At 40.8% G+C, this 140,477-nt stretch overlaps 11 protein-coding genes across 13 annotated transcripts; 7 read left to right on the top strand and 4 right to left on the bottom strand.

The window, feature by feature from the left end:
• Positions 1-3,426: 3,426 nt before the first annotated feature.
• On the bottom strand, positions 3,427-5,849 carry LOC106922141 (homeobox protein OTX2-like). Of its 2 annotated transcripts, none has more exons than XM_088002112.1 (3): positions 4,802-5,849; positions 4,526-4,677; positions 3,427-4,255 (listed from the first exon to the last, which is right to left on the bottom strand). In XM_088002112.1, the coding sequence occupies exons 1-3, from the start codon at positions 4,920-4,922 to the stop codon at positions 3,587-3,589; spliced, it is 942 nt and encodes a 313-aa protein (XP_087858238.1). In that variant the 5' UTR covers positions 4,923-5,849; the 3' UTR covers positions 3,427-3,586. The 2 variants fall into 2 exon arrangements, with proteins under 2 accessions (XP_087858238.1, XP_087858239.1); XM_088002113.1 differs by having other exon boundaries at positions 4,526-4,705; positions 4,839-5,849.
• Positions 5,850-23,802: 17,953 nt separating this feature from the next.
• On the top strand, positions 23,803-31,727 carry naa30 (N-alpha-acetyltransferase 30, NatC catalytic subunit). 2 transcript variants are annotated; one of them, XM_088001841.1, is made up of 5 exons: positions 23,803-25,113; positions 26,551-26,674; positions 26,802-26,857; positions 27,893-28,057; positions 29,043-31,727. In XM_088001841.1, exons 1-4 carry the CDS (start codon positions 24,286-24,288, stop codon positions 28,028-28,030), a joined length of 1,146 nt encoding a protein of 381 aa, XP_087857967.1. In that variant the 5' UTR covers positions 23,803-24,285; the 3' UTR covers positions 28,031-28,057; positions 29,043-31,727. The 2 variants fall into 2 exon arrangements, with proteins under 2 accessions (XP_087857967.1, XP_014849809.1); XM_014994323.2 differs by having other exon boundaries at positions 23,804-25,113; positions 27,893-31,727.
• Positions 31,728-32,507: 780 nt separating this feature from the next.
• armh4 (armadillo like helical domain containing 4) lies at positions 32,508-41,875 on the bottom strand. Its single transcript, XM_014994320.2, has 7 exons — positions 40,651-41,875; positions 39,162-39,548; positions 38,108-38,227; positions 37,868-38,029; positions 37,732-37,763; positions 36,115-36,264; positions 32,508-36,036 (listed from the first exon to the last, which is right to left on the bottom strand). Exons 1-7 carry the CDS (start codon positions 41,450-41,452, stop codon positions 35,962-35,964), a joined length of 1,728 nt encoding a protein of 575 aa, XP_014849806.2. The 5' UTR covers positions 41,453-41,875; the 3' UTR covers positions 32,508-35,961.
• A 2,323-nt stretch (positions 41,876-44,198) lies between these two features.
• actr10 (actin related protein 10) lies at positions 44,199-50,409 on the top strand. Its single transcript, XM_014994322.2, has 13 exons — positions 44,199-44,418; positions 45,344-45,416; positions 45,503-45,585; positions 45,703-45,811; positions 46,021-46,128; positions 46,882-46,949; positions 47,071-47,150; positions 47,614-47,649; positions 47,963-48,042; positions 48,187-48,260; positions 48,844-48,925; positions 49,006-49,207; positions 49,425-50,409. Exons 1-13 carry the CDS (start codon positions 44,342-44,344, stop codon positions 49,604-49,606), a joined length of 1,254 nt encoding a protein of 417 aa, XP_014849808.2. The 5' UTR covers positions 44,199-44,341; the 3' UTR covers positions 49,607-50,409.
• A 5,305-nt stretch (positions 50,410-55,714) lies between these two features.
• Positions 55,715-57,148, top strand: LOC106922138 (vascular endothelial growth factor A-like). Its single transcript, XM_088002169.1, has 2 exons — positions 55,715-56,912; positions 56,989-57,148. Exons 1-2 carry the CDS (start codon positions 56,718-56,720, stop codon positions 57,052-57,054), a joined length of 261 nt encoding a protein of 86 aa, XP_087858295.1. The 5' UTR covers positions 55,715-56,717; the 3' UTR covers positions 57,055-57,148.
• Positions 57,149-60,155: 3,007 nt separating this feature from the next.
• cipcb (CLOCK-interacting pacemaker b) lies at positions 60,156-69,376 on the top strand. Its single transcript, XM_014994324.2, has 4 exons — positions 60,156-61,349; positions 63,013-63,185; positions 63,272-63,456; positions 64,670-69,376. The coding sequence occupies exons 2-4, from the start codon at positions 63,077-63,079 to the stop codon at positions 65,501-65,503; spliced, it is 1,128 nt and encodes a 375-aa protein (XP_014849810.1). The 5' UTR covers positions 60,156-61,349; positions 63,013-63,076; the 3' UTR covers positions 65,504-69,376.
• A 207-nt stretch (positions 69,377-69,583) lies between these two features.
• On the top strand, positions 69,584-86,400 carry znf410 (zinc finger protein 410). The gene is made up of 11 exons (XM_014994314.2): positions 69,584-70,019; positions 70,119-70,176; positions 70,315-70,447; positions 73,380-73,565; positions 74,079-74,300; positions 77,958-78,123; positions 80,564-80,745; positions 82,869-82,958; positions 83,060-83,179; positions 84,939-85,058; positions 85,898-86,400. The coding sequence occupies exons 2-11, from the start codon at positions 70,144-70,146 to the stop codon at positions 85,996-85,998; spliced, it is 1,353 nt and encodes a 450-aa protein (XP_014849800.2). The 5' UTR covers positions 69,584-70,019; positions 70,119-70,143; the 3' UTR covers positions 85,999-86,400.
• Positions 86,084-97,451, bottom strand: entpd5b (ectonucleoside triphosphate diphosphohydrolase 5b). Its single transcript, XM_014994315.2, has 14 exons — positions 96,525-97,451; positions 93,394-93,614; positions 93,028-93,107; positions 92,161-92,304; positions 91,741-91,816; positions 91,300-91,335; positions 90,048-90,136; positions 89,884-89,966; positions 89,584-89,645; positions 89,220-89,321; positions 88,132-88,275; positions 87,782-87,838; positions 87,481-87,596; positions 86,084-86,731 (listed from the first exon to the last, which is right to left on the bottom strand). The coding sequence occupies exons 2-14, from the start codon at positions 93,605-93,607 to the stop codon at positions 86,648-86,650; spliced, it is 1,287 nt and encodes a 428-aa protein (XP_014849801.1). The 5' UTR covers positions 93,608-93,614; positions 96,525-97,451; the 3' UTR covers positions 86,084-86,647.
• A 111-nt stretch (positions 97,452-97,562) lies between these two features.
• Positions 97,563-112,541, bottom strand: LOC106922127 (methylmalonate-semialdehyde/malonate-semialdehyde dehydrogenase [acylating], mitochondrial-like). The gene is made up of 12 exons (XM_014994312.2): positions 112,341-112,541; positions 112,046-112,090; positions 109,091-109,165; positions 107,620-107,781; positions 107,464-107,542; positions 104,846-105,148; positions 102,631-102,752; positions 102,326-102,515; positions 101,976-102,157; positions 100,545-100,724; positions 99,747-99,845; positions 97,563-98,469 (listed from the first exon to the last, which is right to left on the bottom strand). Exons 1-12 carry the CDS (start codon positions 112,377-112,379, stop codon positions 98,365-98,367), a joined length of 1,581 nt encoding a protein of 526 aa, XP_014849798.2. The 5' UTR covers positions 112,380-112,541; the 3' UTR covers positions 97,563-98,364.
• On the top strand, positions 107,288-114,969 carry LOC106922132 (sterile alpha motif domain-containing protein 15). Its single transcript, XM_014994318.2, has 4 exons — positions 107,288-107,303; positions 112,887-112,963; positions 113,100-113,198; positions 114,650-114,969. The coding sequence occupies exons 1-4, from the start codon at positions 107,288-107,290 to the stop codon at positions 114,929-114,931; spliced, it is 474 nt and encodes a 157-aa protein (XP_014849804.2). The 3' UTR covers positions 114,932-114,969.
• A 1,331-nt stretch (positions 114,970-116,300) lies between these two features.
• On the top strand, positions 116,301-140,072 carry lrfn5b (leucine rich repeat and fibronectin type III domain containing 5b). Its single transcript, XM_014994310.2, has 6 exons — positions 116,301-118,287; positions 128,940-129,855; positions 130,968-131,142; positions 136,585-136,918; positions 137,645-137,945; positions 138,413-140,072. Exons 2-6 carry the CDS (start codon positions 128,965-128,967, stop codon positions 139,112-139,114), a joined length of 2,403 nt encoding a protein of 800 aa, XP_014849796.2. The 5' UTR covers positions 116,301-118,287; positions 128,940-128,964; the 3' UTR covers positions 139,115-140,072.
• The last annotated feature ends 405 nt before the right edge of the window (positions 140,073-140,477 follow it).

Genomic DNA, 140,477 nt, shown 5'->3' with positions numbered 1-140,477 from the left:
CCTGATTATTTACACTGCTGTGTAAAATTAGAAACCTTCCTCTGTTGTTGCAGCCACAAAAATATCCTGAACAGAAGGTGAAAACAACAGGGTGTGTTTTTTATTTTCTGCAACAGTTCCTAAGGTAAAGCGGACTAAAGCCAAGGAGATGTTCTGTTCTGTGTCTGGAATCACGAGGAACGTATCTATTAATCACGAACAAAATAAAAAGGCAAGAAGTTAGAGAAAGTTTTGTTCAAACCTTTGAACTTTTCTACATTTTGCCGTATCAGAACCGCAGACATTACTGCATTTTATTGGAACTGTGCCTCATAATCTTAGAAAATGTATCGTGTAACCGTAGAGGGAAACAAAAGGGACATAGTTTTTTTTTTAAAAACAAATTACAAAAAAAATATGTAAGGCACACACTTTTCCTCACACCTTATTTATTAAAGTATCTTAAAAGAAAATCAAGAGCAACCGATCACCTTCAGGGAGCGTCTGACTTGTAAATCGATTCCATGATGTGTAACTTGATAGTATAAATTGATCTGTTCATTGAAGGCCTCAGGTGTTTGCTGGAGCAGAGGCGCGGGAGAACGTTCTGGAGAAGTAAGAAGAAGAAAAAAAGTCTCAAGCTTTAAACGTCTCATAGAGTCCTGTTCAAATGTAAAATGAAGAGTGTGTCACAAACATGGTCATCCACCCAAACTAAGTCTTCAAACTGGGATTTATCTCTAAGTGCGCCTTTAACTACTTGTTGATTTTTTAAAAAAAAATTTTTTTTAGTAATTACCCAAACATTGGCTCTACTCTCGGTCTTAAGCCTCTGCACGGCATCACCATTTAATGTTTGCGCGACGGAATTTGACGTAATCTCACCCAGCAGCAGTAATCCGTCATCCTTCCGTTTCACCGTGGTCAGTGAGGATGAGGCGGAGCTCGCCGCCTGTCTGACGAGCGCACAGAAACGCCATTGTTTCACTTATTTAAATGAGATTCCACGACTGCTGCTCCTGCCGCAGATGAATTATGTATGCGTTGCTGTGCTTATATGCGATCGGCATCGGCTCCCTGGGAATGTAGGACACATGCTTACGCATAACAATGCTCCTCGGTTGTATTCTCACCGACGGGCCGTTGAGCAGAATTTTTTTTTTTTTAAAGAAAGTCCATTCTGTTCATCCCGATGCGATGCAGCAAGTATCTGCATCAGGTCCGTGTCTGGCATGGCATTCATAGAGGGAGGAGAGGAGGAGAGGAGACCCCGTAGCACTTTCTCTTGCTCTTTTTATTCCTAAAGAACCAACAGAACACCTGCCAGTCAGCGCTGCGGATGATTGGGGTGGCGGGGGGGTTGAAATGGCGCAGTTCGGGATCGGTTTTGTCTGTCTGGAGAGAATTTGAGATATTCGCCCTGCGAATTTGAGATATATCTGAGGTGATTAACAGCAGCAACTGGTATGAAAACTTTGTGATCAAACAGCCTCAGCCCGATCTCGCCTCCCCTCTTCCCCCAGCTGGGAGGAAATCCCGGAAATCCCCGGTCTAGCTGAAGTGATGCCGCTTGGGGAAAGCCTCGCCTCGGGGCCACAAAAAAAAAGCGGTCTAATCGGCCGAAAAGAGGGTCTCTCTCTTTCTCTCTCCATCTCTGACTACCTTTTTTTTCATTATTATTGTTTAACATCCTTAAATGCGATGAGAGGATTAATAAAGCGCGTCTGCCTGCCTGGCCCATATGTCCTCTTCAGGGCCGCTTGTGCTTTAATTAAAGGAAACCTGGGAGGGCCTCCCGCTCCAAATGCGGCAGGAAATCTGACTTACTGCTCTTTATTGATATTTATTAGAAAACCTGTTGAAGGCTTAAGTATAATCACCAAGTGATCTGCGGATATTTTGGTAGTGGAGTCATTTCTTACAATATGATCTTGATATTTTCGCATTTATTTTTCTACTATTATTATTATTATTATTATTATTATTATTTCTGTTACGTTATTATTATTTATGCTATTACTTTTGCTACATTAATTGTTTTGTCTGTTGCTTATTGTTATTATTAATTTGTCATTGAAGATGATAAATGAATGTGTTGTGCTGTTGTTATTGTAGCTTCAGTTCATTTCAAAGGCTGTTAGGGTGCCGCGGTATAATTGGGTCAATTGTTGCTAATTGGCGGTCGGATCGGGACAAAGCCCTTCAACGGCAGCAAAAAAAAAAAAGAAAAGTCACGGCTCAGATCCGAGAGGACTCGGTCACGTTTCCCGTTCAGTCCTAATTAAACCAAACTCTAAATGATAAAGATTTAATGTGCGCCAAGAGGATTTGCGTGAAAAATGTAAATACATTTTGAGCCATAATTTTCTGACATTTTGAGCTGCAGTAAACGAACAGAAACATCAAATCTGAGTCAAAAGGCCTTTATTGTTTCATAGTGGGTTTTGTCGCTCTTTACAGTTTTGAATGGACCTTCAAATGCAAGACGCACACTGTAATTATTCCTGATTTATCATGAAAACTAATAAAATCCTTCTTTTAGTTAACACTGGTAACATGGAAATAAAAATGTGAAATTCACAGCTTGCTTTTCCTGCGTATTTTACGCAAGGCAGAATTGCATACAGGTTATACAAAAAAACAACAACAACAACAAAAATCACAAGTCGGGTAAAAATAAATTTTACAAGGGGAGAAATGAACATTTTAAAACACATAAAAGACATTTCGGCTCACGCGCGAACGGACTGATTGTCAAATATTCGTATATTTTTCTTCTTCTTCCATAAATTAAGTAGTGCATCCAAGTTCGCGTCAGAGCTGCTTTAACGCTCTCTCTCACACACACACGCACGCACACACACGCACGCTCCTTACAACACAGACACTCATGCACATCGCTTTGATCAAAGGGGCGCCCATTCAGCGTGCCAACAAGAAGAAAAAGAAAAAGGAGAGTCTTTAAGGAGCTTAGCAGGAAAAAGACCTGACCAATCCTTCAAACTCCTCCAAGTTAGTCTCTCTTGATCCTTTTCTCTCTTCTTCTTTTCTGGTCAGCAGATTTGTTCCGTGCCCCTGATCAAAGTTGAGTCTCGATGGTCAATAAGTTAGTCCAACAAGTGTGAGACAGTCCTGCGCTGCTCGACCCGAGGTAGAAGTTAGGGCCTGATTTCTTGTGGAGGGAAGAAAAAAAAGAAAGAAACTTTATTTTTGCATGAATGCAGAGCCGGGTCAAGGCAAGATCGAGACACCGCTGCTTAGGACCCCACAGCATTCCACCACACAGAGCATAGATCCAAAGATGGCTGTTAATCAAAAATGAACCAACTTTTAAATTTGGCCAGTGATTTCTCCACAGTTTTACTTCTCGGTATCCCTTTATTTAAATACTTATTGTGAAGTATTATATCATAATTGTGTGATATGATCATTCTAACTGCTATGTTAGCAAACTGTGTAACTGGGAATAAAAAAAAAAGCCCAATAAGTTAATATAGGTGGTGGTGTGGTTGCTGGTGGTGCCAATTTCCGCTCAGGACTGCATTCAGTCTTAGACCGGCTCTGCATGGGTTCATAAAAGTTCCCAATTTCTTCCATTTTTCTTCTCTCACAACACTTGAAACTTCCAAGCTGCTTGGTCTTTATAATCCAGACAGTCCGAATTGAAATTTAGCTTCCACGATGAGGCAGTTTGGTCCTTATAGTCCAGACAGTCCGCCGCACCGGTGAAGCCGAGCCCCGTCGCTCCGTACGCCGACGAGGAGAGCGAGGACGCCGGACTCAGGTGGCTGGACACCCCGCTGCCGCCCATGGGGCTCATGGTGGAGCCCGCGGCGGACAGCTGGTGGTGCATGGGCGACAGATAGGAGCCGCAGTCCATCCCGGTGAAGTAGGACGAGGAACCCGTGTAGCCCTGGTTGTAGCCCGTCGCCTGGGTGTAGGTCATCGGGTAAGATCGCTGCATGCAGGAGGAAGAAGAGGAGGAGGGTGTGGTGGAGAGCGGGTCGGAGAGCGGGGAGATGGAGGCCGGGCTCCAGATGGAGACAGGCGCCGCGCTGCTGCTGCTGTTGCTGGTGCTGCTGTTGGTGCTGCTCACAGCCGGCATGGAGGTGCTGGAGGGCGGCGTGAACTGGCTGCTGGCTCCGCTCTCAGAGCTGGCCTCTCTGACCGGGGAGCCTTTCTTTTTCACCGGCCTGCTGACAGACTTGTTCTGCACGCCCGTCTGAGTCTGCTGGGCCTGCTGGCGATGCTTGGCTCGTCTGTTTTTAAACCAGACCTAAAAAAAAAAAAAAAAAACAGATTTAAATTAGAATAGGTCATAAACTACGAAATTAGTACAACAGAAGAAAATATAGTTAACGTAATTTAACCTGCAAAAAGTGGCATTTTAAAATCTTTGGATGATCGCTCATTACGATAAAAGACTAAAACACGTCTTGTTGGTGTTCAAGAAAATCAGACAATTCCAGGCAGATTCAACGAATTTAATTGTGTTTCAAATATTATGTGCATTTTTATTACAGAATCGTGTAATTTTAGGACTCACTTGCACTCTGGATTCAGGGAGGTTGATCTTTAAAGCCACCTCTTCCCTCATGAAGATGTCAGGGTAGCGGGTCTTGGCGAACAGGTTCTCCAGCACGTCGAGCTGGGCCCGGGTGAAGGTGGTCCGCTCCCTCCTCTGCTTGCGAGGGGTCGCTAATAACGACACAACAAAAGGATGTCGCTGTTGCAATTTAAAACCACCATATCTGGAGTAACACCATCGAAAATCCTTCAGATTGGAGTAGCAAATTACGGAAATTGAAATAAAAATGGTTACTTTTAAAGAAATCACTCTGTTTACCTTGGTATCCCACTGAAGGATGCAGTAAGTCCACTCCTGAGGTAGATAAGCTCAGTCCGTTCACCGTGTACGGCGGTTGTTTCAAATAGGACATCATGTTTGCCTCCGGCAACCCCGATCACAAAAAGTAGTAAAGAAAATGGCGCAAATAATAATATTAATAATAGCGTTCCCCCCACTGGCGTCTCCGAATTATGAAATGATCCAGATGAATCTGAAGGAAAACATAAAAAATATTAACAGTAGTGGATGTCCGCCGGGTTTTACGCGCAGCCTTTACGCGCGCACACACACTCAAAAAGTGGGCGTCCTCAAACTCGCGGGACTCTTAAGGCAGAATGGAGACCCCCAGCTGTCCCCACTGGACTGAAGATGCTCTGTCTGGCTGACAGGCGTTTACGCCATCAACCCCGCCGCCCCTCCCTCCAACAGCTTCAATAACCCCGCCTAAAAAAAATCGCTTCCACCCGCGCCTCCTTTACTTGCGCCACCAAAAAAAAACAAAAAAAAAAACATTGTCGTTAAAATGCGCACTCTCGTTGGGCCCCAACTGAGCACTCAATTAGCATATACACCCACAGGTTGGGGACGAAGCAGCTGATTTGCAGAAACAAAGCGCAGTGTTGACCGATAAGTAACGCTGATAACAAAAGACTCTGAGGGAACAAACAATGAGGCTGCAAACTGCGCGCGCATTTAATCACACCTCTGCATCGATTTGTGTGATTTTGTTTGTTTCCTTAAAGAAAAGTGCTTAAAGATTTCAACTGGAAACTTTAGGAAAAAGTATGAAACATAAAGATCTACTCATTCTGGTGCATCCGCATCCTCCTCCTCCTCCTCTTCCTCCTCTTTCTATTGAATTGCTCCCGGTAATTAGATTTAAGAGGTGACACATTGGAGAAGTGTAGAGAGGAGCGGTTAATCCAAACAAACGAGGAGATTGATCACTATTTATCTTCGAGTATGCCAGGAACAATAGCACCAATTGAAGATCGAGATAGAACAAATAAAATATAACTCAAAGCAATAAAACAAATGAAAAAGACCAAATTTTTGTCTGATTAAGAGGAAAGTTTTTTTTTCCTTTCTTGGATTCAAAACTGAATCTCTGAATCACTCCAAACCGGATTTTGAAGGACTTTAAAACCTTTAATAGGGCAGCATGTTCTAATTGTAACATTTCACTGTTGAGTACAGTGTTAAAACAAACTGTTAGAGCAATTAATATAAATCTGTGTAACCGTCTGCTTGCATTTTTGCTAACGAACGTGGAGATAAAGTAGGTCCATTGTAACAAATTAACTTTGTAACTATAAGCAAAATGTTCTCATATTGCCATAAAGATGCAAACAAACTAGCATTCAACCAATGGCACTATTGAAGCAATCTGCAAACATTTTATTTTTGGACTATTTTAATTATTTCTTTCTAAGTAGAACGTTTAACAGAAAAAAAACTCCACCTAATCATAAAGATAGTTTTGCTAATTAATAACCCATGTTAAAAATAACCAAAAAATAATACTTGGCTTGTGATAATTTGTGATAAAAAATAAATTATATAGAGTGAAAACAATGTAAATAAAATAAACACAAAAAACATTAAATGTTAACGACTAACAGCTTTAAGAAGCTCAGCTAGCAAGTTTGAACGAACATTAGCATTGTTGCTATTAGCTAAAGCTGTATCATAGTTTTACTAAACTAAGTCTTACAGTTGTCTCTTACAGGCCAAATAGCTAATGCTTAGTACTGTATGGCTAGTGTGTTATGCTTAATTAGAATGCACATAATGTAGCTTTTTTTAAATAGTGCATCAATGAAATATCAAGCCCTGACTTGTTTATCAGTTGAAATATCTTCTTGTTTTTTTAGCATCTGTTGTCAGGGACCTGCCTGGCATTAAAATATGTACTTCTCTATTAATACTATTATTAGCATTAGCCGGACTCATCGTTTCGTCCGAAGCCAATAACGGCCGCTCCTGTTTATCCCAAACTCAATCTGTCACTTTTCTCCAGTTCCTCCACAATAATAAACACCCCTCCCGCCCCGCTGTAGGCTAATAATTATTATTGGCTCAAATCTTTTCTCTCTCTCTCTCTTTTTTTTATTTAGCCCCCCTCTCCATCCCTATTCTCCTTCTTTCTGAGAGAAATTAAGGCGATAATCCGGACGGCACGCGCTGGCCTGATTACGGGACGCCATGCAGCCGCGGCTCCGCGTTCGGGCCTCCGCAATTTTCTGCGTCATGAAAATAAAACAAAGAGTGGCATTGTGTTTATAGGAGCAGCTGACTGGCAGACGACCCGCACACACCCCGAAACCCCTCTCTAAAAAACAAACAAAACAAAGAAACAGAAACAGGAGGAGTGGTCTATTATTATTATTATTATTATTATTTATTTATTTTTATATTTTATTTATTTATTTATTTATTTTTACTGGAATCAAAAATATATTTTAAAAAGAAAAAAGTGCTATAATTATTGAGAATAATTAAAAATAAAATATGTCCTCTTTTCAATTTTCTAAAATAAATAAGGACATTAAAAAAATGTAAAAAAAAAAATAATAATTGGGGATTTTTTTGGAAAATGTTCTAAAATTTCTAAATTTTAAGAAATTTCTCAAATTATTGAACATTTTAGGTACAGTAAAATTATACCTAAAATGTATAATTTTTGTATAAAGTAAAATTATACATTTATTTAGAAATGTCTAATTATATATATATATATATATATATATATATATATATATATATATATATATATATATATATATATATATATATATATATAACTTTTATATATTATATATAACAATTACTAGCCTTCACTACATAAATACAGCATTAAGGAATTAGCTAAGAACTGAATAGACAGCAATTTATAAACTGACTGCATGGTCTGCTTTCCTCTCATCATGACTAAATCCTTGTGAAGCTGTGAATCCTGCGCTGTCCTGAAATTCATTGCCTGAATGCTCCTTTGGTTGGAAAAGGGGAGAAAAGTTCCCCCCACCTCCCCTCAAACACGCCTCCTCAATTATCTCCCTGTAAGCTGCCCGGTCTGACTGTAAATTAAAGGAAAATCCTAAAAAGGAAAAAAAAAAAAAAAAATCAACAACAAAAAAAGGAAAAAGGATCCTACTTACTTCAGTCTTCTGTTTATATAAAACGATCCTTTGGTTGGGCTTATAGACCCATCAAGCGGCTTTGATTTGTTTCCTTCCGGATAACCTCGTTGGATGCGGATTAAACTGAGAGATGCTCAGTATTTATTGGGGGAGAGAGAGAGAAAGTGTGTGAGTGTGTTTGAGAGGGAGGAGAGGAATTTTAGCAACCAATGGAAATGAGAGTGAAATTTGATTTGCAGAGGTGAAAGGATAGAAACATGTGGCTGCAATACAACTAAAGCAACGAGAAATTGGATAACAGCGAATGTTAGGAAGAAAATCTATAAATCTTTTATCTCCTTTGACCAAAATTCATCCATTTGCAAACTACAACAACTTGAAAAGCACTTACTCCAGTCATTATATTTTATGTGATAGAAGTTGTTTCTTTTTTTGGGTGGCGCAGTTGGTAGAGCTGTTGCCTTGCAGCAAGAATGTTCTGGGTTCGATTCCTGGCCCCAGTCTTTCTGCATGGAGTTTGCATGTTCTCCCTGTGCATGTGTGTCCCACAGTCCAAAAACAAGACTGTCAGGTTAATTGGCCTCTCCAAAATTGCCCGTAGGTGTGAGTGTGTGTGTGCATGTTTGTCCTGTGTCTCTGTGTTGCCCTGCGACAGACTGGCGACCTGTCCAGGATGTACCCTGCCTCTCGCCTGGAATGTTAGCTGGAGATAGGCATCAACACCCCTCCCGACCCCACTAAGGGACAAAGAAAATGGATGAAGTTGTTTCTTTGTGTGAAATGAGAACAGGGCACACAAAAAGAACACCTGTAGTTTGAGATAAAAAAGAAGCTTAAAGTAAAAGTTTTCATCAGTTAAAATTAAAACATAATTTATAGCAAGACAAAGTTGACAGGGACAACATACATGGACTCACACAGAAATACAAATTTTAAAAAGTGTTGGCCTTATTACAAGAGCCAAGAGGGACACCTTTCTACATGGAGGTAACAAGAAGAAAGGCCACTGAGTTTAGCACATTTTAAAGGTCTTTATCCATTTTAACTTTGCCTTTTTGGCTATAGAAAATGACTATTATAATTTTGATCTGTTAGTTCATTAAGCTATTAGAGAAGTAAGTTGCTACAGTGACATTTCATCTACAGTTACTGCCAACTAATCCAGAAAACAAAACAAAAACTTTCACCTCCTTCTTGACTCTTTTGTCTACAATTTATCTTACAGATCCAAACTGAAGTTTGAGGTCAAATCGAAGTCCAAAGGTACTGAAAGATGAAGGCAACATGTTTAGAGTTTGTGTTACCAAAAGGGAGCACAAAGTGGCTGATCCAAAAGAGCAGAGGCCAGAACCAATGGAATGTTTTAAACTGGTTTTATTCCTACAGATATTAGGTTTAAAAAAAATCAATAAAGTAAACTTATAAAAGAAAAAAACAAAGGTTAGACTAAAAACATTGTCAAAAATCAAATTAATCTCTACAATAAAAAGCAAAATATCCAAAGAAGCTAGAGGTGGAAATTTGACTTCTTTCGATTTTGTTAGAAAAATCTACATCAGCTGGTTGAAAACATAATGTCTGATACTGGAAAATAAAGTTCATGTAACATTAGCCCCTTCACATGGTCTCACTGTGTTTTGCATCTCAGGATTATAAAAACGCATGCACCAGATTATCAGAAGCTAATTCCACTCCTCTGTTTCCACAGATCTTCACCACTCTGGTTTAATCCAGGTTCAATCTCATTTAGATTCTTTGTCTTTTGTGTGATTCTAGTCGGCCAAAGCTTCAGCCTCGGCGGCGGTTTCAACCGATGCTCTCCAACAAGCAGCAGGTTAGGGAACTAATTAGGCGTCTGAATGCCAGATGAACAGACTGCGAGGCTGTTGGCCTTTTAGTTTAGATGAAAATCAATGAGACCTTTGTGAGCAGACTGTACTCCATGCAAGCTAGTCCTCCAAACTTCAGATTTATATGCTCATATATTTATAAAAAACATGAATAAGATGTGTTAAAGAAAATAATCAAGATATAAGAAAATAGGTATAAAAAATGTTAATGTCACAGATTACATGTTTTTTCAATATGCAGTATAATGGTAAAAATATACATTTATTTAATTAAAGCATAGGATACTACTGAAATTGTAACAAACTTTTAAAATGTGGCATGTAACCCTTAATGTCTGCGTTAATGCCATTGAGCACATGTAGGTTAGCTACAACTAGGTAACCTAGCTGAAGGTAAATACCAAGTTAAACTCTTGTAAAGACACACTACCTCAACCACAAGTCTTTTGACACTCTATAACTTCTGTCAAGGTTACATATTCACTCATTACACAAGCCTTAGTAAATTATTAGACTCAACGTACCCAGTTGGACATCGCATCCAATTAATCATAGTAGCATTTTTTATCGCATTAGTAGCATACGAAGGTTGCTAGCAAATTTTACTTTAGCATTAGCATTCAGCACTTAGCTCAAATATTTGCTTCAGTAAAGAAAGTTTCTCAACCACAAATCTTATAGCTCTTAATGTCTCACTAAGTTGACGTATTAATTCATAATAAATGCTATGTAAACATATTAGCTTGTAGCAAGACATGGTGAAACTTTTAGCCCTCTAGGGTTTGATTTCCAAGATGTCTTCCTCCTTTTCTCACTGCCAAATAAAAACAATTGCTTTACCATTACCTCCTCTAAACTCTACGAATGAAAATAGCTAATATTGACTTAACCAACATCTTCAGTTAAATTTCAGTCCAAATATTTAGAGGGCAAATAATAAAGTGCCTAATATTAGAATCTGTTTGGTTAAACACATCACAATTTTGATGGCTAATATTAATACCATTAATAATTGACTTTTATAGAGTCTTTTTTTTTAGCATAGTGATGCTAATATTCCTCCTGATTGCAGTTTTACGGTAGCCTCCGAGTGGAGTTTTCCCATTTTCCCTGAACGATCAGAAAACAAACAGCCTAACCAGGCTTAAAAAATCTGCTCCCCTTGTTGTCCCCCCAGCTATGTTCTTGGCTCACACTGAGCGCTTTCATCTTCACTCTCTGATATATAATTCATCGGAAAATATCTAATAGCCCAGGGGAGCGTTTCAGCTAAACGGGGCCGTGCTTGTTAAAAGGTGAAGACGCTTGTTAATGTCTGTGGCAATGTGCCCTCCCCCTGTCTCCCAGCGAATCGACGGCGTCACGCTTCTCCTGCTGTCAGGGAGACGAACCGAAGGCTAAGGATCGTGGGACTGACTCTGCCACTACAGAGCGGGCCCGGCTGCCGAGGAAGGCGCTCTCCACTTAGTCTGTTCATCCAAGACTTTAATTGGTAAACTTGATCATTTCGTCAAATTGAGCAAAAATAAACAGATCAAGACAAACGGCTCCTGTAAAGTGTTGCTTTATGAGTCCAGTTTTTGCTTCATTCACTTCAGCTCAGCTGTCTGTGTCAAGGTCAAATCAATGGCTTGGCCTGCCTTGCCGGGTCCATCTGTTCCACGCTGACACTCTCAGAACTGTATCGGACAAAAGGTTTCTCTTTAGCCACCTAACATTGATAGATTTATTGACAGGAAGCATGTTGGAAGAAGCTGTAGCTACTTTTTTGTGGACGGTCACAAGGATCCAATTGGAGGATGCTGACCCATTGTGTATCTGGATTAGCTGCTGTCACTCTGGAGAGCAGGTGCTTCAGAATATTCTAATCTTTGAGAAGTCTAATAGATTTAGTTCAGACCTAAATTGGTGGTAAGGTAGTTCAGCTGACATGCTGTGAATTTTTAAGAATGGTGCTCTACCGGTAGGATTTCTTCTTCACCTCATTCACTAGTCAACCAAGATGATTTCATCCAGCCACATTGTGATTTGTAGCCCAACAGAGGTGGCGTTTTGGATTAACATTGAGCTATTGTTGTTATGCTCTGATCCTGATGCTTTGAAACAAAGGTAGATTGAAAACAGTAATAGTCAGCTTGATCAAGAGTGTGGTATTGTGACGGTGTATGGGTACAGTGTCACACATCAGTTGTGATTTTGGTTCCAACTTGGACTAAAATCACACTGCAGAGATGCTAATTTATCTTGAATTTGATTATAAATAGAGCCTTGAAATGCCAGTTTGATTACTCAATGACTTCTACGGTAGGAGCAAAGGGGTCCGCCATTTTAAAACTTATTGCAAGACTCATCAGACGCTCCTTTAGTCCAATTATGTACAGTACTAGTTAAGTTTTTTAAATGAAACATCAGCCTTTATCTTGTTATTTATGAAGAAAAGCACTTCATTAAATGGCTTGGAGGAGGATTACCTCCAGAAACAGTAACTCTTTATTTTCTACTCCATACGCTCTCTACTGCTGTCTTATATCTTATTCATGCCCTTCATTGAGATACATCCACCACTTGTGGTTTGCCCATGGGAGGGTTTAGTGTCTTGTGGCTGCTGGTACCTCGTTAACCTCCCACAGCCTGTGGCTAGTGTTAGCCAAGCCGAAAAGCCTCATACCTGGGTACTGGTCAGCAGGGACGCACCCCGGGAGCCCGGGACCCCCCACTGGCCAGGGGGAGGGAAGCAGGCGGGACAGAGGAGGGCCAAACAAAAACACAACCTGGCATCCCCACAGCAAACAGCCCACCTACTGTCAGCCGGCATCTGGGGCACAGCACACAGCTCCTCTATTCAAATTCTGCCGATGGCAAGCACACAAGTTTATCTGTAAAACCCCAAATTGTTTTTTACAAATCATCAGCACATGAAAAAGTGTATTGTTTAAGTTCAACAACAACAAAAACAAGCTCTACAGATGTAGCTTTTTGGGGCCCACCTACACGCTTTGAATGCGTATCTTTCCTAGAGAGCAGATTGCATGTGGAGAGTAAAGTTCGGAAACTCCACAATGGAAAGAGATTGTGGAGAAAGAGAGAGAGAGACAGAAATAAGGGGGAGGAGTGTAAAGTTAATCCCGTCTGAATTGCTAGGCCCGGCTGCAGCACTGCCACTGAAAACAGTTTTTCTTTTCTTTCTTTTCTCTGCAAATTTGCTCTCCCCTCTCCCTCTCTCTTTGCTTCCTCCCGTGCCTCTCGCTATTTCTCTGCCTTCTTATCCTTTTTAATTAGAGGGGCTATTCTGCTGCACAGAGGACCTTAATCCCCAACTGACCAACATTATAAAAAGCCAGCCTTTGAACAGCCGACCCACACCCCTCCAGCCCCGCTTGCCCACCACCACCGCCAACACCAGGGCCGCCAATCATTGCAATATCTCAGCTCACATTGGAGAAACTTTCCAACATCTTGGACAAAGCATGTGAAGAACTACTTAAGAATAACTTGCTCGTTCCTATTTCCACCACGATTATTAGAGATCTGGTTTGAAATAGCGACAAAGCATTGACTGAGTGGTAGGTTATTGACTCAGTCAGCAATGCAGAGATTGCTAAAGGCTACCAAGATTGTTCTTAAGTGAATGGAAACAAACCAACTAAAAAAGCATCATTAACATTAGCAGAGTAAAAGAGTGCTTGATGTCAATGGGTACCCGCTGTGGCAGGACAACGAGCCAGCGATGTCATCAAGGGTAAGGTTATTTAGGGCTACAAATGTGAGAGGTAAGATTATAAAATCAATATTGGCTCTAACTAGAAGGAAATCATTGGGGGAAATGTTTCTGTACTAGTCATAAGTCAGGTAAAAAGATATTGAACCAGTCAAAGAAGTTGACCTTAGGGTCATTCCCACTTTACTAGTGTTCTACATAATGGAAAACAACAATATACAAATGAATGGTTTACAGGAAAGCACATTCATATGTTGTAATGTCCTGGTTGGAGTCCAGACCTAAATCCAGTAGGGGATCTGTGAGCAGATTTGAAATGTTGTGTTCACAAATGCCTACCATCCGATCTCGATGAGTTTGTGCTATTTTGCAGGAAAGAATGGGGAAGCTTGCTATTCTCCACATGCAAATAAAGACAACTATCTATCATTTCCCATCTACTTCACAATTATAAGAAGTGTCAATTATAATTGAAGTGTCACATAGCAAATCAATAAACCACAATGATGTTAACGAAAGGATCTCAGAGCTACTCCCTGAGGCACACCATAACTCTGTCAAGCCATTTTAGACATGTGGTTAACGGTAGAGGGTTTATTTGAGAAGCATGAGCTTCTTGTGGTTGAATTGCATGGAGTCTATTGGAAGAGTCCTGTTGTTTTGTAAGATAGCAATACACAGCTGTTGTACATAAATGACCAAGTAACTGAGTGTGGCATTGTGACGGTGTATGGGTACACCATGGGTACACCAAGGAGACCATAACTCAACTTCTACTAAATTAACCAGTCAGGAATGATGAGTCACTTTGTCAATACTGGCATCACCGATGTTCAAATTATTACAATCACAATAAATCTGTTTCTAATAGCGACAACATCTAAAGCAGCAGGGACTGTTTTACCTGAGTCTTCACTTCAAGCATTTTTCAGGCTTGCCTCCTGACCACAATGACAGTCCGCAACGGTCGCATCCCTGCCCCGTGCCCCAAATGAATTTCCATTTGCTGCTGCTGCAGCTTTCTATTTTTACAACACCGGTTCAACAGTTCCCCTCTTACAGACAGAGGGAGATGCAGGCCAGCCAAGCCCAGTGCCTGGGTAATCACAGGCCCGGTATTTCCACAGCAAGCAATTAGCATCCTGCTTTTATGTGTGAAATGACTGAGGCGGGAAGAGGACCGAGTCGGAGAGAGAGACACTGTAGAAACACAGAGAGAATAAAAGAGCAATTAAGATGTTGGGTGAGCAGAGGACAGCGGCAGACTGTCTGCTGCCGTGTGATTTGAGGCTTGCAGGCCCGGTAATTAGCCCTTCATTGTGAGATAATGGACTTGGCCGATCTTCCCGGTTCCTTGAGCTGCCTAGCTCGAGTCGACTCGCGAAAGGTCAAAGGCCACAATGTGCAGTTTGCTCCTGCATTGTTGCGTGCCCGACCGAGCCGCACGCCATTTGATGTTAAAGTTCACGCTGGAGAAGCTCGGTGTGGTTTGCGTAAGCATGCCTGTGTTCAGGTAAGCAAGTTATCTCCTGAAGGAGGCAGCGAAAGCAGCTTTGAGGCGTCGGATCCATCACTCCCTTGGCCTATCGCTCCGTTCTCCCAGGAATCTTTAAGGGAGCGGTAATCTGTGAACCCTGAATCATCAGCTTTGGGCAAATCTATGTAATACGGCTAATTCGATGAAGCAGTATTTTCCTGGTGAGAGGCAAAATCCTGTTGACTATTCAGGGACTGAATCATCCAACAGTAATGCCATTAGACCAGAGCCGCGGATTCCTCAGAAAATGCTGTTTAATTGCCAGTAACCAGCCATTGTTCAGTGACGGGTAAACACTGGCCGGGGGCGTGGGGGCGGCGGTGGTCGGGTGTTGAGTGTTGAAGCGTGTGAAAAAAAAAAGAAAAAAGATGGCCGCTGAGAGACGGATTTACTCTGGCTGGAAGAGGCCCGCGCTGCAAAGTGGCAGCAGCACCGGCTTAACCAAAGTCTTCAAGAGTATAAATACAGAGTAACCCTTTGCTTTTAATACAGGATTTGCTCAACAATGCGATTTAGGGGGCTGTCTATTCAAGACAGACATTTATTTTTTGCAGTGGCAAGGTATTTAAAGATCAGGCCTTGTTGCTCACGTTTATTAGCGCGGGACTACGCAGCTCAGGGATTGTTTGATGTAATCGCTGTGCAGTTTATCCGCGCTTGTTGTCCCTGTGCATGTAACCCGACACAAAGTCTCATTCTTGAGATCCTTACAGCACAATGCCACTACCTACACTCGGCCGTTTATCCTCACTCATAAGGATTTCGGCTTTTGAGCAACACAGACTTGATAATATCTGTCAAAATCAACATGAGCCCATTTAAAGACACTGAAGGCTGTTTTTTTTTTTTTGTTTTTTTTTCTGGTGGGGTTGTGTTTTTTTTCCGAGGGGTGGTGGTGGAGGGGGTTATATTTTTTTCAGCTAATCCAATTCTCACCACCCGGGGACGTTTTATGAGAATGCGAAGAATCTGCGCTGCTTTCAGGCCCGTCCTGGAGGAGGCAGATTGGAAGCGAGAGGTGTAGCGGCCGAGGCTGGGCTCCATTGTGAGCCGGAGCCTGGGAGACGAGCAGCAGTGCCAGAACAGACACTGATTGGGTTTGACACTGCGTCCAGGAGGAGAGAAGAGGCTTATCTTTTGCTCTTTTTTTTTTAATTCCCCAAAACTAAAAGAACTTCTTTTTTTTTTTTTTTGGAAGAAGTGCTCCTCCTCTGAATCCCCCTGCCTCTGTTGTGTTTCTCGCCCTCCTTCTTTCACTCCCCTCTTTACATTCCTACAACTACCTCGTTTTCAATTCCCAGATTAAGTCCGGGCACTTCTGTTTCTTTTGTCTTCCTTCTTCATTGTCCCTCTCACACGGATTTGGACAATAAATTTGATCCCTGAATGTCGACATCACAAAACTTTTTTTTTTTTTTTTTTAGTTTTGCCTCTCATTCCTAGCAGAACGTTGTAACTTCATCTGTCTTTCTTGGGAGATATGCTAAATCTAATCCTGCATCGTTGGATAAAGTGCCATTTCAAACATCCCTGTTCTCAATGTTTTGTACATGCCACTTTTTTTCCCCCCTCAAATATTAATTTGCTTTGATGGAATTTTTCCACCAAATTTCTAAATCCACCGAGTTCTGCTTCAGTCTAGGGATCGCTTTGAATCATTATTCTGTCGAAAGAACCACTGGAGAGCAATTTTCAGTTCTAAGACCTCCTGGTTCATCGTGCTATGCTCTTCAGTCACGAGAAGCAGGCCCACAGCATCACACAACCCAGACCAAACTTAGAAGGGCATCCAGCGAGATTTTCCACATCATCGTCCCTAAAAAAGCTAAATCCCAGTCCCACCTGACCACACAAACAGTAGAGAAAAGCTCCACATGTTTACATTTGTGATGGTAGGACAGAAAAAAAGTTTTTTTTCTTTGATTTACTCTCAAAAGACCAGTCATGTAGACAGCATCCGATGGTTGTAATGGAGACTTGATGAGTCCACAGTTCCACTTCTTGCTGCTTCTTTGCTCCTTATTTGTCTATCCATCTTACTGCAGGGTGTCAATTGCTTTGACTATAGATGTGGGCAAGAGTAGATGAGTGAAAAATGTAGAAAAGCATTTTTTATTTTCCTTCTGCTTCAGGATTATATCCTAAGGTTTGGTCTATCTTGTTAAACACCCAGGAAACAAATCAAATTTAAAGCATTAAATAGTCCTTAGCTTTCAAAGCACAAGTTAATGTCCACCGTCTAGTCTTCTCTTTACTAATTGTTTTACTAATTCTGGTAACAGTTGCATAAAAACCCGTACTGCCATCAAATTCCTGTTGTGTTACGTTTTACAGGTTACTTTTAGACTGCAGCATGCTTAGAGGAGCTCATGGTTAATTATTGCTAAAAGTCACCAGGAATGAGAGTTGATGTAAAACTCAGCTTTAGATAAGTAAGGCATATTTTAAGACAAGACAAACGCGGAAATGTAAAGACAATCAAATGTCGCTGTGTCATCTGAGGAGGTTCTGTTTGTTTACATGTTTGTCCCTTTTAGCTTTTCTGTGCAAGTGAAAAGTTCAGTGTTCGCCTACACAGAACTTTTCCGTGGAAAAGAGGCCGGACTGGATATTTGTTTCATACGGATCACCAAAGGAGAACACGAAAAATCTCAATCCTCCTAATAGAGCCACTAATGATGGCCTCCATTAGCTTAATGTAAGCTTTATCGCCTGGCCCTTAGATGACTGTAGCGTTTCATTAGACATGTCTGCCTCATATCTCACTTTACACCCAGAGGAAACTGTGAAGGGATTAATTTTTTGATAGACCCCCTGCCTCTTCCTGCCTACCACCCCTCCTCCTCCTCTTCCCTCCATCCTCTCCTCTCTTTGCCGCCACATCGAGTTTGGGAAGGAGGAGAGGGGGGACCCAGGAGGAATAAGTGTCTTTGTCGTCCTGCCGTTTTTTCAGAGTTGAGGAACAAGAGGAGTTTAATCCTCATTGTCCAGGAGACTGCAGAGGGTGAAGGGGGGGTCCTCCGGCTGTAAAATGATCCAACTGGCCTAAGCTAATCCCTTTCTACCCCCCCACCGCTCCCCTGCCCGACCCCCTCCTGGCCTTAATTCACGCCCCACAGTAGCACACTAGAAACACACTGATCTGTGCGTATAAAGCCAGTTTAGATCACTTTGCCTTAGAGGTGTGCGATACGGCATTTTTTTTGGTATCAGTTTGATACCAAGTAAATACAGCATGAATATCACCGATATGATATTGTATCGCCGATACAATACTGCTACATTTTATTCAACTTTGATCTTCCGACTTCTGTCGTTTAGTTGTTTATGTGGTTTTTCCTTTAAAATTTTTGTTAAAACTGAACACAAACGGCATTGGTGTCTGCAAAATACTTCCATAAAATTTTAACGTGATGAACAGAAACAGTAGAAAAGAAAAATATATCTTTTCCTGCATAAACAAAGTGCCAACAAATTATCCTTTGAGAACAAATCGAAACAAAACCTCGAGTTAAGACACTTCAATATTCAATATTCTTCAAAATGAAAGTAAACTTTAAAGGGGGAATCTGAAAGTAAAGTATCAATCTTATCGATACTGATGTCAGCTTGGTTTCGATGCTGTCGATATTTTTTCCACCTCTACTTTGTCTCTCTTCTGCACGTGTGTATAAGCCAGCCGCGTCGTTCTCAGTTATGCACGTTTAAGCGGGGATTTACCTTTAATCACCTGCACGAACCCCACCGCTGGAGCTGTCTGATCGACTCAGCTCCTACACACACGTTACAACGCGGCGCGCGCAGATAAGTGTGAATTACAGTGTTGTTTCACATGTCAAAAAGCTTCATTTGGACGGCTTTGACGTCCGCACACATGTGACAGGAAGCAAACAGCCTTGTGTCACCGCGTGCTCGATAAGGAGTCGTGTAAAACGTGGGCTGAAGGCGCGTAAAACCAAACAAGCAGCCTGGGTTTTTTTTTTTTTTCATTATTATTATTATTCCTCCCATTAACTGGGGGATTATTCGGAGATCAGACGGGACAGGGCCGGACATCTAGTTGACGTTAAGTCTTTAACAAGAATCTGCCACAATCTTCTCCTTTCACTGTTCATACCTTGTACACCCCCCCCCCGTCACTCCCTCCCTCCTCCTCTCTTTCCTTCATCTTTCCAGCTCTCTCCCGTTCTGTCTTCATTTCTCCTCCGTTTCCCCTCCTCTCTTCTTCTGTCTCCGCGCTCCTCCCTGAGTGACAGTTCAATGCACAGCTCTCCCAGGCTTATCTAGCCCCAGCAGATGGTTGACTTGGATCACTGTTCGTACGCCACGATCTGGGCTGGCGATAAAAACTGCTACGGAGGGAAATATACACTATCTGTCCCTCGCTGGCGCGTTCGTTCCTTTGACTTCTTCTCTCTTCGCCTCGTCCTGATTGTCTCTCCTGATTCAGCACTCTTCCCGCTCCGGCCTGTAGACCTTTCCTCGCCTCAGTATCACTCCTCACCTCGACACATCCCTCCATCTCTGTGCATTGAATCTGGTGCTGGGTGATTGTCTCTGGTTCCCCGCTGGGCTGGCGCCTGTCTAAAGGGCCCTAGGATTGTCAACCACCGAGGGGGCTCCAGCCATGCCAGAGGGCCCTCCTCTCCTTCTCCTCTCCTCCGCTCTGATATCTCATCTCATCTGGTCCCTCGTCATCTCTGCGGGACAGATTATAAAGGTCAAGCCGTACCTCTTCTCTGCCTCTAAGCGCACGCCCCGTCTAAGCGTTGCGGACACATTTGAGAGGAAGAACAAACAATCCTCAAAGTGAAGCAGCATTTCATTTCTGTGATCACCGCACTCGTGCAACTGATGTACACTTCACAGGCAGCCTTCGCTCGTTTTATGTTCACTTCACTAGCTTGGATTGCTCACATGTAGGCTTCTTTTTCTTTCTTTCTTTCTTCCTCTTTCTGCAGGAGCCAGGGAACAAAGGAGAGAAGAAGCATTTTAGCTGCCACTCGAAGACGAAGAAGGGAGCTGGGAGTGATTTGAACAAGGGGACACCTTTTGCGTGGCAACGGGGTAGTGGAACAAAAGGTTCCACGGATCCACTCTGTGATGTGGGAGGGAAGGGCGTGAAAGCTAGCTTGAGTCGGGACGACTGCGATTGCGGCTTGTTCTGAGAAGTAAGAAGAAAGACTGTAAGAAGAAAGACTGCCATGCCATGTCGGCATGGACGCTCCTCTGCCTTTGACTTGTGTAAAAGTGTTCATACGCCTTCAACTTTTTATACTTTGAAATGTTGCAACCACAAATGTCACACTAACAGTCCTGATGAAACGAACGATTATTGAAATAATCGTCAACTAATTTAGCAATCGATTAATCGCTAACTGGAGTACGCGGGCCCAAACAAAGGCCAACTGCCCAAAGAACAACATACTTAGCAGTAGCTAAGCCAAACCTAACAAGCCCAACAATGCATGGTCTAGTCAAAGTAATGACCTAAATCCAATTGAGACTTGAAAAGAGATGAGCATAGAGATTCCCCATCCGATCTGCAGCGTAGTAGAAGTTCAGTCTTTAGATGTCCTAAGAAGAACTACAAAAGATGGTTCAATAAAAGTACCGACTCAGGAGGGACTGATACAAATCCATGCCACAATGTCCTGAATTTTATCTACAGTAAGCTCATACTTTATGTTACTCCATTGCATAAAATTCCAATAAAATACATACAAGTCTGAGACAAAATGGGGGAAAGTTCAAGTATACTTTCATAGGCCATTGTGTTTCTCCGAGGCCCCAGATAATCTGCAGCCATCTTAATCTGAACTGTGGAACCTGGCAGCCACTCGGGAGCACCTGCATCCGTCCAGCCTGACCCGCTTTTGTTCCGGTGTGACCCCCCTCCCCAACTTTGTCCCTAATTAACCCAACAGAAACTAATTAAACACAGCTATGGCAGACCAGATGCCTCAGTGAGAGAAAGAAACAGGGGGAAAAAACAAAAAGCAGGAGGACACGGGGAGATGAAGAGACCGGACCGGCGTCGCAGGCGGAGGAAGGAGGTGGAAACCCAAAAACCTGAGAGGCAAAAACTAGATTGGAGTGTCAGTCCGTGTTCTGACTCTCTGCCTGTAGCGCCTCGCTGACCTCATACCCCTTCGCTGGCTTTTTGTTTTTCCAAGGTGTTTTGGATCCTCGCTCGCATGCAGACACGTCTGCCAAAAAGCTGTAATCACAAGCACACCAGTCACATGATGCAACCGACACCCCGGAGATATTTGGAAAACGGTAGAGGCGGTATGGAAACAGTGGCGAATAGAGACAGAAGCAGTGTATAATGAAAGCAGGAGGGAGGAGGAGGAGGAGGGGGGTAACGGGAGGAGCGGGTACAGTGGCGGGGGTAGGAAGAGGCAAAGGACGGGCATGTGAGAAAGAAGATAGGCCTAAATAAATATAGGCTCAAAGCAGCCAAATGACTCTGGCAAGACACTTTCTGCTCTTAGTCCCAAGCAAGCGCAGCTCTCTAAGTGATAGAGAAAGTAATTAAGAGAAGCCTGCTAAAGTAGATAGGCCTGCAAAGAAGATTTGAAGGGGAACTGATTGTGCATGTCTGATTCGAGCTCTTCAGTTAGTTTTCAGCCCCCAGGCTTAGCCCGTTTACAGAGTCGCCGCTCTTCCCGTTCTGTCGCTTCGCCTCTGTCTTTGTGGTAATGCTTTAGAAACACTATGTTGCTTTTATTTTTCTCAAAATATCCCATTGTAGATATGCAAGAACATGTCAGAAATGGTTGGGAAATATCTCAATCTAGACAGTTTTTTTGTTGGTGTTTTTGTCCGTTATTTGTAGACATGGGTGTGTGGCTTTGAGGATGAAAAGTTCTCACAATGTCTTTACTAAACTAAAGCAGGCCAAAGCAAACAACCCGAGGACAAGTAGCGCAACATTGCCACCCAGGAAAAACACAGATATACTGCAAAACAAGGAATAAAGCCAGATGAATTGGACTGTTAAAATGAGGGAGATCTTCCTTGATGAATCCAACAACACCCAACATTGCGCTTTTCAGTTTCTGTGCCTTGGAAAAGCCACAGTTTATACCTAAAGTGCAATGAGTGAAAGGATTAAGGATCAACATCTGATCATGCTTCAAGAAGCATTGCACTGTCAGAGGAGTACCGGACATCAAGTTCACAAATCTGAGATTTTTCAGAATTTTCTCATTTTTAAGAACTGAAAACATAGAAAATACATTCAAGTAAAACCTGTGAAAGCCGTGGCATGTATTTGTGTGCCAGAAGCTTTTTGCTGCAAACACAGCTGGATATTTTTAGATAATCTCAACCATCTTTGCCCATTTAGTCTTTTTACAGTCTTTTTAAAGTATTCTTGCTACATTCATCTTTCTTCAAACGTCACCCGACTTCTCTCCCCAGATGAAAATAAAAAGCATATCCACAGCATGATGCTCCCACTTCTGTGTTTCAGCTTCAGTGTATCAGGCTGCATTATGTTTTCAGCGGGCCAAAAAGTTACTCTCGTCCATATCTGCGCTGTGTCCTCTGCATGGAGCTACTACAAATGGTAGTTCTAACATCTTTCTTGCAGCATTGACTTTTATTTTCTCTAAAAAGGTCATATCTTATATTCAAAAATACTTTACTAAAGGCAAATTAAAGAATAATAATAATGGTAGACCTCTCAGCTTGTATTAGTTAGAAGCATTTCCAGAGTTACTATTACCGGTCTCTTGATTGCATCTCTAAATAATGTTCTCTTTGTCCTTATTTATGTGTAAACATTTCTTCAATAAATCCATTTTTGTTCCACATCATAATGATGCTCTAATCTGTGTTGGTCCTTCGCATAAAAACCAAACTGCGTTAGTATTTGTGGTAGAATACAGAAAAGATTAAGAGGCATGACTGGCCTATGTTTGCAATGCACGGTACAGGAATATTTTTCTGTGTATATTTTTTTGCTATTGGCTATGACAAGAACAAAAAGCAGGTTTATAGGCATTTCAGTTTTTCTCCTTGCCAAGGCTGTGGTCTCTGTCCTCCGCAAAACACTGGTGAAATCAGGTACTTATTGTATATATTCTTTTTTTTTTTACCTTAATCTGTAAGGTTGTGTATTTGAAGGCCTTAAAACTGATTCAGATACAGCACGCATTACGGTAAGTTAAACTTTAAACATGGATTTATTTGTGTCAAACAAATCTACTGGTGCCATCTGCTGGAGAAATTGGGGTATTGTAGTAATGAGACTTACAGTGTCAACGTTTTGCCCTCTTGTGGTAAAGAAATTGATGCCAAGAGTTACGCCGATTTTTAATCCTCTGTAAAAAAAAAAAATCATATTCTTCACGAGGGACAAAAGTGTTACAATTCAAAACATAAACCAGTAATTAAAAATTCCTATGTATGTGAAGGTTTAAATAAAACTGAAAGTAGATACACTAAATAGCGTTTCAGTGATTGTAAACTCAAAAGTGAAATCATTCACTAAATCTAAATACATGAAAGCAATTTTTTACTTATTTTACAATGTTCAGGTATACAGTTTTTTACGTTTAAAGTTAAAATAATTAAATTCCGACTAAAGTTAAAAATGAACAATATTGCACTTGGAGAAACTTCTGTTTTATTTAAAACAACCTTATGAAGACACTGATGTTTGAGTAAATTGTTTTTAAATGGCAAAATATCTTTGCACAAGAAAATGAGAAAATGTATTCAAAAATAAGCTTAAATTGCGCTTCTCTTCAACAGTGTTAATGATAGTCGACTATATCAATCATTGAAAAATTTAGTTTTGTAGAAATTCGACTGTAGTCCAAGAGGAGTTTGTATCTTTATCTACAGAAACACAGGGCGAAAAAAAGACATTTAGGTATTTCAAATGTGTCTCTTGTTACATGTTATATATCTTTTCTCCAGTCGTTGTTTTAATTAAGTCGTAAAGACTACAACACCCATAGGTTACGCAACTGCCGTAAAACATCTTCTTCTGTTGCAATGGCGTTTGCGGCAGCAGGGAAATCGAGGGGAGAGCAGTGACAAACGTCGCCAACGGTCACATTATCTCCTCAGAAGTGCTCGGATTTTTTACAATATTCGGCTCGCTGTTTCAGATATTGGTTGTGTAATTCTTCTCTTTGTGGATGAGATTGTGTTGGACGTTTCCGAAGCGCGTCTCTCCACTTTAATGCGGTGGGATGGCCACAGTGCCGCCTGGGCCTAGTAACGCACTGCCTTCATCCCCGGTTGAAGTTGCTCCTTTCTCCGGGGCAGGGAGAGCGGAGCCGGCGGTGGAAGCCGGAGAGGCGACCTACCGCGTGGAGGACAGCGTGTCCGCCGGTACGGGCAAGAAGTCTCAGCCGGCGAACGAGGTCAAAGGGTCGGCCAAGAAGAAGCATAAAAACATGCTAGCCCGGGCTAGCCCGGCGGCGCTCCACTTGAAAATGCAAGCCGGAGAGCAGCAGCAGCTAAACGGCTTGGTCAGCCCCTCGGAGGACCCTGACGACCACCAGCGCGCAGAGGGCCGACCCGACAATCTCAAACCGTCCGAGGACAACTGTGACAGCAGCTGTGGCAGCAAGGCTGCGGCCGCCATGAACAGTACGGAGCACTGTCAGCACGAAGGCCACAACCCCTTCTCCAAAAACGGCAACCACTCTCCTGTGACTAACAGCAGCGTGAACGGGATGCCGGCTTTCACGAGAACCGAGGCGGCCCACGAAGGCGAGGACCAGTTTGACCATACGCAGCCCACAAGAGAACCGGGTGACAGCGACGGGCCCGGCGGGGAGGAGAGTCCGGCCGAGCCGCAGCTGCAGCCGCCGGCCGTGGAGCTGGCCCGGCTGGACCTGGGCGGCTCTCCCGGTAGAGCTGAGGGAGACAGCCACGGCATCCGCTATGTCCGCTACGAGTCCGAGCTCCAGATGCCGTGGATCATGAGACTAATCACCAAGGACTTGTCTGAGCCTTATTCAATTTACACGTACAGGTACTTCATCCATAACTGGCCGCAGCTTTGCTTTCTGGTGAGTACGACCCTGAAAACCTTCCACAGAGATTTTGTCCTCGACTCACAAATGTCTTAACATCCTGTGTTACTGAGCATTTATCACCTGTCAGTTTATTTCATGCGAAGCATTTATACAGCAACTTATCTGTTATCAAAAGAGATTATCAAGGTATGATAACTCTGAATAAAAATACCACAGTTTTACGGTATACAAAATATAATAGAATTCACGTAAAACAGCACAGCGTTAGTTTCCACGCATTGATCGCTAGAATTGTAGAAGTTGCAGCAAATAATCCTTAATCAGCCGATAGTGCAAAATCCAATTTTTATTTTGTAATGTTTTTAAAGATAAATACATCAACCACCAACATTTGATTAATTTTGTGTTTAGTTTAGTAAAGCTTAGTTTGGTGAAGAGTACATGGTTTGACGCATAAATGAGGAATGTAGTTGTAGATTGTTTGTCCTCTGTTAGGATTACACAATATATATTCAACATTATTAAAATAGGGGTGATAAGTGTTTTAAAAACTATTGCGGAGGTGAGTATTTGTTGGCTATTACATTCTAATTCTGAGTATTTTGAAAGTTTGCATGCCAATATGTTTTGTCTCAAAACTGGAGCCAAAAACACACCCAAAAAATCAGATTATTGGTAAGGTTGATAAGAACTCTTTTCCTCGTTTGCTATTGGTCTTAAAAAAAATTTCCCACAGTCAGAAAAATGCAGTTCAAGAAAAATAAAAACCGGTAACGACAGAGATGCACCAAGTAGAGATTGGTGCATCTCTACCAAATGGTATATAGATCTAGCAGTGATTTTGAAATGCTTGATGTTGGTTTATAGCCTCCTGCTTTGCTGTTCTGTTCTTTGGAGCGTTAACACACGGACAGCCAGCTGATATTAGTCGGACTTTCTGATCGGATGCAGCTGCTCCAGTAATTTTCTGCGGGACAGTTTGAGTCTGCTGGTGGCCGTTGGGGTCGGACCAGGCCGTTCAGCCGCTGCTGAACAGATGCGCTGGAAGCCGCTTGCTAGCTGTAGTTCTAAAACTACACTTTGTTCAGACTGATGGGTGGCGCTCTTTTAGTTCCTCCACCATGATAGTAGAGTAATATCTCCTCACAAGTTTCTCGTTCTTTTACATGAATGAAAACTTCTAATTTCAATCAGCTAACTCACAATAAGGAAGCAAACAAAAGGACATCTTTATTAGTAGCTGAAAGTCACGTATTTGGTTCCTCAGACGTACCATCAGATTCTTAAGTTCTGAACTTTCCCTTCCCCGAAAGGGTCAGAACCGCCACACGAGCTGCTAGAGGAAGCATGATGATGAAATGACAGTCAGAAGGCGACTCGGGGAGCCCGTGGATCTGACCGGATGGCTGATCCGCTGACCCCGGCTGACACTCGGAGGAGCAAAGTGCTGACTCTGTGCCTCTGTTACAGGCCATGGTGGAGCAGGAGTGCGTCGGGGCCATCGTTTGTAAGCTGGACATGCATAAGAAGATGTTTCGTCGCGGCTACATCGCCATGCTGGCCGTGGACTCAAAACACAGAAGGAAAAGTATTGGTGAGTGGCTTGAAACACTAAAAAAAAAAAAAAAATTTAGTAAACTTCATCCAGACTTTAATTACTGTTATGTTTTTTTTTTTTTTTACTTAACTCATCTTCTTTGTTGGGTCTCTCTCGTTTAAAGGTACTAATTTGGTGAAAAAGGCCATCTATGCCATGGTGGAGGGGGACTGCGATGAGGTAACACCAGCCAATCTCTCTTTTAGTTTGAGTCCAAATTTTAAAATATATCTGTCGGGGGGGAAAAAAATAGTTTTTATTTAATCCTCAAACACATTTATTGTATTTGTGCAGAGCTGAGATAAAGCAACACATGGAAAATATGATTTTTGTAATATTTGGTAAGAATTTATTAGTGTTTAAAAATATAAGTTCCTACTGAAAGTCTGTTTCTGCAATTCTGTTAAATACATTTGTTGTGAAAGCACAAAAATTCAAACCACTTGCATAAACTTCACAAATATTTTTTGAAGTAAGAAATGTAATACATTCTTGAAAAAACAGTTTTCATTTAATATCGACAGTACTCTACTAGACTGTTTTAACTCCTGCATTAGGTTAAACGTGCTCATTCTGAAGATCTTTATTAATGCTTTGAGACGTCTTCTGTTCTCCCTTTATCTAGCTTCATTCAATCAACTTTGCACTCCCACACCATGATTCTGCCACCACTGTGCTTCACTGTTGGGACAGCGTGCAGAGCGCATTCGTTTACTCTCGTCTGTGCTACTAGCTTGCTGCGTTTCCATTACAGATGTGCGCAAATCTTTGTCAATATTCTGCTGATGTTGGAAAAAAACAACACAATTTTGCAATTGCGATGCTTCTATTAAGTGAAAAATTCAATTAAAATCACTCATGAATAAGCCTGTTCACATGATAAGGTATTAGGAATAATGGCAGTCAGTAGTCATTTGTGTGATGCGAAAAAAAAAGTGTTTTCAGTGCAGTCTTGCGAAATCCATCAATTTTGACCGACGAACCCAGGGCAGAAATTTTCTATCAAAAGACACAAGTCTTTTCAAAATTGCTGTGTTTCCATTAAGCAAAGTTATGTTCATAATTTCAATTTGCGAGGATTGAAATGACAAAAATGTGGTTCCAAAATGCTAAAAAGTCGACGTGGCTAGGCGGCGCACGACGTGCTGTAAATTCAGTTCCACTTTTACCTTCAAGAGCCCCCGCTTACTAAGCGATCCTCTGTGTTACCCGCAGGTCGTCCTGGAGACGGAGATCACCAATAAGTCGGCCCTGAAGCTGTACGAGAACTTGGGTTTTGTCAGAGACAAGCGGCTGTTCAGATACTACCTGAACGGGGTGGACGCGCTGCGGCTCAAACTCTGGCTCCGCTAGAGGGGGTGTGGGGCGGCGGGTCTCCAGGTGCTGCTCACCTCTAACACTAGGAGCTCAACAGCCTGAGCTCCGCCCTTGGTCATTACACACACACACACACACATATATACACACACAAACACCCCCCCATTTTGAAACGCGAGGAGTTAGCATCAACACAGGCACACCTTCCTTTCCTCCTCGACATCCGAACAACTATCGCTTAGGCGGAGAGAGACTGAAACGCCAACAGACGTGTTTTATTTTTTACAAAGAGGGGCGGCCTCTTCTCCTCCTTTGCCCCCCCACCCCCACCCCTCGTCTCCCGCACTGTGACATGACAGGATCTCCACGAGGACAAGCGGCACCACACCAAATCATCCTGCAGAACACTGGACCAAACGGACCTGCAGGAAATGACACGCAGGGAAGCAGGAAGCTGCGACCGGGAGGAAAATATTTGTGAAGTTTTTTTGTTTTTTTTCGCTTTGTTTTGTTTTTTAAGCTTTTGTTTGGTTGGGGAGGGTTAAAGATCCAGTCTGACTCATGTGTTTGTACTGCCACATGATCTTCTTTTTTGGGTGTGTGCGTGTGTGTGTGTGATTTTTGGTTGTATGTGCTGCTGTTGGTTTCACTGAGATTTAAGCGAACATGTTTTGGGTGACTGCTTGGATGCGTACTGTATGGTTCAGTTTGTTTCTCGTTCTGTCCACTGGGCGCGGCGCCCCACTTCTGCTGTCTCTCTCCCATCACCTGGACCAGAGCCTGTAAACACTTGTGTGTGTTTTAATGTGAGAGAAAAACAAAGCTCCTTTTTTTTTTTTTTTTTTTTTTTTTATTTATTATTTTTTTTTGGTCCAGACCAGTTGTTCAATTCAAATCAATCCACAATCACCTCAAAGTTTTTGCCCAACTGCTTTATTTTTTATTATTTTTGATGTCTTTCACAATATCCAACCCTTTCAGAGTGATCTTAGGGAGTTTAATTTCTGTTTTTTTTTTTTTTTTTTCTTTTCTTTCTCTGTCTCTTCAGTACACTGCCAGCCTCTGCAAAATGCCCCCAAAAGAGACTCTTTGCCAAGGATGGTGTGGTCATACATGTCCAAGCTGTCTCTGTTTACTAATTGACATGAGCAGTCCCATTCTCAAGTGCCACTCTATCCATTAGGACCGACTGGAGTTAGATCTGCACTTCTGTTCCCTATGCTGGATTCCTGTTTGAGTATGCTGTGTGTATTTAAACTGTTGATAAAAAGAAGAAAAATAGGCAAGTATTCTCAGCAGATAACATCTTTATTCCTTTTGTTTGAGCTCAGTTTATTTAGGATTCGTCCACAGTATGCGTCAGAAAAGCAGCTGGGTCCACAATACTCGATGCACGACTCGCCCCCAGAACCTTCAGAGAGCTCACACTGACTGGCAAAGAAATACTGTTTCAACTGCTTTGGGGTCATTATTTCCTTTACAACAAACAAAAAAGTAAAAAGAACAAGGTCAGATGCACTTCTTTTTAAATTGCTGCAGTGTGTACGAGTAAAGAAGAGTGTGTGTTCTGCGACTTTAACAGCAGCGTGGGTCGGCGCTGTTCAGATTTTCTGCATGGTTAAGTCGGCTTTCAGTGCGTGCTTCGCCTCGACTTCCGCGGTTTAGTCGACAGTATTCAAAGCACCGCAGGAAGCTGGCATGCGGCACTAGTGGAAATGTTTTACCTGTTATTAACTAGTAGGCATGGGCTGGTTTCACGTTTTTCAAGCGATACGGCACGGTATTAAACCACAGGATTTTTCTTACTTTCTAAATTTCCCTAATTTAAATACCACGGCAAGAGTCAATAAGCGCTGTTGAAAGCCGACAACATTTTACATGAGAGACAAATTTGTCTTCTGGGAAATATTTTCTACCACAAAGAAAGTCTTGGTTGGGAAGGTAGAAATGCGCCACCCATATCGAATTAATTGTGTTAAAACCACAGCTTGCTAGCTCCTAGCTATCCAGTATGGCTAGTCATATAAAACCTAGCAGAATTAGCTGTTTATTAGCATTGTCAGGCAGTTTTTATTACATTAAAGTAATTATAAAGTTGTACAACAGCGCGTCTTGTTTATGTACTCGACAGATTTTTTATTTTATTTGTTTTTTCAAAAGTAAGCACACCCCTTGACGAACTCGGTCTCCATTATAGCTACGTGCATTTAAACTATTGTAAACTCTTAAATTATCGTGTTGGCTCTCTTGAGTTAAACATTTTTTCTTTTATGGATGGAACACTTTAAATAGAGAGAGTTGCTAGTTGTCCATAGTAGCCAAGTAATTTGCAAACCTCGCTGTTTTTTTGGAATTAAACCCGTCAGCTCGGAAGCTCCAACTTCCGACGATATTTGAAGGCACCACCTAATGCCGTCTTGTTGCACTTGTGTTACTCTCCATATAACAGAACAGCAAAAATAAAAATACCCTGTGCACCAGGAGCACTTGGAAACTACAACTAAATATAGTAGATGTTTATTTTAAAATGCTCTGCTAATTCAGTTTATTCAATCGGAAGATGATTAAAAACGTCACTGAGTAATAACTTTTTCAACTTTTAGCAGGTGTATCGACAAAGGTAATAAGAACATGTACATTTTTGTTCTAAATTAGCTCAGTGAAGTGTTTATTCAGACCGGCCCATGCCTATTAACAGAACACATGTGATCATTTGAAGCTGTCATGACAGTCTATGGCTGAACGCCTCTTTCAGATTTACACTACATGCATTTGTTGGCATTTCAGGTTTATTGTAGATGAGCCTAAGAACAGAGCTGCCACCCTGTCTGTGTGAGTTTGTGTCCGTGTGTATTTGAAGCCACTGATCGGATTACCTATTTTCCTTTATTCAGATTTGTATAATGGTGTTTTTTTTATCATGTGTGGGGTTGGGGCTGAGTTATTTGACTAGATTTCTTTCTTTTTTTCTTTTTTTTTTATTTCTGTGCTACTTTAACCCACTCGGAGGTTCAGTGAGAATGATGAGCAAACAAAAAATAATAATAATAACCTAGACCCCCAGAAGCAAAGTGTTCCTGCTTGTCTGACATCCTTCAGTTTTATTGGTGACCCTCTCTCTAGAGCTCCAGGTTCATTCTGAAGGTTGACCTTTCCTCAGCCTTTCCCACCGGTTGGTGTTGCTTTTTGGACGAAAACGATCCACAACTCTCTCTCAGTTCTGCAAATATCGGTCACTTCCTGGAATTTCAAGGGCATTACAGCCTCCATTTAGGCCATGATCACAGACTGAAGGGCTTTGTCATCATCAATTCATAGCCACTGACTGGTGTTGCATTCGTTTCATAAAGCGTCAGCCAGACGAAGTAAGGTCGCCGGCTGCCACCCAACGGTTCTGACTATAAATTCCCAGCTAAAAAAAAAACAAAACAAAAAAACACTCCCCTCAGATTATTATTGGCACAATCACGCAGAGGTTCCTGCAAGTCTTTCAGAGACGGACGCACCACCTCCAACGAGAGACCCATGCGGCAGGAAGAAAGGGGGAGAGCAAATAGTTTATTTTTGCATGTCTGTTCCACACATACACACAAACACACACACACACACACACACATGCTCCTCATCTCCCCTCTCTGTCATTTTTGATCTGGAAATGTCCAATAGTGTTTATTTAATGTGGAAAAAGAACACAGAAATAAATTATTTGATTTCTTTTTTTAATGCTGTAAAACTGAATTGTCTTGTCTGCTGTCTGATATAACACACACACACACACTTATTCACACACTCAGGGTCATTTCGGTGTTTAAATGAGTGTCAGAATTTGTCTTTTCTAAATCGCATTTGAACAACGTTAACTATTTGCACAAGTTTTAATTTATGGCAGAGTTATGCATGCAAGCGCAAGTCTATACATACTACCCTGTTTATATTTGGATTAGTATACTTAAGTTCCCACCAACAATCGTTTTTGCTTATTTCTGGTTATTTCATATCTTATGAGAAGTAGCATAGCATTTACATATTCAGTAGCATCGAGTTGAGAACTGCAGGGGAATCACTCGATAAGCTTCCAGAACCGGTCTGAATTTACGAGTGGAACGTACAACTGTGCTGAAGTTGGTAAAGAAGTCGATTGTTTCAAAGGAATCAAGTTGCTTTGTTTCTTTTTAAAAACCTTCGGTCATGCGTGGAGGTGGTAGCGTCATGCTGAGGGTGTGTTTTCCTGTTACTAATACTGAAATTTGTACATAATTGGCTCTTTAAATAAAAAAAAAATAAAAAAAACAACAATTTCAAACACACCCCAAACTCTAATATGATGTGAAATCATAAACACACTGGGGGGAAAAAATTGGTGGAAATGCATCAATAAAGGCCCATCTCCGTGGTAGCGTATTACTGGACCAGATTTTTATTTTTTTAAGTACATTTTATTTACACAGCACAATAAAATTCTATTTGCTTTGAACATTACATCTAAAACATTTTTTAAAAAGGCGGCAACAAATTAAATAATCAAATATTTTTTTTATTAAAAACAGGTTTGTTGTGGCCAATAAACAAAAACAGACATCTACAAGAAATGTGCATTTGATCACCACTCTTCATATTTACAGACCATAAGCATTTTACATCATGCTCACATCAAAATGGAAAAATATATAAACAAGCAGGAAGCAGGTCACACCGACGGAAGGTTCCACGTGTTTTTATTAGACCTTATTGGTTATTGCTTACAGTCATCCCATATCTTTAACCCCAGTTCACAATTCTGCTTTTTAAAAGCAGGTTAAGCAAATAAACTGAATCTCCAGAGATTTGGAAAGATCTAATCTTTTCTCTTTACTCTCCCTCGGTGCGTCAAAAAGGTCAAATATGAGAAAATAGTTCAGGAGATGAGACGATTTTACATTTGAGTTATTTTGTACATCAGAGTGTTTTATGCTACATGTTGTAACTAGGATGACGATGTTCGGTGTGTTGCTTTGTTCCAGCAACTTCTGTCAAAAGAATTTGATATAAATTGCCTTTAAAATAACATTCAAACTAGACATCTTTTCTTTAAAATAAATCACATAGCTACAGTACACAACAGACGTCATCACTGGAAATGACACATAGAAATTAAATTCCAGTTATTGACACTTTAAATCTCCTTATCATGAATTGAAAGCAGCAGAGAACCTCAAAGGCTTTTTTTTTTTAGGTCCAACATTTTGCTCCTATAAGCAATAATAATAATGTAACAATAAGCTAATTTCATCTCCTTATGTTATCACGAGGAGATGAAATGAGCTTTAAGTGTTGAAAGATTAAAAACAATGTCAAAACTGGCTCAATTTAAAGCTTTTTACAGCAACCTTACGTCAGGCAGTCACCACCGACCAAAAGTTTGATCCTCATAAAGCAGCAAATATTTATTTTCACAGAGCAGTACGGTTTCTTGCAAAAGTATTCACACCCCTTGAGCTTTTCCACAGATTGAATGTCACTGTGTTTTACTGGGGCGACAGAGCAACACACTATAGTAATTATAGTGGGCTGAACACATGTATGCACACTTTTCTTTCATTTTTTTATAAGTTTGTTAAAAAAAAATTCAACAATTCAAATCTGCATTAAAGTTTGTAGCTGAAACATGACAAAGTGTGAAAAAGTGCATGTAAGAATACTTTTGCAAGGCGCTGCATGTGTAAACGTTAGTGTGAATATTGATCAAATTGATCTTAAGGGCCTCCTGATGTTTTCAGTGCCAAAGCCCCGCAGGTCACACTACCAAGGCCTTCCTCGGTGAATCTGAGCGGCTCGTGTGAACTGTGTTTTGGCGTCGATGTCTCAAGGCTCCAGCGGCGCTCTTCGTGTCGGGCTTATCTCTGCAATCTGGACGGCCTCCGTTCCCGCTCAGCCAGGCAAAAAAAAGTCTCACCTCGAGTTCTTAAACGATTTATCGGGACAAACTGCTGAGCAGATGTTTTGGACACAAGACTGTTGCGTAAACCCTGTCAAAGAAAACGCTATCGCGAGTAAAAAGATTCTGGAGGTAAACATCACACTGTGCGCAGAAATGCTTAGATCGGGGTTTTCTCCAAGAAAACAATAGATAGGAACATGCAGAAGTTCTAAAAAACAAAACAAGTTGAACACTGAGGAAAAGTCGTAAATAATTCTGAACTAAACGCAAAAAAGGATGTTTCAAAAGTCTCCCTTTTTGCCATTTCTTTGTCATTTATTTATAGCTGACAGAAATATATTCTATGAATAGTTCTTACTGCTAATAAATGATGAGTATGAATAACTTTGGGCTGGACTGTAAAAGACTCTGTTGGGTATATTTTCCAAGCCTACAATCATGGTAAAAAGAAAGTTGGCTGTCTTTCACAAAAGGACTTTATCTACGAAAGCACATTAGAAATGATCAGGTCTTCATCAGATTCAAAGTGATCTACAGTGTTTGCAACTCCCACTGCAATTTACTTTTTTTTAAGGCAAAATAGATGCGTTTTGTAATAAGCACACCAAAAATGAGTAATCCTTATATAAATATCTAATCAAATAAAACACAGAATGCCACTTTTAACAATGGATCCACATTTTTAAATTATCCAACCCCTTCATGACCCAGCATCTTAACTGTTTTGCTTTTATGATCTGTTCCAAACATAATTTATTGCCAGACGCCAGGTTAGAGCTTTAGGGAGTGTTTGAACTTTAGTAACTGCAGCTGCCGAACATACTTGAATGAACGCTTTTATATCTTTAACCACCTATTTTAGCAGTTCAAACACCAAATTTACCTTAATATGCATTCATAACATGCATATTGGAGACTATCTTAGCACAGTAACGTCTGTGCTAAAAAGAATATTTCCTCTTTTTTGGTTACATCCAATCGGCGCCTAAGTAAAATGAAAGGCTCTCCTGGATTGGCTGTTTTCCAAACGCTAGCCAATAGCATGTCGACTAGCATTAGTCGAAAGTGTTTCAGATTCCCAAAGTGCATTTTCTTAAAATATTTTAGATTTGTCCAATGGAAGAAAGGTAAAATAGGTAAGTTTTCTGCAAATTCAGATCTGAACAGCCTAAAGTTACTTAGAGGATAACAAACTCCAGACGGTTTCTGGACCTGTTAGCTTAGCAGCGAATAGGTCAATGAAGCTGAAGTTGGTTTCCGATTCGGTAAATGGCTAAAGGGCAAGCCCACCTAATTATTCACTACCTTAAGTATCTTTAATCAACTCTAGTTTAAAAACTACAAGACCTAGAAGTGTCTAGGTGTTGTAGTTTTGGACATAGAGCAGTTCTAGTGTGATCGAGATCGACAAAAAGGACAAAAATTGTCCTTTATTGAAGTTTCACAAACCAGAAACAGAAATTCACAAATCCCAAACGTGGTTTTAAATATTCTGCTATTAGAGCAGAATAATCCATTCCAAGTCTGAAGTGTCTAGATGTTGTGGTTTTTGTTTTTAACTTGAGTTGATTAAAGATGCAGAAGGTAGTGAATAATTAGGTGGAATCACCCTTTAGCTATTTCCCGAATCGTTAACTAACTTCAGTTTCGTAATAGGTCATGTGAACGAGTGATGTGACTCTATTTTAGCCTAATCTTTGCTTAAAAAACCTGGGACAGAGTGGAAAATTGGTGTGTGTTTCTGTACACTTAAATACCAAGAACTGAAAGTTTGTGCACCTGCTTTCTACAATGACTGTATATAACTTGAGGAACTTTCACACACACACACCCTGTTTACATTGCAAACAGTGTGTGCTCTTCTTCTTCTTCTCCTTTTCTTCTTCTTCTTCTTCTTCTTCTCCTTCTTCTTCTTCTTCTGTGTATATCAGATGAGCCGTGCCCAAACAGACGAGACTGATGGGGTTAATACTGACAGAGACATTTTCCAGGCTGCTCCTACTGGAGAGCATCTGCTGATGATCGCTCACAAAAACAAGCCTGAATGCTCTCAGAATTCATCCTCGGAGCTGTCAGCCAGCAGCATGGCCTGATCCTGACAGCTGGTGCCAGGCTCCCGGGGTTGCTGGGCAGGAAGGCATAAACAAGTGTTAGAAAAGTAGGAACCCTTCAGTCAAAGACAAGAAACGACTGGAATACCAACCTCCGGCTGCCTGGCCTTCCTCCTCTGGTGTTTGAAGCTGTTCCTTCTCTTGCGGTGGAGCATTCGGATGCTGTAGAGGGCGCCGACGATCAACAGGGCCCCGGTGATGCCGATGCCAACGGGAGCCAACATCCCGGACACGTACCCGGCCTGGAGAAGAACAGAGACTTAAATACTTGCCCTGTTTTCTGAGTAAAATAACGTTTGGTCAGATTGAAAGGAGAGTTTGTGAACTTCAGTTTTCAAGTACAAGGGTGTCAAACTTTCATTTTGGGCCCAAATCAAAAATCTGAATGTACTTAAAGGGCTGGTTGTGCCACAATGTATTGATAAAACCCATTAAACTGGTGTTAACTTTTGGTCTCAGTAGGTGTGAAGAACAACCTTTCTTGTGAACAAGTACTTCACTCTGAGCTGTGGATTTCTGTGGCTGTTCCTGGATTTGTATGGATTTCATGGCTGATTCTCCGATTACCTATATTCTTGAACATCAGTTTAGGTTAGTCTTTCTCAAACTGGTGGTCCGCGGGCGCCCCTTCCTGGTCCGTGAGGTACTGCATGTAAACGACCGTTTATTTGCCGTGACGTCAGCTCAATGTGCAACGCTACAGTTAGCTTACCAAAGGATTGTGTTAAAAAAAATAACGATGGAAAACTGGCTTAAAACCGGGTTACTCAAAAGAAAAGCTGCAGATACCGATGGAAAGAAGACAACTGATCAATATTATATGATCAGAGGAAGCTAAATCATAGCTACTGAGTGTTGACGTGTCGTTCACTAGCGATTGGATTCCTTTGAACGGTTAGCGGTCGGAATTGCTCCAGTTAGTCAGAACTCTTTTTTATTACTTTGCTTGATAATGAATTTTGCTCTGCTTTCAAGTCAACAGCTATTGTTTTTATTTAATTTAAAATATTAAGTCAAATAACAAATAAATACAATTGATAGAAATGTGTTAATTATTTATTTTTGTATTTAATGGTGCAGAAAATTATTTTTTTGTTTCTGCTAAAGCAACTCAAGTCTATTTTTCTTTAATTGTGCTTCTAAGTTACAAATAGTCCTAAATGTTATTAATATACATAGCACTTGGTAGTAAAGAACAACTTCTTTTTCATTTCTATGTGTTTGATGTCATTAGAAAGCTTAGACTCCACACTTTCAGAATCTGTAAATAATTCAAAATGTCCAAGTAGACGTGTTCATGGCTTTGTCGTCGCCAGTAACATTTACCAAACAGTAACACTCTTCTAATTAGGATGAACAAAGAAAACAATAATGCGTGAGTTAACAGACTAATATTTTTATTTCTGGTTGAATTATATATTAAGATGTGTTATCGCAGGGGCAATTTCAAGTTGGTCCGTTACTGTTTGTTAAATGGGTTAATGGTCCTCGGCCTGAAAAAGTTTGAGAAACACTGATTTAGATTAACACTCAGCAGGTGGTTTTTTTCTGTTTGTTTTTTTATTATTATTGTGTTCTCATGCAATTTAATCTTTAATTTTTATACTTTGAACTATACTGAATTAAGTAATTAGTTAATTTTGAGAACATGCAATGCATGGAGACCTAAAAACCAGGTGACATATGAAGACAGCAGGGGGCAGTCTCACCTTTTCTCTGATCAGCTCTGCCCAGCTGCGCACTAGAATAAAAAAAGAAGAGATGCTTGCATGATAAACACATCCTGGGGCTATTTTTTTTTCTCTTTTTTTTTAGTTTTGAAAAGGTGTTATTGTGCGCTCGTACTCAGCCCTTGGTTGCGCTGGACCCAGACCGGCGGCGGAGGGATCAGGCTGTACGGTGGCTGCGTGGATGACGTTTCTGGCGCTTCTGTTAGGTCTTCTTCACTGTCTTCTTCCACCGATTCCTCAGAGTTCTCGTCGTCTTCATCTTCATCCTCATCCAGCTCTGAAGAAAAATAAGCAACAACCGTAACAATTTTGTCAATAAAATTTTTTTTTTAAAATAGAAGTAAAGATGACTTACCCTCAGACTCCATCTCCTCTATCCCCGTTCTGGATTTGTGCAGAAGTTGATGGCTCGCTATGGTTGTCATTGTGTTATGGAAGGATGTTCCTGCTTCAGAGTTTGTGGTCCTCACGGTTTCTGTATCAAAAAATAGGCCAAGTAGATTTTGCCTGATGTTTGCGTTTAATGTTAGCTGCTCTTTTTCTGAATATCCAGGGAGATTTTACAAGAATTACAATTTGCAGTTGATAAACAGCAGCAGTGCCGGATCTAGAAATGTTTACATGGTGGCTGGGGAGCGAAGGGAATCCTCCTCAGTGAACTATGTGAATAAAACCCTCATGTACCGTAAGCAGAGACAACAAAATTACTAAAACACAAGAAAAACAATTTATTGTACCACTGCCACTTGGAAGTTTTAGGCATAAATGCTCTTTTCCTTTAGTTATTTCATGATCGTTTGAATTATTTTTTCAAATTTTAGCCTAAAATACCAGAATTTGAACACGTCTTTCTACTTTTGTCAGTCTAATGACATCATTTCTAGATATTAATTTAGGTTTTGTGATTGAACAAGTACTCATTACTCTTTCTAACATTTACTTTTTGACTCAAGTAAATTCAAGTAATTTCTTGGACGGCTGTTTTTTTACATTTATTTAAGTAAAAATATGTCAAAGTACTGTTACTTTTCATTGGTATAATTTTACCCACATCTGTTTGTTTGACTTGACAGATTCATTCATTGAATTTGGAATCATAATTACACCTATAAATACATATTTAAATAATAAGAATAAATCTTTAATTTGAAGGCTACAGGAGGCTTCTGGACAAAAAAAGAGAAGAGTTTAGATTTTTAAGTGTAATTTTTAAGGTCATAAAAGTTGTTAGTTGGTGGTGGTGGAGGGCGCAAGGTGGCAAGGCTTTGCCCCCCATGGCCTCCCTGTAGATACGCCCCTGGTCGACAGATACTACAAGCATTACATCCTTTCAGCGAAATGACGTTCTGGTGTTTAATACATGAAGTTCTTGGTTTTGTTGACCTTCAGATTAATTTATCCTTCCTCACCTGTCCCTGGATGGTCTTCCTCCTGCTCAGTCTGGACCTGCCGCTGTGAGGCAGTGGTACCGGCGCCCACCGGCTCCAGCAGCTCCGAGCCAGACGCCTGCCAAGGTGAAGTCCATTCGGATAGAAGAGCCGGTGGCTCTCTGGAGGGGCCATCGCTGTCAGAGTTCACCAGCTGGTCCGGGTCCGCCTCTGACGTGGGCGGCAGACTGGTTGCCATGGCACCAGGAGACCCGACTAGTGCCTGGGAGACCACCGCCGCCTCCGCTGCTGCTCCGGCTGGTCCCTCCTCTGTGGTGTCTTCGAATGGCTCAAAGATCAGAGGCAGGGCCTCTGAAGACATGGTGGCCTCTGTGGCTTCATCCTGTGAGAGCGGGACCGCCGTGTCTGCTGGAGTTTGAGGCAACACAAGAGCAGAAATACAGGGCTTTGCAAAAATATTCATACCACTTGTACTTTTATTTATATATATATATATATATATATATATATATATATATATATATATATATATATATATATATATATATATATATATATATATATATATAATTTTTTTTTAGATAAGTGGGAAAACATCCAAACCAACCTGCTGTACGCATTGCCAAATCAATCAATTAAAAGTAGTAAATCACGTTTTTCACAAGTGGATGTTCAGGGGAATCACTAACAGTACCTGTCACACAACGTGAAGTAGACGAAAAAGCAACACACTATGGCCCAATCTAAAGAAATTAAAACCAAACTCACTAATGCCTATATATTTGTAAATATCTTATTACATCTGGTCTTCAACTTTCGATTTTAAAAAAAGAACATGTTTTTATCAAATTGAGATACTGTGACACAAGCTTCCAACAGTCCCTTTATTCTCAAAGAATCTTCAAAATAAGGGTGAATTAAAGCATACGAAGAAGAGTGGAATAAAATTCCTAACATAAAAAAAACTAATTTATTATCAATTCTTATCAATGGCACAACAAGAAGGGGGATTGCTTCTTGTTGATTTGGGTGTCATTTCCCCCCCTAATGAATCAAATCCACATGATAATAATAATAGCAATCTGCCTGGCTCTTGTAACAAACTCTCCCACTAACCCTCTCCTGGCTGTTGTGATGTTCTCTCTTTTCTCTTTTTTTTCTAACTTGAGTCAGGAATAGAAAGTAATTAGACCGCCATGAGTCCCAGCTGGGGTTCAAAGTGGAGCGTGGAAAAGCAGCCGCTTTCTTTGCCAACCATCAAAGCCAATCTCTGCCTCTACACACACTTTTCTTTTATATATTTATTTTCTGCCATGTTTTTTAATGAAACTTCTCAGAGAATAATGAAGCAAGTTGGAAAATGTCTCGTCTCTCAGTGGTGACTGGAAGATGAAAGCTTTGAAGGCAACTTTAAAAAGAAAAGAGAAAGTCTGACCCAAACTGAAATAAGTTTTTTTTTTGTTGTTTTTTTTTTTGTTTTTGTTTTTTTGCGTCACTTTTGAAGCGTTACCTCCAGCAGGTCTCGCCGCCTCGGTCCACAGACTCTCCAGGCCGTCGTCTCTGGGCATTATGTTGAGCGGTCCGATTTCAGGTAGAAGGAGATCTGAAGGCGAGGATTTCGTTGGTGCATCGTGACCCCTCGCTGAAGGATGTGTGGAAGTCCGAGGAGTGACCAGCAACAACGGAGGGACGGGACTAAAGGAGACCGGTTTGGGGGACCAGAAGGGAGCGCTTGGAGAAGACTGCAAGGTCGCTTCGAAGTATCCATCCTGTCCAGAATCAAAAGCGGACGACTTGGTCGCGTCTGTTCCGCCCTGTTTGCTCTTTTGGCTGTAGGAAGAGTCCGTCTGTGGCGCAATGGAGGCCCAGAAACTACCTGAAGTCCGTGTGTGGGTGTTCATGTCGGTGTCCACCTGTTGTCTCCCATCTGTTGGACCCACAGGCTTGTCCTCTTTTACAAAATCTACATCTTCCCCCTCAGGTTCGCTCTCGGTCTCCTTTCGACCAGCCTTGCTCAACCCAAATCTTCCACGAGCGCTGACCCCGTTTCTCGCCTGCGTCACTGGACCTATCCCCTCCGGCCCTCCATGTGGGCCAATCCCTCCTCCTGCGCCTACATCCAGCATGAAGCTGGTAACGCGCTCTTTCTCCGAGGGGGCAGACTCTGTGGTGTGCGCCACCCGGTCCGTTGCGCAGTGCTCTTCGCAGGAGCTGCCCTGCATCCGGCTGAAGCCGGGGACGTGCGTGGGGGCCCCGCAGACGTAGAGGCAGGCCTCTGCCAGGAGGAGCGCCCGGAGAATGGAGGACATCATCTTCTCTGTGTCTTCTCAGCGCCTGTTGACAGACAGCAGTGAATTAATAAATGCTAGCAGGCTTGAAGAGAGGTGGGAGGAACGGCTGTCTGCTGGTCGTTGGTGGTGTTACTAGGCAGACATGTGGCTCCAGCACAAACCAGGGATGACGAGGCATAACATGTTAGGGAGTTAGGACGCAGAATAAACTTCATTTGAAGGCTCTTTAATAGAAGAATAAAAACAAACAGGATTGAATTGCTTTACGACTCAGTTAGCCCCTGAATGAGTCTTCTTTTTTATGCAAATCCAACCAGTGGGGAAGTTAACCTGCATGTGTCGTCAAGGTGAATACATACCTGTCGCCTTTTCACCCGTTTTGAGGTGACACAACATACCATTTTACCTTATTTCTTTGCGTCTACATTCATCATAATAAAGTACTTTTGCTTCAAAATCGCTAAGCTCGAAAATATTGATTTGTTTATATATTTGATAAAGGGATTTGGTTCTCCGTTCTCTTAATTAGACTAAAGACTGCAACAGTAAATGTCAGTGTCATCACAACTCTTTTCAAAAAAGCACAAGAAGTACAGTCAAGATATATATATATATATATATATATATATATATATATATATATATATATATATATATATATATATATATATATATATATATATATATATATATATATATATATATATATATAGTAGTTCTCAGTAGTTGTGATTAGTTAGAAAATGCTGATCTTTTTTTGTGCGCGATGAGGTAGAAATCTTAATTTTAATTTTTCTTTTTTTCTTCTTTTTTTTGTGAGGCTGCAGATTCATGGCTTCGCCCAGGTTGTGTCGGTGGGTGTGAATGAGTGAGAAAACAGGGTGAAAATAGAAGAAAAAAATAAGGAGGAAGAGGAAGAAGAAGAGGGAAAGTGGCAAACAGATGGAGAAAACGAGAGGAAATCTGACACAGCAATCCTCAGCCCCGCTTCACTTCTGCTATAAATAGCACCAGGTTTCCTCTCCTTTAGGATCCACTTAAGATTCTTCGATGCAGATCGTTGCAATATATATGTAAAAGAAATACACCAAATGCAAACGCTAACCCTGCATGATTTGTGCAATAACAACAGAACAGGTTGACACCCATTTTTGCTGTCTATGGCAAGAGAAGAAAACATATACATATATATGTCACCCCCATTCGATGCAGCATAAGATCAATGCTTCAATCAAACCCACTTACTTTCCATGCCCTTGCAATCGATTCGATCAATATAATCTATCGGCCCTGTCAGTGTGCGCGTGCAGACCACCTCCCACCACCTGACAACATGACCACGCCAGCATCTGGACTGTAAACAAATTCCCCACTGCGGTACTGAGTCACATTTCTCCAGTGTGACAGCTCAGAATCAGCCCCCCCTCCCCTGAGACCGCAACACCCTCAACATCGCGACTTGCGTGTCGAGAGTCGCATGCAGGGCTAAAAATAAAAACAGAATACCTTTCAGAGCTCATGGTGGGTCTTCTTGCGCATGGATGCCGCCGAGGCTTCAGTGTGTAGGAGAATGCCAAATTGATGCTGCGTTACCAAACAGGGGCTGAATTCAGTGTGGTAGGGTAGAAACCAAGCTGGAGAGAGGCAGACTGTCTCTGTCCGTCTGCCTCTCGAGTGCTGCTGCCACTAAATGCTTTCAACCTGCGAGGGGGGGATCCGCGTCTTTGATTTTCTTTTCTTAATTCTTCGAGAGCACATCTCCCTTATTTTGTGGTCATTCTTCGATACGCCCGTCAGGCGGACTGTGGTGCTGAACGGACAGCTCCTCCACCTCAAATTCCAGGTGGTGGTGGCAGCATCACGCTGCGGGGGATTGACCTATCAACAGGGATGTTGAGCGTTGCGGAGAAGATGGGTGGAGCTAAATACAGGGGCAACCGTGGAACAAAGCTTAGCTTAGCAACATGTAAAACACTTTGGACAGCCGCTCCAAACATGAAATCAGAGCAGTGCATGGGACGATATATATGACATTGAATCGTAGTAAAACATAGATGTTTGTGGTTGACAAAATGTGTAAAAAAGCTAAAGCTATTCTATAGCTAACATTCTTTTTTAGTCATTTCGTTGGACCTGACTGAAGCTGACAAATAGATTATAATATATTATGATTTTATGCATATTATGGCACATGCAATCAATTTGCTCAAATATTTGAGTTATTATCTAAAGTTCAATATTAGGGGGTCAGATAAAATTAAGTTTTATTTATTCATTTTGTTAATAAATAAAACTTGCTTTGGCAGCTGTTAAATGATAATAGGTAGTTGTGTTTGTGTCTGTGTCTGAAAGAGGTCAGCTCTAACCAGGACACTAAACAGGTGACGTAGCAAAATAAGTCAACATGTTTGAAGGGGTGGAGCTGTTTCTACTGATCCCAGGATTACATCTTAATTACATCTCTAAATCAGTTTTCATGGAAATAATAGTTGTCAGGAAAAAGGAATCAATAGTACTTCCTTTTTTTTTTTGACAGATCGTAGAAGAGGAACGTTGCCAAGACAACTGATGCGTTTCAGTGCTTCATGAAAACTAGAGATTTATCGTGTAGGATTTGCTTTTTAAGTTTAAATCTGTAATAGATTCTCTCTTTTTTTAGATGTCACTTTATGACATCTAAAAAAAAAAACAATGCTATTGTAAAGTGACATTACCGGACATAAAATGTTCCCTGACTCGTGCCTGTTAGAGAGTTTCTGTCTCCCAGTTAGACTTTTTCCTGCAATCCCTCCGCTCTGTGAAGAGGCAGCCGAGGCTAAGAGGAAGACAACTAGTTTTTTATTATGCGATGTTAAGCCGTGACTGCTAGGCGTTAATAGCTAAAACCATTTCCTGAATTAAAATAGTAAAATGCCAATATTTGATGGGTTGGGAAGTGGAGGAGAGAAGACTGCTATTGTGATTGATTTGGGAGCAGCATACACAAAGTGAGTATGCGTTGTTAGCAAAACAGGCTACCGCCACCAGGTTAGCATGCTAATATGTAGCTTTTTTCGCTCGTATCGTTGATTCTCTCGTTTTTGCGATGTGTCAAAGATAAGCTGAATTTAAAAGTTTGTGGCTAATAATGGAACTGGGTCGTACGTATTCAAGTTACAGGGTAGAGAGTTCTTCTGATATGCTAAGCCTATTAGCTAATGCTAACGTAGCTGGGTGGAATTATAAGTAAGCAGAAAACAAAACCCTTCAAAATGCTATCAGTTTTGTTTAAATTATATGGAATGTTGATCGAAACGTTTTTAATTACGTATGTTTTACACATGTAAGCTCCGTAATGTACTGGCAGTTTTTCCAATTAACCTAAGCTAACACAGCGCCCCAAAAATGTTATTCACATATTTATTTAGCAGAGAAACTGACTTAAAATCACATGCAGATCAAGTGGGCTGCTCTCTTTTATTATACAATGATTTCCTTTGTGAGTCCAACAACATGGGGCACAGAGACCCAGTGTTAATTTGTTGATAGCAGATACTTTTTAGTGTTCTTGGTGTTTTTTTATTAGGTAATGTTCAACTCCCATTTCAATATGTATTTTTTTTTTCACTGGGTGCACACACAGTACTTTAAAAAATGTGGAAAAAGATTACTTCATTATTTTCAATCATGATAATAGTATAATAGGTTAAGGCAGTGAACAAATCTTTCTGAATTGTTGTAGTGTGAGATTATTCTACTGCAATAAAATGTATTTTAATTTTTTTTTTATTTACATCTTTGCAATGAGTGGCAGAAGATTTGTGCCACACACCCATATTGAAGTCAAAAGAAGGCTTAGTTGTAAATTTTACAAAATGTCTCATATATATAAACATACATACCAGCTCTGATGAAATAATTTGTTTTTTGCAGATGCGGCTTTGCAGGGGAAACGGGACCCAGGTTCATAATTCCGAGCGAGATCCGGAAACCGGGACAACAGCAGGTAACTCTCATGATTTCCTGTAACTAATCAGTGTGTGGGTGGGTTAGCAACGTGTGTGTCCTAATGCTCTGTGCTGTCTCATGCAGGCCACCAAAGTGGTCCAGTACAACATCAACACAGAAGAGCTTTATGCCATCCTCAAAGAGTTTATCCACATATTGTACTTCAGGTGACATGCTTTTCCTGCAACCAGTGTGCTTATTTCAAAACTGTTGTGTTGTTACAGTAAGCAACACCATAGATGATTCCCAGCAGCCTCATCAAATTAGAATCTGTCCCCCATCAGGCACCTGTTGGTGAACCCTCGCGACCGAAGAGTGGTGATCATCGAGTCCATCCTCTGCCCATCCCACTTCAGGGAGACGCTCACCAAGGTCTTCTTCAGACAGTTTGAGGTACCACAAAAGACAACGATTGTTGTTACAAATGCTTAGTGTAACAGTTAAGATTGTAAATGTGATTGTTCAGTCTCTCTGCTTCACAAAGCTCACTGATAATAATGAATGGAGTGAAAACATATCTGATGCTTCTGAGTTGCAGACATTTGGACTTGGGTTTAACTCTTTGGCCCGACAGTTAACTTTCTGTTTCATTTTTAATCCAGGTGCCCTCTGTGCTGTTCGCTCCCAGTCACCTGATGGCCGTCATGACTTTAGGCATCAACTCTGCTCTAGTGATGGACTGTGGGTACACAGAGACTCTCGTGCTGCCTGTATCCTTTTATTTATTTTTGGTGTTATTGAATAATCCAGAACAACAAACGGCAAGACTGTAAAGATTGTCTAAAGGGAAACAATGAGATTTTTGATATTTGTTAAGAGATTGTTAGTAATCTTGTTGCAATAAGGATTAGTCAGTCAATCACGTGTTAAATTAAAATGAGCTCAGAAATTTCCATTCTGAGGATTAATTGTTTTTTAAGGTTAATTTTGCTTACAGAGACATTTTATTCATTGTTTCTGGTTGTGTTTTATTTTGGATATTTAAAACACCTCCCAGTTACAGTGTTGAGTTTTTTTTTTTTCCATAAAGTTAAAATTTAGCTGTTTTTGAGAGAGCAAACTTGCATTGTTATGCCGTTATCAATATAATACTTGAAGTAAGTAGTTGTTACAGTAGTAACAAATCAACAATATTATCGTTTATCGCCATAAGTACAATAAACGATAACATTATCGATTATCGTCCAGAAAAATGTATCATGTCAGTAGATCATAAATCCAGTTTAGTTTTACACTTTGACAATTTAATTTTATGAAATGGCATTTACTTGTAACATTAAACAATACTCTACTTGCATTTTGCCTTTCAGCGGCATTTTCATTGTAAGCATGAAGGCTGGGATTAATTTCTTTTCTCTGTTTCTTTTGTGAATAAGGTTGTACTGCTCTCTGTTTCTCTAAAGCGATAACCAAGATTTACTAGTGGCGCTTCCCTGAGAACAACCTTAACTTTGCCACATTAGATTTACGAGTGTACTCCGATCCTCCCGGCCTGGGAGGCTCTGCCTCTCGGAGGGAAAGCCATTCATAAGTCAGTACCTCATTGTCTGTTAATATTTTATTTTGCACTTACTTAACTGTGGCGGTTTTGCCTGTCAGGGTTAATTTAAAATGGCACTGTTTGTTGTTTCCATTGTGTTTTCTTATTGCAGAGAATTGAACGGGTTTCTCGTGGAGCAGTGCACCGTGGACACAGACACCACCACCGGGCAGAGCGTACCGGCCATCATCGGTAACGACAGGCAGCTTAGACTAAAAATTACTGCGACCCAAAATGCATCATTCACTATTTATACAAAGGGCTTGTTTCCGCTCAGCGTTCCCGTTGAATCCCTTTCTCTGTTTTTAAATTATGCATTCACAAAGTTTGTGTTAGCGTTTCCGCTTCAGTTTTTCTTAGCAAAGGTAACCAAACTGTATTGTTCAAATCGATGATAATTAAAAAAGCAAAAAAAACCAAACAAATGTAGCATGCTGAACAGATCTCTAATAAATGTATTGGTCCTTTTTTAATTATAAAAATAAAGACTGACACATTCTCTGAAGTCCATCTGCTACTATTTAGGAAATAGCAGCAGTCCCAGCTGTTCTTGAATCCTAATTAAATATAACACCGAGCAGTTGTAATTAATCTCCGCACCAGTGTCAGTTTAGATTCACGTCATAGATTAAAATCGTTTCTGTCTTTTCCTCAGGAACCATCCCAGAAGAAACAGTGGAGGACATAAAGGGTGAGTTTAATTGGCACTTTCTACTTTTCCTTAATGAAGATCATTGACCAACTACAGGAGACAAAATATTTCTGCCAAAACATCAGAATAACTCAACATCGAGGCATTGCTACTGCTGTAATTCTATCACTGGGTGGTTAATATAGATCATATTGGTGTTAGCAGTATGTTTCTGCTTAATTCTCTTCATATATTCTGCTAATAGATGACCTAACCTGTCTGCAAGTTACACCTCAGTTCAGAAGTCTGAGTAGATTGTTGATGTTCACAGAAGTAGTGTGTTGATTTTCGTTTGCTGCTTTGTTTCTTGCAGCCAGAACATGTTTCGTCAGCGACTTGCAGAGAGGCCTCAAGATCCAGGAGGCCAAATTTAATCTGGACGGTACGGCCGAGGTAAGAGGAGTGTTTGCTGCGCTGCTTTCATTTTACTGTTTTGGTTCCTCAGAAAGTTTGGATCCAAAAAAACGACCAAAACTAAAAGGGCCCTAAATGTCGTGAGGTTGTACTGAAATCTGTGTAACTTGTGTGTCTTTCCAGCGTCCAGCTCCTCCTCCGGATGTCGACTATCCTCTGGATGGAGAGAAAATCCTGCATGTTCAAGGATCTATTAGGTAATCTGAAGATCTTTTCATCTGCTTTCGGTTTTTGCCGTTTTAGAACAAGTTAAGCAAGTTCTTGTGGCATTTCTCACTGAAGAACATGTAAATTACTGTCTGGACCGAGTCGTTTTAGAGATGCAAAACTTTCAGTGTCCAACGATTCGATCCTGATTTTTAGGATCACGATTCGATTCAGAAGCAATTTTTTAATTCAGAAATTAATATTTTATGTTTAGTCTAGAAATTATGGTTAAATTTTGTGACTGACAAGAGGAAAAGACTGCAAATAAATGTAACATTTATTTAAAACAATTATGAAAAGTTCCATTAGTTTATTTTTAAACAAAAATAGGTTTGTACATAAAATTCTGCAACTTAAATTGCCAGTAATAGGTTGGCTTGGCTGGCTGGCTTTTCCTTAAATTAGAAAAAGATATCAATGAATTATTAAAAAACAAAACAAAGCAAGCTAAAATCGGGTTTTGAGTGTTTTTAATTGATTCAGAATTCCCAGGACTAGAAATTATTTTTTATAGAATCCATTTTTTCCTGCACCTCTGTTTTGTTAAAGGAGTTATTTTGTCCGATCTTGCAGGGACTCAGTGATGGAGATCCTGTTTGAGCAGGACAACGAGGAGAAAAGTGTGGCGACTCTGATCCTCGACACTCTAGTGAAGGTACAAACAGATGTAGTTTTTATTTGTATTCATCTATAACCTGTGGAAATCTTTTTTGTTTTGTTTTGTTTTGTTCTCAGTGCCCCATTGACACGCGTAAAGTGCTTTCCGAGAACCTGGTGGTGATCGGAGGCACGGCCATGCTTCCCGGCTTCCTGCACCGCCTGCTGGCTGAGATACGCCTCCTGGTGGAGAAACCCAAGTACAGCAACGTTCTGGCTAGCAAGAACTTCCGCATCCACTCCCCACCGGCGAAACCCAACTGCACCGCCTGGCTCGGAGGTACAAAAAAGCATTTTAAGTGTTATTTCCTGCTGACTCTCTGAGTGAGCAGATTGGGAAAAAAATATGGCTGTGTGGGATAAAATATTTCTTCAAAATCAGCACTTAGAGGAGAAACGATTCAGTCAGCTATTTTTCGGAGCTTCAAATGAGTTCTTTTCAGCATCTGTTGTTCCCTCTCTAAACTTTTGTTTTGAATTTCTCCTGACCCCTCTAGGCGCCATCTTTGGGGCCCTTCAGGACATTCTGGGCAGCAGGTCGGTGTCCCGGGATCACTACAACCAGACCGGACGCATCCCGGACTGGTGCTGCTTGAGCTCCCCGCCTCCTGAGTCCTTCTACGAGGCAGGGAAGACCCCCCCTCCACTCATGAAGAGAGCGTACTCCATGGAGAAGTGAAACATAGCCATATAGTTTTTCACTGAACAGTTCGGTAATCTTTAATTTAACATCGCGACACTTTGTCAGACTGATGTGTTGACTTCTCACAGATTTTTGAATGTCGACTAGGTAAGACTTTAAACGCTAATTTGTGTTGTCCTGGTTTGCATGTGTGTTATCTATAAATTCCCACCATGATGAATGAAATCTCTTCATGTAAACAGTTATTGTAGCAACAATCCCTTATTGATTTGCAGTTGCACATACTATTAATAATTAGATGAACACAGGCCTGAGACATCAAATGCAGACATGTCATCAGTCACAACACTGTACGTGTATCTTCACACTTCAGTATTTTTATTGGCAGTGAATCAGAGGAAATTCTGCAGAGGTCAGCAGAAATGTTGAAGAATGACTTCTTATAAGTCATCTGTTTATCACTAAAAGTGTTGCTTATGTAGTAAGACTGTTATGTCTGTTGAAATGAATAAGTTACCCATTACAGTCAAATAATTTTCACTTATTTATTGTTTCTACCTAGCTGTTGGAGGTTTTGGATCGTTTTTACCCATATATTAAAGCAACTCTGGATGGATTATAAATTAGATAGAGTGTTGACTGAAGGTCAAAAGTTTGTTTTGAACCAACACTATAATTAAAGGTGTAATCCACAATTTATGCACATCTCTTGACAAGATGTGTAATTCACTTATGTACTTGGTAATATATTTGTGTGTCTGGTTTTTGGGCTATTCAAAACATTCCTTTGAAAATTTCTCTGTAAACCATCATAACTACAAATAAATGTCCAGAATTGAGTCTGCTTCTGATTGGTTGATCGGTCCCTCATGATGACTCCTTCCACTGAAGCGCTTCTGAAATAAATATCTCATTGTTTGCATTGTAAGTAGTCTACGTTTGTGTAAAAGTAAGATCTTGGTTCCCCACCATACACCACAAGTTTATACTGTCTGTAAATGTCACATATGTTTACCTTTCAAAGTAGACAGAATATGTATTGAACATACAGAGAAAAGAGATAGAAATCCAAGAAACCATATGAAATCATTGCTGATGCAGTGTGGCAATTAGATCAGCTGGTTTAATATTAAATGATGGATTATAAAAAAAAAAGTTCCTCATTACCAAAGCATTGCACAACCAGCTACAAACCTCAAAAAGTTTACTGATTGCATTAGTTCCAGATTTTTTTTCTAAACTTCTGAATAGCTGTGTTTTTATGAGAAATGTGCACAAAACTTTAGTCAATATTCTCCTAATGTAAAAAAAAAAAACAACACAATTCCGAAATTTAAATGTTTCCTTTAAATAAGTGCAATTAAAATCACACTGAATAGGTGTTCCAAAACCACTTCCTGTTGTCTTCTTCGTCATTTCCACCAGTAGTAACAGACGGTTGTTGATCACATGACTTGTGTAACAAAGTGTTTCCATCGCTTTTTTTTTTTTAATTCGTCATGTTCGGTATTTCCAATTTGCGCTATTACGTTGTCAGTGGAAACACATTGTAAGCTGCATATTGTTAGGGTGTGGCACTTTTACACAGTCAGTGGTGGGGAAAAAAACTGCGCTGCGCTGACTGTGGAGTTAATCTCTGCCTTCACGAACAGAGTTGCACTTGTTTGGGCCCTTTGGGTCACGTAAATCACTCGGCTCTGTTACGTCAGACTACTGTGGGCCTGGGAGCCAGTAGCATTACCCACAATGCATCTACGGCAGCTTAAAGTGTGTGGGAATTTGGTTGGTTTGGAATTTTAATCGCGGACATAAAAACAATTAACAGAGCATCACAGCGATGTAATTCTGATTAGGACCCTGTTTGGCTCTTATAGTCAGAAAGTGAGGTGTTTCTGTAATTTTTCTCCCAGACTTCTCAGTGCGGTCCTGTTCAATGCGCGCCCTTTTTCAGGTGATTTCATTTTTCAGCCATGACTTTGCTCTCATACAGCTGTTCTGTCCCACCTGCAGCTCCTTCTGAGGACAGCTGTCCTTCTACTGGAACTGGGACCCGATCCGTGGTGAGGTTCCCAGAGACAGGAAGCAGCAGCTGTCCGACTGACCTCTGCTTCTCCGGCGTAGATAGAGATCAGGAAGGAGATTCCCTGCTATGTGGGTGAAGAATAAGGAAGTATCTTTTCAGAAGACTATGAAGATTGTTTTAATGATTCATAGTAATCTGAAATGGTCTAGACTTTTATTATTAAATACGTTCTTTTTCCATCCCTCCCCTCCCCCAAGCAATAAGGGACTTTTTCTTAATTGCTATTCCCCTGGACTTTTTCTACATTTAACTTCTACAAATTTTTTCCATTTCACCTGACCAGAGTTGGGGGGAAAAAGTGAGTGGATTCGTGAACGTGGTGAGTCTGACCCGGAAAAGCTGCGAGAGCTAAAGCAACTTAAATGGACGCAGAAAAAGGCGGCAAACTAATCCAGCATGTTTATCACACAAACTTCAACCTCTGGAGCAGATTACCCCCGACGAAGAAACGTTTAGTTGTATGAAAACCACTATGTTTCACGTTTGTTCTAATAAGCAAATTATTTCTAATTTCTTAAAAGTTTGAGTGATATATAATTGTGGTAGAAGTAAAGAGAGACATGCACCTCTGGAAAAGGTTAATAATCTACTGCACTGAACCCCATTGAAAACCTCATGGTTACTCCACCAAATATTGATTTCTGAACTCCTCCTGAGTTAAAACATTAATATTGTTGTTTTTAAGTGAATATGAACTTGTCTTTTTGCATTATTTGACCTCTGAAAGCACTGGATCTTTTTCGCTATGTTGACCGTTTCTCATTTTCTGCAGATAAAAACAAAGTTTTTGCTTGGAATTTCAGAGACACGTTGTCAGTAGTTCATAGGATAAAAGCACAATGTTCACTTTACTCAAACATTTGCATATAAAGAGTAAAATCAGAGAAACGACGGCATCCCTGCCACACCTTCAGCCAGCGAGTCATTTCCAAATAACATAACCTGAGATGGGCTCAGCAAGATTTGAGAACCTGGTTACTCTTTTTTTTTTTTTTTTTGCTTGTTTCCCAAAGTCAGAACAGGCAAGAACATGTCCAGGTTTGTGGCAATAAATTTTTACAAGCGTAGACTTTGTGTAATGAGCGCTCAGCTGACTCAACAGCAGAGTTAACGGTGATTGTGATCAGATGGCGCGCTCTTTCCATCTTTGTTTTTGTCCTTACTGAGATGGACTGCAACAACAAGTCAGTCCAATTATCCAGCGAGCAGCACTTAAGCTCATCTGAGTTCGTCCTTAGAAACGTGAAAGCAGAAAGAGGGAACAATATGTACACTCACGCAAACCGTACAATAAATCTGGACAGTCACGCACGCCGATATCTCCAATGGAGCATCGCTGGATATAAACATGTCAAAAGAGGTAGATGAAGACTTGTGGGGGCTTTTAGGAACATTCTGATCATTCCTGTATTGATAACCTCAGGTCTTCTGTACAGCAGAAGAACAAAAATGCTTCAACTAACAACCAGATCCAGATGTGGAGCCTGATCGGCCGTGTGCAGGCAGATGTTCCTGAGATCCAGGATCCGGTTACAAGCTCGAAACGAAGAGCTCTAAACGGTTTAAACTCATATTGTGTAAGTCAAACAAGGCACGGCGTCTTCACTTGTCGTTAAAACATTGCCGCTGTTTTTGCTTTTTTTACATGACGATTATGTAAGAATGAAATAGAAGAAAGATGATTTATCGCTAACACTGAATCAGGTGATGACTTATTAGAAACACACACTCCATAATAACCATTTTCCAGCTTGGACTAGTCTCAACAGAGTCTTACCTGGAAAAGGAAATAGAACCACCGGCTGAACGCATCTCAGTTTAATCCACACTTGCACATTTTCCATCACCCAGGACGTGCGGTGCTTTTGAAAAGTAGTGATCCACGGTTAAACAAAGAATAATTTGGAAAAAAAAAAAGAAAAAGAGAGAGAGGCTTATAAAAAGGGGACAGGATTAAATAAGTTTATACTTCTACCAACCTAATTTTCAAACAAAATAAGAAAGAAATGATATATACTGTATGTATGTTTGAAATAAATAAATGAAGCCAAAATTAAAAACACCAATAAAAGAATGTTCTAGATTTCCATTCTGTCCCCCCTTTAAGGGTACTCCGATACCCTTAAATAAAATTCAGCTGAACCAGTTCACTTCTTTATATTCGTAGGGAATATTTGTAATTCAATAAATTGCAAGTCGTGTTTGTCCTATTGAAAGGTTTGAGGATAACCTTTGAGCATGTGTGAAACATACTTTTTTATTTTAAAAATATATATTTTTTAATTAGTCAGATGCAGTATTGTAATTTTAAATGTCATGTCTACATTAGCTTTAAGCAGAAAATCATCATAACTAACAGAAACGAAGACTTACAAACATCCATCAGCTAATAAATAATCTAAATAAGCTATATAATGTGTTTTTCTTAGTGTTCACGTTCCTGGATTATACTGACTTTTCAATAACATTGTAATGTTTTTAATTGGTCTGTAATGTCAGTATTAGAAATCTCCCAAAGCAAAACACCTGGCAAACTTTGGCAGAAGAAAATTAATCTGAATAAAAACATATTTTCAGCACAAGCAGACCATCACTGATGGTTGATTGGCTCAATTTTATCCAAACTTTTTAAAGCTATTTTTGAGTCCCACACTCCCAGAAACGTAGATTTCATCGGTCGTGCGATGGAAGCTGATGCAATCTCGTCTGAAGAGAAGTCATTTGCTGAAATTTCTGAGGAATTCTGACGGTGGTTTCTGCTTAATCACTTGCTGTCCATATAAATTCTCTTGCAACTGCGACGGCTCCATTTCCCAGCGGCTCCACGCCCCGTTTGTTTTGTCGCTTCTCATTTCTTTCTGACTGCCTGAAAGGCAGGACGGCGTAGACTTGTCCTCTTCAGTGGCACCATGTATCTCCTGCTGGTTCTTCTGCTGCTGGTTCCGATCCAAGTAAGAGGTTTTTTCTTTATTTTATTCGTAAAGTTCACTCTTTTCTACATGTTTTTGTTTTTTGTGCTGTCAACTGTTTTCCCCATAGTAAAGTAGACCTCTTCAGGGTCTCTGGGTTGCAGCAGAACGAGTTTCTGCAGGATTATTTATTCTGCATGATTTCTCACATTTTCTCAGATATTTACAGTTTTCATGAGATTACAATCACAAACTGTATTTTTGAGCAGATACAAAAGTCTGACCTGTGGAGTTGCATGTGGCCCTTGAGGCCCTTCATAGTGGCTCTCAAAAACCAAAAATAAGAACAAATTGACCAATGTTTTATTTAACAATAAGGTGATTAAAATAGCTAGTTTTACCAGTTTTTGTGTTTTCTCTGCATAGACGAATTATAGCAGAGGTTTAATAAACATTTTTCTTCTTCTCTGATTTGTTTAGTTCTGTAATGATGCTGTGTTTTACATTTATTTTGAGAGAATGGATTTGTTCTCTTCTTTTCTTCTACTCAAGAACCTTAAATAGAAATAAGATTTGACTTAATCAGAACACATACTGCTTCTTTATTTTCACAACAGGCAACTAGAAAACAATGAAGAGAATCCAGAGCATGACGCCTCAGAAGAGAAAGCCCACAGCATCACAGATTAGCTACCGTGCTTTACAGTATTTATCTTTTATTTCAGTGTTTGTTGCCAAAAAAAGCTTCATCTTAGTCTCATTTGACCAAAAGATTTCCATTTGAAGTCCCAGTAATGCTCCACAAACTTTATGCTTCTGCTAATAGAACAGAAGGTGTTATTATTATTATTATTTTAATTTGAACATGTTTTCCCCCTACTGAATAAAAGATTAAATCTCCACAGAGACACTGAGTCTCCAAAATGGTGTTTAGGGTTTTCTACTTTGGTGCATGATAATATTTTTATTTTTGCAGCGTTTAGGTGACACTTATAAAACCACACCACTGCTGGACCGTATTACTCATGCAGTGACGTCTGGTTTTTACTATTATCATGAACGCAGCTGTCACACCCAGCTGGTTTAGGTTCTGTTGCATAAGACTTGAGCACAACTTCCTAAATAGCCAGGAACACATCGCAACTACTCACAAGAAGTCCCTGAGAGCAGCAAGTACAGGAAGAAATTATGATTTGATTCTATGTTCTGGTTAAACAAACAGAAAAATCCAAATATCTTTAATTGGCAGATAGCTAATTTTACCTGATGTCCCTGAATGAACACTTTATTACATTTTATTCCAATTTTATAGTAATTTCTGGTAGATTTAGGTTGGAAGTAATTTTTTAATATAACAAACATGTTTCTTTGACTGGACTTTATTTTAATGTTTTGGAGTAAAGAATGACAATTTGATATGAATATTGTAAATAAAAACAGATACATAATATGGAAGAGTTTAAGACCTTTGAAAAATAATTTAATAATAAAAAATAAAAAAAATTATGTGATTTCTGTATTCACAATCAATGCTCTTTTTACAGAATGACGTTAGTTTTGAGAGAGCGGCCTTGTTTGATTCTCTCGCAAAAAACAAACTTGATTTTAAAAATTACTTCAAATCCAAATCTGCTGCGGGGTATGAATAATTTTGAGCCCAACTGAACGCAACAACTTTTTGTATTTTTCCTTTTCCCCCCCTAAAAATCACATTTTGAGCGTCGCTATTCCGCCACCGCTAGAGGGAGCTGTGCGACTGCTAAACGCAATTCCTCAAACTCCATTTGCTGCACATTTGCTTTGTATTTGTGGCATAATTCTGGCAGAAATGAAAAGCGACAGACATGTGTATTGCTCTGTAAAATGATCTATTTTTTGTTTATTTATTTATTTATTTGTTTTTATTTAGATGCTCAATCTTCCAGGGAAGGAAAGGCCAACGGGTAGGAATGACACAATAATTGACTCTTGTTGATATAACTGCGTATTTTTCTTGCCATAATTTACTACCCAGCGTTCATAGTTTTTTTGTTTGTTTGTACTATTTTATGCATTCTGTAAGAGATCTACCATTTTAATTTGTTTCAAGTGTTTCTGTTCTGTTCTATATTTGATCCAAAGTGTCTCCTAACTTTTCTTCTTTTTTTATGTAGCAATGGGATTCACGGAGGTGCTGAGCAAGAGCCTTTGTCGGCCGATTGAGCAGTATGTGGAGGTGGAGAAGGAGTTCCCTAAAGAATTTGAGGGTTTCTACATACCTCGCTGCGTCTCACTGTTTCGCTGCTCTAACTGCTGCCTTGATGAGTCTCGGGAGTGCTATCCTGTCGTTGAACGCAACATAACCTTGGAGGTGAGGAGAGATCACGGGCGCTTTCAGACGCATTTGATTGCATGAGACGTTCACTTCCCTCCCCTCATGTCTGCAGGTGAGTTGGTCGCATCAGGTCATCAACCTCACGTTTGTGGAGCATCTGGAGTGTGGAGTGAGGTAGACTAATGTCAGACACACCTGGTTCGATTCAGCTGGTATAAAACTGGAGTATTAAAGTTGTTCTCCCCTTTTAGGCCAAAACAGTATCAAAATAATACAAGGTCAGTAAATGAAAGGTTTTATCTTTTGGGATCTGAACTTATTTATGACTTAGTAATAATTTTGTTCTTCACAGCAATGAGGACTCTCTCAGGGACAGACCTCAAAGGAGGAAGAACAGAAGGAGAAGATGTGAAAAGTAAGACTGATCTTGTCATCGTTTTTCTCGACTCAGCCTGATCATGGTGAACGAAGCCGTTTCCAGAAGGTCGCAGAAACTTTGACAGATTAAACCAAGCACAAACGTTCTACAGATTTAAAGTAGGAAGAAGAAATCAACTAATTTCTGTCGCTGGAAATATTGTTTTGGAGCAGATCATGAGATACTCCAGGGTGACTGTTCGTAGAGTGACTGCAGAGTCTTTAAGGAGAAACTTGACTTTTGAACAATCTCCTTTTATCCACATTTCAACCATCTATTGACTGGAGAAATTGTAGGTAGTTCTAGTTTTTTTTTTTTTTTTTTGGATGACTTTCTTCCTCCTCTTTGTGCAATTCACCAGAACCGCTGGGACAGAGCAGAGCTGCCCCACTTGTGGGTCACTGCAGAGTTTTGTCAAGTCTGTCGAAACAGAATGTGGTGAGAGCAGAACAGAGGGAGTATTTTCAACCATAAACTCAACAGGATCTATTTTATAAAGAAATTAAGTCAGTAATACACAGAATCTAATAACTAAAACTTGCATACCAGTCATCCTTTTAACAATACTGTATGTTACAGACGCTCACATCCTCAACTCTCAACACAAACTGTGAACCATCTGGCAAACGGTTTAGAAGCCGTGCAGATTTAAAACTTAATTGGTCCCTACAACAGTCAGATTTTAAATAAAGTAGACATGCGGTGTTCTGTCACGCTGCCGATGCTCTAATCTGATTTCTTGGTTTGTTTACTCGCTGGGATGTATGCGAGAATGTGCGATATTTTATTGAGCAGTATGTGTTTTTGATTTTATTGTGTGCGGTGTATTACTTTTTTTTTTTTTTTTTTTAGAACTTACACTTTTATTATTTTTACAGAGCAATTACAACAGCCATAAATCAGTAGTACATAACACAAGTGTTGAAAATATGAAGTTTCCCATAAAATAAACATCTTAGCATGACATCTTATGACCTCAGCATCACATCTGTAGACTCATCACCATGCAACCCTAAAGTAAGGACACACTTTGGTGGAACGAGAGAGAGAGAGAGATAGTTTGAGGAATCTGGGTCAACAGCTTGCAGCACTGCCTGCAGGGCGTCACCAGCTCCTCTGCTTCACAAAAGGAGAACGCAGCAGTAGAAACACACGCAATTTCCAAACCACTTCACCTGGAAGCCGTTTATTTTGGGCTTCGGGTCACTGGCAGGGTACTGATGAATTCAACGGTATGTTTGGTTTCCCAGGAAACGTATAGATGTGTTATTTCATTCAGAGTGATCATTTCGCTACATTTAAACGTGATTTAGATCCATTATCTCCTCATTGGCTCTCCAAAACGTCAACAAAAAGTACTTTGTATTCACACACCTTGAAAACCTTTTTGCATCTTGTCACGACAACTCCAAACTCCAGCATAAGACTGTGAGATAGATGAACACGAGGGATTTACCAACAGCGAAGCAGAACGGTTTTGATGTTTTCTTTGAATCTGAAAAGTGTGGCCTGGCTTCAGATTCGTACCTCACTCAGACCAACCTGTTGCATTTCTAGAGAACCACATTTCTGCCCGTCCTTCTCTGCAAAATAACAATGCACAGGCACTATATAAAAAAGCATCTGAACACATTTTCTATTGCTTTTCACTATACATAACTCAACAGGATTCTGCTGAGAAAACAGAGAATATTTTACTTGCTTTGTGCAGGAATACACTGGATGTTTTCCAACCCCCAAAACTTGAGGTGCGGAGGAAGGAAATATTCCTAATTCTGAATGAACCACCACTGGCTCCATCTGCCTCTCTGTCCAGTCTGACCAGTTTCCCTGTCCTGACTGAGCTCTGCCATTTTGGCCAGAGTCCCATTTCAACTTTTCGTTGCTTTATAGATTAATTTCAAGCATTTCAATGTATCAAACAAATCGAAAGCGTGGCAAATGAACACCAGGTGTTTTCTAAGTGAGTAAGAATCTGAAATTCAGTTGGAGTAAGGGAACAAAAGATGTTATCATGCGGTTCATAGCGATTTGAATTCATTTCCATGTACTTTGTCTTTCCAGGTGCTAGTTCTCTCACTAGAAGATACAGCTTCATTGACGGACACGTCATATGGGATCAATATTTCCATCCTCTGTACATAGATAACTTCCTGCATTCATCCCACCAGAGGCCAGTTTTTCTTCTCCAAGCTGCTCTTCATTATTTATCAAAGAAAAAGGATCAGCCTTTGATCCTGGCTGCTGCTTGTTTTGGACTAAAGTCGACTCAGTCTTTCATATTCTCATGTGAAGTTTGGACAATGTACCTAAACTACAGAACACAGAAGACGTCTATTTAAATTTTTTTATATATATATATTTTTACCAGTTAACACAAAGACAATGAATAATGTACAATCAGCAATGTGTGTATTTTTAAAGATTTATTTAATTGATAATGAATCCAGTGAATAAAGATATATGTAAACAACAGTGATTCTCTATGGTCTTTATCTGAGTGTCCGTAAACACTCTGAGACATTAAGAGTATTTAGACAACCCTTAAGCTTTTTCACATGTTACACCTCATGTAATAACACCAAACTTTAATGTATGCTTGTGATTTCATGTGATACGCTAGCAGAAGGTGGGCATAATTGAAAATAGATGAAAGGATTCATAGTTTTCAAATTCTTACCAGTTTAGCACATGTAGGAGGACTGCAATTTTTGCTAATTTTTATATGCTGACAAGCTCAAATCTAATCAGATCAGATTAATAACCTCAATGTCTTGCCACATATTCCAAGTTAGATTTAGGCTTTGACTTTGACTGGGTTAGCCTCCATGTTCAAAACGTCGGATATTGTTTTGTCCTCGCTGATTTGTTGCTTTGTCTTGATGTGTTGTGCTCACTTATGTTGTCTAACAAAACTTTTGACACCTTCACAGAAAAGTCACATTTAAACTGAGCAGTCGTAGCTCGACCAAGAGGAGTGGATACTTTTGTGAAGCACTTGGTTGCTGCTTTCCATAGGTTTAAAAAGCATTCTCAGTCATTAGCACAAACGTGAAATGCTACAGATGTGGTTAGATTTAACAGCAAGGATGTGTCTAAATCAGCATCACAACAGAGAGAACTTGGTATAGTTTTTTTTTTTTTTTCTCAAAGTCAAGCCATTGTTTGATTTTCTGTTTTCAAATGTGGCATCAGTTTAAACTTAAAGAGATTTTGAATATGAAATAATTTTTTCTTTGCAGAGTACGCATTCATAATTTGATAATAAGTCTGCAGTCTTATCCTCAGCGTAAAGATATGCATAAAGGTTAATGCGTGCACGTGTTGCCTCCTTGTTTTATGGGCAAAGTAAAACAGAGCTTTATTTACTCGACGGGACACGCTGCAGCAGAGAAGACTAGTAGCTCTGCTTGGGTTAGCGCCAGGCCAAGTACATAGGTAATACACAAGACGCTCTCACGTCACTGTGCTCTACGTTGCCTGCTCTGTATACAGTTCAAATCCCGATGGTAAGACAAACGCGTAGTCCTTAACTTGCCACACTTTTGGCTGCGGTCACGTTTTTCAGCTGCTGGCGGCTCCAGCCAATCAGAGACCCGGAGTGCGGTCACATGGGAAGGGGTGGCGGCCAAAACAATGTGACGTACCGGATGCTCCTGACGTGGCCACGCCCTCAAGCACCAAATATGGATTCACAGCTGAACTAAAAATATATTATTTTATCCCATTTTGAGTTTTAATAATTAAAAAAGGTGTACTAAAGACGTGGAAACAATTTACTATTATTAACAAATTATTCGTTTTGAAACAAACAGGACAGTTAGAGAGCGTCTCCCGTCGACTGTCGCCACGGTGCTCCGCATGTGAGCTAGAGGGCGGGGGAGGAGCGCTGGGTCCCGTGTACGGCACCGTGGAACAGACAGTGAAGCTGGGCGGCTGCAGTTAACCACCGTACTGAGGAAGAAAAAAAAGGTCAGCCGCAACTTCAACCCGAATGAAGTTTCCTATTTTGGTGTTTTTCATACCGCCTCTTTGGAAGAACATCTCGACTAAAAGTATGTGTGTTGTTTTGTTTTCTCTGTTGTGATTTTCGACATTTTAGACGACTGTCACTTCGTGGGAGTCGTCCCTCATTAGCATGTCTTAGCCACACTGTTAGCTTTAAGTCGCTCACTACAGTTCCGCGAAAAAATAATGCTGTCGACTTTTTCCGCTTTATTAAATGCTGATTTGTTTGTCCTTGTTAAGTCACAAACATGGAGTTTCACACCGGTTGGTAATTTACGTATGTGAAGTTTGGTTTTCTGCCAACGTTTACACTACCGTCAGGCCTAGTGAAGACTAAAGACGAGCGTCAAACTTGTGTCCACTTTCATACGTCAATGTCGGATTATCCAGAAAATATCTATAGATTAAATAAGGGTTTAATTCTTCCTACATGAACAGTGCCTTGCTTGCGTATTCATTCCTTTTGAACTTTTTCATATTGTGTCAGGTTACAACGTTTTATTTGATGTATCAAGACAAAATTTTCAAAGAAAAAGTGGGTACATTGTGTTAAAAAATGTATTTAGAAAAAAAAAAACATCTTTTCACCCTGATACCTCTAAATAAAATCCGGAATCCGAGAAGCAGCTAGGAGCTTTGCAGCAGCTTTGGAGGAGCTGCAGAGATCCTCAGCTCAGCTAGAAACAATCAGAGACAACAACAACAATTTGTGTGTTCCACAAACCTGAAACCTTCTGACATGCCTTTGAGCTCTAAAAATGGTTGGAAAAATGACACATTCCCACTAAGGACTGTGATATTGACGACATCACGCTGTAGTGACGTAGAAAACCTGTTATATCTGGCAGAATAGTTGAGGCAGGGCCAAGGTACACTTTCCAGCAGCGTAAACATCCAGCTAGAAATGGGTTCAATCGAAGCATGTTCATGTGTGAAGAGTCGCCCAGACTAAGTCTAGACCTGAATCTGAGACTTGAAAAGTGCTACTCGGATCCATCAAACCTGACTTTGCTTCAGGTAGTTTGCTAACAAAAGGGGTAAAAATGTGAGATACAGGCAGAGACATACTGCTAAAGAATAGCATCTGTAATAGTAAATGGCTGCATGTTTTTGCAAAAACATTGCTTCTTATTTATGCTTTAAGTTGCTGGCATGTCTTGTATAATGACAAGCGTGTAAAAAGTTAGAGGAGTTACTTACACCAGTTGCAATAACCAATAAATCAATTAATTGCATTATAAAGTGAGGTCAATAATTTCTATTCTGATGATAGACTTCATAATCTATTTCATTTATGGTGTGTGTGGTTTATATTTTTTCCTTTTTATTTATTGTTCTGTGATTTATGTTTTTCGGCTGTCTAAATTATCTTCTGGTTCCAATTCAGTATGTCTCTTGAAAATGATCTCAAAATAACAATATTATTGTTTATTGTAATAATTTCCTTTACAGTTTATCGTTCAGCAAAATTATTTATCGAGACAGACGTAGCATTGCTACCTTAGCAGCTCACTGTAAATGGAGATGATAACGTAAAGCGATCCCAACTGAGCATGGAAGAAAGTATTTGTAGTAGTTTTAGTTTGTTGCTTAGTTGTAACCACCGATATTTACATGCAACTTTTAAATGTTCCTGCATGTGTTTTTAGCTACTTGCCACAGTGTCATGTGCTGCCTGTTTGAAAAGAGGGTCTATTGTTTTGTCCGCAGGTTTAGCGTTTGATATGCTGAACTAGTTTTGTCGGAGCTTGTGGACAAGAGGACAGTGAAGAAGATGAGCACCAAGAGGAAGGCCGAGAGTCTCCTGAGGGCAGCAAACCGACCTTGCGTCATGAAGTGCAGAGGCTCCCAGGTGGATTCAGAAAGAGACTCCGGATTCTCAGGTTCTGTCCCCGAGCCGTAGGGCGTGTTGAGGAAAACTCCAGACGTCCCAGTGGAACCACAGCTAACCTCTCTGTCTGCCCTACAGACGCCAGCTCAGAACACCTGAGCACCATGGACACCACGGACTCTGAGGATTCTCCTCAGCCCGGAGGGCGGCAAGCGGCAAAGGCTACTGGTTCAGGCCCAAAGCCCTCCCCGCTGGCCGTGGTTGGAGGCTCCTACTCCAGACTCTCGCCTATGATCATAATGAACAACGTTGTGCTCAAGCAGGTAACGGGATGAAACCTCTGATCTGAAATCTGAAAATTCTGTAGGGCTGAAGCAAGCGATTATTTTAATAATTAACTGACTATTCTATCAATTAATCAGATAGAAAAATTGGCACATTCTGCTGATTTTTTTAAATTTAACTTAGACTTATTTAATCCATTATTGGAATTACATGAAAAATACCAATAAACACATAATTGTCTAAAATGCAATGACAGCATTCTTTTAGTGAACACTTGATCATCTGTAGCAAAAGAGGCATCTGCATCTATAAAAAACATCAACTTATGAAAATCTCTGCTGGACTTTAACATCAATACAGTGTAGGGCTGATCTGTTGAGTATTTATTGATTAGCTGGATAGCAAAAGGAGATTTTTTCCCCCCAGATTGTTAACCAGATAAAGGTAAAACGACGCCTCCTATATATATACATATTTGTACAGTTTTGGCTTAATTACTGCTCTAAATGTGATGTTCTAATGGCCTTTATTGAGTCTTTATAATCCAGTTAATAATCGATTAATCAATTACTAAATCAGTTGATAATTATTTCAGTAATTTATCACAATTAATCCAAATAATCTTCTGAAACTTTTATGTTCTTAATACTTCTCTGCTTTTTCTGCAGGTTTCAATTTTGATATTCAGATCAACTCTTATGTTTTTGTTTTATATTGGTATTTGAGTGACTTTGAGAGCTCTTAAAGATAAAATGTATTAAAATAAAAACTTTTTATTATAGTTTAGCAGTAGCATGAATGCTCGGCACCCCGAGGTTCAACCTAAGAGTCGACTAAATATTACATCCAAGTAGTCCTTTGCAAATGCAATATCAGTTATAATAACACTGAGACGACTGTTTGATATACTGTCAAACTTTTCTGAGATGGATTTTGAGGTAGTAGAAAGAACAGAGATGTTGATGTCGCACACGGAAAATGTACTTATAAAATTTTACTGACTTAATTCCAGTTTGCTGAAATGAATGTGATCAAAATTATTGGAGCTGTTCGGAGGAACAGAAGCCACTTGGAGTCAGAAACATGTTGAGTTTAATGATGTGTCTTTACACTGGTTTTATTGAAATATCCTAAACGGGTTATTCGTCCCCAAAGATAATCTAGTTTAATTTAGCATTTAAAGATTTTGAAATGAAATGAAGAGTAAAAAGGGGATCTGTGTGTAAACCTGTCGCCCTCCTTCCTCTGCAGCCTGTGGAGAACCCGCCCTCTCTGAAGCCGTGGGGCTTCAGCCCCGCTGTGGAAGTGGTGCAGCCCGTGGTGCCGCAGCCGCAGGTGGTCTTTCTGCAGCCGGTGGTCTCCCGCCAAGCCTCCAAGGAGGCCGCCTCCAAGCACAGACGCTCTAAAAAGTATCTTCCAATCTTAAAGTCCTACCCTAAGATCGCCCCTCATCCTGGGGACAGCTCTGCTTCCTCAGGAAGAGGAACCGCTTCTTCTTCTTCCTCCACCACCTCCTCTTCATCGGGGTCAGAGAAATGTAGCTCGTTGACCTCCAACCTTTGGGAACAATGTCCGAGGGAGAAGGTGCAGAGATCTCTGTGTAGCAGCACCAGCAACTCCGGAGCTGCTTCCCCCAGTCTTCCTGGTACTCCCAGTACTCCCAGCACCATGTCCCCGCTGCTCCAGAGCAGACTCTCCCTGCCCGCAGCAGAAACCAGCAGCGGCGGCGCGGAGAGGCCTTCGTCGGCTTCCGACGCCCTGCCCTTCGGTCACTCCAAGGACCAGGCGCTCACGCTGGACAGCATCTCCTCTCTGGAGTGCAGCGTGAGCGACGGCAACCCGGACACCAAGAGGAAGCGCTTCTGCAACACGTACAACATCCTGAGCAAGTCGGGCCTGCTGGACATCACGCTCCGCACCAAGGAGCTGCTCCGGCAGAACCAAAGCACGCAGAGCGAGCTGGACCGGCTGAAGAAGCACACGGACCTGTTCCTCCAGGCGCTGCAGAGCGGGGACACCAGCGCCTGCATGAAGCTGCTCACCAGTCTCCAGGAGGAGGACAGGGACAGAGCTGCTCAGCTGTGAGCTTGTAGACTCAGAGGAAGACCAGGAAGTGCGGGGGAGGGAAGGCGGGTGAGGCACGGCGAGGCAGATGGGCTGAAAGTAATGCGCTCTACATTAGCGGCCCCTCCCCCAGACACACAGACACACTGTGGCCTACATTTCAGCAGTCATTTGCCTTCAGGTCACTTCCTGATGCACCAAACTAACCTAAAAATCATCAAAGCACTTGTCCGCTTGCACTCTACTTATACAATGTTCCGTAACACTGTAGCTGGATCCCGCAAATTTCTTTCACTAATATGTCTGAGGAACAGATTCGGTTCAAAGTCTTTTTGCAATGCACAAAAAGAATTTCTAATATATTTAGTTCATTAAAGCATCAACAAACGTTAATTACTACAAACTCCAAAACTCAACTTTCGAGAACCTTTTTATCTAACCAGGCTGTAAAAGGATTAATTTAAACTATGTGCTAATAAACTGGATTGTGCTTATTAGGGATGCACCGATCCACTTTTTTCACTTCCGATACAGATGCAGATATAATATTTAGTCAATACCGTTCTGATACAGAAAAACAGCTGAATTGACTTAAAACATTTCTTTCTTTTAAACACAGACATAAATGTACTGAATTACAACTTTATTAGATAACTCTGTACCAGCACAGCACACATAAATACACCAATAGCTTCATAATCTTGGTCAAACATGTAAAAACAACTTTAATTTGTTCAATTAGTACAATTAGGAGTATAACTGATGATGTAAAATAAAATAAAGAAACTTATACAATAGGTTGACTACCTTGGTCAAACAGGTAAATATAAATTGTAACAAACCTTTTTTTTCTCTAATGGTTCAGAAAGTGCAACTAGGAATTCTAAATATAGTGTGAAATAAATCTAACATGATGTTGCTCAGAGCACAGAACATAGAATTAGACTGAATAGATCTACCATTATGGATTAGACACATTTTCACTGATTTCTTATCCATAGCGGACCAATACAAATATTAATAAGGGATCGGTTCATCTCTAGTGTTTATAGATTATGTCCCCTACTGCTAAGTTGTGCCTCCTTCTGCAGAGATGGTCATAAATGCAGTGTTTTTTTTTTTTACTTTACATTTTTTAAAGATTAACAAACTTTTACAGCTCTAATCATTTTCATCTGAATGCCAGAATATAAATGATGGAGGATATTGCAGCTTTTATGAGTTAAAATCTCTTTTTAAAAAAGGGCTTTGAAAAGAGCTTCACTTGGTCTTTGTCTCCATGGAGACGCTTAAAGAGGAAGTCCACGCTTCCAGTGATTACATTTTTCCACGTGTTAGTGGATTTTATCAATGTATTTGAATTAGCGTTCTGTAAAACACTTAAGTTGTTTTGAGTCAGATGTTGTTTCCAATCAAAACTACAGAAGTTGACTGAAAATGTGAACTTAAAGGAGCGAAAACTGAGAGACGACCGAGTAAAAATGCTGGAAATATTCAGATGGTATGAAACGATTAGCAAAATCTGCAGTGAACATAAAGGGAGAGGAAAAACTAACTCAGAAACACCCGATATTCTGATAACAGGCCATCTTGTTGCATTATCTCTCATTCATTTGACTTTCTAAACATGACTCCACAGGTGTGCTTCACTGACTCCATGTACAAAACGTTTGAGCATGTTGAAAATATTACGAGCATTTTGCCTGTTTGTAGCATAAAACAGCCAAACGTGCATAAAGTGTACTTATCCTCTGCTTCTCAGGAGGTTCTGTTTTAGCTGTTTTATGTGTTTTAGTTTTGTGTTCTCATCAGGTTGGCAGACATTCATGCTCAAGTTCACTGGAGGAAAAAAGCGTTAATAACCAGTTAGATTCCTCTGTGATGAAGGTTCGTTGTCTTGGAGTTAAAACGTGTTTATCGGTCACTTCTGGGTCTGTTCTCTTTTCAGCTTTATTGTTTTTAAATATTCAGAACAGTGTAATGTAAGGTGACTGAGTCGTCTGTTTTTGTGTTGTCTTTTTCTTCTGTATTTTTTTTTTTTTTGTATATATTTTTTTAAAAGTGTATTTAAATTTATGTTTGTTCAAAATGATAGAAGTATTAAGGCAACTACTGATGAAAGCCAGTAGTTTTCAACCTCTTCAATCCAGTTTTTTTTTTTTTTTTTTACTCTAAATTTAAATTTGTTTTTAATAGATCATGGCCTTAACATTTTAATTATGTGTAAGTTGAAGAAGAAATCTGCACTAAAATCTAAGAAAAGCTTTGAAGCAATTTGTGGCAGAATTAAATGGTAGCTGTGGCGCTGTAGCTTATTTAAGACCAACATCTTTTTTACTTTTTTATTTTTACACTATAGCTGCATTACCAGACATTACAACTGCACAGCCTGAAGGGTGTGGTGATTTTTATTTTTATTTTATTTTATTTAGCTAATTGTAATCACGGTGTGATATTTGTTGCTTATACTGAGATAAAGTGGTCCATATTTAACATCACAAGTAAAATATGAGTTTTGTAATATTGCCATCTAAACTGCTGTAAATAGAAAAATATTGTTTGTGATGGAGAATGTGAGAAGACATTTTTTCAAAGCTCGAAAGTCATTTTTATTTGTAAATTACACATTTTATCCCATTTTAATGACTATGTTTTTGCTTTAATAGACGCGTCAATAACTGTGTTCTCCACACTGTCATTTAATATACGAGGCACAGTTCACACTATGATTTTTTTTAATTAAATATAAAGTGGATGATTTGTGCCTGCTTCACAAAATCAATTCAATGTGAGCAAAGAGGAGCTTTGTGTTAAAGATACTGAAGGTCATCATCACTCCTCCCATTGTTTCTCACTGCAGTGCACCGTTTCCACCATCAGCAGACAGGCTTTATGCTGTCCCGTCTTTAATGTTTCACAGTCTGTCCAAATATTACATCTGTTGATCTGAATTGATCTCTATATGTTGATGGATATCAGGAAAACGTTGAGTTGAAAGGTTTTCACCTTCTGGCACAAAGACTTACCAATACAAACTTTTTTTGTTTTCCTTTCTGATACCATTTACTTGTCTGGTATTTGTCTACAAACAGTCCTGCAGGTGCTGCCTGACCTTTGACTCTGCTGCTCTAAAAGGCCACAGCTTAGATTGTTTTTTCCCCTCTCTAAACTAAATCAAATTTCTCATTTGTCATTTATTCTCTTTAAAGCCTTAAAATGTCCAAGGTAGAGAAGTAAAGCTTTTCCTTTTGTGAAAACATAAACAGGTTTCACAATTTCAGCTTAGCTCAAATGGCTAATTTGTAGAATGTTTCTGAGATGGAGATGGATAATCTAAATTCATTTACTTTATACAGTTTGATGGTCTTTAGCTGACTCAAAATCTTCCAGTTGGCATACAGTATATGTGCTCTTGCAATTTAACGAATAACACTAGTAGTCTAAAGATCGTAGTCGTTGTGGTCGTATTTGGTAATGAGAATTTGCAGTGTCAGCTTCCAAAATGTTGATTGAAACAAAGTAGTTTTCATGTACAATGGGATACTTTTGAAGTATGTTTGAAAATTGGCAGCTTTAAATTCTTTTGTCTGTGTATTTTTAAAATGTGAAGAATTGGGATTGTTCATTAAAAATGCACAAATGGCGATGTAGATATTGCGAGCTAACATTTTTTAAAGGTGTAAAAAAATAAATTTAATCGAGTCATTCTGACTTGCAAGCAATAAGTTCTTGTTTTATAACATTTGTGGGTGGTGAACATAGAAAACTGACTAAGTCATAACTTTGAATGGGTTTTAAAAAACTGAGTTATGGTTTGGGTCAATATCCTGTTTTGTTTTGTATGTTTACATTTAGGATGTAATTGCCTGTGTAATAAATATTATTAAAAAAATATATCCTGATGAGAACGGTTTCTTATTTGCTCCATTATTTTTTCTAGATTTTTCTAAATATTAAAAAAGAGGTGCAACCAGTTGCTAAATTGCAAACTACAAATATCTAAATACATTTATTTTTCTCTCTGCCCGTACTTGAATTTACACATTTGACCGCTGGATGGCGATAGTGAGATGCAAGAGTTTTGTGCGGATGAGCTGGAACATTGTACCTCTGGAGCCTCCGTAGATCAAAGCTTCCTTCTGTTTTGAGAAAATTCTTAAGCTATTTGGTTGTGTCGCAGTTGCAGCGCTATCGCTATGAGGAGCGGGTAGCTTTTTGGCATTGAAGAGTTAAAATAGTTAAGCAGACACACAGTCAGTCGGTGGCCATGTTTCACATGATAAGGTAGCTGTTTTTTGGAGACTTAGCCCCGGATAGCTAGTTTTCTCCTGCTAGCCAAGCTAACAAGGTAACTTGTCAGTTTTATCCAGCGCGGTTTTCAATAAACACCGCCGTGGCTTCCTCTCGCCATCAGTTTTGCTGTTGTTAATTTATAACTTTGAGTGTATGAAGCTGTTTATTGTTGCTGGTCGTGGGATGAGTTTGACTCAGAGATGACCTACAGCTGCTGACCCACAGGAAGTCTCACCCTTTCACGGTAAGAATCAAGCTTCGCTCTGTCCCTCTATCTGAGCTGATCTCATGCTTACAGTCACTATGTCGGCTGATCTGTTCCTGTTGTATTTGTATTAAACAGCTGAGAGCTTCACACAGGCTGACTCATGCTTTCTGATGAGCTGGACTCTAAACCAGAGGTGGGTAGAAGCTAGCTTTGTCATTTACACAGACTGAAGGGAGTGTTGAAGAAGTACGTCAAACTGTAACAGCCAAGCTTACAGAGTGACATTATTGTACTATCATCATGATGGAGATGTTTGTTTTTGTCTTGTCAGCTGCTGGTGCAGTTTGTCCAGAATGCCTCCATCCCATTGGTGCAGAGTCTGGAGGACTCGGAGTCCAAACACTCCTGCCTGCCTCTGCTGGCCCCAGCTGACAGCTCCCTGTGCTCTCCTCTGGAGCTCACAGGTTGGTTCACAGTGCTGCCTCATTGTCGGACATCTTGTTTACACTTAAAGGGGAATTAGAATGCTGCAAAGTTTACTGCTGTTGTCAATGAAATACTCTATTTATGCTTCCCCAAATCTGGAAACATAGATTTTAACCAGGTTGTGTTGGTTTGTTTTGTGTTGTCCCATTAATACTTAACTTTTTTTCCTTACTCTAAAATAGATTATAATGCACAAAAAAGGACAAATAAAAGCATGCACATATTTCTATCATCCTGACACTCGTGTCAAACATATTCTGTGTACTGAAAAAAAAATCAGAGCTGAAATAGACAAAATGTTTTAGCAAATACACAGAGATGCACTCGTAAAGCTTTAGCTGGCATATGCCTGTTTCTGTTTTTATTAAATTTATTTTTTAACTGTTCAGATGTTCTTTTTTTTAATAATTATAATCACTGCATAATAATGTTAAATGAAGGTAGAGAACTGTTTTCTCTAGTAACGACTAAGAGCATATACTTTTAATTTCATAATCCTCATAACAGTTGTTCTGCAATCTTCAACATCATTATGTATGAAATAATTTAACTTATAATGCCTTGTTTGTTTTTGTTGTGTTAGCAATTGATAGTAATTTTTCTTTTATTTTTTCTCCTCTTGATTACCAAAACAGGTGTAAACATAGTAAGCACTAAAATGTCACACTTTACACCTGAAATAGATTTTTGTATCTGTTTAAAATAAATGCAAAAATAATTCAACAAGTTTTCTAAATAGTAACTGAATATTTTTATCTGCTATTTCAACTGTATGTTCAGTTTGCACTGGTACAAAAAGAAAACAAACAATCATATAACCAGAGTTAAATCACAAATTTCAACTAGGAAACACTTCAACTTAAATGTAGTTTTTAAATCTGACACTTTGAGGGGAATCCAGCCGCTTTGACTCGGGTCACTGAGGCAAATTGATCCAGTAAATCTCTAGGATCACAACAAACTCATTTCCTCCCACTTTTCTGTTCAACTTCAACGGAGCAGCTGCTCTGCGACTTTGTTCTTTGTGGAACTTCAAATCGTTCTGCTGCTGGCTTTTAGAAAAGTAATTGTTTCTGTCGACGCTTTATAAACCACCAGCACGCTTTGGAGAATTATCCTCGACTGCAGCAAACGAAGCAGGTGCAGTGTGGCCGCTCTGCAGTAGTGACGCGGGTCTGACGGTGCAAGAGGAAAAAGGAAAATCTGCTCAAACACGCAGCTTTTTTTTTGTTGTATCTGTTTTAGTGAATCAGAGAGAGAAAAAAAAGGCTTGTTTTTCTCTAGTAGGAAGCTGCAGTCGTGGTTGGTCTGCTCTCCTCGTTTCACCACGTCCCTGCAGCACTGCTGCATTGCTTACGCCCAATTATTCACATCGGCTTCTTCTGGCTCTGCTTGGTCTAATGAGCTGTTAGAGAGAGAGAAGCGCAGAATCGGGCTGGGGTGTATTCAGCGATTCCTAACTTGGCTTAAACCCCCAAACACCACATTAATAGTTTGCATTCTCGAACCTTTATAACATTAACGTAGTAGTATTATTAAAACATGACATTCTTATGGTGTTACAACCGAGAATAATCAAATATTTATGATTAACGTAGTTTAAAATACAGTCAACTATACTATGGTTATAAGCTAAGAGAGATAAAATCTTCTTGGCTCTGATAGTTTTATACATCTGTTTTTTTTGTTTTTTTTTATGAAGCTGCCTCTTAAATATGTTAACAGCCTCCCTCGTCCCAGAGGTAGTCGTATTATTTTAAAGCCACACAAAGTAAAGCTACAAGCAGAGACTGTAATTAAATAAGACGGGCAACATCTTCTAAAGAACTACATATTTGGAACAGTTTGTCACCAGGAATTGTTGACTAATTTATTTTTCTTAGATCCCAGATGAAAAGAAATTGCTTGGAAAAAAATCTAATCTGTGCTCTGTGAAGTCTAGCTCAGAATGATCAGAGACGTCGTAGATTTAATCTTTTAGTTTTGTCAGCATGTTTCTTCTGACGGGAAGTAAACTCAGCTAGGGCTGCGTGATAAATCATAGTTAACTCTGGTATCGGCTGATGGCAAAGACTTGGAGCTGATCCCAGCATTTGATGATTTCTCCACTGGTGTCCACTGGTATTTTGAGCAGCTTAGCAAGAATAAGACGAGTTTAATTGCAAAGGTTTCTCTCGTCCAATTCCAATTAAGGAAGTGGAAAATCAGCCACTGTCCCGTTTCGTTCTGCTGTGAGAGAGAGCAGCTAACAGTCGTCACCCCAATACTGCCAACTTAGCAAATTAGCAAACTGTCACTTTATTTAGCAACTTTTCAGACAAAAAAAAAAATGGCGTCAGCTAAAATCAGAATCAGGGTTTTCAAAGATCAGTGATCGGCCAGAAAACTGAAATCTGTTCAACCCAACTCTTCAGAACCTTTGTGTGTGATTTTCTAATGCCACTATATTTACTTTTGTACATAATATTATCCCTTTATGTTGTAACACAAGTGGAACAAGTTGACATTAGCTGGTTATTTAGCTGGTGTTTCTGTTCAGAAGTAGCCTCCTTCTGAACAGAAACATTCGTTTGAAACATTCGTTTTTAATTGAACGTTTAAAGAGCGATGGCGGCGCTCGTTTTGTTTCCACTCAGTTTCCGTCTCCACTCTTTGAAACTAGGAATATTTCATTCAAGTACTGGAAGCTGTAATGATTTTTTTTTCTTTTTCACAAATACATTGCTTCAGTTTCCATAACACAGAGTAAGGTTTGGCTTGTCTTATTCTTTGAATTCAGGTCAACTCAAAGATGAGATGGTTGGAATAAAATCCGGTTTTTGAGCACATTAGCTCATTCAGTGATTAAAATTGAATCAGATTTTATTTTTAATCCACATCGCTTTTATTTGTTGTTAAACCGTTTCCCAGATGGAGGCCTGAGCCACGAGCCGGACAGTTCTTCCTCGCTGCCGGAGTTCGGCGGTGTGCCGCAGCAAAGCCCGCTGGTGGTCCAGTCCCACGCTCAGCCTCCGGCGCCGCAGAGCCCCCCCGCTATGCTGCACGACCTGCAGCAGCCCGACAGCACCTCCTACGTCCTGCTGAACCTTGCCAAAGGTAGAAACACCCAGAGCATCGCTCACTGCACCGACTGGTTAATTAGTTATTTACTCATATCGTTTCCTGGTCGACTCCCAGCTGCTGCATCTCTGGACTTTTAGCGAAGAAAGTTCAGTTCTGAGACTGACTGTGAATTTATCATCTGAGGCTCAAACAGGTAATTAAAAATGAACAAGAGAATACATAATGAAAGGAATCCTTGGCTGCGGTCCACATCCAGCATAAATAAGTTTCACTGAAGAGGCTCCAATCTGAGCTCGTTTCTGTTCTTCGTGTTCTCAGCGCAGCAATGAAACGAGGTGACACATTTTGCGCTTTAAAAAAAAAAAAGGAAGAAATTTGGCGAGAAAGAATGAGCTCTTTAAGTTCATTAGCCCGTCGCGGGAGAGTTTCTTCACTTGTGTGTGTGTGTGTGTGTGTGTTCTGATTTAAATGTAGAGCTCTGACCTAGAAGGATACCAAACTCTGATTTGTGTTTTTTTTTTTTTTTTTATTCTCCTCTCACCTCAGGCATCACAGCCTCCTCCGAGTCTCTGATCTTTGCCGCCGACGGCGCCGTGGACGACGAAGACGAGGGCGTCTCGTCGGGAGACTACGGGATGGACGGCAGCGCCCCGTGGTACCTGAGGGTCCAGGAGCTGGCGCACGACAGCCTGATTGCGGCGACGCGGGCGCAGCTCGCGCGAGACGCCAAGGCCAACCAGGACGCCAGAGCAGCGGGCGTCGGCAACGGTGAGGCGGCGGAACCGTCGCCAAAGCGATTTTCAGTCCCGTTGGTGATTATAAGGGAATGAAAACAAAAACAAGAAGCTGGCGCGCGTTGCTGCCAGCTTCTAAGACCAAGCAGGAAACGAGGTCAGGGAGATGAAACTGTTGCATAATCAGCAGTGACTAAAACTGAGCTCAACACTTTGCCATCACAAAGGCTCCAAATCAGACCGAATTAGTCACTCTCTCTCTTGATGCTTCTGTCAGTTTGACAGCAAGTATCCCGCGGATTCGTAAATACCGCAGCGTTTCCAGGCATTGATCGTCAGCGCGGCAGCAGCGTGTACGGTCGGGCTCTGCTGCTCATCCATCTAATCAGCTCTGCGCCGACCACGCAGTCGTCAGGGTGCGTTCACGGCTTTTAACTCTTGGCTCGGAGAAAAAGATTTTTACAAGGAAGTCGTGAAAACGAAGCGGGGATAAAACAGACGCTTAAACCCTGTCGAGGTCTGAGCCTTAAAAAAGTATGGAGACGATCATGCGTGATTTGACTTTTATATTAGTTTTAGAACCATATTAACATATTTAACCTTATTTAAGTCTCTCAACTTTTATATACCTCATTTAGATGCTGGCTGAAGCTGGTAGGAAAATGTTATCATCCGCAGTGAAAAGTCATGAACTGAAAGGCCAATCCGCCAGGAAGAAACATAAAAAGGCAGATTGCAGTTTGCAAATTCTCACAGGGACGAAGATGTTCGTCTTTTTTAGACTTGTCCTGTGGTCAGATGAAACTAAAGTGGAACTGTTTGGCTGTAAAGACCTTTGATACATTTTGAGGAAAACCATTCTAACTCTGAAGCATGGAGGTATTGTGGGGTTGTTTTTCCTCAGGAGGAACTGGTGCATTTCTTATGAAAAAGAAAAAGACATCATGAGGAAAGAGCGTAGAAAAATTGAAGCAACGTCTGAAGACATCAGCCAGGAAGTTAAGTTTTGGACACAGATTGGTCCAAATGACCAATAACCTTATAAGCATCCAGCCAAAGTGGTTACAAAGTGGCTGAAGGACAAACAAAGTCACATGCATTGATGTGGCCATCAGGAAGCTCTGATCTGAATCCCATGGCGAAGTCGCGGGAAGGTCTGAAAAGGCGTGTGGGAGTGAGTCAATCCAAACCTGACCCAGTTCCATCAAATTATTGTAAACTGAATAAAAGTTACAACAAAAAAAAAAACAAATCTCTAAAAAAATGTCTGTGCTATATTTCCTAGCATTTAGCAAACAGAAATAATTCCAGTAATTCTAACGGAGCTAAAACAAGAGAATTTGGTCCGATTTTAAACTTTAGGAAGTGAGAAGAAAAAAAAATGTGTGTGCGTCTCTTAATTCGGTTTCAGCTGTACGTAATTATGATTAGCGCTCAGTTTTCTGACTCTTTACTGTTACACAATGTTCCCATCACTGTCTCGGCTGCTAAAGATACACATTAAGTGGGAGCATTCTGGACATATCCTCTGTCCACCGTCTAAAAATATTAGCGATACGCGGAGCATGAATGCATGGCACGTGATAAGTAATATCCTACGAGAAAGAAGCTTCGATTGTGATAAGGTGCACACAGATGTTGCAGTGACTTCCTGACTGAAATGGACTCCAGTCCATGTAAGTCACTCGCCAATAAAACATTCGGATGCTCCTGAAAGACTTTTGGAAAAATATTCAGTAAAAAAAAAAAAAAGAAGAAAAAAAAAGAATCTTTTGGATTCATTTCAGAAAAAGAGCATCGGTGAAACATGGTGGTGGTGGTATGCTAGTCACACTTTCACGTTCAAATCTGAAAAAACTCGAAAATGAAATCTGTGAGGGGTTAAAAAGAAAAAGTCTCATCATCATGTTGCAACTGATAAATGTTTTAACATCTGGTCACAAAAAGACAGATATTAGTAAAAAAATAAAAATCATTTGCTTAGCAGCTAATAAACGTCAGGAATGAGCTGTCCACCTTTAACTCCTGTTAAAAGTGAGACGCATGATGAACGGGCGTCTCTCCCAGAATTTATGAAGCCCATAAAATCGTCGAAATACACGCCAGCGTTCCAGCGCGGTGTCACTGCTGCTATCAGACTGTTTACACAGTCTCTTTCTCCCGTCTGAATCCAATCCTGAGCGTTTTTCTGCGCATTATCTATTATTTATGGCTGCATCAGTCTGTGCATTCATCTCCTCTTGCTGTGAAGCCTCTGCTTTGATTTGAAACAGACCTTCAAGTCTTGCAGCACGCAGCGCCGTTGCAACCTATTGACTCACACCACAAGTCAGCACTTCATCACAGGCCGTCCTCGGCTGCCTCCGCAGGCCGCCGTTGAGAGAGTTTACCCGTGACATTTGGGGGCTTTATGACTCCCAGCTACATGTCTGATCTCTGCACACCTCCTGAGTCAGTCTGTGCCTGGAGGTCGTGGCGGAAACGTAACGTATTAGGAAGTTTTCGTCACCTCACTCCTGCAAGTTTTTTTTTAGTTTTTTTTATTCCCCTCTCCCACATTTTCAACCTTGGATGTTGCTTTTTCTAAATGCTGTTTCTGATCATTTGCACATGAAACATAGAGCAGAGCGATGCATGTATTTGTCATACTTGTGTTTAAAATGGGAATAAATAGTGTCATTAATCCTAGACTTTGAAGCTAAACAGCAACTTCCAGATAAAAAATGAGCAGGAAATTATTTTTTGAACCTTTTGTGGGAGTTTTTCAAATTCAATTTATGTAGTGCCAACTCAGTTTTTTATTGCATTCACAGATAAGTAGAACTCAGAGTATCGTGGACAAAAGATACAATTTTTGTCACTCTTGTCAAAAATACATGAGTGACATGTCATCTCATCACTTTCGTCACTGTGGATGATAATGAAAACCCCAAATTCAGTGCCTCACATTGTGAAAATGTTACAGAAAGTTGAGTGGAAGAACAAAAGTGTGGTAGGGAGAAGTGGACCTGAAGGCAGCTAATAAAGCAACCAGTGCATTATTGCAGTAATACATGCAAAAGGCATCCAGAAACCTGACGTTTCGGTTTACAGTGCCCATTTTATTGATCTTTACTAATCTTGTTTTCAGAAACGCTGCATTATCCAAAAGCCATAATAATCAAAACTGCACAAAATAAATGTCCAGAGTATTTCACTCTGCCTAATGAATCTATATACAAGCTGTACCTTCTGAAACGAGGGAGAAAAATCTCAAACTTTTTCATCACATTCACATTTTTATATATATTTTTTCTTTAGCAGCACCATACCATATGGTGATGTGCGGCGTTTTTCCGTGCAGCGTGGAACTAAAATTGCTGGATTCAAGCTGCTGTAATTGACGCCCTCCCACCAACTTGCATTACATTAGACAAGTTCCCATCAGCTCGTCACTGCCTGAAAAAAAAAAAAAAAAAAAAAAAATCCGTGGGCTTTTAGAGCCGCTCGAAGCGGGGCGCCCGGTCCGGCTAAAAGGGAGTGATTGCATTCAGCTCTGAATTGTTTTCTTTTCCCTGCAGCTGTTCAGCGGGTCGCAGTCTGTGGCTGGTGATTTTATAGAGTCGGAGCTCCAGAGGCCAGCCACCTCGCTCTCGTGGCTTGATTACTGCGCGGCCCTGCTCACTCGCTCTCCTTTCCTCCGGTTGCCTAGGTGACCACCACACGCACGGCTCGATCGACGACGGGGAAGACGAGCGGGAGCTGCCGCCTCGGCCCGGACGCCCCCTCTCCAAGCAGGTCCTGCGCTGCTCGTTCGAGGGCTGCGGCAGGACGTTCACCTGGCGGGCTCACCTCAAGTATCACCTCAAAACGCACAGGTAACGTCAAACAGAGGAGGAGCGAATAGTAAGCTGGGAAAGCAGGAAAGCTAGCTCCAGCGCAATGTAGCTAGCTTTCCTGGAGCTAGAGCACGTCACGTGACTTGTTTAATAAATTTTTGTGTGTGTGTGTTGTGTTGAAGTACAAGCATCACCGGACTCCAGACTTGTCTAGTTTTATTTTATTTATTAGCTTCTACGCTTCTGAATAGGACAGGTTCAGAAGGATTGCTGGGGCGTCCACTGCTAGCAAGACGCAGGAAATGCGGGAAGCAAGTTTTAACACCGCCATTATCAAGAGTCGAGACTGAGCCGGAGCGAAGTCAGGTTTATTTTTGTAGTTTAGTTCTTCGCGTCATAAAGACATAATGTAGTTACGAAATAAGCAATAAGCATTACTTTTTGTCAAGCAAATGCACATTAAAAATGTTGATGTTCCACTTAATACTACTGGAAATTTGTTCCCGAGGCTAATGACGCTACATATCCAGCCAAAGCTTTAATTAATGGAACATTTCAGGACAATGCATATTTGTGTATTGAAACGGCCTAGTCAAATTCCTGAACTCTATCTCACTGAGAATCTTTACTTTGCAATAGACCCTTTTCACATGACGTCACACAACCTCCGTTTTGGCTCGAAGCTGTGTATCCTTAGTTCCGGTGTACATAGTAAGTAACGATAAAGTTGTCTATTTCATACATATATATGTAAAATGGACACATATATATTTATATCTATATAGAGACATATATATAGAAAGAGAGATTTAGATATTTATATATATATATATATATATATATCTGACAGCATATGTTGATCAGACAAGAACACCGGAGCATGGAGTTTACACAGTCTCTAAAACATTTGCCTAAAATAAGATTTGAAGATATATCACGATTTGCAAACCAATTTGCAAAATCTAAATTAGACAAAGGCTAGAAATTCTTCACCGAACAATACCTGTTTGACTATGAAGGTAGGTATTTTTGTTTTGCGTAACCGTTAGCTTAGCATTAGTGAATTTTGTTAGCTAGCTAACTACGTGACATAACTGTTCCTTAACCAGAACTTTTTACTGTTTTTGAACTATAACGTTTTAGGCTCTAATCTTGATCAGATTCTTAAATTATAGACTGGAGTTGCCACTCATCCCATAAAATAGGGGTTTGTTTGTTATAAGCAGAGATGTCCGGTGCCGCCGCTGCTTTGTAATGCCTTCCTCTAATCGGACCACTTTTTCCGGTAACGAATAATCTAATGAGCTCGTATTTCAAATCCAGTAATCAGATTAAAGTTATTTTTATGTCCTTTATTTTCCATTAATACAGAAAATGAACCTCTAAACGTTACATCACTGACAGGCGGCGGTGTATATGTTTCCTAACTGTGGCTAAAGCTGCTGCTAGCTGGTCATGATCGGAGGCTGGTTCCTTTGAATACAGTTGGAGAATGGTAAATTGACAATGACTAATAACGGTTATCTAACACGTAAACACTGCTTTATAAAATACAGAAAGTGAACCTCTAAACGTTACAGTGCTGACAGAGAGTATATTTTTTCCTAAATGTGGCTAAAGCTGCTGCTAGGTGGTTTACTCTCCGATCGGAGGCTGTTTATTTTATACACAGAGAATGGTGATTTTACAATGATTAATAACAGCTATCTAACACTTAAATGCTGTTATTATTAAACTTACCTTTTATTATATCCTTAAGATTATGAGAATGCGGGAATTTTTCAGCTTGGTTCCCAAGGCAAAATCACACCGGAAGTAAAGATACCCAGGTTTGAGTTATGGCGGCCATTGTCTGACGTCACTGTGAAAAGGGTCTTTAGAGAACGACGAACTGTAGAAGTACAAAGATGTCCGACATTGGCGCCCTGTTCGTAGGTTTTCCCTTCGCATTTCCTACCAGAACTTCCGGTTATATTTCAAAATAAGAGCAACATAAATCGCACTGTTTTATTAGATAACGGTCGTGATTTTTTTTTTCTGAGATGTTTACCAGCAGGGAGGGTTAAATGTTGGTATCTTGCCATTTATTAAAAAAGAAAATCCTTATTTGTAGCTGAAATAATGCAAAACTCGAATAAGTAATTCAAAACAAATAATTTAAAAAAGTTACATAAACTGATCTTTATTGTGCCCTTAACTTCTCGTTTTCTTCAACTTTTTAAAGCAGTAGCTGCAGATGAGAGATTTGTGTCAGTTTCTGTTTCAGTTTCTGCAGATAGAATTAGTTAATCAGTGTTGGCGCTGTGGAAACACCTACATTTTTAGGTAAATATTCCTTTCGGCTGCAAATTTGTCTGAATTTACAGGCATCAGTCGCACTCTGAAAGTTGTTCATGTTGGATCTAAGCTGGACAGGAACCTTTCTGTATTCTCCCCAAGTTGAACGTGTGTGTTCCTTGCGTTTCTGCTTATTGTCCAGGAACGACCGGATGTTCCAGTGCAGCGCCGAAGGCTGCGGGAAGAGTTTCTACGTGCTGCAGAGGTTACAGGTTCACATGAGGACTCACAACGGCGAGAAGCCCTTCATCTGCAAGGAGAAGAACTGTGGCAAGAAGTTCACCACCGCTGGAAACTTAAAGAACCACAGGCGCATACACACTGGTGGGCAGGGGGGGAGATGGACGTCTGAATAAGTTCAAAGACGCTGCAGGCAATAACCGGCTGAGGTCATTTACTGGTGTAATGCTTCCTTGGTGCAATTAAGCTGCAGATTTGCAGAGTCAGCAGTGCTGATGCCTCCGTTTCACTGCTGCACTTAATTCAGGGTGACATTTAGATCTTTGATGGTCAGTTTTATAGTCTCAGTCTTCTAGTGATTAGTTAACAGACCACATCCAGCAAATAAAGTTCCAAGATGCTGCTTTCTCAGGGGTGTGCTAGGGGTCACCGTTTTATGAAACATCCTTCTCATAAGCATTTTCTCTTCGAAATGAGGCAAAAATGACTGGAATGTGATCAAAAGATCCATTACCGTAGTAAAAGGAGCATTCCTATAGGCGTCGGTTCTCTGTCTGGACCCAGAAGGAACACGTTGTTATCCACTTCAGCACATCTGATTTTTTTCCTAGTTTTTTACAGTGATCACACGGCTGCACCGCATTACAAAATATTGCTATGTATGCCTACTCTTTTCTCAAATCTGCCTCTGGATGTTGTTTTAAACATGCCAAACCCATAGGGGGCAGTGTAGCACAAAGCTAAAACATATGTCAACCAATCAGATTGCTTAAAAAAAGAAAAAGGAACACAACTTCCTGTTAAGAATTAAACACTGTGCCAGGAGGTTCCTTTGGTTGAACTACTTTTAATTAGCATATTGCAGAGGTTCCCAAACTGTGGGGCGCGCCCCCTAGGGGGGGCGCGGGAAGCCGTCTCGATGAAAAAACAAAACAAAACATGAACACTGTATGCGCTGGGTTTTTACCTTAGAATGGCTAACTCTGTTATTCCTATGTCAATTTGATACAGTAGAGGCTTCCACACTTCCCATATTTGTGTCCTCTGTCACTTTTATCAGCAGTTAAAACTGTTTAATCCGTTGTTAACATGTTGTAACCTGTTTTTCCGACCCGCATTTAAACGCAACATGAGCGCTACGACGCTCGCGCTGGGTTTACACCTGTGAAGGAGACCTGCTGCTGCTGTGTGGAGCTACAGGTGTGTTAGGATCATGGCAGCAAACCAGCAAAACGCAAAGAACTTTTCACAGTTTTTCCCCCAAACTAACCGACTGAGTTGAGTAAAGCTGTTGGATGAAGGTAATGTTAGCTAAAAGATGACTAGCTAATATCAATACAGAACCTTAAGCTTAACAAGTACCTTGTAGGCTACCGATGTTGGTGTCTATGTTCAGCTACGTACATTCATTTTGCCCCCAAAAAAGTCGATGCCCCCCCCCCCGTCACACGCGTCGTTTCAACCAGACAGCCATTTGTAATCCATAGCGGGGGCGCAGAAAATGTTTGGAAACCACTGGGGGGGCGCAGAAGAAAAAGTTTGGGAACCACTGGCGTATTGGAATGTAAAGTTATGAAAACACAAGATGGTGTCAATCGGGAGTCGTGTTAAATCGTGGCGTATCTTTTGTCACAAACTGGACCCCAAATTTCTGTCTTACAGTTTTTATGTTTTTAGTGATATTAAACTGAGAGTTCGTGTGGCTGAAAAGCCAAAACACATATAAATGTGTCATTTTACCAGATCTGTCTTTTTTTTTTTTAACTTTTTCACCATTCGTTTAAATGGCAGCTTTCTGTTTTGTTTTTGAGATAATTTTCTTCTCTCTCAATGTTTCCCTCTTTACGTGCTAACCAGGCTACGCTGTTCTCTGCTCATTTCCCTCCGATTTTCAAAGAGGAATGCACAACCAGCATCATTTACAGAACAAATGACCTCAGTGATTGGATTGAACGTTATTACTAACGTGTCCCTTTTAATTAATGATTTAATTACACAGAATCGGCTGCTTGCGTGCCACGAGTGTCGGACCCGTTCGTTTTCTGTTGCCCCGCTACACCAAGAAGCTAATTATTTACCATGTAGAAATAACATTTATCAGAAGCGGCGATTTGTCTCGTTAGCGGTGTTGGTCTGCTGTTATTCTGAACACTTGCTTGCACTGAATGACACTTGTTAATGTATTAGCTTAAATTAATTCTAGAAACTTTAATGAGGTTTCCAGTGTTCACAGATGTGGTATTTTTGTTGTCGTTTCTTCCTTTCAGGTGAGAAGCCTTTTCTGTGCGAGGCAGATGGCTGCGGGCGGTCCTTCGCCGAGTACTCCAGTCTACGGAAACACATGCTCGTACACTCGGGTGAGCGAGGCCGCAGTTGTTTCTCCGTGTAATCCTTCAGATGTTTCGCATGAGGCACAGAGAGAGATGGCATCTTTTTGAAACGCCTCCCTGCCTCCCAGGTGAGAAGCCTCACGTGTGTGGGATCTGTGGGAAGACTTTCTCTCAGTCCGGCAGCAGAAACGTTCACATGAGGAAGAGGCACGGGGAGGAGGGGCTGGCTGCTGACGGCAGAGAAACAGGTCTGCATTTCACACACGGTACACACACACACACACATCCGCCCACTCAGTGCAATAGGTGGATATGCTAATGGCTGGACTGCGTGGCTTCAAGCAGCTCATACTACCTGCTCCAAGACAGCATTAATTCAAGCTTAAAGTGAGGAACGGTGTTTGATTTAAAGACTTTTACCTCGTTTTGTGAATCACAAAAACAACACTGTTATTCAGAAACATGTCTTTAAATCTCCAACTGCTTTATTTAAACACCTTTTTATGGTTTCTACAATGTCTAAGTTTTTACAAGGCTGTTTGAAAGAGTAATGAAGTTAAATACTTTGGCCAATAAAATAGTGGATTTAATGAAGGGAAGGACAAATAAGTGAATAGATGCAATATTTAGGTAATCCAGCACATCCTTACAAAGTTGTAAATTTGTGCATCTAAAATTAAAACCTTAAAATCTCTTAATTTAATTTTAAAAATATAAGTTGGCTCTAATTACATCAATCACAGGACTTAAGTCTTTTGTTTTGGAAAGACTATTTAATCTGTATGCAAATGAATTAGGACTGCTGAAAAAAAAAATTGACTTCTTTTCTCAGAATTTTCACTTTTATTTCAGAAGTCAAAATTCTGAGAAAAAAGTCCGATTTAAATATTTTTCCTCCTGCGGTCCTAATCCTCTTAAGAAAATCTTGTATCTTCTGTGTGGTTTTATCGTTTTTCTCGTGGGACCTTTTTGTCAGGCAGAAGTTTGAGTTGCGTACAGACGTCTTCATTGCGTTCTATGCTAGCTGCTAATGTGTGTAAACCCTAGCTAGCCAGGTTTTTTGCATCCATCATGGGCAGTTCGTCTTCACCATTGCTCTTTCCTGTCGCCAACCCATACGAGGTTAGGTGAGCTCAGTGGAAAAATCTCTATACTGTAGAGAGCATCAAAAAAGTATGCAGTTTTCTTCTGTACGTTTCTGTTGTAATGCATTCTAAAAAAGGCTCAATTTGAGTTGGTGAAAGCTACAGAAGCCTTGTAACAGGACAGGAAATAGACTGGAAGTACATTTTTCCTCACTCCATATTTACCCAGACTCTGAAAATACCTGAATTACACTCCTCCAGTCTTCCAGTCTGTGTGTGTTCCCTCCGTTTTGACTTTACAAATTGCTGACACGTGTATCGTGTTTTCATGAATCTACCGTTTCTCAAACGTCAGCCGTCACAGATCAGGAAATTCTGTTCCTGGCATCATTTTCACCACCTCTTCAGGATCAAAGCGTCCCACAGCGAGCACTTTGCATTTTCAGTCCAATCGCACAAGACGCTGGAAATTCATGTTTAGACAGAAACAATGACAGCAGACAGCGCATCCTCTCGCCTGTCATATTCGCTCGGCAGCAGCGGGGGGAAAGCGTCGCAGCTGAATCACCACAGGAAACGCTGCCAAAGCTCTAATTATAAACAACAGATTTATTCGGGTCACCCTCCCCGAAGAGGCTGGTCGTTTGTAAGAGCCGAGCCAGGGAAGACGCGGTTACACAACAGACGGGTAGTCTCTCCGTTCTACATAACACAATTACCGGATGAATTATTAAACCGACTTTCCCCCGGCTCTAAACAACATGGAGAGGCTAACTGGGAACGACAGTGAGGAGCAAGTTCGTTTCTAAATGCTTACTAAGAACTTACGACCCGCTTTGAAGAACGATTCGTTTAAGAATCTGAATAGTTGGTGTAAAGTAAGGTTTGGGGTTTTTTTTTCTGCCTGTCTTGCTCTCCACAGGAGAGGCTCTAACACAAAGCAGCCTGCTGGAGGCAGATGGTGAGAATGGAGGTGGTTTGGTCACCATGACAACAGCTGTGGAGCCCATGAATCTTCATCATGCGATGCTGAGATCACCAGGTAGGCATTAAAACATGAGGGAGAAAACACACACAGTGGGAGGAATTACAGTCAACACGTCCGACAGCGTTACCGTTAACGCACCAAACGCTTATTTGGAGTTAGATCATAAATGTCCTGTTGCTGTCAGAGATGCTGAGTCAACTTGTTACCAGCATGTTGTCAACGGGGAGTCTTAGTCATGCCCGCTCCTTTTTAGCAGCCTAGATTTAAAGGCTTCGGCGACCTTAAATCGATCAGCAGGCATTCTTTGTGGCGTTCCTGGTTTCATTTCAAGTAATTTTTAACAACCTGATGTAAACAATGTAAATGTTTTCAGAAAATCTTAGGGGTTTTCGTGTAAAAACAAGTAAGATTCATCGTTGGGTAAAAAAGTGGTGAGAAATCCGTCATCTTTTCATGAGTTGAAAACAAATGTCAATTTTTTTCTACATTTTGAGAAAGTATTAATTTTTCTACACTTAACACTTCCAATTTTATTGGGATTTTATGTGACACACTAATATAAAGTGGTGTATAAATTGTGAAGTGGAAGGAAAAAGATGGATTTATAAATCTGAAAAGTGTGGCATGCTTTTGTCACAAAGATAAAAGCTACCCTTAAATAAAATCTAGTGCATCTAATGATCAAGCAGCCAAGAGGTCCACAGCCACAAGTAGTTTTTTTGTATCTATGTTGATACAATATAGAGGTGAAATAGGGGAGTGAATACTTTTACAAAACAATTAATCCATAACTATGACTCAAAGATTACTTGACTGATGTGGAATTATTAGTGCTACTAAAATGTTTTCCATCTTGTTTAACTTTGCTTTTTTTCTTGTTTCTTTCATCGCAGGATCTGCAGACTCAGTGGTAGTCCTTGCTCAGCCACATGAGTTGGTGACCATGACAACAGAGGGCCATGCTTACGGAGACGACGTGGTTGCTCTGCTTTAGTCTATTTCAGCAGCGTTGGACTGACAGGCTCAGTGGGATAAACATAGACATGGCTGTATAAAAAAAATGAATCAGTCTTTAACACTTGTAGATATTTGTAATTAGCAAACAGTTTTATTTTGACACGTGTGACATGGTGGTGTGTGTGTGAGAGACATTTTTTTTTCCCCCTCACGATTTCTAAAAGCAAATGCTCCCAAAGAAATGCAGAAACGGGTTGGAAACGATTATAAAACTATGACTGAGGAAATGCAGTAGCGCTTGCAGATGTGAAAATGATTACTCGCCAACCTCAGTGGCTGCTCCGACGGTCACACTTGCATTGTAACACACTCATACCATTTTTATGGTAAAATATTTTAACTCTTTTTAATAAAAACAATCATGTTTTGCACAACCAAAGCACCCTGTAGTAAACATCTGTATGAAGCTAAAGTAGTTGTGTCCAGTTCCAGCTGACAGCCTCTATTTAGCATCCAGTGCTTCACCCGCTCTTGCTAATGCAGATTTACAGCAGAATTCAAACAGCTGAGTGTTTGAATTTAGTCAAAGTTATTTCTATCTCAGCAGCTGGTTAGAAAAGGCGGCAAAAACTGAATCCGTTTGAAGACGAGCACCGTATAAATCGACCTCTGTTCATTACTGCTCCTTAGTGGATCTTCAGGTTGTGAAAATGGTCCAACATGGCACCTAGCGCCCAGCTAGCCTCGACATTCTTCACTTTCTTGGTTAACTAGAAGGGGAGAAAATAATCGAGTCACTAAAATAACTGCATACAAAGAATAACGGTTTGAGGATTTTTTGAGGTGAAGGTAAAAGAAACTGTGTATTTGAACTAATGCAATGAAAGAAATGCTTAATTTATGCAAAATCACGGTATTGAATTGGAGTTTAAATTTAAGTCCTGAGCTGAGTAGGGACAAAATTAAATTTGCTTGATGGTCGGGTTGGGCTCAGGCTTCTGCAGCATGTTAAGTTTGCAGAAACCTAGACAAGAATGCACAATGTAAAGTCGTGTTAATCTTATTTCTTTACAGTATAATAAATAAAGGTGCAGAAGCTCCAGTCAAATGACTGTAACAAGCACAGCGCACGCAGCCCCACCCTGTTCTGCTCTCATCAATCACACATCCCAGAAGATTTGCGCTCGACTCACCCTGTGGTTACAACAAGCAACAAAATGGAGCTGGATGTTAAACAAAAGCTAAAAACGGGAGAAGTTAAACTGCTTACTAAAATTATAGCCTAAAAACAAAAGCAGTAAAAGCTAAATCAAACTAATATGTCTAGCTTACTTCAGGCTCCGGGCAATAATTCAAGTTAATTAGTCGGATTGGGCCCTGAACAGGTCTGGTTGGATTTTTTTTTTATACCCAAATCTAAACTATGTTCAACTAAAACACCAACTAAATTCACAATGCTTCACCAGCCTAAAAGAGACTGTTGTGTCATAAAACTAGGCTCTTCACTTTGCTCCCTAACCTGCAGGACGGTGCCGTCCTTGAAGCCAAATCCATCCTTCAGCAGACAAGTGATGTAGGTCAGGTCCATACACAGGAAAGGACTGACAGCCGGGTACTCGGTCATCTTATTGCACGCTGAGCAGGAGACAAGAAACATCATCTCCGTTAGCTTGGATAATCACTCATTTGTATTCTGCTGACAGATGAGGGCAGCATTTCAGATAGAAACCACTCAGGGTCCATTGAGATGCGCGCTGTGTGTCAAGTGCAGGGAGCAGCAGATCTGTCATTGTAATGATGTATTCCTCAACTGGTCTCACCCTCTTTCGCTCTCTTCTTGAAGTCTCTGACCCGCACCGTTCCTCCTTGGACATTATCTACGATGGGAAGAGAGGGAAAAGGAGGGGATCATTATATATTTAAAATGCCAAAACAGTAATTACAACAGCTCATCTACATGCACATTTATATAGTCCTAATAACAGAGCTGATGGCCTTTCAGTGCAGACTGGCAGCGGGACGACAATTTCTATAATAACCGCACAACTATGGCTCATCAAATCCCCTGATACAGGAGCAGATGACTCACATTTTTCAGCCTCTGTCTCGCATGCAGGCACTGTATAATTATGTAAGGTGTGGACAGGGAGGTGTGTGTGCACACACTTACTGATAAGGCCCGCATCCACAGCTCTGTCAAAGTAATAGGAGAACGCGTAGAACACGTTGCTGTCTTCGAGCTCGTGCGGCTGATGAATAATCCCCTTCACCACCTGGAGGACTTCCTGATAGCAAGGCTTGTATCCCGCACGACCTGAGGGGCAAAACGGAGGCAGGCTTGCAAATTATGTATGTTCTCTTTGAACAATGTTTGCTAAAACTCTTGGAAATGTCAAGCTGGATAATGCTCAAATTTATCACATGCCCTGTTTTAGCCAGTTAAAATGATTGATTAAGGAAAATTAAGAGCAGCATGAAAAGTTACAGCCGACATCTTCTGCAGGAATCAACATGATAGATTCCAAAAGTTTTGGAAATGCTTTTTATAACTTATACCTGACCTGTATCTTGTGTCCTGGTACTTTACCGTTAAGTAGGGCTGAAATGATTCGTCGAATGATTCGAGTAGCTCGGTTATTAAAATTCGTTGAGGAAAATTTATCTGCCTTGAAACTTCAATAAATTTTGTTTTATTATTCAGGGCACTTGTTCCACCCGGGTCATTATTTGTGGTGGGCGGCGCTCTCACTTCTGCCTATGAGTTGTTGTTAAGCGCTGGCAGCATGACGCTAAATTGTCCAGCGCTTTCTGAGGTTTTGGGGGACAAATAAGTAAATAAATAAATGTTAAATTTTGTGGGGCGATGCTTGGAGTATGACAGCTCGGAACCACGTCATCAGCGTTTTGGAGCAAGAGAGAGATCTGCTTACTCGATTAATCGTAAAAATATTCTATAGAGTACTCGATTACTAAAATATTGTTTTACAACAGCCCTACTATTAAGCCTCTCATCTGCTCAGGAGAGCGGCATGTGTCACAGTTGGACAGATTGGAAGTAGGGTGGTTGGGTGTCCTGTCAGACCGTCAGTTCTCAAAACCACACAATCAAAAAAAAAAAAAAAACTTGTAAAAGAGCATGCAGGGTCAGAGGGTACAAAGCTAGAGAAGACCCCAACAGGGTTAAGGTTCCTTCAATAGACAATTTGCTGCTAATGGATTTATTTAGGGGTAATCTCTCACATTTCGAACAGATCTTACCGTCTTGGTCTCCGCTCACTTGGTAGGTAAGACCGCCGAAGCTCCAGTCGTCCCTGAACTTACTTGGCAGGCAGGAGCTTTTAAAAACCTGCCACTCCAACCCTGGGAGAGACGGCGTGCACATAATTAATCTCCTCAATGGTCCAACAGCTTCACACCAGCTTATCACGGCCCGAGCCCGCTGATACCACACCGCTTCTGCAGGAGCGCTTCCCTGACTAATCTCCGCTTATAACATGAAATGTATATTAGCATGGAAACTGGAAGTACACCCTTTATCTAGATGGAGTGAAGGAAGACTCGTGAGTCCCTGCAGCTCTGAGAGGCAAAGCGATGACAATGAAGCTCGGTTAACCGTTTGTACCTTCTGCGCCCAGAGCACCCAGGGTGGAGAGACGGGCAGCCATTAGTCCGTTTCCAAGATAACTGCAGGAAAAAAAAAAAAGATACGAAACCAACCAAGTGGATTTAACCGGTCATTGTGAAAATTGTATTGTAGCTAAAATAGTGATTTCTGCTTGTTACTAACATCACTTTAAGAGGGCACTAAAAGCTGCACTAATTACATCTACATCCTGCGACTGTAAGATATCATTTGAAGCTTTTGCATATATTGGCATTTTAAAGACAGAACAAATCTCGTCTGCATAATGAGATCCATTACCTGTGAGTGTACAGCTCAAACGTTGAGTTGAGGAAATCAAATCTGGCAACATAATCGCCGTCAGGAGCGCTCTCGATCGTTGTCTGCAGCAAATTATAAATGTGATATTAAGCTGGTGTAGTTTTTCCAAAGAGTCCATCAAAAGAGCAGAAAAGTAAGCCGACCCTCAGTTTGGGCAGGAACGTGATCTGTGTGGATCCTCCTCCCAAGTCCAGGATTCCCACAGTCTTTGTGGCGCGAGTGTTCAGGTGATCTGAAAAACAAAATGAATCACCTTAATCCAGCATCTGCAGCTGGGAGCAGCTAATCGCTTCCCACCTGAGATGCTATCATCAAAAGGCTGGCTACGGAGGACGCGCTCCGTCTGAGAAAACATTCCGGCTCAGCTCGGTCCGAGAAAGATCGCAGAAGTTTGCTTTAGGGAACAAACTCATCCTTGTTCTCATCGGCTTCTATTTGTGGATGCCGGCGTGTAACGCAGTACGACGGCGGGTTAGGAAAACACATGGAGTCTGGAGAAAACATCTACGTAACGAAGGAAACAGTTTGATGTTTTCCACTTTTAGTCATGCTGCAACTGCAACCATGCATTTGACTTGGATCTTGGGTGACAGAACAACACACTGAAGTGCGTTAAATGTGAATATTAGTGCATTAATCATTATCGGTGAAAGAATTGAATGATAAGAAGTGCAATTTATTGTCGTAACTGACGATTGTTATAAACAGTTTGGTTGGCATTGTGATTTATGCTCTCTAAATTACTTTTATTTGTCGTTTCCTCCATTAGAAGTCTCAGTATTTATAGAGGTGAAAGCACCAGTCGCATTTTTCAGTTGATATTTGTGTTTATTGTACTTTTAAGTTTATCCTGATTCTCATTTTTATCATTTTGCAACAAATACCAAAAACATATTGTTATAAAAGTCTAAACACATATCAACCGTTCACATTGTGAAGTGGAGGTAAAAGAAAGATGCATAGTCATTTTTGCAATTTTTTTTAAACAAATATCTGAAATCTGAAAAGTGTGGCTTACATTTATATTCAGCCCAAAACCGTGAGTCAGTGTGTTTTCGCTACAAGTACAGCTGGATGTGTTTGGGGTGGGTCTTTACCAACTCTACACATTTAATACTGGAATACAGCATGATGCTGCCACCACCGTGCTTCAGCTTGGGGATGACATGTTTAGCATGTCGTATGTTGTCCAAATAGTCAACTTAGGCTTTACCCTACTACGCCTGTTCCAAATGACCATCTTATTGCTTTTTATTATTATTATTATTATTATTTTGCACTGCTTTCTTCTATATAACAATTACAGGTCACTTTGTGTCGGCCTGTTTGTTGTCGTAAGCGGACAAATTGTCAAAATGTTCGAGCTGTATAAACACTTTGCTTTACAGTACTTGCCTGTTAGAAAGTTCAGAGAAATCCAAGCTAGAATGCCTAGGATTGAAAAAAGACAGAGACATATTTAAAAAGCTGTCATTTCAGAGGACAAAAAAAAAAAAAAAGCTCACTTTGAAACAAATTTGTGAAGTGCAAGCGCATGCAAGGAGAGCCGAAAATGCTGACAAACCAATTATCCGGCCGTACAACAGCCTTATAATTATTGGCTTTTAGGGCTTGAAACGACTCCACTGAAATACTTCTGTTGTTTTTAATGCGTCATCGCAAAAAAACATCCATAATCTTCTGTAATTTAGTTAAACGCCTTCATTAAGCGAAAGGTCCTGACAGAAGATCCATCGGGCGCATCGTTAAGATGCAGACACCTTCAAAACACCAACAACAACAGTAACGGCAACGCAGAGGGGGGAGAGAAGGTGCTTGTCAGGGCAGACGCTGTACCTTCGTTCGTGCCGTTCATAATGCTGACGCTGTTGTCTGGCACCAGAAACGGGGATTCGTCAAACACGAGTTGGACCTGAAAGAGAGGAGAGGAGGGAGGCGACGTGAGGAAGAGGAAGCAGGAACTAAACGGGCCGCACATTATCAGCTGTAATGGCAGCTCATCCAGAGGTGCCCTCCGCTGGATGGGATTAATTCATTCCCTCTGGGACAGATTATTAAAAGTATCATTCATCTTCCAAGGTGCCTCAGGGCTACCCCGTCCCCCCCCTTATCCTCATAAACGACAGCCTTTGACACTGAGCTTACAGCTGCGTAACTTTCCCCTGCGGCGTCCGCACAAAAAAAGGTTACAAGGCCAAACAGCGTCTCTATGTTGAGGAGCTGCTGCCTGCTTTTGATGAGTCGTTACGGTCTGACCTGGTCCAGAAGCGCCTGGGCTTTGGCTGCGGGCAGCAGGCGGAGTCCGGCCGTGGCTCGGAGGACCAGCGGCGTTCTCTTCCAGTCCAGACGAGGAACCGTCTTCTTGGCGACCTTCAACAGCATCCTCACCGTTTCACCAGCCTGTGAGAGCGGAAATATTCACCGCAGAGCAGCGGTGACCCGGAAGGTTCTTTGGTGAAGTAGAGAGATTAAACGCGGCAGATTTAAGTCGGGGGCAAAATACCGCAGGTGAATTTGCTAGGACCGCCCTTTGTTGGGAATTAATAACATAAAAATGATGCTTTTAACATGAATAATGAAACGGCACCATGAATTTAGACATTTTAGAGACAGAAAGATGGTGATAAGTCAGAGGTGTCAATCATTGAAAAGCACCTTAAACCCATCTTAAAAACGGGACAATTTCAGGTAAAAAATATTGTAGTAAAGTAAAAACATAAATTAATAATTCATGTATACTGAATATTTTTTCATAGGCGACGGTTTGATTCTTGTCTTCTTAGTCAATTCAGCCTTTGACGACATCAACTGCTGAAAATATGAAATTGCCAAACCTCTAACATGTTTCCACTTGCATATCCACTAGTAATAGACATACTAATATGTACAAGTGACATTTTTGTATTTACTCATAAACAGCTGCATCTGTAAAAAAAAGAAAGCATCATCTAATTAAGCCGATGAAACCGGAGCACAGTTCAGAGAGGTCACGTTACTTCACACCTCATTATTTCAAATTTCTCTCCTCTTTATTATTTCCAACTCCCGGTTTTGCTTGGAGGCCATCCCTGACCTTTCACCTTGGCGAAAGTGTCGCCGATCACATTCCGACAACGAACTCACCGTTTCGGGGTGGTCGGCGTACGCTGACAAACCCGGCTTTATGGAGTGGAACATCTCATTGTCCAAAACAGGCAGCGGCTCTGGAAAGGCACAACATCCACCCACATCATCAAATATGAAGCAGCCGCTAAAAGCCCTCAAATGCTTCAAACCTCTTAGCGTGCGTATGCATGATTTATCAGGCAAATTAAGCCCTATGTGACTTATGGCTTCTGAATTTACAGGTTTAATGAAGTATGAAAATGGAGTAGGTGCCAAACAAACTTCTATTAGTCAACCAAAACACACATTTTAGGGAAGCGCCGGAGAGAGAGAGAGAGAGAGAGAGAGAGAGAGAGAGAGAGAGAGATCTCCTCATGGTTTTACCTGAGTTGCTCTGGATGAAGGTGTAGACGTGAATGCGCGTCCCCGTGCTCCCCGCATCAAACATCACGGCGTAGAAGATGCGGCTGTGGTTTGCCGGTCGGCTCAGGCTCGGCAGGATCCCGGAAAGATCCAGGAGGGACGTCCTGAACTGGGCCCGGCTCGGCCCGGCCGCGGCGAGGAGGACCAGCAGGAGGAGCGGGCCGGACGGCTTCATCTTCCCTCTGCGGCATAAGAATGAGGAGGAGGAAGGGGGGGGGAAAAAATGGAGGCTGATAAGTAGATGTTTTGAACAGCAGAAAAGCAGCTGAACTGGCTGAAGACTTTGTTCCGAGGGTTAAATTACAGGTAGCGGAGGCGCGAGAGGACGTCGGGTTATTTACGCCGTCGGATCCGACCACGCCTCAGGCGTAGATGATGTCCAGCCAACCAAAAGCGATGTTTACCGTCTGTGTTGGCTCGCATGGAAAGTTTAAACACGTCGCTTAACAATCAGAGGAGGCGGCTCGCCGGGTTTCAACAATGTATCATAAAAATGTTTCAATTCCCATGGACTCCGGTCAAACACTGCTAAAATTACACGGGCGCCTCTTACGGGATTCACAATTACAGGGTTGTCTAATAATCGCTGCCAAAACCCCTCTCCCTGTACTGCTAAACACTTCACTGAGGTGTTTGAGAGTTGAGAGGCTTTTTAGATCCATTTCCCGTGGACGGAGTCGTACTCCACTGTCACACCAGCTGTGTGATGGTAAAATTTAACTTTAAAGGGCTTTTCGGTCTAGATGTTTGCTCATTAAAGCTGCATCTGCAAAAATAAAAAACACACAGGAAAAAAAAAAGCCACAACAACAATATCCAATTAAATCTGACTGACTAGGAATTACGCCGTCTCGCATGTAATCACATAATTTGTCTTCTCATATTACACCTTTCCATCCATTTGGAGCACTTAGACGAAATTACACACACGGAACGGAGACCAGGGTCTCTGCACATTTTTTTCAAGCCAAAATTTCACACTTTTGCTGAAAAATGTCTCTGCGGTTCTCAGTCGAGATATATATATATATATATATATATATATATAGCATCTGGTAGAGGACCCGAGCTCAGAGGATGAGAGAGACCACCCGCGGAGGGTGAGAAGGGAATTTTTTTATTTATATATATATATATATATATATTATATATATATATATATTTTTTTTTTAACAAAATTTCAATGTTGAATATGCCTCCATGCTGATTCAGCTTAAAAAAAACCCCAATACTTAATTTTCCCACGGCTGCATAAGAACTGTGAGAAACAGACAAACATGTTTAACAATGCCTTCGCTCCAGCTGTGCAACCTCAGTCCCCTGCGACTTGTGTCGGTGTAAATTAAATATGTGGCTCCGTAGCAGCAGAACGCGCTCAGCCAAAGGTCACAGACCAGAGCCACAAAGTGTGTTCATCCTCAATTCTTTTGCTGCGAACTGAGCCCCAGAAACGCCAGGCCCTCCAGGATTATAAATCCCTATTGATCAGATTAAAAATGGTGCCCACAGTGCAATAGGGGGGGTATTGGTACTGTATCCATTTGGCCCCTTTGTTGCCAAATCAATTAACGCAGCAGCATAGATAAGGATGCTTTCATTTTGGTTCTTCAATTTTAAGTGTTTCCCAGAGGCAAATGCATTTTTTTTTTTAAATGAAAAGCATCACAAGTCAAGATTTGGTTCGTCTACATTTACGACATCCGCCCTCGACATTTCATAGATCTCAGTCCTTCACGCCTCTTTGTTGTGAATTAGCGCTATATCAATAAATGTAACGGCATTCACCATGAATTTTTGTAGTTTGTAGTTACAAAAATTATATTTTCTGTATGTCATACTGTGTATAAAAATCTAATCTAGAGTCAAGGTTTTACTTGTAGAGTTTCACATTCCAGGATTGTTCTGCTTACTTTATTTCTATGAAGATTTTGACTGAAACTACTCAGTGGGGAGTAGTTTCAGTCTACTCCCCGCTACTAGTCTACTCAGCGGGGAGTAGACTAGTAGTACTCAGTCTACTCCCCGCTGAGTAGCGGGGGAGCAGACTGCTTGCTAACCTGCCAGCAAGCATGGGAGGGGAAGTAAAAGGGAAAAAAAGTGAATCTTTAAGAGTAAACATGACAATTGGATTACAAGCGACAGATATATTGAAGGGAGATTACATACACTGAGATTATAATTAGTTTTTACAAGCTAACAACTAAAGCAGCATGAAATAACATCCATCAAGACAGTATTAATAGCATGGTGCTGCATAGTAAATGAGAATTTTGTTTCATTGTGCACTAATATTTGCAGATGTAAAACATACATGAATGTTTATTTAAATAAATTTGGCTTAGCTATACAGTAAACTCATAAATTAATATAATTAGTAAAGTAAATGTCAGGTACGACTTGAAACAACATGAGACTGGACATAAAAATGGTCTATTTTAAAGCGACCAGCTGTAAATTAATTGTTAGCAAATAAAAGATAAACTATTTTTGAAATGTGCAAGGCCACAATACATACAGCAGGAGTAAAAAGATATATTTATATATTTCTGTAAGCTACGTCTCCCTGTAAACCATTTATTTGTTTTCTTTTTTATTTACAATGACACCATACCCTGCAGCAAAACACATTTATGTACACATCATTTAAGAAAGGTGTTATTGAGTCCATAGTTAATTTGAGGCCTCTTACAAACTTCGGTCGCCTCTGGCTGAGAATATACGTTTACAATTTATCAAAGATAGTTGTTTAGAACGAAAACTGCCTTACAATTACTCAAAAGAGATAGTCACAAGATAAATTTGAACGCACTATACACCCTCAGTTTATTTACTTAACATTAAGGATAATCAGATAACTTTATTGGCTACAGCTGTAAGTAAACAGTCGTGGTGATTAGCATCCTTGCTATATTACAGAAAGCTAAAGGCTAAAGTTTGACGAGCTAACATTAGTTTGACGATTAAATAAAACGACGGGTTTACCAAACTAAACCTTTGATCATAAAATCTTTAAAACAGTGAAATAACAAAGGATTAGAGTCCGTAGCTAACGCGACAGAGTGGTATTTAAAGGCTAAACACTGCAGCCTCACCATGATGTCCGACTGACTCCTCGCAGTGGTATAAGGAGTAGTTTGGGTTCGGTGCCGAACTCACATCAGAACCAACTCCCGATTCTAAGTAATAAACTCCTAAAGTCCGGATCATCAGCTTACTGAGTCTGTGATGGTTAATCTTCCGCCGGAAGTAATTCCTCTCTAATCTGTCATAAACTGACAAAACATCAACATGGGATAAAGTGATTAGATAGATATACGATAGTTTCGCACTTATGGAGCACCATAAACGCCTCATGGTCAGGTTATGCCATCTTGTTTTGCTTATGTAATCAATATTAAATCTAAAGCGAAACAAAACACGGACACACCTTTAATGACATCACATGAGGCACAAAGTAGCGGGTCAGTTCTTTAGCATACTCACTTTTTTTTTTGTTTTTTTTTGTTCTTAAAAACTACTCCTTTGATTCGGTTCACCAGTTTATAACTACCACTTAGTTTTTTTTTAAATGTATTTAGCCATTTTAATTAATTGTGGGGCTAAATAGTTAGAAAACGTTCAAAATTTCTGTGTAATTTGGTTTGGTTCTGATCTCCGTTTGGTCAATTGAGTCCTATAAAATATGTGAGATCAGAACCTTTGTTCAAACCAAAAGACCTCAAGTGATTTACTCATTGTCTTTTTACTAATATCTGACCAGCTGGATTTTTGTGCCTCTTGTGATGTCATTGACCCAGATTCAGTCAAATCGGTTTTTCTTTTCTTCAGAGCTCCTTTTAAAAACTTAAGTTTTTGTACTTCTACAGTGGGAATCCATACCTCATTAACCAGCTACGTTTTATTACCAATGTACAATATTTATTTAAAAAAAACAGCACTAGATGGTACCTTTAAATCATAATCATCCAGATCGTCAGCTTGGTCATTCCTTAGTAGTTAATTTTACTCCAGAAATAATTGCCATCTATTTATAATTCATAAACTGCTGAAACAGGAGTGTGCAACATTAGTGTGCATTACAGCATGGTTCAGATGAACGAGTAAAGTACAATAGTGAACAGAAATCAATGTTCACTCCACTCAAATGACTGTTTTTATTACAATAGCTCACAGTGCCATCACTGTTTGCTCTCGCAAACTCAAAGGGAATGAAGGGTACAAGGTTTAAAGTGGCTACATGATTAATGTGTTGCTTTCAAAAATTGTAACATGAGTAATAACAGTACATGTCGGATATTTTACCATACTGGCTGATTTAGATTATTATGGTTCAAGTTCACAGCATGCAGTACAGTCCGATCTAACCATAACACCTTTACTGCTACAAACTGAATCTGACAGTAATGCAAATCCGACCCACAACATGAGACACTATTTAGTGCCCTTACAGTACAAAAACAAGATTTCCTTTTAGTTTTAATGAAGTAAAACTGCAACTTAGGTCAGTTTTGTGTGCATAATTTTTTTTTCACATTTAAAATCAGATTAATGAAACTATTTGTTCATAAACCTGCACAAAGATTCTTGTTCTGCAGCTGAAAACCAGAATTTTTCTCTTTGTAATATAATAAAACCGACCGGCCTTGACTAACTGACCAACCCTGAGGTCTGTTCAGGACAAGCAAGAAAACAGATGAGGAATATAACCTACACCTGTGTGTTGGTGCACCATGTGTGAGGAAATAAAATGGCTGTAATTTGTTGTTTTTCAACAAATTTAAAAGTTAAAACATTTGCATAAAAAAAAAAAGGAGGGTTTCATTTTCCCAACCAGTAAAATAAAGAAGTAACCGATAATAGCTTCCTGAACTCCACTCTGTCTTCTTGTTAAGGCAGGTAGGAAGTCAGTGAGGTATAAACTGTCTCTTTAGCTTAGCGTCCCATGGTCGGCATGGTGACAGCAGGGCTCGTTACCGTGGCGTCCTCTGCCTTCCACTGAGACGTCACGGTCTTGATCTGAGTGAAGAACTGAATGCCCTGCAGGGAAAATGGGGCAAATTTGTTGACAGGAAAATACTTTTATGTCTTTGAGATCATTAATGCAAAGCATCTTGGAAAAAATAAATAAAAAAAAAAAAGAAAAAATTTGTTTTTGTCTTTTTTAGGGATGTGCCGATCAGGTTTTTTCCTGCCGATACCGATACCGATCACCCATGAGGGCCGATACACCGATACCGATCACCAATACCGATCACATTATTATTATTTTATTATTATTTTTTTATCATAAACACTACCGGTTACATTATGTGGAAAAAGGAACCACAAATTCACCTTAATTTAGACAAAAACTTGTTTTTAATAAAAAAATTTCAAGAAGAAAACTAAACAAAACAGGCATTGTGCAAATTGTACTGCTATTGATAATACTATCTTTAACAGACTGATAACATATGAAGGCTCTGAAGAGGCTAAATAATGCAAAGAGCCAAAATAAAACCTCTCAACATTGCCAAAAAAATTCCTGATAGCATGGCGGCTAGCTGATTACTGCTAGCTCTGATTGGCTGTTTCTGACTGAGCGGAGTAATTATGCAGATCAAGAGGAGATCGATTATTTTTTTAGAGACCATCTGTCTCATGTTAGGACAGCGAAAGTTTTAATATGTAGGTAAAATGTATTTTTTTAAGTTAGGTGCTGCAGCTTTAAACAGAGGTTCGGTGTGAGAGTCACTACCAGGTGGAGCAGAAGCGAAGCTCCATCTGTGAAATATTACTACCTGTAGCGTAGCAGCGGTTCAACAGCAGAGCAGAACCAGCGTCTTACATCGCAGCTCGAAGACTTAAATAATTTTGCGGGTTATTTGTTTAGCTTTCTGACCGTCATGCTAATCCGGGTGAGTGTTTGTAGCTGTGCGCTGCTTTACCTGCTATCTGATCCTCCGTATGTCTTTTTTACTGCAGTGAGCCTCGATGTAGACAAACTCCGTCAAGTATGGCATTGTTTTTATGTCGTATTAGCTTCGTTGTGTTGATGCATTTTGACCTGCTTCAATTTTCCGCCGCAACACGCAAACTTCCCCATTCACTCAGTGCGTTATAGTTCCACATCGCTTAGCTTAGGATTTGTTGCTGCGCGTTTGCGCAGAGTGAAGGAAAGAGGAGACCAGCTGCACAGGCAGGCTGCGAAATGAGATGATCGGTATCGGCAACAAGAGCCAATGATCGCCGATCACCGATCATGCACTTTTTCACGAAAATCGGCCCGATTATGATCGGTGACCGATCGATCGGCACACCTCTAGTCTTTTTACCTGCTTGCCGTAGAAGTTGGTGTCTCCTCTGAAGGAACCTCTGGAGCCGGTGAAGGAGAACATGGGCAGAGGGACGGGGATAGGTACATTCACCCCAACCTGTGGAAATGCATTAAACCGTCCATGTTTCACTGCCAAAATGACTGGAAAGCAGCAGGGACATACAACATACATTTATACCAAATGAATCTCTTTATACCCAAGTGCTGAAATCTGAAATCTGGATTTAGGGATTTTGCAGAATCTAAGAGGATTTGTTGCAAACATTGACGAGAACCAGACAAATCTGAGAACTCCCATTTATAAAGCCGCAACAGAACAAAACAATCCATCTTCCTGATAAGGGGTCACGTTCGATAATTACGACTGCTCACTGGAGCTCTGCTGAGCCGTTTTGCTCGGCGCCGCGTTGTACATTTTGTCGCTCAAATTGGTTTTTTAGGTCTACCCAACTGCATCCGGAGGCAATTTGGTCCATGTTATTAATAACTCCACCTAGGAAACCGGCAACAAACGGTGAGGTTCCGCCGCGTCGTGCGTATACAAATTCATCAAGTAATGACAGGCTGAGATGATGATGCAAATGAGCTTCAAGCCATAAACCACTGATGCTTCAGAAATGTTTTCAGCCAGCGGGAAAGCCGATTATCACGACACAACAAACCGCGGCTTCCAAGGTGCGCGACTGAGCTCGACATCGCTAATTCAAAAGCAACCGCGTCTCCATTAAAGCTGAAACGCTTGTTGATTAAACTTAACCCTTGCGTCTTTTTACAAACATCTCTCCCTTTCTCTCACCTGGCCCACATCCACCTCGTGTGTGTATTTGCGCGCCGTGGCTCCGTTGGTGGTAAAAATGGCCGTGCCGTTGCCATAAGGGTTTCTGTTGATCAGAGATATGGCTTCGTCCAAGCTGTCGGCTTCCAGGATTATGAGCACCGGCCCAAAGATCTCCTCCTTATAGCATTTCATGTCCGGCTGAAAACAACAGACATGATCAGAGTGTGGAAAAAAACCCAATCTTGAGCATTATTCAAGAGCAAGACTGTTACTAGTATGCTCATTTTGCAGAAAATAATGATGCATAAAAAAAAACTGCACAGCTTCCCTATTTTAGGAGGCTTGGAGGGTTTCATTAGTCTGCAATATACAATGTCTGTCTAATAATAACCATGCTGGAGAGAAGAAAATCTGTATTCTCCTCAACTTAGTTATACAAGTTATAGTTGGACTTTTAATCTGAATCTCCACCATCGTTAAGGTCTGTGAATTTACCAATTAATGTAAACAGAATCAGGAAAGAAATGGGAAGAGCAGGACGAACTTTCTCATTCCCCTGATGAGCAAAGAGACTGATGGGAGTTTTCTTTCACTTTAGATCCAAATAGGTTTTTCAGAAATGAAAACTTCTTCCTTGGTGATATTATTCTCTTTCCATTTTCAGAACGCCCTGCAGGGACATGCAGCCCCAGAGGAAAATCGTTCTTTTGTACAGTAAAGAATAATAATAGAGACAGCTAAAGTCCAGCTCATCTATTTTGTCCAACCGATAATGACTTTAAAAGTATTCACACCCTTTGGACCTTTTACCTTTTGTCTTGGGCTGCAACTAATGGTTATTTTAATAATCAATTATTGTGATTTTTGGCTAAAATATATTTGCATAAAAAGGTGTTTTTATCTTAAATGTAAAATTTGTATTTCTTTGTACATTTTTGGCTTAATTGCTGCTCCGAATATGATTTTTTTGTCCCCCCCTGCCCTCTAACAACGGGGATTTATCGGTGCTGATTTCCTTAATTTTAGGAGATCGGTAATCGGCCGATTTTTACCTGTGAAGCCGATCTTATCCACTGATGTCATCAACCTCAGCAAAGGTCAAAAAAAAAAAAAAAAAAAATCAACCACTGTGCTTTTCTTTTCTCCCATGAGAGACGTTTGACTGACAAACCGGCCGACCAGGTCATGTCTGCACATTTACAGTTAACAACAGTCACCCCATAGTTGCCAGTTCAGCAACTTTCTTGATATTTGAGCAACATTTCAGAAAATAAAATGGTAGCGGCCAAAATCGGAATCAGTAACTTAGGCTTTTTAAAACATCGGTAATCGGCAATTGGCCAGAAAACTGCAATCGGTGCACCTCTACATAAAACCTAATGGAAAAAAAAAAAAGCTTAGGGGGTTTGAATACTTTTGGAAGACTGTAAATTCAGATGGCCAGCTCACCTTTACGTTGCTCAGGATGGTGGGTCCGACAAAGTTTCCGTTCTCGTATCCTTTGACGTGAACATTCCTCCCGTCCAGCAGCAGCTTGGCGCCTTCATCCACGCCGCTCTGGATCAAATACTCCACTTTGGCCCTGGCTTCAGGGGAGATCAGGGGCCCCACATCGGCCCCGGGCTGATCGCCTGGAGCAAAAACAATTTGTATATTTGACCAGGGCAGCGTCCTCAACGGGCATTTTCTGATAAAAATCTGTAATAAGTGGTTATACTTTAGGCTGTTTTGCATATATATATCTAAAAAAAAAAAAGAAGACACTAATCTTCTTTTGACTGTTCCTGAGGGGGAGTTACCTGCGTTTACGCGCAGCGATCTGGAGCGCTCCACCAGCTCTGGGAGCCAGTCACGAGACTCCCCAACGAAGATGGCAGTGGAGAGAGCCATGCATCGCTGGCCGGCTGCTCCGAAAGCGGCCCCCACCAGCTGGTTGATGGTGTTCTCCTTGTTGGCGTCAGGCATCACCACACCATGGTTCTTGGCACCCTGAACGACAAAATTGAGGACAGTTCTCCGATGTGCGAATCATCACTGGAAATAATTGGCTCTTTAACGTCAGAGTGGTGCGATTTGAGAGCGTCCAGCGAAGCAGTGAGAGTACCATGTTGGACTGAACCCTCTTTCCGTTCTTGGAGCCGCGCTCGTAGATGTACTCTCCTGCTTGGTTGGATCCCACAAAGCTGATGGCTTTGATGGCTGGATGGTCACAGATGAAATTCACAGCTACACACAAACAAAAAGAAAAAAAAAAGTGGTTTAAGCTCCTTCTTTTTATTTTTTGTTTAAATCTGTGCCTCAGCTTTAAAGGAATGCATCCAAATTATGATTTACACAGCTCCGAACAAGCATTCCCACCTTTCCACAAGTTGTCCTATTACAGCCACACTCTTTAATTTAATTTATTAGGATTTAATTTTGCAGTTATGAAGCCAAAACTGTCCAAAAATGAATACATGATTCATATCAGGTTAAAAAAAAAATTAATTTGTTTGTAAATATACTTGGAACTTCTCAAATGGTATAAAGTTAACCTGGTTAAAAAATACAAATCTCCTATTAAGCACCTCTTACTATCCAATTATTAAATGATTAAATCAAAGAAAAAGTAGTCGATACTGATATATTTTCACTGCGTTATTACATTTTAGGCAAAAAATGTCAATTTTCTTATTTAAGAAAATGAATTGAATTGTTTATTTGCATTTATTAAACTGTTTCTAACATCATCTAAAAAAATGCCTACACGTTTAAATCAGAAATCTGCAAAATGAGACGATTTTTTTCAATCATGATACTTTAGAACTATTACTGTTTTTCTAGTTAACTGTACGGCTGTAACTGTGTGTCGCAGTTATTTTAGTCCACAAACACAAATACTTGAAAAACATTCCCATCTAGTCACATAAATAGTATTTTCACTAAAATGCACAAAGTAACTTCATTTAATCATAGTTTCAAATATGTTAATACACCTTTACTGAACAAATAGGATAAAATAATAAAATTAAAAAAAAACGCCAATCCAAACTAGGGCTGAAACGATTCCTCGAATGATTCGAGTACCTCGATTACTAAAATTCCTCGAGGAAAATTTACCTGCCTCGAAGCTTCGTTAATTTATGTTTTATTAGTTAGCGCACCGTGTTCCGGCCGGGACTTCATTTGCGTTGCGCGAAGCTCTCACTTCCGCCTCTGAGTTGTTGACAAAAGCTAAGTCTCAGCGGCATAAAGTCCAATTTTCAAGATTGGCCCGTGGGGATTTTATTGATTGATGATAATGCCCGACCTTAAAATGACTGGGGGAATGCCTGGAGTACGGCAGCATTTCTCCTCCGGGGCTGCTGGTTGAAAGCGAACGGCGGGAAGAGCGCTGAGGTGAGCGGATAGACTGAACAGGGCGGGCGGCTGAGTAGCTGATGCTTACCGTGTAAATGTAGCTTTACCGACGAACCGCACAATAAATTTCATATCCCGGTCTGAAGAAACGGGTGGCGGAGCGCATCGTACATGGCTGGTAGATGAGTTTCTGAGTGTGACCAGTGAAGGTGTCGTAAATATCCCGTATTGCTTCCCCCCGTGTTCGTCCCCCGGTCTAACGGTTCGTCAGTCCGCTGGTCTATTTCCTCCCCTCCACCCCATCTTACGTTCGTTCATTCGCCCTCTCCTTCCACTCCATGCGGCATTTCCCGTATTTTCAAACCCAAAGCGTGACAGGTTAGGTGGCAAGGTGAGTTTAATTAATCTATTAAACTCACTGAAGATGAATACATAAATTAAAAGCTGGATTGTAGACATTTTTTATAAGCATATTTGTGAGCCTGCCTCTTTGTTATTAAATTCAATATAATTTCAGATTTTTCTATAACTTTTCTTCTGGTTAACTTAGAAAGTGAGCTATTATTGTTACAGGTTAGTTTTCTAAACTACAAAAAAAGCAACTGTTAGGGATGCTCAAATATGAAAAATTGGACTGATATTGATATCTGATAGTAACACCGGTATTATGCCAGATTTACCAATATTTCATTTTATATATTTTTTTTATCCGATTACTCGATTAATCGTAAGAATAATCGATAGATTACTCGATTACTAAAATATTCGTTTACAACAGCCCTAATCCAAACAAAACCCAGAGTTTTACAATAAATCACAATCTTATGGTAAAAACTTTATCATGATAAATGACAAACAATACGATAAATGCACATGTAACTCCAGTTTATATTATTTTGTGGAAGGGAGTTATTTTTGGATTCCTCACTATTGTTTACCACAAACTCACACTGGGAAGCCGTAACGCAGCAGAGACTCACCTGCATGCTGCCCATGGATGATGTTCAGAGTGCCATCTGGTGCGCCCGCGTCCTGCAGCAGCTTGGCCAGGAGCATGGTGCATCCTGGGACGCGCTCGGACGGCTTCATCAAGTACGTGTTGCCGCACACCATACCGATGGGGAACATCCACAGAGGAATCATGGCCGGGAAGTTGAAGGGGGCGACGCCGGCGCAGACGCCGAGGGGCAGGCGGTACGTGTACGTGTCCATGTCCTTGGTGATGGAGGGGAGGGTTTCGCCCAGCATGAGGGAGGTGATGCTGCAGGCGTGTTCAACCACCTCTGAGGGGAGCAGATGCATTTATATACATATACAAAAAAAAAAAATTCATGAAATGTAACGAGACAGCCAAAACGCTCTTGTTCTGCTCAGTTATTTACACTTGGAACAAAATCAAAAGCATCGCTGCTCTGATAAAACGTATTCTTCACGTTGCATTAGTATTAACACACACGTTAATTACCACACAAGCTACAGCTCGACTGTGATTGGAACCAGACGGCTTTGGCAGCCAAAAGTCTTGCCCCCCTCCACCGCCTACCGACCCGCTCTGCGTATTTGTATGCAGATATCTGTTTAAAGAGATTAACCTGCTACCCTGAGCCTGATTGTGTTCATTAGGGACAATTAGGAAGGCTCCCACCTGCCTCGGTAAGCTGCCGTAATAGATGGTGCATGTCAGGGATAAATCCAAGCCGAGACACGGAGCGGAATGTCAGCAGACTTGTCAGACAGGATTACATTCACTTCCAAGGGTGAGTCAAAATTTACAGTGAATAACAGAAGTATTCGTACTTCTTCAAATTGAGATTTTAGGTACATAATTGTGGGGTGCATAGAAAAGATGCAAGGTTTTTCTCTTTTTTCAAATAATCACTGGGCGTTTGTTTTAAATAAATAATTCCTCCATATTGATTTTACAACTTTTTCCATCATTATTAAGGAATTACTGACTCCTATATATTGCTGAAAAGTTACTTTTAAGGTCGTTTTGTCTTATTTCAAGTGTCCTAACATATTTGCACTAGAAAGTAAACCAAGAAATACTTAAGATTTTGTTGATTTTTTTATTTGCAGCATTCAAAAGTTAACCAACTTGTATTCAGGTTCTCCACTGTGTGTAATTTAAATTCATAATACATCCAGCTGTTCTGTGGAGGCTTTGGGGGGTTTATTAAAAGACCACTGATGAACAAACAGCATCATGAAGATCAAGAGACGCAGCAGGCAAGTTGGGGAGAAAGACGTGGAGAAATTTAGAGCGGGGTTAGGTTATAAAACACCAACTCAAGCTTTAAGCTTCCTTCAGAGCATCTTTCTCTGGTAGTTAATCAGAGAAGCAGTCAATGGGAGAAGTGAAGGCTTACAATAATGACACTGTGGTTCTTTCTAGTTCATTTCCTGCGTCACCCTGCTATCCAAAGTTTGTATTTTAACTTCTACAGAAAGAAAAAAAAAAGTTCAATTTCCAAGTAATAAGCTGTGATAAAAACTTGAACAAACTTCAAGCACCAGTGCCCCCCTGTTCAGGAGAAAATCTCTACTCCAGGCAGCGGCGCTCCAAATGGAGCCTGACTTTCAGCTGATAATAGAAAAGTTAGCACGCCAGAATAATCTGAGCACACAAAAACTGGGATCTCCACCAAGTACCGAAAAAATAAATACTTTTTTTTTTCCACAGCTCTATCTTGTAGCTACTGAAATAGCTCTTTTTTTTTTTTAAAGTGGGCAGGACTCTCTCAGCTTCTCAATATGTTTCTTCTTGATGCCAGAAAGATTCAGTGAGGTGAGCTAAACAATTACTCTTTTATTCCAAACAGAAACACAGCCTGGAAGGACTTTTTCACATGCAGTCAAATGAAATATCCTAAAGCTGCAACGGTACTGTTCGCTGTAGCGGTTACATTTCAGAGATAAAAACCCTGCGACCGCTTCATCGTCAAACTTTGAGCTTTAAAAACGGACAATATTTGATACAGTTTAAGCTGAGGGATGTGGATTTCTGCTGTTTTTCCTGTAGCTCTTAGTAAAAGTTCTTCCAGATTTTTAAAAATGGTACATTCTACTGATTTTTTTTATTTTTTATCTAAATTTCTTTTTTATGGGTGCTGTGGTGGTGCAGGGGCAAAAGCACAACCCATGTTTGAGGCCTTGGTCCTCATGCCGGTGGTCGCAGGTTCTGTTCCCGGCCTGGTGATATTTGCCGCATGTCTTCCCCCCTCTCTCATAACCCTCTTTCCTGTCAAAACTACTTTCAAATAAAGGCCACTAGAGCCAACAAAACCTTAAAAAAAAAAAACCCTAGCCCCTAACCCTAAGAAAACTTTATTTTGCCTAAAATGCAATACCACAGCATCCATTTAACAAATATGAACCGGGAGAAGCTAAAACTATAACATTTGAGGGGTTTTGACCTACACATGTTTACATGCACAAGTGTGTTTTTATTTTAAATGCAAAATATATATATTACTGTTTTGAACGCATTGGGATTTTTTGGAGTCTGCATACTCCAGCTAACGATTAATCGATTGCTAGATGAGCTGCCGATTAATCCGATTAATCGTTCCATGCCTAAAGTGAACACTTTACTCACGGAGTCCTCTGAACACATCTCCCTCTGCATCAGCAAGCGTTTTGCCCTGCTCCAAGGTGATTAGCTTTGCCAGTTCTTTCTGAAACATTAGGAAAACACGCGAAGGTCAGCTCAGCAGACGAGATGACCGTCTAAGAAGGCGGCCATTTTCCCTACAATGTTGTCCTTGATGAGCTGCTGGTAGCGCAGGAAGATCTGCTGCCTGCTGAGGACGGACGTCTCGGACCACGAGCGGAAAGCTCTGGAGCAGGAATCCATGGCGGCCAGCATCTCCTCCTGAGTGGCTTTGGGAACGCGTCCCACCACTTCGTTAGTGGCCTGAGGGGAAGGAGAGACGCTGTTCAGAGCTGACTGGGAGAAAAAGAAGTGATTGCTTGGCATGAAATGCAGGACATTATTCCATTAATATTAACAATAGATTAGGGTTTGGGGTTTTTTTCTCCTGTCATTTACAGCTTTTGTGTTTTTTTACGTGATGAGATGGATCTGTTCCAAGGCAGTAATCAGACACAGCGTAGCTAGAGGCTAATACTTGACAAGCTACAAACTTTTTTCTCTTGCTTAACAAATCAAGCAACAACACAAAGGCAACTGGAGAGACTAATTTATCCACATGTAGCGTCTTACAAAACCCCTTGAGGCTTTTCACATTTTGAGAATCACTGCAAAAAAACAACAAAAAACCCCTTACCAAATACTTTTGGTCTAGTTTCTAGAGTACATCTGAAATAGGACAAACCTAACGGACAAGTAACTTTTTACGCTAGATAGAGGAGCTTGTTTTAAGTCTTTAATTCTGGTGAAAAGTAGCTTCAGAGGCAGATTAGCTCACTTATAATATGGGGAAAATGTCTTATTATACAAGGCTTCTGCAGCTTTTACCAACTCAAATCAAAGACCTGTATCTCCACAGAAATGCACAATCTTTGTCCAGCCAACTGGATTTGCAAGTACCCATTGTAGAAGCAAAACAAAGCTAGCTAGCCAGCAAAGTATGTTAGCAGTGAGCTATCAGTAGCCTCAACTGTCCAAAGTCACACTCAGTGTGGAAATCCAAATGCATCTCAAACCTTTGCCTTTGACACAGAGAACCAAATTAAATAGTCATGTCAAGACACAATGTTAATTTAAGACATTTTAAGGCCTTAATTTGAGATATATGAATTTAAGATTTTTTAAGGTGCTATACGTAAAACTAGTACATTTTTGTCAATATCAGGGAATTGTTTACTTAAAACCAGTGCCTACATTTTGCTGAAAAGTTATTTGTTAGCTAACCTTTGTTAGCTCGCTCCCTTTTGAGAAGTGGAGAGGAAATTATAGATGGTTTATTTTATGTAAGTAATAGTCATTCATTTGTAACTCATCTATGTAGAAGTTCCAGCTTTAAACACCAGAAAACTTGAGCTCATTCCAAAACAGATCAAGACTCAGACCCAGACTTCACACCTCAACCCAAACCCTTCCATCATAGCTTAGACTGCATATCTGCAGGTGTTACTCTGCCTCATTCTCAAGTCTTTTTCCTCATCCACCAGGTTTTCTTGCCACATTTAAATTGACATCAGCCTCTTCATAACCTGTTATTTTACCGCAGCCGTGTCTCCAGGCCTGTATGAACACTCACAGGGTTGTGGATGTCCAGCCACTCAGACGAGCTGGACTCAACAAACTTGCCGTCGATGAAGAGTTTGGTCGTCGGCTGGAAGATAAAAGCAGCGTACAATTAACGCCCCTTTCCTGCATGATTACATTCTTAATAACTCTGCTGACAACATCCATCAATCACTACAAAGTGAGCCGAGAGTGTAATGTCTCCTTGAAGCCTTTCATAGCTGACTGACTGCCATTAATTGAGCTGACCACGATAATTTGGCTTAATGGTGTGTCTATTTACCTGCTACGTGTTTTATTAAAGAGTGCAAAGCAGCTAGAGGTGAATAAACCAGGTCTTTGTCGCCGTCCTATTTTAAACTTAAAACCTGGCAATGCACTCGTCTTCTGCAAAAAATTTAGGAGGATTAATTCAAAGCTATAATTGAATCTGAAATGCTCCAAATATGTTACAAGGTTTGCTTCAATGTCATCTATTCTGATTAAGTGATTTAGCTGTGTGCTTCTATTTACCAGTGAAACATAAAAGCCTATCTGGAGGGATGGAAGAATTATGAATAAATAAATGTTAAAGACGTAATTTATGCAATATTTTTAATTAGATTGAGTGCAATAAATAAATCATTTGTTTAGAAAAAAAAAAGTTGTTTTGTCTCCCCCAATAGCTGCAGTTCAGCTCCATAAATCCTAATTTCCAGCAATTATGCAAGTATAAAATGTGAAGGTGTTGATAAAGTCAAAGGCTGGCCGACTAGCTTTCAATGAATGTTTTTCCGAGGCGAGAAAAAAAAAAGTACAGTTCTTTTACAGCTTATTAGTTTCTAACCATGCATTAGGAAGAAAAAGCTTTGCTTTCCCTACAAAAAAAAAATCAAAGACAAACTGACTTTGATTTATTTGTGCTTCCGTATGCATTTACTTGGTAACAATACATTTAATTTTCCACGCATTTCCAGACAATCACCTAAGATTGTTTCATAAAACGACACAAAGGAAAAACAATCAGCAAGCACAAAGCAATCACTTACATGAAACAAGTGAACTCCATTTCGATCGCTTCGTAAGGTTTTCTCAGCAGCTGACGCCGCCGCGTCATTTCACTGCGAAAAGGTCTGAAGACGAAGAACTTTGATTGAACGGAGCCAACATGGCCGCAGCTCGAAAAACAACTCAGACGCCTCCAATTAGAAGTTCGGGACATCAAAAATAATCTTGTGAAAGCGATGTTGTTGCTAAATATTGCCATGACGATATCGGTCAAGATAAATCCACTCCTTCTTGACTTTTCTCTAAACTTTAGCCATTTTAAACCCTCTCTGTGGCCTTTAGCAACGCGTCATCTGCGTCAGGAAAATTAACTGCTGACATCTGGAATATTAAACACTTACTGCTTTCCAAACAATCCTTGTAAAATCCCATATTAATGTTGCACATTATGGTAAGGATAATAAATCTGTGATGTATTATTTATCTCTGTCTCACAACCTCACCATGAACTCCCTGAACTATTGCCTTCAAGAAAAAAAAATAAAAATGTACCACAGCTTCAAACGCGGAACCGTCTGACTGCTACACAGCTTTGCGCCTCAAGCTGATAAACCGCTGTGATATTATTACCCTTACTTTGAACATTGCTGTTTATATTTTGTATTTCATCTCCTCAAAGTTTTTCTTTCTTTTTTTTTCAGAATAGTATTTGAAGACCCCAGAGAAACTGTCTCGCTAAGTTGTACACCATTAAGTGAACAAGAACATGAGAATAAACTGATTTGATCTGATGAAGCATTTGACTCAAGATGCGTCTTTGCTGCATTGATTGTTTGATGCTGCGCAGCAGATATTTATAGCGCTGCTTTTCTATTATGGAGTGGTCTGTTGCAAGGTGTGCAGGGCAATAAAAAGGTATCTGCCAGCATCTGTTGCTGTCCTGTTGGCTTATCTGTCATACTTAAATGTCCCACATCATGAAACAAATATTGATATTAGATAAAGCCGGTCCTAATCAGAAAACCACTTACGGGCCGCGTCTGACCACATGTAGTCGGTGAAAAGATGTTAAAAAGCAACACATCAGGTTCCCGACCTAAATAATTTCAGACCCACACAAGAGACAAAGTCACTGACATTTATCTGTCCAGGAAAGGTTACAAATCCATTCCTAATGCTTTGTGACTCCAGAGAACCTCCACGATCCAGAAGCCCACAGCCGACCAAAAACAACACAAAGACACGTCTCTTGTTTTCTAAAAAGAAAACATCTGGATGATGGCAGAGACTGATGGGAGAATTCTGTATACCGACAAGACAATTATGGGACGTTTTAGGAGGCGAACATCCTGTTAGATGTTGAGTAAAACTGCAGGAAGCATTTATACCAACAGCCAAACATGTTGGTGAAAGAGCAGAAAGAAAAGGAAGGTTCTGATGGCCTAGTCAAAGGTGGAACGTATGTCATGTTGAGAAGCAATGGAATGATCTTAAACAAGTCGTTCATGCTTGAGAATCTGCTAACGTGACTGAATTAATACAATTCTGCAAAGAAGAGTGGGTCAAAATTCTTCCACAGACAGCAATGTCAGTTCTCACACAAACTTGATGGAAACCTTTGGTGCCAAGGGGGTCAAAAATGCTTCTTTCTTTTTTTTTTAGGTTAACTGGGCAGTAATGTTTTCATATAAGCTAATCTGTAGAAATTTCTTCGAATTAATAAAATTATTAAATAAATGAGAAAACCGCATTTTGTGTTTATTTGGATTATTTCTCTGTCATAAATATTATTTTCAAGATTAGAAATATGTAAGAGTGACAAAAAACTAAATAAATCTAGTTTCTCTGCTCTGTAAGCACTCTTCGAAATTAACAAAAAGGCGCATGAACTGAAAGACAGGAGATACTTTGCAGAACACGTGATGAAGTCGGATTTATTTCTGTGCTATAGCAACAGCTGGGTGTCAGTGTCACAGCTTACCACTGAGGAAGAGGAGTAGCACAAGCGACCAAGCCGCAGAGGAGCCTGAAGGAAAAACAGTACACATTAACCAGCTTAAACTTCATTTATCGCCAAAAAACAACCGAAACAATAATAGTGTCTTCTGAATAAATCGCAGGTTTGTAATTATTACCCACATGTAGTAGCTACATGAAACCTAATTATCTAAAACTAGGATAAGAGGAGTGAAGGTCTAAGGAGCATGACTTTGTTAGCTAAACAGCTTCTTAGCCATGCATTAAAAAGCAAACTTTTGTATTAATACGAGCTTTACCTTGTTGTGTAACAGTGACCGGAGGACAAGCGCTGCCATTGTGTTGAGTCAGGTATCTAATTTCCTTAAACCGACCCACACAGTGAGAAGGAAACTTTATCTCCAATGCTTTTCAGAGGACAGGACAGCGTACCTGGAATTTAACAGATCTACATTACATTTACACGCGTTACAAGCGAAAAGGAGGGTCGCAGATGATTAGTTGATCTGTGAAAATCATGCTTTGCGCCCATTCGCTGCTTTCTCTACATATGGGCGGGACATAAATCGTTAACAACCAATCACTCTACGGCTTTTAAAGCTGTAAAATAAGAAGGCGCTGATTGGATGTGGATCCAAACAAACTAAAGTTTGTTGATTTCTATGCGATTTGCTGGAATTAGGATTTAGATTTTAGTTTTACTTAGTTGAAATATTAGCTAGATCAAATTTCTTAAAGTCTACGAATCCGATATTTTTGTAAATATGTTAATATTTGCCATTGCTGCCACAAATACTATCTTAACACTAACGTATCCAACCGTTTCCATAGCAACATTTTCAGAGGAGGTATGGAGTTTCTGAAGTGGGACACTGAAGATGTTGCAAAGTGGGTTGAGTCTATAGGATTTTCAAAATACAAAGTAGGTGAAACCTTAGCTAAAACCAAATAACTTCACTGTAAAGTAATACTAAGGAAATGTTGATCAAGTTAAGCTAACTTTCTAATGGATTAACACTATTAAGTCTCTAAACTCTGACACTTTATTTCTGTTGCAGGCTTGTTTCACTGAGAATTTCATCACCGGAAAGAAGCTCATTCATGTCAACTGTAACAACTTGCCAAAACTTGGAATCACGGATTTCAGAGACATGCTGGTATCGATAATAGGCAGAAAAGCATGCAACATTTGTGTCATTATAAGAGCGTGTTTATATGATAACAATACTGTCCCATCAGATGAATTTCAACTGGCAGAGTTGATTCAATATAATATTAATGACGGCACTCCTAAGTGCACTTTATTAGTCAATGCTGAAACATCAATGCGTCCCATATCATTTAGTCTAATCTCAGCAAACAATTACAAGTCTCCTCTGAGTGCACTGGCAGCCATCTTCAGGTGTCTTAGTGTCGGCTTGGCACTGTCACACATCCTGCTCGACTCTGTTTCTTTGCATACGTGGCATCCAATTAATGCTGTAACCAGAGTTTTTTTTTTTTTTTTTCTTTTAGCAGCAATGCCTATACATTCAACTCTGCTAAGAATAGTTTTAAGGATAAGCTGTTGGGATGTGTGAGCTGACAATGAAAAGACAGTGAAATTCCACGAAGAAATTCCCAGCATATGCTTTCATTGTTTATATGTATAGCTCCTTGCATACATATCAATGTCTCCTTAATTTGTTTCACATTTTTTCACATCAGAATCTTAAACTTTATATTGAGATTTTATGTGGTGGATAAAGTGGTGCAAAACTGTGAAGTGGAAGGAAAATATTCATGTTTTAAAAGTGTGACATGCAGCTTTATTAAGCCGACCTGAGTCAACGTTTTAAGATCCAATTTATGTTGCTATAATATTTGAAAACCTTTGGGGTATTGCACATATAGCGACTGAAATGTCTGCCCATCCTTCTTTGGATAGCAGCTCAACTTTAGTCTGAATGAACAGGAAGCATCAGTGGGCAAATCTTGCCTCTGATTTTGATTGGGCCATTCGAGCAAACAAATTGATCTACGCCATTTTATTGCAGTTCTGGCTGCAAGTTAACAATCATACCGGAATGCGAATCTCCTGAATTTCTCTGTATTTACCTCCATTCATCCTTCCACAAACTCTGCAGTCTATCTATCCACCTTTGCCTCACCAACATGCTGCCAACTCTATTCTCCACCATGGTGGTTGTCTGTATCGAGTTAGATGCATCATGTCGTGTTATTTTATTTGGAGAATTTTGCATCTTAGCAAAAAAGCTAATTAACAAAAAAAAACTATGGACACCACACTTTGCAGATTTTCATTTCATTTTTTTCATTCACATTTTAATTTGCCTGTCACATTAAATTCCCAACTAAACATACCAAAGTTTGTCAATGTGATGTGACTAAATGTGGAAAAGTCCTAGAAGTATGACTTTGTGCATTGCCTAAGGATTCACTTGTGTAAGTCCATGTACTAAACTGAGAGAAAATGTTTCTTTTCCCTGTGGTTATGAGACCTCCTGGTCCCTCCATTCCCTCGGTGGGGGGGCTGCTTTATTAAATAGATTTAAACCGTGTAAAGCCTGCATTTTCAAACGAATCATCCCTGCTGTGTGTACTGCAGGTCATCTCCGCTTGCGTACGTGTGCTGTTGGGGATCACAGAGACCCCGTGGAATAACAGCATCGCTGACCCCCGGCGGGACACCGTGGCCCTGTTCTTGGAAGTAAAGAGCCGCACGGGAAAATGGACTAACTCCCTCACCTACCAGCAGTTTTTGTACTACTTGGAAGACCCGGACTACACCCCGGAGCCCGAGTCGGAGCACGACGAGAACGAGGGCGACGAGAACGAGGACGATGAGAACGAGGACGACGAGGACGAGAACGAGGAAAACCAACAATAAAGAGCAAAAAAAATATGTAAATATATATATAAACAAAAGCATCTCTGTGTCATTTCACATCAGTGTCTCATCTGATGACACAGATGAGACACTTACAGTAGGTCAGAGACGGGCCCTGACATTAACACTTCCCAGCAGCAAAATGCCACTGTTGTCAGTGCCGCCGATAAACAAAAAGAGGAACCTTTCAAGTGCGCTTTCTGCTGGCTGTCCGCGTGTGTTTAAAATCGCTTCAAACAGGAATGAGCCGCTGGAAATTTACCGACTAGTGGGTGATCTCACGAAATGTGAGAAACAACAACGACTGACTGCATTTTTTTCTTTTTTCCCCCAGATTTATCCTTCAGATTTTGCGAATCTAAAACAGCACAAATCAACTGATCAAAGGGGCTCCTGCCAGCCTGGTTGTGGAGAAATCCCCAAACCACCTGTAATTCTCATTGATCTTGGGTGGATGTCATGGAACTGGATTAGTTAATTGATTCCTGGCAATCCTTGGGGTAATTTTCAGGATGATGTCAACAAACGGCTGTTTCACAGGAAGCCCCATTAGTGGCGACTCGATTGTTGTTCTCTGAAAACACTCTTGTAAAAATATTTAGCCCTATTAAAGGTTTGTCACATTTTCGTCAGACTGACTTTGATGTGTTGTGTTGGAGTTTTATTAAAAGAAAATGACACATGGTTTTTAAAATCGTCTACAAATATTTTACTAATTGGCTTCTTTTAATCTGATACCCCTAAATTAAATCCATTTCCTTCTAAATTTGCCTAATCACAACCTGTGTGTAACCCCCCCTCCCCTGAAATTTCATTGTTTTAGGCCACATTTCCTGAGCTATAGTTTATACAGGGTTTACAAGGGCAGTAGCCCAGGGCGCCAATTTTGGGGGTGGCCCAAAAGATCTTTCTTTTTTTTAAATGAATGCATGTTTTTCAAACATTTTTGCTTTATTTAACACTAATAGGCCCACATCAGGTAATGTCTATTAATATTTTGTAATTGTTATTAATGTAAACAATCCTCAAATATTTAAAAAATGTGAAGTTATGCTTAATTTTTATGTAACATGTTTCATGTTTAGCATGAAGCTGTTAACCAGGGGATGTATCAAACCTGCATCAGTCTAACTAAGGATAGGGCACCAACACTGGCTCCGGCCCATAGACCCACATCCTTCTAAATCCGGCCCTGTACATATTACAACTATACAAGATAGACATTAAATGTCATATTTGATTAGCTGTTAACATTTCAACTAGGCCTGGACAATATTGGTGAATTATGTAGAAAGGTAAACATTGTGATGATTTTGTGACACTTTCCTGTCTCTCTCTCTCTCTTTCTCATTGTGCATCCAGCACTCTGTGTGACTTTTGGCACCTTGGGGACTGTCACCCGTGTCAGGTGTGGACATCTACGGCTGCGACACTCTTCATCAGCAAGCAGAAAATGACACTGACAAGGTGTGGGCTCATAACACTTGGAACATTTGACCCAGCAAATTATTGCCTGGCGATATTTATGCTGTTACATTGCAATTTTTCTTTTTTTCCACATTTTTACTTTTGAGCCGCAGCTTTGCATTGTTAAAATGGAAGATTTTTGTTCCTTCATCAATATAAATTATGCTGGGAGATTATTAGCCATGCAACTCCAAATGTCTGGTCTTTATTAGAAGGAGTCAAGAAGAAAGCCATTGTTGGAAGCAGCGACTTTTAGAGACATGGAGAAGATGAATGAAGCTTTCTGGAAGAAAACCCACACTGTCATTTAACTAGTTGTTTAGATCTAAGCATGTTCAAGAAATAGGATGTCCTACTCAAAGTCCACATTGAGAATTGGAGCTAAGAACTGAAAATGACACACTTTAGCGATCCACCTCAACTCAGTCTGAGCAATTCGCAAAGGCAAATGGAAAGAAATGTTGGTTGATGAACAAAGGTGGATACTTTTCCTGTCAAAAACTGAAGAACGGAGGGGGGGAAAAAACGCTTCAAGACAGCTACCTTACTGTCAACTTATGCACTTACAGGCCCATACTTTGCCAACTTGCACAAAAGGCTATGGGGTGGGTGCATCAGATAATGATGGATTCCGTGCCAAGTAGACCTTCGGGGAGCCAGGCCTCTGTGCTTTAGCCAACTCAACACTTTCTTGCCCAAAAAAATCTATTGAATACATAAGGGAGTGTTCAGCTTTACAGGCTGCTATTTTGGGGTTTGTCCATGAATAAAAAGAAAGAAAGAAAGAAAGAAAGAAAGAAAGAAAGAAAGAAAGAAAGAAAGAAAGAAAGAAAGAAAGAAAGAAAGAAAGAAAGAAAGAAAAACACAGGCAAAGATTTCATGCAAAAGAAACTGATGGATTTTCAATACAGCTCGACTCATGTTTCATCTCATGTACGTGTGAATCTGATCGACAACCCAGCTTTCTTTTTATAAACGCTCACAGATTCCAGGTCCGCTGCGTTTCTTTCTTTCTATCTTTCTTTTTCTTTTTTCTTTTCGTGCAGCAGTAGTTCAGTCTACATGAATAAATTATGATGCCTGCCTGCGAGATAGGCTGCGAGCTTCTACTGCTGCTGCATCTGCCTGCTGCACACAAATGGTCTCTGTGCGGCTCGGAGCGCACGAATTACCATTCCGGGCACAGCGCTGCTGCTGGTCAAGAAATGGAGCCGGGTCGGTGGCAGACAGCGGTCCGGGGGCAAAGCGGGGACTACACCGCCTACAACGGCAGAAAGCTCTCTGTCAGTCTGGATTAAGTCGCTTCTGACTGAGCCCCTGCGTCGCGGACTGGGAGAGAAAAAAATAAATAAATAAAAGCCCGTGAAAGCGAGACGAACATCTGGTCGGATTGAGCGCAACACCAGCCACCCAGCGCCACGTATTAAAGCAAGCCTACAAAAAAAAATAGGCGTTTTCTCCTCCTCTGGATGCGCAGTAGAGGCGATCCACACCGGGACCCCTCACGCAGTTTGCGCCCCCCCACTCGCTCTCTCTCTCTGTCCCTCTCCTCCTCTCTCCCCACACCCCCCTCCGTTTTACCTCCTTCTAAAAATGAAGACATTTTTTTTTCTTTCTGAGTGTTATCTAATGCGAGAGGATCGCTGGAAGGAGGAATTGCCCTTTATCCGCCGGGTATGGATTTCTTGAAGGGCATCGCTCGTTTCGCAGGCCGTCACACATTATAGGAGCCAAGACGCATGCTTTGGGATAGCTACCTGAAATATCTCCAAGAGGCGCCGTCGGTCCCATTTTAGGCGAGCCGCTCCTCAGTATGCCAGCAGAGCTCCTGGGAGGAAATAAGATCACAGCCAGCCTCCTCTGACTGGGCTTGATGTTTCATTTGCAAGGTAAATTTTAAGATTTTATATCGCGGATTTGAACTCTTTTCATCTTTTTTTTTCTTTTCTTTTTTTTTGAGAGAGAGAGAGGGAGAGGGAGAGACTTGAAGTAGTTCTCATTTGAATGTGACAGGGATTCTCATGACAGCACACTTGTACCGCAAGGTCAAAAAAAAATCTCTCTATTCTTCGAGGCATGCCATCAGATATAATGGTTTTATTTATAGTATCCCCTTAGATGCATTTCGAGCTGGGCTTTTTTTTTTTTTTCTCCTACAGGTGAAACTGAGAATGGTGCCTCGTTATTCAGTCTTATCTCAGTATAGCTGCAGGAAGAAAAAAAAGAAAAAGATTTGTTTGATGGTGTTCTAACAGCCCAGAGGACACAGTGATGCAGACTGTCTTTTGTGATTATAGCTGATATGCTAATTTCACTCTGTCTCTAGCTCGGGATGAAGTCCCAATTAGTCCAAATAGCAAAACTGATGAGTCTGAGAAGAGGTGCATGTTGCCAGGTGACTGGAGCACCAGTGGAACAAAAAAGAAAAAAGAAGAAAAGACAAACAACAAATATGATGATTATTGACAGATAAGGGTCTTGCCCTCTGTGGAGTGTTAGTTATCCATCTCCTATTATTCATGAGAGCCCGAGGCCCCCATTGTAACTGCTACCCCAGTGAAAGCAAGCCCACGCCTCATTTTGATGCCAGTGTTTGCTCACGCTGCTCTGTGAATGTGCTCAGTGTTTTCTGTGCTGCTGCACCTTCCACTGATGGCCGGGATGTGATCGGTGGCTCCTCGGCCGCACCGGCCTCTCGCGCTCACTGACCCAAATTTACACTCGCTTCGAAAACAGCCTGAAGAAGGGCTTCCTTTAAAGGGAAACCCGGGGCCAGACTTCTACGTGGAACAACTTCATCTCCCTTTAGATGTAATTTGTGGGGTATTTTGTGGTCAGGTGTTGTATTTTTGCTGTTGTGAGTTGTTATTTGTTTGAGATGAAACGGACTCCTAAAGACTAGCTTCCGAGCGGGTGCCTGTGGTGTGACATCACAGAAGGTATTTGTGATTTTCTCTTGTTCTTGTTTAAAATTAAACTCCTCCTTTGGAGATCTGTAATTTGCATCAACAAAACGTTGGAGGCAAAAGTGTGGATTACGTGAAAAATTGGCAAAAATTAAAAAAAGACATGAAAGCGGTTTGTGAAAACTACAAAGTCATTATCAAAGATCTACAGCGATCAATCTTAAAATATGTAAAACCGTTAAGTCTAGTCCTTGGAAATAAAAAATATTTAATAAGAATACTTTCTGCAGATATGTTGCGTTCCTGGTGACTTTTTCAGTCGAAATGTACTTTTTTAGGAGCCCTATCCCACCAGTTAGCCCCTGCCTCCATTCACCTGCAGTTCAACTCATCCCATCATCATCGCTTTAACAAACACAACAGGGAAGAAATGTGAAAATAATCCCATCATCAGGTAGCTGGAACAAAGGAAATTTGTTGGATTAGCAAGAGCAGTTTACACTGCAAGTTGTGTTTTTCACTGGAAAATCAAATAAAGGCGTTTCTGTCAGAATATGGCATTTACAAGTACATTTTATGAGTAGTGAATATGCACAGAAACCAATTAGAATCAACAAGAATATAAACAGATTTACACCAGTATGGTGTATGGTGTAAGCTAAATATCGCCATCGTCTCCCATTTGCTCCAGCGTCCGTCCATGGTGGCCTGGGGGTCATCGGAGTCAAACTCCGACTCAGACACGTAAAACCGAACCCCGTCGTAACTGAATGCTGCAGAAGCGCAACGTCAGAATCTGACAGAAGTTGCTCATTCGACATCAGCTGATCAGCTCAGCCCCAGTGCCTCTTGTGATGTTGTTAACCCACATAAACACAAAGCACAGTTTGCTGTTTTTGTCTTTATTGTGCTCTATTTTTTGTGAAATCCTGTAGTGTGTTGTTGCGCAACGTCTCCCTCCCCTCTTCTCTCTCTCTCTACTTCCCATTCTGGGAGGAGGGAAATGAGCTCCCCAGCTCTCCTTCTCATGCAGCCTCTGATTGCAACACAGTACGGGACTTTCCATCCAACTTGAACCAAAATACTCATTTATGATTTATTTTCCATTTACTTCTTAACTCAAGCTCACATAACTCATCACCTTAATCAATAGTACATTTTTAAAGTAAGGATTACTTTGGTTTTTAATCACATCAATAATAATACAGGATTTTCTTATTGCTTTCAAACTCTCATTACAATACAAGTTATATATGTTTCAATCAACATTAAATCATAATTCAAGATTACTTGTTACCCCTGGGTTTTTGTGACCTGTTTTCTGTGTGTCCTGGAAAGATCTCAACCAGTCCCAACCAGGTTTCACGACAAGTGGAAATCCATACTTCATTCACCAGGCCAGCTGTGGTTTGTTTTTTTGTCGTTACTGTTCTGTTCTGAGAGAAAACACACACACACACACCACTGGATATTATATTTTAAGACTTTCACTGGATTAAGAATGCATGTGCACTTGCTTGCCCGTGTGCGTGCATTATATGATATGTTTACAGCCTATTATTATTAAGCTGTTTTGTTGCTGTGCGAGGCAGAAACAACAGTACCCCAAAGGTCTTTGGCATAGAGAAAAATAAACAGTAGGTGCAAAGATGTTTTCTGTTTGCCCTTTGTCTTCTCACATATAAAGAAAACATAGAAAATTCTATGTGTAATACAGCGTAGCATAATATCCAAATTCTCTCATCTACATACCAATAGAACCACGTTCAGCATGTCGCAATTACGCGAGCTGGCTGCAGTCATTTTGTGTATTCTTTTAAATTGTCTTCAGTCATCTATATGATAATCAGCTGGGTGAACTTTATAGAAATATCATATTTCCATCACTGTTTTCGCTTAATTTTCCAGAAATTTGCTCTCCTGTCTTTTGCTACGGTTTAATGGCACCGACTGTTTATCTTGAGGCATTCGACTTCTAATATTAATCCGACTGCATTCCAATGGGCATCTACTGACATTTACTTCACGGCGACGCTATGGCTTCATCTGGGGGTTTGAGGCAAATGAAAAAGAAGAGACTAATAACTTAGAACCAATTTTGTCAGATTAGTCCCCAGTGAGTTAGGGATAGATTTCAAATTGGGAGACCCAAATGGGTCCATGTTGACAGGGAAGAACTAGGCATAAAAACTAGCCGAGCAGAAGGGTTTTTTTTATTCCACTGGGAAAGATCCGCCTCTGGTATTCTTTATTAGAAATACCAGTAGATCATGCCTTACAGTTACTTGCCATTAAAAAAGTGATGTTTTTTCTCTTTGTAGACTTATGTGGAGCATACTTTGCCAAATATACCTTTATATATCATGGTGGCTAAGTGTCAGCAATCATAAAGTACTCACACTAATATTGAAAAATGCTAAATTCATTCACTTTACATGTTTATGTGGACATGAGTTTAACTTAATTCAGCCTCACTTTGAAGCCACTGATATTGTCCCAACTTCCTGCTGCAGGTAGCTTGTCTGCGGTGCTAATGCTAGCTTGTGTGCTAACAAGCGCAGGTGGACATTCAGTTTCAGCTGTGTGATTTTTATTTCTGTGCTCTATGCCAACACCACCACTATATTTTTGTAAGTTTATCTTCTAATAAATAAAGTATTCTTTACTGCTAATTGTGTAAACTCTCTCTTACGTTAAGCTAGCAAATCTGTCAGCTGCCAACTAAAATACATCGTCCTTTTGTTTACATGGCATACAAATAACACTGACCGTTTCCTTTGAGGCATTCAACTACAAACGTGAACCTGACTGGACTGTGTTGGGCTTCTACTTCATTGCAACGCTATGGTCTCATTTGGGGGTTTAATGAAAAACAAGAGCCCAAAAAAGAAGCAATTTGTCAGATTAATCTCTGACGGGCTAGGCATTGGTCTCAAAATGAAAGACTAAGACAGGACCCTGGTGGATTTAGACAAATATGAGAAGGGAAACAAAACAACAAAGTCCAACAGACAATATTTTCCAGGCATTTCTCAATTCAAGGATATTAGTTCTGCTTTTTATTAACATATTTATCAAATTTTGATTCAGTTTAGGACAGCAGTATTGTATGTTTCTTTACCCAATCTGTCAGTGGAAAGGTACCCCAGACCACTAGGTGCTCATACAAAGCCAATTCAGACAATGTTATGATGCCTGCATATCCAATAAGCATTGCACATGTACTCTGTTGTGCTCCTCCCCTTGTGCCTGTTCTCCATCTTATTCAGTAGGCCAACAAAGGCTCGTGACTGCCATTCATTCCCACTTAATCGTTAGATTCAATTCATTCTTTATTGTCACGACTCTGTGTTGCTGTTGTTAATATGAACTTTCATCTGTCACTTTTCTAACTTCCTGTTCCAGAAGGCTGTGTTGCAGCAACAGTATTTTGTATGCAAACAAGAGTAAATGGAAATTCAGTTTCCAATGTTTTCTTTGTCTATGTTTCCTACAACACTACAGCTCAGTTTTGCTATTATCTTTGCTAATGAAAAAAATAAAATAAAAACTGCTGCTAATAGATATATTATGCTCCACAAGGAAGGTTGTAGCCTAAGCAACCCTGCAGGTCCTGCAGCAATGAGATCTAAACACAATGAGGCAGCTTACATTTTGGTCAAAAATGAAACCTGAGACCAATCTCACACAAGGCATCATTTTATTATTGTTTAGGAAATCTACATAAAAATGGAGTAGAAAGTCTGGAGTTGCCAAAACCACCGGTGAAACTAATGGTGGTTGAAAATGCAATAAAAACACTTAACTTGATTTATCTGATTTGCAACAATAGCTGACAAGAAAAAGACATGCTCACTAATTATTACATCTCTGCCGTTAGGTGAGCAGCTGAATGCTAATCACAGGGATTGTTCAGAGACTCTCCATTTGTCCGCCTTGAAGCAAATTCCAGGTTACATCAGGTTGTGTTGCAATGGTGCAAGCACAAAGATCCAAATCCCATTTATATTCACATTAAGATCCGAACGCAATTTTTTTTTCTTTCCCTCTCCCTCCCACCCAAACAGCTTGGCTTACACATGAAATGAAGAACAAGAGAAGAGTTTTGACCTACTCTCCAACTGGGAAATATCCCGCAGATCGAGTTAACGCGGAATATCTTGTGTGGAGTAAAACACTTGGAATTACAAGGAGGAAATGTAGATTCTAATGAACAGCACTTCTATTGATGCAGTGGGCTCTGCTTAGTATGCTATCCCCCTGGCACACGCAAATGCCCATGCACACACACATTCACACATGCACACATACAGAAACCTTTCTCAAAAGAAAAAATTATTTCAACTGCATCAGGTTTCCCATCAAGTCATTTAAGTTTTTTTTTATTATGTGCAAGACTGGAAAAAGCAATTGAGACATTAAATCCAATACAGAATTTGCTGAGTTTGCAGTCTCCTCCTATCATAAATGGTGCAGCGGGTCTCCGTCATGGCCTTCAACCCTAACCTTTGCTGTAGATCATGTCAGGGCTGCTAGGAAGAAGGGGAAAAAATCAGCTGCTGATTACTTTGCACCCAAAACTGACGTTTTCTGTGTTGCCATGACATCAAGGCTGTCACCCAGGAGTTATCGCTCTCTAACACTGGCAGACTTATTGCTGATAAACAGGCACCACAGCACATGCACACATTTACACTAAAAAGTGTGGAGGGGAAACGTATGTACGTATGTATGTTTGTACGTATGTATGTATGGTAGAAAGTCCACAACAGCAACAGCAGTGTGGTCAGAATTTCTCCCAGCTCAGTGAAAACATGATCCACTACTCGGGAATCCATTTGGCCTCACGAAGCAGAGCCGTGTCACTGCTGCGTTGATGTCGTTTTGCCATCACCGCTGCAGTATTGGTTTACCTCCTTGACGCTCGCGACACTTCTTTCCGGCAGCAGGAGGCCGCCGGGGCCACAAATCACCAAGTAACCCCGGGGTTACACGCCGCCATGTGCTGCCATTGCGTCGATGGATCTCATCAACGAAATCAGGGAACCTAATTTCCAGTCCAGAAGATTATACGTCTTCGCATGATCTCCACCATAAGTTAGACCATCTGAAAACATACGCCCCCCACCCACTCTCTTCCCTCGTGACCTCGCAAGGCTGATTGGCACGCGGCATGCTGCATAAGGATTTTCTTGGCAAATGCCACCCTAGGGAGACCATGGATATCCTCTGCTAAAGCATGCTGCTGCGGCGCAAGAGTGTGTCTCTATAGCTGGAGGTTGTTGTTGTGTGTGTGTGTGGTTAGCTTGTGCCTCTATTTGAGCACAAATCCACCCACCAGTGTGCATATGTGGGTGTGGGCTGTCAGTCTGCTCCGCTCTCTAAGGGCGGAAGTACCTGCACGGAGGTAGTAAGGGAAAGTTTGATTGACAAAAAGCAGGACTTTTGCGGTCCACGCGTTGATATGTTGTCTGCTTTCTCTCTTGTTTATTCCCGGGCCTCGCCACGTCGCTGTATTGAAATCCGCAACCTGGACGGTAATGATTTTCCGGGCGGGGTGTGACATTTAAAGATCAAGTATGTGATTGATGAGAGCATTAATTGATTATCTACCTATTTGTTCGTGTACCTGATGAGTGCAACCTGTTATGCAAATCTCCGTGGAGCAGAGCGGCCATAATTAAATGCAAATTGAGGAGACGGTAACTGATCAGACTGTTTCCTGCCGGACCCTCTGCGGTGAGGTCGGGCGGGAAACACGTGCCGTCCTTTTTTTTTTTTTTTTTTTTTTTTTTTTTGTGTCCTCGCAGAACAAATCTTGAAAGGATTACCACTGCAACAGTTCCCTTCACGTTCGGCTGGGTTTTTAGCAGCAAAAGAAAAAAAAGAAAAAAGAAAAGAGAGGGACCAGTCTCTGCAGAGTGAATCAATATCATGTCTTCAGCGCCATTTGAGGCTGGAAATAGCAGGTTCTCTTTGCCTCAGTGCACAACCAGACCATTCAGCAAGGGGAAGAGGTGTTTGGCACACACTGATTACACCTCAGCTGCTGAAGCCGTTTTATCCCCCCGCCTCTCCCCTCAGATACATATGCACACATAGATTAAAGTGGGAAAATATTGTTCTTTGCTCACAAATAGCTTCAGCTGTCTTGTTAAAGCCACACACTTGATTTTCTTTTTTTTTTTTTACTGGGATTTCGTGTAACAGACCAAGCTGCATTTGGATTTGCACCTGAATCAAACCAGTTCCCTTCAAAAATCACCTAATCTGTCCCTCGGCAACTCTAGAGGAGCTGCAGGGACCAACAGCTCAGGAAATAAAACCTGCTAACTGGACAGCTATTGCTCCACAAATCTGGCCTTTATGGCAGAGTGGCAAGAAGAAGACAGGAGGACATAGACAGTCCGGTGGGCCGTTTGTAAGAAGCCATTTACGCAGAAAACATTTCAACTGAGGTTTTCCGGTCAGATGAAACCAAAATGAAACTTCTTTGGGGCTACATAATAATAGCAGCATTAGAATGCATTTGACCTCACAGTGCTTTGCTTTGTTACATAAACTCCTGACGAAATGGGTTGAGGGTTTTTGGTCTCGGCGTGACAAAATGAGAAAATGTGAACGGAGATGGGATACAAATATTTTCCCAAGGCCTTTTAAGAAGAAGGACCCTGGCAGCAGTCAGCGCTGTCTCCCCACTCCATTTCCCTCCTAACTCAAGTCCACGCACCGCCACACAAAATCCACAAATCTTGCGCGATCTGCTGAAGTTGTCCCACATAAAAATGGGTCAGGGGAAGACGTTTATTCCTTGCCGCTTCATCAGCAGCGCCTCATAAAAATGTCAGCATGTTCTCCCCAATAATATTCCTCCCCTCGCTATTATGTGCCATTTAAAGGCGACCTCATTCCTGCCTCCTTGTCAGGCTGCGCTACTTTTTACCCAGCTGTCAGCGGCTGCCACCGGGCTTCCTTCTCTGCCAACCTCATGTGAGGTGGAAGAAGAAGAAGAAGAAGAAGAAGAAGAAGAAGAAGAAGAAGAAGAAGAAGAAGAAGAAGAAGAAGAAGAAGAAGAAGCTCAAAGCGTGCCCCCGCTTGGCAGAGTGTCACTCTTATCCTGTGTGCTGTTTTCTTTATGAGCTTTTCAGCGTACTCAGAGGGGCGAGGTTATTACACTGCGAGCTGTGCATCGCCACTCAGGTGCAGAAGTTGCTTTCATAGCCTGACAGTTTCTTTTTGCTGAAGCGAGAATTTTTATTTGCTCCATCTGAGGGCCAACATTGATATCATGGGTGGGGACGCGGCTATTCTTAGGTGTATAGAGACACATTATAGCGTTTGTGGCTCCTGATTGCAAAACAAAAATGTCACAACTTTGATTTTCCAACTTGAGGTTGAAGATTGATGCGGACAGAAAAAACTAAAAGTGAAATATTCAAAAAATATAAATGAATTCAAGTTACACTTTTACTTCAAGTTCATCTGCCCCCCTCCCCCCTCAGATACATATGCACACATAGATTAAAGTGGGAAAATAAGTAAGACAGCAAACATTCAGTGAAACTCAGCTAGATAATCCAATAGTTTCTGGAGAAAGAGGGACCCAAATTATGATGTTTTATTGTTTTTGGTGGTCAAAATGACAAAAAAATCCAAAGATATTAGAAATAAATGTTAGTTTTGAAACATTGCCAGCAGTTTTTTGTGTATCCCTTTTAAACAAGGCGAAGTTGGGAGATTTTATCACATCTACATTGATTCCTACAGAGATCAGACTTTATTTAATTAAAATAGTACAAATAAAACGCAAACATTTTCCCCCCCAAAAAAAGAATCTAAATGTTGTTTCTCTTTATTAGTTTCAAATGGACAGTTTTGGCCCACATGGCTAAGATTCTGGACCCCTCCGCATTATAGGCACAGTTACTGGCATAATTATTACCCCATTGTTTTGGCGCCCCCTCTGACAGGGAGCCCCAATGCGTCGCATAAAGTGTACACGCCCAGTTTTTGCACCACTGATTGCAGGTATTGATGGTAAACTCTGGAAGGTTTTTAACAATAAATCAGCCATTCCTCTGTATTTAAAGGTTGTCTTTTGGACTTTCGATTAAACTGCTGCACCTTTTATGTGCGCCGCGGGGGCTGCCCAGAAGGCTAGGACCTCCGTAATATAATCACTTGTAGTGTCACTTATGCTCTGATACATTGTGGCTCACCTGCAAAGCTGTGATCTGATCTCCAAGGTCTTAGTTTTATGACATTCCACATCCCTGACAGTGTCTCCGGATTCATCAAATGGATCTCATCTTATCCTCTCGTCTTGGCTGTGTCATAACTAAAAGAAGGAGCAGAGAGAGGCGAGAGAAAATCAATAGCGAGGCATAGCACACACTCGCCGAGGCTCTGGGCCCAATCATCCCTTTCTATTGGCGATATGATCCAGAGAGATATCAGTCTAATTTTTATGAGGCCCCCAAACTGCCAGTCTAGACTTTCATCCTTCTGTACACAAACATAAAAGCGTTGGCATTATCATATCAAAAAAAAAAAAAAGTATGTTTAGGGGAGCGGGAGCTTAAAGGGAAAGCTGCCGCAAAACAAAAAAACAGAATCATGCAAGGTTACTAACGATGTTTCACTCACAAGTCAGCAGGTGATTAATTAGCTTCATGTGTAATTGAGCAGCCTGTATTTGTTTGTTCAGGCATCGTCTCGCTTCACTTCTTGCCCACTGTTTGGGTTCCCAGAGCTTCGAGCTGGCGTACCAAATGCAGCGGAAAAGCTTCAACTTTCCAGGGCAGAATTCCCTCGGTTAAAAGGGAATTATCTCACCATGTGGGTGATCGCTCCAGCAACAAATAATCCACTTAGTTAGTGGTGACACAAGTAATATGTCCATAGGTTACATGTTGGTCTGCTTCAGAAGTATGGGGTTCCTGCACATGTTCCAGTTCTCAGTCCTTAATGTTCAAATTGGAATAGTTCACCACAAATGGTGAATATGTCTGTAGTCACAGTGTTTAAAAGGAAGGAAGGAAGGAAGGAAGGAAGGAAGGAAGGAAGGAAGGAAGGAAGGAAGGAAGGAAGGAAGGAAGGAAGGAAGGAAGGAAGGAAGGAAGGAAGGAAGGAAGGAAGGACAGTAGAAGCAATGGGAGATTGGAAAACGGAAGAAAGTAACAAACGAACAAACTAAGGGAGTTAGGAGCAATGAAGGAAGGAAACTTGGAACAAGTATCATAAAGTGCATACAATCTCACAAGAAAGAAAGTTCAGAAAGAATATAAAAAGGGATACATCAATGGATGGAAGGATGGAAAGAAGGAAGGACAAGGACACAACTTAGGTAGGCCATATAAGGACACTAAGAAGGACACAAGCAAAGAAGAAAAAAAAGAAATGAAATGAGATAGGACGCAAGATAGTATGGAAGGTCACATTTAGGAATGAAGCTGTCAAGGTAGGAAGGTAGGTAACATGGAAGAAAAGCAAAAGGGACACAATAAAAAGGGTTAAAGAAACAACAGAAATGAGAAAACCTGAGAAACACTGAAATCCAAACCCCTACTTTTCCTTCCTGCATATAAACCCTAGAAATAGCTCACCTTCATTGTTTTGCGTCTCTTTTTTTTTAGGTCTGGTAACCTGATTTCAAGTCAAATGGAGTCGTTCCTGGTCTACCTGATCGTCCTCGGCGTGGCTGTGAAGGCGCACAAGGTCCAAATCTGCCCCAAACGCTGCGTCTGCCAGATGCTGAACCCCAATCTGGCGACGTTGTGCGACAAAAAGGGGCTGCTGTTCGTGCCCCCCAACATCGACAGGCACACGGTGGAGATGCGGCTCGGCGATAACTTCGTCACCAGTATTAAGCGCAAGGACTTTGCCAACATGACCAAGCTGGTGGACTTGACCCTCTCTCGTAACACCATCGGGTCTATCGCACCATATGCCTTCAGAGACCTGGAGAACCTCCGAGCTCTTCACCTGGACAGCAACCGGCTGACCCGCATCACCAACGACACCTTCAGCGGCATGTCCAAGCTGCACCACCTCAATCTCAACAATAACCAGCTCACCCACATCCACAGTGGGGCCTTCAACGACCTAACAGCGCTGGAAGAGCTGGACTTATCCTACAACAACTTGGAAAGCGCCCCGTGGATAGCCATTCAGAGGATGTCCAACCTCCATACCCTCAACCTGGACCACAACATGCTCAGCCTGATTCCAGAGGGCACTTTCTCTGGGCTGCAGAAGCTCAAGAGGCTGGACGTAACCTCCAACAAGCTGCAGAAACTCCCTCCTGACCCCGTTTTCCAAAGAGCCGGGGTCCTGGCGACCTCTGGCATAATGGGGCCCTTGTCATTCGCGTTGAGCTTTGGGGGCAACCCGTTGAGGTGCAACTGCGAGCTGCTGTGGATGCGGAGGCTGCAGAGGGAGGATGATCTGGAGACCTGCGCTTCCCCGCAACACCTGGCTGGACGTTATTTCTGGACTGTTTCAGAGGAAGAGTTCCTGTGTGAGCCACCTCTTATCACCAGACACTCTCAGGTATAATCTCCAAATTCAATTGTTCACTGTTAAGACATAACACACTCTACTGTTACAGGCTCTGAGCCAGAAATGGCTTTAGCTAATCCAAGGTGCCACGTCGGGCTTCCCAGTAACTGTCTCAGCAAATACTAGCTCCAGAGCATGAGAAGCCTTAGAGAAACTGCTGGATTCACAGTTGGCGGAGTTTGGTCAAAGGTTTACCTAAGTGTTAGTTTGTTGTAAGGCTTTTCAAGGAGGCTCCTTTTAAAGAATGTGCTTGTCTTGATTAAAATGAGAACATGGCTGTAGCAGAATCATGCGGTGGGGATGCTTTTTATTCTACAGGGACAAAGAGTTGATGAGAAGAAGGAGAGAGCTAAATACAGAACAATCCTGGATGAAAACATGCTAATGGCTGCAAGAGACGTGAAACTGATGAGGTTTACATTCCACTAAGATAATAGAAATGCAACTGAGTAGTTTAGCTCAAGAGTCTCAGACTTCAGTCCTTACTGGCTGATGTTCTGCAACTTTTTAATGTGTCTCTAGTTCAACAAGCCTGAATCAAACAGTTAAAAGCATGTAATCAACTTTGGCAAAGTCTTACAATGACCTGTATATTTGATTTACTTAAGCATCACTGGAAACCGGCCCTAAACTCATGTTTTAGATTAAAGAATGTTTATGGGCTAAAGTCCAAATATAAAGCTAATTCAGAAACTGCTGCAAAATTTGAAATTTGCTGCCCGCAGATTAGACAGAGAGACAGACAAATGCAAAGTTTAAAAAGCATATGTCCTTTCCCTTCTGTTTCACAAGGATGTGCTATTTTGTGTTGGTCACATAAAATCCCAATTAAATCCTTTGAAGTTCATGAAGAAGTTAAAGCATATGAACCTTTTTAAAGTGAAACGTCTTCAGCAAATCTGTGCTATCCAAAGCGACAGAAAATTAAGATTTCCATTTTGAACCATCACAGTTTTCAAGTTCAATTTTACGGGGGGAAATAGAGTAAAGCGGCACCATCAATGACAATAACTCAAATGTAATATCAACTCTGTGTGTGTGTGTGTGCGCGTGTGTGTGTTTACATAACGTGTTCCTCTCTACCTCGCGTCCCTCTGACTCAGGAGCTGCATGCTTTAGAGGGCCAGAGCGTGACTCTGCGCTGCAAAGCCAGGGGCGACCCGGACCCCATCATCCACTGGATCGCGCCGGACGCGCGGCTTATGTCCAACTCCTCCAGAGCCGTGGTCCACACAGACGGCACGCTGGAGATCCTCATCAGCACCGTCAAGGACTCAGGTCTGTTTACAACCCCCCGTGGCGGCGCTTGTGATGTTGACAGAACGGAATGACATGTTTGCTCGTGCCACACAAAAAGCCCCAAAGATGAAGTATGCGTCTGCACGGCTGAGATGGCGGAGACTCCACAAAAGCAAAAGGAAGAGCGACTTCGTCTCCGCCACAGTACAGTACTCCCGAGCATGTTTGCTCTCGCAACTTAAGCGAACATCATAACCCAGTTTAGAAGAACCCAAGTCCTCCCTTGTGGGGCTTCTCCTGTCTTTTAGTTTTACACTATATAGCTTATGTAATTAAAAATCCCAAATTAGACACCAAAGGGAGTAGTTACTCCCAACAAAAGACACAGTGCTGCTGAGCTGCTAGAAAGCTTTGTCATATCGCCATGAAACACAAGTGCCTGGTCTGGCAGCCCTGAAGAATTACAGTAGAAACTCTCTTTGAAGTTTTAACCAATTACCTGACCAATCAGAGGAGATTTGTGTTTTTGTGTTGTTTTGTTTTGTGACCCTTAAGAGAGAAGAGCTAGTATTTCACTTTTGATATGAAAATGTGCAAGCATAATACTCTTAACTTTTAAACGAATTTGCAATTCAGATGAGCCTCCCTTAAGGCAAAATACACTGTGTGCAGGAAAGATTTGTAGTTTGGGAACATCTCATTAGAGATACGAAGCAAAAAATCAGTTTGATCTTTTCTGAAGATAAAGACTCTTTCTGAAGTCACAGAAGGAAAAAAAATCTTTTCTACACATTTTCCCAGGCGATTTATGTTTTTTGATTTTTTTTTTTTTGCAGACTTTACTCTTCAACGATTGGACAGTGAGCTTTCAAACCTGCCAATCAGAGAGATCATTGAGTTGCATTATTTAGAGACATTTTTTTCACTCAAAAGTGTAAGAGGATAAATTTACCAACTTGTTTTGATACCTAATTTGTGTGTTGATTTTTCTCTTCAACTAATTTTACGGCTGTAAGCACAAGAAAGCAAACACATTAGTTTGGCATTGATAAACGATCTTAAAGGTGCAAAAATAAATCGGTTATATATAAAATGTATTCATCTCTAACCTAATCCTGACTGAGGAGTCATTTACATGTAAAAGAAAGGAGAAAGGAAGATTTTAAGAATAACATTTTCATTGAAAGTAAATTTAGAGACTACTTATTAATGAAGGCTAATAATAAATGAGAGGACTCAAGCTGTAGGGAATAACGGTGACTAAGATTTTAAAAGTTATTGTGACAAATTTTAGAAGCCAAAATGAATAGCATTTTATGGTGTAGTGTCTAGATAATGGATGAGGATTGTTACCAAAGACACCTTACTTTGGTCAAAAATGTGTGGAAGCAAAGGATGGAAAACAAAAATAGAGCCATGCAGAGCTTCATTCAAAAATAGAAAGCATAGAAAAATATTCTGTGACTAGATGTGGGCTGTGCTTATGCGGTCTAAGAGACAGAGCTGGTGCAGAGCAAATTATCAGCAGTGACTGTTGGCACAACTGCACAACAGTTTGAAAAGTCAGAAAAACTTTCCAAGTTTTGTTAAAAACAGCATATAATTTGAAGAAAACCGCTGAAATGACTAAACTCTTGTCTCATTTTATCATAATCACGCAGTCTGCTGACATGGATAAGAGAACAAAGAGTCTCCAGAGACGACTGGTCGAAATTAAGAAGGGCGTCGCAGCAGCGCTTGTCCTCAGCTGAACCCTTATTTCTCCTGAGTTAAACTTAATGACAAAATCCTTTTTTTTTTTTTTTTTGCATCAGCTAGTTTGATTAGTCGCTGCCCAATCGGTTTTATTGTCCATGCCAAATTTGTCTCACTTCAGTCACACACAGTGGGAAGATAAATTTATAAGGATATCTACTGCATCTCTTATTCACAAACCACTCCCTGGAGAATCACCAATGTAAATCTTTTCTACACATTTTCCCAGGCATTTTATCTCACAGGTTTGAATTACAAGTATAATCTGTTTTGCCACCTCCAGATATGAACTCCAGAAACACCTCAGATAAAAAAAGAAAAAAGAAAAGACAAAATAAACTAAATTTGCTTCTTAAAAAAAGGAAAAGTATAGAAATTTGTAAAAACATATTGGACTTGTGAACCTGGGATATGACACAAATGACAAGTTATTTAAGTTCCTTAATAAGAACCCAAATGCAATACTAGCTTTTCTTAATCTTGTTTTTGTGACGGACTTTAGCTGAGCCAATGAAACCTGCAGAGCTTTAGATGTATTTTTATGTCTTGCGAACTCCTGGTTGAATCGTCTTTGTGGTCCTGGAGTAATTTAGCTTGATTGTTCTCTTTTGGAAATCTTCACCAGTGCTTCATTCTTTTCTTGTCCAGTGACTCTGGGACACCAGCAAACCAAATTCAAAGTTTTAGGAATAAATTTGTTGATGTCAACTGCTTTGTACTTCAACTGTGAGATGTTTTTAAGAGTATATGCAGTTTTTTTTTATTTTTTTTTTTAGATCTTTCATGTTGTCAGAGAGATTATATTTAAATTACTCATTATCAGTATGTGAGATAATTATAAGTACCGTGTTTGGCTTGTGAAATTGAGCTCAGCGTTCTTAAACATCACAGTTAATTCATGATTTAACAAGAAGAGCCATTCCCTTTTTTCCCCAGATAGTTGTATTCCACTAGTGAAAACTGCTTTTGTGTATTTGGTTTATCTTTTTGCAATAAAATTTTCTTGATCACCAAAAACATTTAAGTGTGACAAACAAGCAAAAACAGAAGAAATATGAAGAGTCAAATTCATTTTCGTACCCCTCCACACTCAGCTCTTGTCTTGACTGACTGAAATCCCACATTAAGTTAAAACTATTGAAACGCAGAATTTTATTGAAGATATAGATACACACATCCTGAAGTAGCTGTGCTCTTACATAATCTTCCATTGCTCTCAGTCTTTTGTAGAACTGCCTGAATCTTGGGTCGTGCACAAAACAGTCTTGTCGTCAATGCTGAAGATATTGACTTTACGTTTTAAAAAAAAAGCTGCAGTCTTTCCCACTTGTAAAGGAAAGCTACATTCTGAAGAATAAACCACACCGTTTTGGGAAAGCCGCAACTTGACGCTATGTTTTCAAATGCCAGGTAAATTCACATTTCTTGGGATTATCTGGTTCTTGTGGGGCGACGGAGGCTCAATGGGAAGATGAGCCCCGTTTTACCGGTCTGTGAGCGGATGTGTAAATGTGTGCAGGTTTCTGAGTGCGGCTGGGTGAAGGCGGCTTAATGTGCAAAGAGCTTTAAGTGGCTAACCTGAAAGGCGCAATATAAATCCAGTCCATTTACCATTCTCATAAGGTTTCCTATTCTGTCGTCTTGTGAGACTCAAGAATCAGTCCTCGGGAGTTTTTTTTAAATATATATATATATATATATATATATATATATATATATATATATATATATATATATATATATATATATATATATATATATATATATATATACACGATGTACAAGAGGACTGATCTGTAGTATTACTCAAGCAATGCTCCCACAATGCTCTTTGCCCCCCATTTCAGTCTGGCATCTTCCAGATGTAAGATTGAAACGATTTATTTCTATTTTTTCTATTTTTCCAAGAGCTTTATTTTCTATTAAAGCTTGAGGATCGTGTTTTTCTGCCATCACGATGCTTATCTTGACATCTGCTGCGGGGCCAAACCTCCTAGGTTGTTGTTATCTCTTGGAGATGTTTTCAGAAAAAAGAAAAAAAAAGAGTGCATAAATATCATTTATATCAATTGTTAGAAATGTAATTTTTAATAATTCAGATAAATTGTAAAGTAATGAATAGTGCAGATCAGCGATATGATCTGCATTCCGATGAGTTTGGTCAAATTTAGGCTGATGGAAAACCTCATTATATCTGCTTCTCCGATATCCAAAGACGACAGTGTGTGGATTTATCAGCCTCACATGTTGGAAAGACTAGAGCAGAGAGTAGAAGACTGTATTTCTAATCTCTGGTATAGAAGATCTAGTGATCTAGACAGTCCATTACAGAGTAAATGTAGTCAGTGTGATTAAACAGACTCTTTTTTCTCCCCCAACTGCTTTAAAGTTTCAGCTTAAATATGCGAGTGAGCTCAAAGGAAAGAAGCTGCTGGTTAGCAAATCCCCATCAGCTGTGAGCTCACGTTGCCACGGTGAGGTTAAATGCAACGCTGTTTCTGACTCAGATAGTCAGGTTTGTCCTGCTCTGCAGCTGCTAGCAGAACAAAAAAAAAAAAAAAAAAAAAAAAACTGCTAACAATTCACTTTTGTTACTGAGATAAAAACCAGGCGATCACTAGCGCATTTTGGTGGCATAAAAAGGAGCCAGGCGCGGTAGAAACAGACTGCTCAGTTTTTATTGGACTCAATAAGGAAGGTTTTCTGTCGTTTAGAGTCTTCTGGTGCAAAAGGTGATTTTTATGACATTTTTATGGAAACGTGCGTGTGATGGTAAACCTCTCGGCATTGTGACAGATTAACTCGAGCCGAGTTAATCTTTTTATGCAGATCCGCTCAAATAAATTGCATGAAGGTTTGGCGTTTAAACTGTGTCGCTATGTGCAACATCCCAATGCAGGTTAGTTGACAAGAATAGTAAAAAGATATTATAATAATTGCAGTAAGCCTTTTATGAAACAACAAACTTTACTGCACATTAAGCTGTCCCAGTAAGGATTGCTATGAACAATAATATTATTGTTTTAAGACTATTTTCAAGTCGTATAATGATAACGGCTTAATATTGTAAGTTTGCTCTCTCAAAGAGAGATAAACTTTAATTTTGTAAAGGACACTTAACGCTGGCACTGATAGGTGTTTTAAATATCCAAAATAAAACACAACCAAAACGAATAAAAAACAGAAATAAAAACCACGCACAAACAAAGGCAAAAATAAAACGGATCATCAAGACTGGATAAACAAAACTTCCCTTCAAACATGGAAATTATCAAGTTCATTTTAATTTATCATGCGATTAATTGATTAATTGCTTATTGTGACAGGCTTAGAAACAACTTCACACTTGGCCAGCAATCTCATAGATAAATTAATTCTTCTTTAATAATAAATTAATTCTTCTTAAAAAAAAGTTGCATAAATTTTTAGAAGCTAATTAAAACAAAGTAATGGCAACCAACAACAAATAGCTTTCCAGTAGTCTAACAGAAAATTACCATAAATGTTATTAGCCCGATTTTGAATTTTATGGAACATGATAAATTTGAAGTTAGAAGTTCGTTCTAGCTTGTAAGTGAAAAATTTTAAAAATCTGAAGGTGGCAGGTTTGTTGTTTTCTTCTTTTTTTGTTTAACATAGAAAACAATACCTGCCAGGCAGCATTGTGGTCACAGACATCTTAACCCCCCGCCCCCTGAGTGCTAATCTCCTTGGCTTGTGCTTCAGGTTCCTTCACCTGCGTGGCCTCCAACCCGGCCGGAGAGGCCCACCAGACGGTGGATCTGCTCATCGCTAAACTCCCTCATGTCACCAACAACACGATCGCGGAGCAAGAGCCTGACCCCGGATCATCAGATATCGCCACCGTGACCAAGACTGGAGCCGAGGCGGGCGGGGTGCCCCTGGGGAACGCGAAGACGAGCCAGGAGAAGAAGGTGGTGATAGCCGAGGCCACCTCCACCTCGGCCCTGGTGAAGTTCAACTTCCACAGGAGCATCCCTGGAATCCGCATGTTTCAGATCCAGTACAACGGCACATACGATGACTCGCTGGTGTACAGGTGAGCAGAAACACTGAACTCGATATGAGGTTACAGAAGGTGTAGGAAGTTTTCTTTGCAGTCATAAAATCATTTTCTAATGTTTCACATTGAGCTACGAACGCCTGAATGTCTTTGGCTATTAAGTCATTAAAAGCCGGACCCGACTGTTTGCATCATTCGCCGTATCACTCAGTCCCATCAGGAAGACAGGAAGACTAATGCACTGCACATGAATTTATCTCCTTTGACTCCTAATCCCCCTTGTGTATTATTTACTATATGCAAGGCCTTGATAATGCCTAATCAACAAAATCAAAACAGAATGTCAGCATTAAGCTGCAGACCCATGGGGAGATGAAAGAGCCGTCTTCTATTGTTTCACAAAGAGCATCAGATGCTTCATGTGAGCCTATCTGAAGACACACAGCACCCAGCTTTCTCTCATCCCAGCCTGCTTTCACTCCAGATTTACTGTTAATCACTGAGATATGAAGGGATCATTGCACCAACTCTTTTTTTCTTTTTTTTTCTTTCAAAATGAACTTAAGGGTCAGCATCGCATATGGTCTTTCAGCTAAACAGTCGTACTTGCACTCCAAAACAGGTTTTTACCAGTGGTATTGATGAAAGAATAAGTCATATGTCAAATAACAGATTTTGTTTATAAAGACCTTAAGTAGCCCCGTGAGAGTCATTTCATCCAAACAACAGTCGGTTTAATAATCTGTCTGCTCCCCTTTGCAGAATGATCCCCCCGACCAGCAAGAACATTCTGGTGAACAACTTGGCGGCTGGGACGCAGTACGATCTGTGCGTCCTGGCCATCTACGACGACCAGGTCACCTCACTGACCGCCACCAGGGTGATAGGCTGCGTCCACTTCACCACCGAGCCACAGTACCTTCGGTGCCACTTCATGCAGTCGCAGTTCCTCGGCGGGACCATCGTGGTCATCATTGGAGGGATTATCGTGGCGTCCGTGCTCGCCTTCATCATCTTCCTCATTGTGCGCTACCGAGTGTGTAACCAAGGGGATGCAGACAAGGTCAGTAAGGGAGTTTTTTAGGTTTGACCATGCCCTACGTGACTTTCTGAAAGAGCAGTCTTTCAAGAGACAAAGGGCCAATTTCAAGGCATTATATTAAGAAGTCACATTTGATATATTTACCACATTCATAACAACTGAAAGTAACATTTACTTAATTGTGCTAAAAAAATGCAATGTTATATTTATGTGGCAAATGGAGTTAGGTCAACTCTGATTGATGACACCCATGTACTTTATGTTGGTTTGTGATATAAAATCCCTATGAAGCACATGCTTGTGGCTGCAGTGCAACAAAATGTGGAAAAGACACAAATCACAAAAGCACTTTTGCAAGGTATCTCTTTGACCAGAGCAGCTGCTCTGGTCAAAGAGCAAGGTACTGGTACTGCTTTTAAAATGTGGGAGTCTACTAAATGTGTCATTGTTTTTCCCTTCTCTCTTGTGTTTATCTCATGTCGGACCAGACCCTGGAGATGGGGGATATCCGATCGCTGAGCAGTGATGGACAGCTACAGGGCTGTGGCATCCCCAAGTCCCTCTCTAAACAGGTCCTCCATCCAGAGAAGAATGACAAGGAATGCGTCAGAGTCGCCCTCCCGCCTCCGGAGCCGACCAAGCAAAGACCACCCGTCTCCGTGCCAACCACGAAACCGTCTGTTCCTGACTGCACGGTGTCTACCTCTGCTGGCAGCCATAGCTGGCACCCGGCCTCCCCAGGAGCGCCGAGGCCCAAGCGTTCCGGCGCTCCACCGAAACCCTCGGAGGGCCGGCGGGCTGAAGCTCAGACGGACGTTGAGCTCAACATGAACCGCAATAACTCTTCGGAGGTCAAAACGGCCACTGCCGTCTCCACTGCTCCCCCAGGGCCCGGCCAACCCCAGAAATGGACTGCTGCTCCGAGAGTCCCGCGACCCCACCAAGCTTCCCGACATTATATGACTGTCCCTGCAGGAGCGGCGAGAGTGAACCGCAGGCACTCGCTTAACGCAGACTCGTTGTACAGGGAGCGCTGCTACGTAGCCTACCCCAAAGTCGGGGCCGGCCTGCGCTCCAAGCGCAGCCTGTCGATGAGCGGAGAGCTTCCGCAGCTCGAGAGCACAACAAACATTCATCGAGCCAGGGACAAACTATCCAGGTCTGAGTGGCTGCTGGAGAGCACTTTATGATTTCAACTTCACAAACTGTGCGTCCTTGGCTTTCCTCGGATTGGGTTGGGAAGTCCGCTGTGGAACATACTGAGAATTTTCTGCCTTGTTTCGACATTCCTCTTTGGGGGACATGAGGAAGGCAGGCACACAGGGGGTCAAAGGAGACGGTTCACATTTGTTTTCTACCTTATACCCTATCAGAGTCTTCTTTATATCAACTTCAATGAAAGGCACAACAATGTATAAAAACAACGCCATGTACAAAAATGTTTAGTTGTGTGAGATACCATATATCTCAGTGCAACCATAAGTGTTCATGTGGTTGTGAATGCAGTAACCTGAACATGCTGTATAATAAGGAGAGCATCACACAAGGGTCTTGTGTGATGGTATTACAATGCCTCTAACCTGAGGTGATGGAATCTCTGAAGACTTTGAACATCGAGACTTTTCAAGAGATTAGGAATGTGCTTTACATCCCGGAGATGCGGGAACAGAATGTAGTAGACAAGAGAGTGCTCCGGCTCCTCATCCCAACACTCCCAGATCCAGCACAATGCAGCATTTCTTTATCCTGTTCTTTTCCTTTCTTGTGGCACAAGTCGACTCAGCCTAATACTGCCGTCCGGTTTGAATCGATACATTTTTATCACGTAATTACATAAAGACTCCGCTCAAATAGGATTCCTGTCACGAGTGATTCGAGCAGCAACCTGAACCAGCACCGGTGGCATGACAGGTGCTGCAGCTAATCTGATATTACGTGTGGGTGAGATCCAGAGGAACGACTCATTTCCATATTTTATACTCGCAGACGTTTATCTTGTCACGCCGACAACAACCATTGTAAATTAACTTTGTCGATGTAAGAGAGAAAGGGAGAATCACGAGAACGGGAGGCCGACCGCTCTTGATTTTTGCTGTTGTTTCTGTTTGATGTTTACCAGTACAAATAAACCAGTGATAAAACAAAAAAGGGGGAAAAAAACTGACTTATCTTTTTTCCAGCTTTCCTGTGAGCTGCACATATCAAATTAGCGAGTAGCTATACAGCTCTCTTTGTACCTGTACCCCTCATCTTGCAGAAGTGGTTGCAATTTGGGGATTTTCTGTCGTCTTGCAGGAGCTTAATTCCCGTCTCTCTGCAAGTGGTGGACCTCTGACAGATCCCTGAGCTCCAGTGTTTGTTCAGAGAGAGCGGGAAGGCAGATGATGAAAAGAGACCTCGCCAGTCTCGGGGGACACCCTGCTTGCTCACAGATCTCCTTGCTCATCTAACTGCGGCATGTCTGTTCCTCTCTGAAGCCTGCAGCCACTGCGGAAACCTGCGGCAGAAGAGGTTAAACCCAGCCTCCCACAGTGGGAATCCGTGTGCGGCTAA

The sequence above is a fragment of the Poecilia mexicana genome, unplaced genomic scaffold (genome assembly GCF_051168715.1).
Source record: "Poecilia mexicana isolate PSO_F unplaced genomic scaffold, ASM5116871v1 scaffold_21, whole genome shotgun sequence".
Lineage (NCBI taxonomy): Eukaryota > Metazoa > Chordata > Actinopteri > Cyprinodontiformes > Poeciliidae > Poecilia > Poecilia mexicana.
The sequence above is the reverse complement of the archived record's forward strand: the minus strand, read 5'-3'. Positions and strand labels throughout refer to the sequence as shown.

Bases quoted from the DNA above. Each gene is read 5' to 3' on its own strand.
- LOC106922138 (XM_088002169.1), top strand. From the start codon at position 56,718: ATGGGATTCACGGAGGTGCTGAGCAAGAGCCTTTGTCGGCCGATTGAG. The intron at 56,913-56,988 runs GTGAGGAGAGAT...TCATGTCTGCAG, and splicing joins AACGCAACATAACCTTGGAG to GTGAGTTGGTCGCATCAGGT.
- entpd5b (XM_014994315.2), bottom strand. From the start codon at position 93,607: ATGAAGCCGTCCGGCCCGCTCCTCCTGCTGGTCCTCCTCGCCGCGGCC. The intron at 93,108-93,393 runs GTAAAACCATGA...GTGCCTTTCCAG, and splicing joins CTTCATCCAGAGCAACTCAG to AGCCGCTGCCTGTTTTGGAC. The intron at 91,817-92,160 runs GTCAGACCGTAA...CCTCTCTTTCAG, and splicing joins CCCAGGCGCTTCTGGACCAG to GTCCAACTCGTGTTTGACGA.
- naa30 (XM_088001841.1), top strand. From the start codon at position 24,286: ATGGCCACAGTGCCGCCTGGGCCTAGTAACGCACTGCCTTCATCCCCG. The intron at 25,114-26,550 runs GTGAGTACGACC...CCTCTGTTACAG, and splicing joins GGCCGCAGCTTTGCTTTCTG to GCCATGGTGGAGCAGGAGTG. The intron at 26,858-27,892 runs GTAACACCAGCC...TGTTACCCGCAG, and splicing joins TGGAGGGGGACTGCGATGAG to GTCGTCCTGGAGACGGAGAT.
- LOC106922127 (XM_014994312.2), bottom strand. From the start codon at position 112,379: ATGGCAGCGCTTGTCCTCCGGTCACTGTTACACAACAAG. The intron at 112,091-112,340 runs GTAAAGCTCGTA...TTTTTCCTTCAG, and splicing joins GGTCACTGTTACACAACAAG to GCTCCTCTGCGGCTTGGTCG. The intron at 107,782-109,090 runs GTGAGTGTTCAT...CCTTCCCCTCAG, and splicing joins GGCTGGACATCCACAACCCT to GCCACTAACGAAGTGGTGGG.
- actr10 (XM_014994322.2), top strand. From the start codon at position 44,342: ATGCCAATATTTGATGGGTTGGGAAGTGGAGGAGAGAAGACTGCTATT. The intron at 44,419-45,343 runs GTGAGTATGCGT...TGTTTTTTGCAG, and splicing joins TTGGGAGCAGCATACACAAA to ATGCGGCTTTGCAGGGGAAA. The intron at 47,650-47,962 runs GTGAGTTTAATT...TGTTTCTTGCAG, and splicing joins AACAGTGGAGGACATAAAGG to CCAGAACATGTTTCGTCAGC.
- LOC106922141 (XM_088002112.1), bottom strand. From the start codon at position 4,922: ATGATGTCCTATTTGAAACAACCGCCGTACACGGTGAACGGACTGAGC. The intron at 4,678-4,801 runs GTAACCATTTTT...TGTCGTTATTAG, and splicing joins ACAGAGTGATTTCTTTAAAA to CGACCCCTCGCAAGCAGAGG. The intron at 4,256-4,525 runs GTGAGTCCTAAA...TTTTTTTTTTAG, and splicing joins TCCCTGAATCCAGAGTGCAA to GTCTGGTTTAAAAACAGACG.
- cipcb (XM_014994324.2), top strand. From the start codon at position 63,077: ATGAGCACCAAGAGGAAGGCCGAGAGTCTCCTGAGGGCAGCAAACCGA. The intron at 63,186-63,271 runs GTTCTGTCCCCG...TCTGCCCTACAG, and splicing joins AAGAGACTCCGGATTCTCAG to ACGCCAGCTCAGAACACCTG. The intron at 63,457-64,669 runs GTAACGGGATGA...CTTCCTCTGCAG, and splicing joins ACAACGTTGTGCTCAAGCAG to CCTGTGGAGAACCCGCCCTC.
- znf410 (XM_014994314.2), top strand. From the start codon at position 70,144: ATGCTTTCTGATGAGCTGGACTCTAAACCAGAG. The intron at 70,448-73,379 runs GTTGGTTCACAG...ACCGTTTCCCAG, and splicing joins CTCTCCTCTGGAGCTCACAG to ATGGAGGCCTGAGCCACGAG. The intron at 85,059-85,897 runs GTAGGCATTAAA...CTTTCATCGCAG, and splicing joins TGCGATGCTGAGATCACCAG to GATCTGCAGACTCAGTGGTA.
- lrfn5b (XM_014994310.2), top strand. From the start codon at position 128,965: ATGGAGTCGTTCCTGGTCTACCTGATCGTCCTCGGCGTGGCTGTGAAG. The intron at 131,143-136,584 runs GTCTGTTTACAA...CTTGTGCTTCAG, and splicing joins CAGCACCGTCAAGGACTCAG to GTTCCTTCACCTGCGTGGCC. The intron at 137,946-138,412 runs GTCAGTAAGGGA...ATGTCGGACCAG, and splicing joins ACCAAGGGGATGCAGACAAG to ACCCTGGAGATGGGGGATAT.
- LOC106922132 (XM_014994318.2), top strand. The intron at 112,964-113,099 runs GTAGGTGAAACC...TTTCTGTTGCAG, and splicing joins TAGGATTTTCAAAATACAAA to GCTTGTTTCACTGAGAATTT. The intron at 113,199-114,649 runs GTATCGATAATA...TGTGTACTGCAG, and splicing joins CGGATTTCAGAGACATGCTG to GTCATCTCCGCTTGCGTACG.
- armh4 (XM_014994320.2), bottom strand. From the start codon at position 41,452: ATGATGTCCTCCATTCTCCGGGCGCTCCTCCTGGCAGAGGCCTGCCTC. The intron at 38,228-39,161 runs GTGAGGAAGGAT...TTTTTGATACAG, and splicing joins GGAAGACCATCCAGGGACAG to AAACCGTGAGGACCACAAAC. The intron at 37,764-37,867 runs GTACGAGCGCAC...TTTTTATTCTAG, and splicing joins CCAGCGCAACCAAGGGCTGA to TGCGCAGCTGGGCAGAGCTG.